General features: G+C 32.7%; 1 protein-coding gene across 2 annotated transcripts; it reads left to right on the top strand.

Moving 5' to 3' along the window:
- Window positions 1-24,314: 24,314 nt before the first annotated feature.
- On the top strand, window positions 24,315-141,727 carry CDH9 (cadherin 9). Of its 2 annotated transcripts, XR_016020600.1 has the most exons (13): window positions 24,315-24,611; window positions 64,405-64,681; window positions 101,126-101,420; window positions 108,320-108,439; window positions 109,028-109,195; window positions 111,920-112,107; window positions 113,076-113,329; window positions 122,209-122,345; window positions 122,786-122,907; window positions 126,577-126,694; window positions 126,788-127,039; window positions 129,170-129,291; window positions 131,506-131,641. XR_016020600.1 is itself a non-coding variant. In XM_019749047.3 (12 exons), the coding sequence occupies exons 2-12, from the start codon at window positions 64,454-64,456 to the stop codon at window positions 131,991-131,993; spliced, it is 2,370 nt and encodes a 789-aa protein (XP_019604606.1). In that variant the 5' UTR covers window positions 24,316-24,611; window positions 64,405-64,453; the 3' UTR covers window positions 131,994-141,727. The 2 variants fall into 2 exon arrangements, 1 of the variants encoding a protein (XP_019604606.1); XM_019749047.3 differs by lacking the exon at window positions 129,170-129,291 and having other exon boundaries at window positions 24,316-24,611; window positions 131,506-141,727.
- Window positions 141,728-144,179: the final 2,452 nt, after the last annotated feature.

Here is a 144,179-nt window from a genome sequence, read left to right as displayed (position 1 = left end):
TCAGGACTATGTACTAACTGGTTTAGCTTAGTCTCCAGTCTCTCCTCAAGATTCATCTGATTGCCATAGTAGCCAGACTCAGAATTAAACGCAGATGTGATGGAGATAATCACCTGGCATTCTTCAGGCTAAAGTTGGCACTAATCTCTGTCCTTTAGGGGCAGGGCCTGAATCTTTGACCAAAACTCCTTTAAGACACTGCAGTGTATTAGCTATGAACCAAGTCCGGTTTCAGTAGCGCATCTTCCCCTGTAAGACTTTCTAGGTGCAGCCATTGTAACAGCCTATAGTCAAGCCAAAAGATCACATAAAGATTTATGACCTGGAGCTGGACTCCTTAACTATTTGGCTGTCCCTTCCATGCTGATATGGTAACTGCAGCCCTCTGATCTCTCTGCCAGTCTATATCTGGCCTCAATTGCTTCAGGGCTCAGAAAAATCCCCATTGCTATTAGTAAGTGAGGTGACTGCATCTCCCAACCTCAAACCTGGCCAGCAAAAGAGATCTAACATGGAACTTCTTAGTGAAGCTGGTATCCTGCCACCAGCATAAACTCAATGGCTTTAGTAAATGATATTTCTGAGTCTTCCTGTGGAAAAAAAATCCTTTTGTATTTTTCCTGACCCTATATAATCTATCCATTCTTGCATGCCTGTCTCCCTGGGACATTTTCTGAGATGACAGCTCAAGAATTTCAACTTTTTCAGTATGCGCCATTACTTTCATCGGATGTTTAAAAGCCTCCCTTATAATCTGGGGTCCTTGCTGGTGAGTTAAATCATCTGTCCCAGAAGATTGTTCCTGAATTAATGCACTCTTATTTGTTTTTAACTAAACCTTTTCAAAATCCAATCCTGCTGGTGCTACCCAGGTCCTTCCTGGCACTTGATAGCCACTTTGGCATGTAACCTCTTTTCACTTTATTAAGGCCCAGAATATTCCCAGTTCACATACGCTTTAATTTAATATTAGTTAGTGGCCTGGAAGCCAGGAGAGAAAGTAAGAGTAGGCTTTGCCTCGTGTGCTAGGTCTCCTTCTGCATTGCATTTCCATGTGGGGGGAAGTGCGAGTTGTCATTAGCAGCGGATGCACTTCCTTTTCAGATTCTGAGGGTTCAGAGGAATCATCAGGGCTACAATCCTATTGGAATCCATCTGATGTTTCCACTTCATGTTTAAAAGTCCTAAGTTTTCTTTACCAGGGCCCTGACTTTAGCATAGCAGGCTTGTCTTGACTGACAATTCTGTCTTTGAAAGTCTGAACCTATAACTCTCAAATCCTGAGTACTCTACCAGCGGTATCTGTTTTCCTACTATAAGAGATAAGGACCTATGATAAGAGATAATCCACAAAAGTTTCCTCCCTCTTTCAAAAATCATTTTTATTATTTGATAACCATCCTCAATGTCTGTTGTGCCCCTGGAAAATTTAAATGTACCTTAGTAATAAGCAGACAATAATAGTTTTATAGTATTCCTCCTCCATCCCCCATGTCTTACAAATACCTGAATCTTATAGAAACAAAGACAGTATATTTAATTGAAGCATGTTCCCAAATCACAAGTAGAAGAGTTTTTAGCCTTTGGGCTATCATCTTATGCCAGTGACTATTTAGATTGCATATACCTCATAAGCCAGTCGTCAAGTGATCCAGTTCCCAGTTCCCATCATATTGACTGCTTTCTAAGACCATTTCTGACATGACCACTGAGTCATTTTGGGTCCTTCAGGAACCACAGTCCAAAATTAAGTTAGAAGTGCAAGTGATTTATTCTGAGTTAAGTCTGTGCCAAGATAAAGTGGGAAGGGCAAGTGTAGAAGCAAAAGACTTCATACTGTGATGCAGATCTGATACCTATGAAAGGAGAAAAGCAATAATGTTTATTTAGCATAAGTCACAGCATGTGGTACAGCTCTGACAAAATTTAAGCCATCCCAAAATGGAATTCTAGAGCAAATATGCCCCATTAGAGAAGAATGATATTGAGCAGAAATTGTCTGCTGCCAGGAGCCACAATAATTAGTCATTTTTTGGAGCTGTCTGGAGAGAGCATGGCAGTCGCTTAAATGTTGTAATTGATTATGAGGAAAAATATAGCTAGAGATCTAAGCAGGACAACTCCACATCTGTCATGTTAAGTCTAAGGACATTTTTATATTGTCAAACATCCTATACCTTGTATGTATGTATGTATGTATGTATGTATGTATGTATGTATTTGTTCACTCATTCATTCATTCATTCATTCATTCATTCATCTATCAATCCATCCATCCATCCAACAAATATCTTGAATATGTACTTTGTGCCTGGCACAGAATTTGAGTGACTAGCAAGAACGACCTTTCTATGATAAAGTCATTAGAGATTATGAAAAGAATTAGAAAGGCAATACAAAGATACTATTCAAAGATGTAAAGTATCAAGGGTGGAAGGATAAATCTGTTTGAGTTGAGTGGTAGAAAATTATTTCTTTTATTGTTGACATTTAATGTGAAGGCTACAGGATGTGGATAAACCACATATAGTTATATCAAGGGAAAGAAGAAAAACAAAACAAAACAAAAATTCTAATCATATGGAAAAAACACAAATAGAAAGCCAAGCAGTGGAAAGAGCTTGGTGGGTTCTAGGAACTGAGAATAAATTACTGTGATTAAAAAATACTAGATAATTGTAAATGGAACTGTTTTCTTAATTTCTTGTTCTGATATTTTATTATTGGTATATACAAATGCAAACGATTTCTGAATATTAATTTTGTATCCTGCTACTTTACTAAATTCATGTATCAGTTCTAATAGTTTTTTGGTGGAGTCTTTAGGGTTCTCTATATATGGTATCATGTTATCTGCATATAATAACAATTTTACTTCCTCCTTACCAATTTGGATGCCTTTTATTTCTTCTTCTTGTCTGATTGCTGTGGCTAGAGCTTCCAGAACTATGTTGAATAGAAGTGGAAAAAGTGGGCAACATTGCCTTGTTCCTGATCTTAAGGAGAATGGTTTTAGCTTTTCCCCAGTGCTTATGATGTTAGCTGTGGGTTTATCATATATGGCCTTTATTATGTTGAGATATGGTCCCTCTATTTCCACTTTCTTAAGAGCTTGTATCATAAATGGCTGCTGGATTTTGTCAAATGCTTTTTCTGAATCTATTGATATGATCATATGATTTTAAGCACAATTGGTAACCACAAGATTGCCATGGGGATATGAAAGTCAGCTTGGGGAATATAATCAATAATGTTGTAAAGATTTTGTACAGTATTCGATGGACACTTGTCTTATTAGGGAGACTACTTCAGGGATGGTGTAGATGCCTGATCACTGCACTGTACACCTGAAGCTGAACAATAATGAAAGTCAACTATAAATAAATAAATATATATATACATATTCACAAGACGTGGAGTACAGCATTAGGAGTAGAGATAGTGGAAATGTAACGGCTGTATGCGATGTCAGAGTGGTAGTAAATTGGGGAAGGGGGGTTATCACTTTGCGAGGGATATAAATGATAAATGTCTAACTATTATATTTTTTCATACACCTGAAACTAATAAAAAATAAAATTATAAAAAAATACTAGATAAGACACAGAAACAGAGGAATTAGATTATGCATTGTTATGTAGGCTCAGGTAAAGAATTTAATTTCACTCTATATGCCATGAATAGCCAGATATATCTCCAGAAACATGGGTTTATTTGAGAACAACAAAGACACTTCCTATTGGAGATGCAGTCTAACCTCTTCCTTTCGGGGTCAGTAATGTGCATTGTGACACGTGCATGAGAATTACTTCTTCTAGCCTCCTGACTTTATTTTAAATGAGGTTTCTGCTTATTAATTTTAATACCAATAAATTATTTTATTCAGATAAAGTACTTGATTTGACTCTTTTTATTAAATGATTAATATGTTGTTTAGTTAATGAATTCAGTGGCGGTAGTTGGAAATGAAATGAAGGTATCAGTTCTGAAGACAGTGAAGTACTCCAGAAAAGAGATGGAGAAAAACGATACTCTGTGGTAGGGGCCTACTTGGAATATGGAAAAAAAAAATATCTGAGTTGCAAATATGAACATCTTCAGCCATATACATAGATGAAAATATAAAGACACATAAAATCTGTGAGAAAAGAAGTCTGCTAACAACACCTTATACTTCATGTTAATGGATATGGGTATAAGAAAAATAATGGCTTCCTGAATATTCAGACTAGCAAGCCTACCAAAGTAGCATAGGCCTACTGGTGTATTATTACATAAATTTCAAATTTAAACAGCAAATCTTTTGTCTCAAATCACAACTACCTCTGTTTATCATCACTCTTGCACAAAGCCCATGGTGTCTCCTTTGCATTCTCCTTATCTGTTTAGCAAAATATGATCTTCTTGAGGACAAGGGAGGTCTTATTTATTTTTGTATCTACAGATTTTAGCTCAGTTTTCAGCATAAATTAATGTGTTGTTTGTTTATTTATTTTTTGCATAAAGAAATTAAATACTGATTAATAGAGTGGAAAAGTCTAGTAATGCTTGCTGAAAAAAATTGGCTAGGGATGCACGTTATTTAAGTAACAAATAAGGAGTTATCATTTACTATTAAAAATGAGATTCACATGAGTGGGAGAGCACAGAATTTGAAACTCAAATTTGTTCACTGATTCTTGAAAGGATGTGAAGTTCATTAAGTTAGGTGAGGGTAAAGATGTAAGTATTAGTTGAGATGAGAGGAAAGTAATAGTTATCAAAGACATTGTACATCAGTATAAAGGCACAGACCAGGAACTTAAAGGTAAATTCAAGAAATGTTTCAGAATATAGACAGAGTACAATGATAGGCATTTCTAAAGTCCAGTTATTAAAAGTCAACATTTTATCAAGAAAACAGAAGCTACTAAATGCATCCTTGTTTTAAAGTGTGTAGCATAAGGATAAGGTATTTTACCACTGTTGTAAACACTGAGAAAGCTAAGGTCAGAAATGCATTTATCAAAATTCAGAAAAGTTGTTATTGTAGAACGAGGGAGCCACCATAGAATATTTCCACCGGAAGTTCCAAAATGGAAGTTTCTCAAGAGCTGACTGAAAAGTCTCTGTGAACCTTGTCTAACTTTGTTTATAGTTGCAAATGCCTCTAGAGAATAATGACTTTTCCTTCTCTTCTGCTTTCCAAATCTTGTGAGACTACCTTTTTTTGTCAAATTGTCATCTCGAATCACGCAAGAAAGGGGATTTGGGGAAACGTAATTCCTAGCATCTCTTATGAGTTCCACAGGTCAAAGAGCATAGGAGAAAGTTGTTGTGGTACCAGTTTGAAAAGAAATCTGGTGTTTCATTATTTTGCATGTGGCTTTCCAATAGTCCCAGCACCATTTTTTGAAGAGGCTATTTTTTCTCCATTGTATGTTTTGAACTTCTTTGTCGAAAATTATCTCTCCATCTTTATGTGGGTTTATTTCTGGGTTTTCAATTCTATTCCATTGGTCTGTGTGTCTGTTTTTCTGCCAACAACAACCTGAAGCCAGGAAGTGTGATACCTCCAGCATTGTTCTTTTATATGAGAATTGCTTTGGCTATTCGGAGTCTTCTGTGGTTCCATACAAATGCTATCTGTCACCATGTACCAAAATTAACTCAAGATGGATTAAAGACCTAAACATAAAACTTGAAACAATAAACTGCATAGAAGAAAATGTAGGTACTAAACTTATGGACCTTGGGTTCAAAGAAGATTTTATACATTTGACTTCAAAGGCAAGGAAAACAAAGGCTAAAATAAATGGATGGGACTATATCAAACGAAAAATCTTCTGCATAGCAAAAGAAACCATTGATAAACTAAAGAGGCAGCCAACCAAATGGGAGAAGATTTTTGCAAACAATACCTCTGATAAGGGGCTGATATCTAAAATATATAAGGAACTCTTACAACTCAACAACAAATACAACAAAACAAACAACTTAATTGAAAAATGGGCAGAGGACATGAATAGACAAAAGGACAAAGAAGACATACAAATGGCCAATAAACATATGAAAACATGCTCAACATTACTAATCATCAGAGAAATGCACATAAAAACCACAATGAGATGTCATCTAACACGAGTTAAAATGGCTATCACCAACAAGACAAATAAAAGTTTTGGAGAGGCTATGGAGAAAAAGTAACCCTCACACACTGTTGGTGGGAATGCAGATTGGTGCATCCACTATGGAAGGCAGTGTAGAGCTTTCTCAAAAAATTAACAAAAGAATAACCACATGACCCAGCAATCTCTCTCCTGTAGCAATCTCTCTCTACCCAAAAAATCTGAAAACATTTATCCATCAAGATATACCGTGTTTCCCTGAAAATAAGACCTAGCCAGGCTATCAGCTCTAATGCGTCTTTTGGATCAAAAATTAATGTAAGACCCAGTATCATATTGTATCGTATCGTATCGTATCGTATCGTATCGTATCGTATCGTATCGTATCGTATCATATCATATCATATCATAAAGACCCGGTCTTATATTATAGTAACATAAGACCGGGTCTTATATTAATTTTTGCTCCAAAAGACGCATTATAGCTGATTGCCAGCTAGGTCTTTTCGGGGAAACACAGTATGTGCTCTGAGGTTCATTGCAGCTCTATTTAAAGTGGCCAAGACATGGAAACAACCAAAGTGTCCCTCAATAGATGATTGGATAAAGAAGATGTGGTATATATACACAATGGAATACTATTCTGCCATAAGAAAAAAATAGCGCCATTTGTGACAACATAGATGGATCTTGAGATTATTATGATAAGCAAAATAAGTCAGACAGAAAAAGTCGAGAACAATATGATTTCACTGACATGGGATATATAAAACTGAAAACAACAAAGGAACAAGATAAACAAATGAAGAAACAAAAACTCATAGACACAGACAATAATTTAGAGGTTACCAGAGGGTAACGGGAGGGGGGCGGTAGATGAGGGTAAAAGGGATCAAATAAATGGTGATGAAAGGAGAACTGGCTCTGGGTGGTGAACATACAACGTGATATATAGATGATGTATTACACAATTGTACACCTGCAACCCATGTAACTTTACTAACAATTGCCACACAAAAAATGTTTAAATACAAAACAAAACAAAAAACACACACAAAAAAACAGAAATGGTGTAAACAAACCTTTTATCTACTCAACTTCTGCAAACACCCCTTTTAACCACACTTAATTTCAGAATAAAGTTAAAAAACATATTATTTTTCCAAATTTGATGTAATTATTCCTTGTATAAACAAAAGTGTACTTGTACTTTTCCTAAAAATTGAGATAATAAGTTCCATATGTAATTTTATCCATCTACAAGCAATGATCATGTATTTGGTAGCTCAGTCACAATTATTCTCAATTAAAAATAATTAATTGCATTATATTCATTCAAGGTGACTGTGTGAAGGGACCCTTGGTTTTAATCTATGAAAAATAAAATAAGGAAGGAAATATACTTAGCTACCACCATCTTCACTTTTGCAACTAATTATGTGGCTAAGATTTGTATTGATAATGGTTTTAGACTATTGTGCATTATATTTCATTTCCTTTTGTTTGGCACTTCAATTAGTTGTGATTTCTTACATAGAGAGGTAACTAAAACATTTTTAATGAAGGGTCTATAGTATAAACAATCCTGCCTCTATTGAATGACTAAATTTTCATATATTTTATCTATCATTATGAAATAATAAGAGAAGGCCCAAAGAGAGACTACTAGGTACCAGACAGAACTCTTCTTGGTCTCATTGTATAGTAACAATTCTATTTGATTTTCCTCTGATAATTATGATCAACCCATTCGGTACAATAACTATCTTCTTCACCTATCACTCCATTAAGAATATTCCAAAATGGTCAGATAACAATCTCAGCTTCCAGGTCAATGGCAACATAGTTGGGTTCCTTTAATCCCATAGGTCCTAGGGTATCGATATAGGTAGCTTTTTTTGTTTTGTTTTGTTTCCTAGCAAATAATTGGGAGTAGTCAATCCCATTTCCACATCTCTGTTAAGAATATATTCTGATATCTTGGCAATGGGGAAAAAGCTATTGTATTGTCTGCTGATAAAAAGCACAAACTACATCATAGGACAAGCATTCAACTCTAAGAGCTGTTGCCACTCACCTGTGCTGTAACTGAGTCAATAAAAGGCCATTCTGTTAAGTGAGCTGATTTGGGGCAAGTGTTATATAAAATACTTGTAAATTCTCTAAGCTTAACTAACTCTCTTTTTTACTCTCTCTAAAAGGTGTTCCTTGGTCAAAAGTGGTGCTGTGAGGAATAAAATGGTGATGAACAAAATATTATGTAAATATATTGATGGTGGTTTTGACAGAAGTATTTTGAATCAGAAAGGCTAAACCACACCCAGAAAAAAAAGTATCTATTCCAGTGAGGAGAAATTGATGTCCTTTGTATGATGAAAGAGTTCAGTGTAATCAATATGCCACTACATGGCTGGAAGGTCCCACTGGAGAATATTGTAATATGAAGAATCGGCGTTATTCTCTGCTGTTAACAGGATAAGACTCAGCAGTGGCCAGATATGCTTTGATGAGTCTTCGAATTACGACATGGAATTTTTTTCTGCTCCCGCCCCTTTGAAAATCTAGCATCTTTATGGATTATTTGGTTATTGAGGCCCGATAACATGCACAAATAATATATAAAATACATTCAAAATACAAAGAGCCTCCTAAGTATGACGTCTTTCTTGCTAGTGGGACATGCCATCTGCAGTATGCTTTTAATGTTGTAGGGGATATCTTAGCATACCCAAGTCCACAGAAAGCGTAGGAAAGTTACTGAGCTAAGAAATATCTGGATTTGTGGGTCATATCCCTCACCTTTTTTTCATACTTGCTTCTAAACAAGGCATATAAGATATTCATTAATTCTTGGTTACCAGATCTAATCAACATATAGCTAAAAAAAGCAGTTTTTAAAAAATTTATTTTAGTAACTGTGTGTTAAAATATTTAGGGTTATAGCAAGGGAGATGTGTCAAATTTTAAGACGTGACCTTTTAGCCTTTCTGATTTATTTATTTATTTTTTATACAGACATGCGTCAAGTTTGCATTCTACTTTTAAAAGGCAGATCAGAATTCCTCATGAGGTTTGCGCGTTCGTGCACACACACATACACACACACAAATATGTTAACCTCTAATACCAGCAATGGTATTCAATATCAGCTCAGTAATGCATGATGGGAATGTAAATCGAGACAAACTTTTGAGAAAATATCTGATGGCATAAATTAACATTAAACATGTGCATTACCTTTGACATATCGAATCAGATTTTAGAATTCTAACAGAATTGATAACACTATGCATATAACTTGTAAGGCTATATTGGGAGAACATGAGAAATACATTAAATATCTATCAGTGGGGAATACCTGACCTTTTCTATATCCATTGAACTAAACTGAAATGCCATACATCCATGTCCATAATTAAGTACACAATTTTGTAGCACAATTAAATACATGAAGGTAGGAGAGGAGTAGGAAGGGGAGGAGAAGGAAAGGGAAGAGAGTAGAGAGACAGTTGAAAAAATATCAAGGAAAAAATAATTACAACGACCAAAGCTACCAAACTGGCTGCTTTAGGAACCAAGATGAGAGGCTAACTGAAGACTCTTTAAAATTCCATAAATCTGTAAGTCAAACAGTACTTCAAATCTAAAAACAAGCAAAAACAGGATAGTAAATAAAATGTGCCCATGGATCTCTTAATGACAGTATTAGGAACCCTCAGGTAAGTATAGAATTTGATTAAAGAAAACAAACAATCTTCTCTCTTTCCCTCTTAAGTATACAATAATGAGCATAATTACATTTAGCACGTTCATGTTTTGAAAATTCATCGACCACTGCTTTAATTTTTATTGGCCTTTTTATTATCCATATGGAATATAATATTCACTTTGTATTTTTGGTTGTTTGTTTAAACAAAGACATTACTATGTACTCAGGAAATTTAGGAGGAAAACATCACCAAAACTCTCTTTAGTAATTTATTAAAGTGAAATTATGGTTAAAAGGTGCGTCTGCAGAAGTTGAGTGAATAAACGGTTGGTTTACACCATAGGTATGTTTTGTTTTTGTTTTTGTTTTGTTAAAGATTATTGGGGTGACAATTATTAGTAAAGTTACATAGCTTTCAGGTGTACAATTGTGTAATGCATCATCTATATGTCACATTGTGTGTTCACCACCCAGAGTCAGTTCTTCTCTCCTTATTGGAAGTTCTCAATTCTGCTGGAATAGGCAGGAGAGAGTTAAAGAGGTGATATTTGAGCAATGTCTTGAGAGTTGAGTATGTGCTCTTCAAATAGATTGAGTTTGAAAGTAGAATGGGCTGAATATGAGAGATTAAAATGAATTGCTAACAATTCCACTTCTGAGTATGAGGTGTGATCAAAACATACAGTCAATGCTGCTGCTGAGTGCCAAACAATGGAAAAGCAGAGATCTTCAATATGGGAAGTGGTGGGTCAAACCTTAGTAACAGTGTGTGACAAATTTCAACTTGTTCCATGTAATAAGCCAGCTGTGAGCTACAGTTGAGAGAAGGTGTGTTTTAAAGTGTGCCACAAATCATCCTCCATCATGACAATGTTCCACATCACACATCATTTCTGGTATGGAAATTTCTGTCAAATAAAAACATTATGGTGTGTCCTCATCCACCTTATTCACTGGGTCTGGTATCATGTGACTTCTGGCTCTTCCTCAAAGTCAGTGATCATGAAAGGTAAACGTTTTGAATTGATTCAGGACATAGAGGCAGCCACGAGAGTGCAACTAAAGACACTCATGAAAGAGTGTCCGGAACTGCTTCAGAAAGTGGCCAGAATGATAGGATAAGAGTCTTCGAAGTGAGGTGTTTTGAGGGGGATTAAAGGCAATGTGCCTTTTAATGTAATAATTTTCTTGAATTTAAACATTCACCACATCCTTGGATAACACCTCATATTTATGCAAAGAAAATGAAAACACTAACTCTGAAAGATATATGCACCCCCATATTCAGTGCAGCATTATTTACTATAGCCAAAATAGGAAAACTACGTAAGTATACAGTGATGGATGAATGATAAAGGAATTTGATACACACACACACACACACACACACACACACACACAATGAAATATTATTGAGGCATAAAAAAATATTAAAATTTTACCATTTGTAGCAAAATGGATTGACCTTGAAGACATTGTGCCAGGTGAAATAAGTCAGACTGAGGCAAACAAATGACCTTTGTTATATATGGAAACCAAAAACAAACAAACGCATAAAACCACCAAGCTCATAGATACAGAAAGTGAATTGATGGCTGCCAGAGATGGGAGTAGGTGGTGAGAGGAAGTGGGTGAACTGTTTTTCTTTTTCCCCCTTTCTTTGTAGTTTAAATAAACTTCAATTAAACAAAAAAAGAAGTTAGAGGCAAAAAAGAAAATAATAAACAATCCTCAGGCAAGAACCAAACTAAAGTTAATTAATTAATTAATTAATTAATTAATTAATTAATTAAAATAAAATAGTACAAAATAAAATGAATTGGAAACTTTCTAGGCAGAGGAATTGACATATGGAGGTAAAAAATAAACTGACATATTCAGCTACCTGAAAATAAGAACAAATAGCCAGATTCAAGCATGTGTGCAAGAGATGAGATGGTATGCCATATGGAGTCGCATAAGCCATCTGTAAAGATAGGTGATAACAGTAGCTGATCTGACTCACCCCTTCCCTATTTGAGGTTAATTTAATTGAGACACCCATGCTTCTCTAGGACAATAACCAATTCAGTGTTATGATACTTGAATAAGGAAAGCATAAAAAGTGAGCTCCACGTTTATCTCAGCTTTTTCCCTGGGTGTGTTTGCCAAAGATACACAGGACAGTGGAGTATAAGCAGAGATGGCCATATTGTTGCATGGATTGAAAAAAAAAAAAAAAAAAAAGGAAAAGGAAACTAAAGCAGCCAGGGCAACTAAGAAACAACATACATGGATATCTAAAAATCTACATAAAAGTTCCTTGGTATCTTTCTCTATACATATTCAAAGCAAAACTTTGGGATAATTAGGAGAGAACAGATGCTAAGAGACAGAGAGCTGAATAGAAATGTCAGAGGTTTGCAGGGTTAAAATCCATTGGTTTATGCACTCAGCCAGAATTGAGATAACAGTGAAGATTCTGGGTAGTCAGATGAGATCCTGAAAGGCACTGGAAAGACCTAGCAGAAATAAATCTGCACAAATGGTCCTAAACCCAAGTCTCAACAGGATCAATGTGATCCATGATAATTTGACTGCATAGCAGAACAAATATCAACACCCTTCAGAAAAAGATAGCATAATCCAAATTTTCAATAAGCAAAAGCCTCAGTGTTCTGTATACAATACAAATTATTAGACATGTAAGAGAGAAAACAGTCAAGTGGTATTCAGGAGGTGAAACTGTCATCAGAAGCAGACTTGAAAATAACTCAGACATTGAAGTAAGCACAAGAATCAAAAAAGGATTTATTTGCTAAATAGAGAAACAGTTGATAAAATGGATTAAAAAGATGAGTTAATACAAGGCTAATATTAGCAGTTAGTTACCTAAAGGGAAGCCCCCATAAGACTGTTCATTGATTTCTCAACAGAAACTTTGCAGGCAAGAAGGGATTGGCAGGAAATACTCAAAGCAATGAAAAGCAAGGATGTACAACCAAGATTACTCTACCCAGCAAGGCTGTCATTTAAAATTGAGTAAGAGAATAAGAGCCTGCTAGACAAGAAAAAGCTAAAGAAGTTCATCATCACCAAACCAATATTACAAGGAATATTAGAACTTTTTTAAGATGAAAGAGAGAGAGAGAGAGAGAGAGAGAGAGAGAGAGAGAGAGAGAGAGATAAAAAATATAAATAATAAAATGGCAATAACTATACACCATCAGCAATTACTTTAAACATAAATGAATTAAATGTTTCAATCAAAAAATAGGCTGGCTGAATGGACAAAACAACTGGACCCTTACATACGCTGCCTTCAAGAGACTCATTTCAGATTGAAAGACACACAGAAACTGAAAGTAAATGGATGGGAAAAAGATATTTCACGAAAATAAAAACAAAGAAAGAAAATCTGGGATAGCAATACTTATACCAGACAAAATAGACTATAAAAGAAAGTCCAATATTAGACAAAGGCTAATAAGAGACAAAGAAGGACCCAATAATCCCACTTCTGGAGATTTATCCAAAGAAACCCAAAATACTACTTTGAGGGGATGTGTGCATCCATATGTTCATTTGTAGCATTGTTTACAATAGCCAAGATGTGGAGGCAGCCTGGGTGTTCATCAATAGAATAATTTAAAAGAGGAGGTTCTACATATATATAATGGAACATCGCTGGGCCATGGAGGGGAATGGGTTCTTGCCATCTGCAGTGGCATGGATGGACCTGGAGGGTATTGTGCTGAGGGAAATATGTCAGACAGAGAAAGACAGATGCAATGTGATTTTGCTTATATGTGGAATGTAAAGAACAAAATAAACAAACAAACAAAACAAAAAAACAAACAAAAAAAGAAAATGGGATTAGAAAACTTGTGGATAGTTCAAGAGAAAATACCCCACCTGAAGCATTGTAACAAAAAAATGGAAAAGAGCAAGAGCTTAGAGAAATGTAGTGCATGATAAAAAGGCAAGCATGTATTTAAGGTCCTCAAAGAAGCAGAGAGTGGGAGAATGGAACAGAAGTAATTTTCTAAGAGATATGATGAATAATAATTTTCTAAATATAAAAAGAGACATCGAAGCACATGTTCAAAGAAATGAATAAATAAACCACAGGAAGAAACACACCTAGAAGAAGCATAACCAAACCTCAGAGAATGAAATATAAAGAGTAAGATTAAAAATTAGCCAGAGAAAAAATAGATTTTATCTTACATGATCAATTAAAAAAAACAAAACAAAACAAAACAACAACAACAAAAAAAACCAAAAAACTTATTTCTCAACAGACTCTGCCTCAGAAGAAAACATGTTTTTTTCAAGTGATGAAAGAAAATAGAACAGTTAACAAAGAATTATATATCCAGAAAAATTAGCTTTAAAAAATGAAAGTGAAATTAAAATCCTCTCAGAAAAACGAAAAATAAAAACTTTTATTTTCAAGTATACCTCCACTACAGGAAATGCTATACCTCAAATGGAAACACACAAGGAATTCCTTTAAGGAGGAATAAACAATAACAGAATGGTAAATATATAATTATATGTAAAATACTATTTTTTAAAAGCAATAGTAGATACAATGTGTTATGTTTTATAAATATATATAGAGAGAGAATTAAAATATATAACAACTATACAAAAAGTAGCTATAGACAATTTAATTAGTCCATTATAATTATTTTGTATTGCTTTAGATGATGTAAAAAGACTGACTTGTTTTCTCTAATAATAATTTAAAAAATGTATTGTTTCCCTAATACAGTAAGGCTACATCTTCAATTTCTAAGGTAACCAGTAGGGGACAGTAATAAAATGAAGTAAGAGTAGCAGATCTGAGTCAACCCTTCCCTACTTGAGGTTAATTTGAGACACCAATGTTTCAGTTGGTGTAGAAGCTCGTAGAAGGAAGAAAATTAAATAAATAAAATAAAAATATCTAATATAAAGGATACGAGGAAAAGAAGAATGAATAAGAAAATGAGAAACAAAAAACGAAGAGCAGTATTATATCCTTGACCCCAACTGTGTCAGCAATTATACTATAAGTGAATGAACTAAACATTCCAACTAAACACAAAGATTGTCAGATAAGATTATTCAAAAGTGGTAACTCAAACTGTTTTTAAACCATGTACACATTAAATATAATTCATTATATATGAATCCTGTGACGCCCAAATAAAGTCATGCCCTCCTACAGGCATACGTACTATGTAAAGTTCAACCCTAACGCTGATGGCAAATCAACCACAATTTTTATTACTGTGTTTTTCTCTCCCGTAAGTTAACAAACGTGTTACACACTCAAGAGGTTCAGGAAACACAATTTGTATTTCTTCCTTTGGCTTTCTCTGTAACGACACTGGCAGATTCTTTCTTCTCTACATGCAAAAGTGTGATGTTTCCTAATTATCTTGCTCTTGTCACATTTTGCACAATTGAGTCAATATTCCATGAGCAGGATTAGTCAATGTTAGCTCTCAGTGTTAGTCTGAGATCCCAAAGTGAAAAACCCAGTCAGACATTGAAGACTTCAGCTGTGAGTGAATTAATGCAAAACAGAACGTTAGTCTTGGACCAGTGTTAAACTGGAGCGATAGCCAGCGTCAGATAGGATGGTATTAGGAGGACGCTGGAGACTGAAGAATTCTTGAAGTGAATCAGGGCCTTGTCCCTGCAGACACTCTTCTGTCTGTTTTACAAGCAAAACGTCCAAATGCGATGCCAGTCACTTCAAACCTAGTTCCCTATACTGATGTCATTGCCTCATTTGGTCCTCACAGAGCCCCTATGATTATTTTCTCTTTTGCTGTATGAAAGCTGATGGTGTGAAACATTTGAGTAACTAGCCCAGGTTCACACAACTAGCACATGGAAAATGTGGCATTATTATCTAAGTTATCAAACCCATTCTCCTGAAAAGTGGACTGTACAAAGAAAATAGGACAAGTGTGCCCAGAACATGTGATCTAACGTCCTTAGTTATAGCACACGAGAAATAACAAAAGTGTCAGAGTAAACCAGATCTGGGTTGAATCAGAGCTGTGCCAACTTCAAGCTGTGTATCATTTGGTTATAACATTTCTGAGCCTACACTTCCTTATTTGTAGGGTGAGTAAATCATGAATGCCTTTTTATATTATGATGGAGATCCGATGAGGAAAATTTAGGAGGTAACTAGTGCAATAACTTATGGTTGGTTTTCCAATTATGGTAGCTTTTATCGTTAAGAATAACAGCAATTAAACTTAAAACAAAGAAAACATGAGTATAGCCTAATTCTTTTGATTCTTTTGTGTGCATTTTTCTTTTAAGAACTGAAATTAATATATAGTTATTAAGATATTAATCTTCATACACAAGAGCCAAAGCTATGAAACCAAGTATTGACTAATATATTTCCTTTTAAGGTGTGTTTATAAAATTGTTACTCTAGTTTTGCCTGTTAAATTACTCATCTGTATAGATAAGGTTAGCCATATTTTACCTGTAATGAGGTGATGGCAGGCAGTTCTTTGTTTCCAGGAAGAAAAAGTTGAAATCTTACATATTAACCAATTGACTAATTTTAAAAAAAAAATATAGAGCCCCCTTTATGAGCTGTGTTATTGTCAGGAAAGTAATAATGTATGTGCTGGTAATATCACCATGTGTAAATGAGAAAAGATTTTAGCCTCCAGGGAACTTACAGTCTGCTGGAGAGCGGTGGACCTGTCAACAACAAACAATAAAGACAGAATGAAATGTATGCCAAGTACCAATACCTGAAGTGGATTGGTACACCAGGACACCTTCACAGAGGAGGCGGCATTTACACTGTGTTGAAGGGTTAAAAAAGTAATACAGAGAACAGAAATACTCTCCTGGCAGAAAAAACTGTGTATGCAAAGTATTCACAACAAACAAAAAAGCAGTATGCTAAAGAAGTATGAAAACTGCCATTGACCTTGAACATTACATATTGGAATTGGATGCACTGGAAACTGAAGTCTGCGGAGAACTGTAGACATCACACACTTACGCTTAGACCTTCTCCTGAAAGTAACCAGGGGATGAATTTGCAAGCTCATGTTTGATCAACTCCCTAGCCTGTGCTTATTATCTGATCTTTCTGTTCACTGGAATCACTCAGGGAGCTATTGAAATTGCTAGGCTCTGGGCTGTATCCTAGAACAACTGAATCAGAATTTCAAGATGAGGAGCCTATGCTCAGGTGTGTCATGTGTAACCATGGCCAAGAACCACCGATCCAGTTACTCCAACCAGGGCTAGACACTAACAGTAGGTAAAAGTCAAAAATCTTGCCTTTAGTTGGTTTAAAAAGAAAACTTTTCAATGTCACCTTCACTATGCAGGATATAAATTACCCCTTTGGTGTCTTAAGAGAAGAAATGCAGACTTCCACTCTGGTGTTTCAGTGCTTCTAGCAAAGTCCTGTGTATGTCAAGGTGTTCTGTAAAGGTATGCTTATTTAGGGAGAATATGTCAAAGCCACTGCTTAACTGAGCTTTAAATTTTTCCTGACTGTGCACATAATATAATCAATTTTGCGAACTTTCCATCATTCATTTACATCTTGTAAGTTCACGGTGGAAAGTTTACGAACTTAATTATTGGATCTTTGTGTGTGTGTGTGTGTGTGTGTAAATGAACACATATATATATATATATATATATATATATATATATACACACACATATATACCTTTTTGTAATACATTAATTATAATTTTGTATAGTATACAATTTATAATGTATTCATTACAATTATAACATATTGATATAATGTATGCATTGTAAAATACTCTAAAAATTGCAAAGATAAAATATAAATTGAAATATTTTAAAATTAAAAATATTTCTAAAAGAATAATTAAAGGACTGATAATATCAATTATATTTTTATATTTAATGTGTTTGGGGGAAAACGCAAGGGATATTAGCTGAAAACTGTGCAAAGCATTTATATTGAAGGCACTAATGGATGTATCCTTATGAACTACCTATTAGAAATTGCTGTTAACTAAATCAAGACATGACCCACTCTGAGAGATAAGTATTAGCCTACTTTTTGGGGAACTTTTTTTTTCAAATTTAGTGACGCAAATGCCATTCGTATTGTTTTCCTAGTCGTTAATGAATGATAACCAAACCTAGAACCTGTATAACTCTGAAAATTGAACACAGATATGAAATATCACTCTTTTCTGATAATCAAATAAAACACACCCCAAGGGAGAAAACAGCAGGAAAGGAGAAGAGAGTAAGTAAATTTCAGAAGCTTGAAAGCAGATGGGAAAGTGTTTTACCAAGAAAAAAACATCCTAAATTTTCCGTTGAGAAACTGAGAAAAACTTTAAAAAGAAGAAAATGCCCATACAATTAAATAAAATAGGATGTTTAGTAGCTTTTGAAATGACAATTGTCAATTGATTTGTAGAGATGGCCATAATATATTGTTAAGTAGAAAAGCAAGATGCAGAGCAGTGAATGAAATATGTTCTTTATTTTTAATGAAAACACTAATGGTATCTATAAAAATATAGATAAATGATGGATAGACAGATATTTTTAATATGATTATATAAAGTACAGAAAATTATACAAGAGAATGTTAATGTCAGTACTTACACTAGAAGGAGAGGTAGTAAAAGAAAAAGAGGATAAAGATGAGGGAAAACAAGGGGGGGAAGCAGTGTTAAAACAAAATTTTTAAATTATCCATGACAAAAAATAATACACAGAACATGATCCCATTCAAAAAAAAAATTAATTGTGTGAGTGATTTAAGTTACGTGCCAAATGATTGAAATAGAAATTTTCTTTTATGCATGTATTATCAAGTGATTTTATTCTCTGACTTTTAGGATAAGCATGCAATATTTATGTACAAGCTGATAACAAAACTACTTTAATTAAAAATGAAAATAAATGAGTGTTTTTATTGAATATTCATTTTGTTTGATACATATTAAGCACATGATATACTATTTACTGGCTAACTAGTCTGTGTCTTTCCATGAGCTAGAAGTATACAAAGATGAATAAAACTCTAAGGGTTTTTTTAAATTTTAAATATATATTTCTTTAATATAGGTATCAGTGGAATTTTTGTTATGTTCTTTTTGGGATTCTTATCTAACATAATCTGGACAAGCATTTGCAAGTTTTTCTAAATATTTACCCATGAGCCAGAATTAAAAAAGAAAAAAAAAAAGTTAGAAATCTGTTTAATACTTAGAAATCATTTATATTTTGCCATGTTCTTTTAACCTAATTCCTCACTAGAACTTTCTAAATCTAGATACACATTTCTTATATTCTCTATCCGATTACAAAAAAAAATCTGTTTAGCATAAACATTTTAGACATAATTCTCTACAGTGTTGGAACTCTGAGTATGAGGAATCCCTCTGGGGATACACGATATTCCAGTTACCTTTGTCCATTAGCTCCTGAGTCATGATGTACTTTGTTGCCAAGAGTGCTTCAGAGAATGGGCATTAAACTTAAATAGGACTGATTTCTATCCTGGTTCTACCAACCCCGTAGCTAAATGAATTTTGAGAAATAATATTAGTGACCATCAGTTTCCTCGTATTATGTCAAGAAAAAAAAAAGAAAAAGTCTACATTGTGGAGTTGTTTTAAGACATTTAAAAAATGTTGATCGTTACTAATGCAAGTATACTGTAAACTATAACCATTGCTATTTTTATAATCAATGGCATTATTATTACTAGTGATAACAGTAGCAATTATAACAATGGTTCAGGTAATAAGTATAAGCAGAATTGAAACCAAAAAAAAAAAAATAGTGGAGGACTCATATAAGCCATCTATGATCTGCATGGTTTATGAATACCCAAGGACAGATTTCAAGGATTCTGTGAGCTTCCCAACTTGCATCCTCTATATAAAGCCTGGAATACGTTGAAGCACTTTGACTGTGAAGAAAAAAATGAAGAGCAACTACAAACAGTAACTCTGACTCCAAAATTCTACTTCTGCTACATTATTTGATATATGGATCACTTCATGATCCCAGAGTCAGTCCCTGGTCCATATTTCATTGTCACACACACACACACACCCTATAAAACCCCCCGTTTCTTTATTTTTTTCACCATTTTCTAAAAATGCATTACTCTCTGGAGGCTGTGCGTGTGCAGTCCTGACATGAGAACAGAAAAAGGGAGTATGCAAGGCACTGTTTCTGTGATGGGCTTTGGGATCAAACATGAGTGAGCAGAGAAGTAAGAATCTCAGAGGGGCAATAGGCATTAATGCGAGGTCAGTGGAGCAGAGGTCCTGAAGAAGAAGTAGAAGGTTTGGCATCAGATCACAGAGAGAGTGATTTGAAAGTAGGAGTAAGAAGAGTTAAAATGGGATTTTTTTTGGGGGGGGGGAATGTTTGGAGGTCATATTTTTTTATAATGACAAGTCTAGGTATTAAGCCACAGGTTAGGAATGAATACCAGTAGTGACACATACATAGGTGCAAGTCAAGGTTTATCCAAGAAAAGCAATATTATATGAAAAAAAGTTAATACAATCTTGCTATGGTCTGGATGTTTGTGTTCCCCATAAGTCAGGTGTTGAAATCCTAAGGCCCAAGGTGATGCTGTTAGGGGGCGGGGCCTCTGGGCAGTGATTAGGTCATGAGAGCTGAGCCATCATGAATAGGATTAGTGACCTTCTAAAGGGAACCTAGAGTGATGCCTCGTGCCTTCCACCAAGTGAAGTTATAGCAGAAAGCTTTAAGTGAGCTCACCAGACACCAAATCTGTTGGCACCTTAATCTTACAATTACAACTCCCAGAATTGTGAGAAATGAATTTCTGTTGTTTACAAACCACCCAGTCTATGGCATTTTGTTACGGTAACACAAAAGGACTGAGACAAATCTTCTTAATGCCTCAGCTTTCTCCAACTCACAGAGAGGGGTGCTTGGGCTGAGTACCAAGGTAATACTCCAGGAGGGAATTTCCCACCCAAGGATGGGGCACTGGGCACCAGATGCCGTGATCTTTTTTGTTGAGCTGCAATCACCTGGATAAGAGGAACATTCTCCTCCTTGACTTTGTCCTTTAGAGACATCCATTTACCAATCATAAAAGGCAGGCAGAAATCCAGTACCCTTTCATGCTGATCCAGTTTAGTTCTACTGAGTCAACTCATTTCTAGTGTACCTTGAGGTATAGAATGGAGAAGAGTTAGCAGGATTGTCCAGAAGAAAACAAAAAAAGATTCTCTCTGGATGAGGAGGAAATCATCATGGGAGATGGAAAGATCTAGGCAAGGAAGAATCGATGCACTGTGTGGAGCACCTAAGTGGTTGCTGAATTTATTAAGGTCTTTAACTGATTTTAACAAGGGGAGTTAGGAATGACAAAATCTATGGCAAGCATGGATAACAGAGTGAGGAAAAAAATGTCCTAGTGATGACAAGCAAGGAGACCAGTTATCCCAATTCTGGGCCCTGTGATTCATGGGCAATGAGATTAGTATCATCTCTCATGTGAGAAACATGAAATGGAAAGTGCTTTTTATACAACAGCCAGCTTTGAGTAAGAGCAGGAAATTGAAGGGGATATTCAAAGAAAAGGCCGAGGACACAGAGGATTTTCTGATGCTAAACAGATTCACCAGCGAGCATAATTAGTTTGAGGGAATTCTGATGAGAGTTGGGGATATCTCAAGCCACATAGTGATAAAAATCATGGTGATGATTAGGGAAGCTTCAAACCTGGAGAGGGTTTGCTAGAAGTAGGGATGATTTGCTAGGGAAAACGAGGGAATGGCTTATAATTTTTGCTCCATCCCTGAGTATAGTTTAATTTCTGGTTGTAGGAGCGAATCTTTGTTATTTTGTTATGGCAATGAAAAAGAACTGAGACGAATATTTTACATAGGTTTGGGAGAGGATAGTCACAATGCTGTCATGGCATGTGAAACATGTTGTGGCAGAGCATTTCAGGTTTAGCTGGGAAGGAGTGAGCAGTTCCTACCAGGAACAGATGGAATCCAGGGTGTTCCTATGAGTGGTGTCACTGCACAGGGAATTTCTGTTTCATAGTTGTTCCAGGGCCATACCTACCTATGTCTTTACGGGCCTCTCTAAATACTGCGGGACCACTGTGTGCTTAAAAACTCACTTGACTATAAAGTTTATTTTATTAACTCATCTTTTTTTGTTTGTTTGTTTTCCGCTTCAGTGCAAGATAAACTAGCACTGTGGCTATTTTTTTTTTTCAATATTTCTTTCTCACAATTTGCCAAAAGATTATTGTATAATAGAATAGTATTTATAATAACAAAATACAAAAAGAAATTGGAGTTTTCCATGTGACAGGGATAGATCAGTTATTTTGTGTAGTATTAAATAGGTGGGGTCCTCATTATGGTGGTGGTTTTATATTCAAAGACAAAGAAAAGAAAGAAAGTCTATGATATGCTTTTGCAATAACATAATATTTCAAGTACAAAATGATTAAGGTTAGTTCAAACTAAAATAATATTGAAACGAATAAATCAAATAATACTTTACATTTATTGTTAATGAATTTTGATGTCTACATAGGAAGATGAAATATATTTCTACTACTGTAAATAAAGAAGATTAATATTGTTGTGAAAAACCATTTGCTAAATATTCGTATGCCTCATTCTAAGTATTAAAACTGTTTTTATATGCTACAGAATGCTACTTATATTTGAAAACTGACAAGAGCCTAAACACATGATACTGAAGATTTTTCAATAATTCCAAGGTTTAGACCTTTTGTTTTTAAATATTACATCATTACTGACAATAAAGAGAAAGACAAGGCTCCTGAGATAGTAACCATTTTTTTAATTGGCAAACACCTGCCCTCCTTTTTCCAGGAGCAGTAAAAATAACTTCAAATCAGGCAATAGAATGCATTCTTGCACTGTGGATTTCACACAAAACAGTCTTTCCCTATAGTTGGGTGTCAGTGGAAAATGAAATGTACGCAACTTTAGAGATTTAAAGCTTTTACTTGTGACTATTTATCTTAAACTATAATAGAATATTTTGTTTGGTTCCTTTTTTCCACTTTACATATATTACTTTATCTCAACATTAACAAAGAGACTTCCATAATACATATATTTATTTAAAGGAACAAGTAAACTTGGAAGAAATGAGTATAAAGTAGCATGTGAATTTTAAATTAAGTGTCTTTGCCTCAAGAAAGCACTCTTAGCCTCCATGAAAAATTTACTAAGCTGTTCTTAACCATTTGGATCTATCTAGCCCTGGACAATATGCATAAAGCTTTATTTCTTCTTTTTTCCTTTCTTTCATTGGTAGATGAACAAAATGAAGTCCACTTTTTTGCTCATTTCCTCCAGTTCCAATTCAGAATTCTTTAAAAACCATGTACTACATGTTCAATTACCATGCATTAGTAGTGTCACCTTTTATTTTGGGACATGTAAAATCATATTTTCTAAGTATTTGTTTTCCCTTGAAAAAAATACATTTCCATAATACACGTCCATGCCTCTGTGAGGCAGGTCCGTTTATACTTCATGGATAAGCTTCACCACTAGGGGAAAAAAAGAAGTGGCAATTTTATTTTTTATTTTCTATTGTCAGCTTTCCTTTGAAGCATCAAATAGGATATTGATATTTTTTGGCATTTAAACTATTTACTTACGGTGACTTAACGAGCCATTATAAAGTGAGCCGTATTCCCACCGTACGTTTCATACAACTATTACTAGAACTTCTTTTCAGAAGGATTTATCTACTAATCAATATCCTTCTTATTGTGCCATTTCCAGAAGTACTAAAGGGACTTCTCTTCTGAAACAGGGTTGGACTCAGCTGTGATTTACCCTCTCTAATAGTTGTGCAGTGAATCTAACAGGTGGACCATCTACTTCTAGTGAGGTGGCTATGGTCGCCATCATTTCCGGACATTTCCAAAGAAGGTGACAATCCCTCAAGTGCAATATCAAGTACAAAACAAAGTGTAGAAATTTGAAATTATATTTGAAATCATTCCCTTTACTGAAAAAGAATCTATTAGGGCACCTGTTATTAGACGCTTTTAAATTACTGCTTTTGAAAGTTATTTTAGTTTATAAGCTCATAGAGACGCTGATAAAAATACATCATTATGAATGATAAACATAATCTGGATTCTTTCTTTTCTTGAACTTGGAATTTTGTTATTAAATTGAAATAGGTTGGAGCCAATTCTGCAGGGGATATACATGAAGTTCCTTTTGAGCAACAGCTTTCTCTACGTAATATATATTTTCTACCGATGATTTACAGGTTACAGGCATGCTGTGACCTTTCGTTCCCAATTGCCAACAGATTAAGCAGAGCAGATTAACCGAGACTAAAAACACTAGGTTATTTTCTCTTGTGGGGGTCTTTGACAAAGCCTTCCTCTCTGAGCCATCCCACTTCATTCGCTTGCAAATCACTCTCCCTAAAGAGGTCTTTACTGCCCCAGCCTCAAGCCCGGAGCCCCGCCGCGCAGCGCCATCAGCGGCAGCATCTTTCCATGTTAGGGACCGTCTCATATTAATCAGAAACGCTGAATGGAAACCAATCAGATAGAGAGTTTCTTTGGCTTCAGCTTCCTGCCTGTCTGAGTTAAAAGTGATGCTCGAAGAGGGAGGCACACTGAGATGCATGAAGATTCAGCTGTGAAGATACTATAAAAAGAGAAGGGAAGGAAGCAGACAGAAGCAACGTCGCCGCCGGAATTACAGTGCTGAGCAGGGCTAAACTCAGTTCCATTGCTAAACAAGGTAAGTGTTATTTACTTCGCTTGGCAATATCAGCTATTCAGCTTTCCCTTCCCAATAATGAAGTAATGCAAATACTGCTTTTCTCCTAGTTTCTCTCTCTCTCTCTCTCTCTCTCTCTCTCTCTCTCTCTCTCTCTCTCTCTCAACATTTGGAAGCAGGTAAGAATGCATTTGGTAGTATTTGAATAAGGTATTAAAATGCCCACTGAAAAAACTTGCAAACATTTGCTTCTTATTTTACTTTTACAAAACTGATACCTACCCAATTTCTTTTTATAGTGCTCAAATTTGCATATGGAGCATTATTGTAAAATTCAAACCAGACTTTACAGTATGTTAGTTAATTTGAGTAGCTTTGAATTACTCACATATTAATGTGTTTACGTATGTTATTATTACATTAATTGAAATGGACTCCTGACTTTCTAATAACTTTTGTTTACATAATTTGAGTCAGAATGTCCAAAATAAAGGCATCTTTTTTCATAATTTAGGAAGACACACTTTATTTTTAATATTGAAATAAAATAATATATAAATAACGTATATAGACAGGCACAGGATGTCAGGATTCAGGTGATCACTTTACCTGGTAAAGGATTCTTCATTTTTTCAGATATTTGTGGTTCTCACTCAGGTCAGCATTCTAAATGTGTATACATCTATAGGCTATAATTGCTCTCCATTATTGTAGGCAAATGTATCTTACTGTAATAAAGACTGGATTAAAACCACAGGAGGGAAAGTTTCAAAAAAATGGGCATGTTCTATGTGAAGTGATTTGGAAAATGCAATGATTTGATGGAGCATTGTTGTTTTTGTTTGCTTGTTTGTTTTTGGGGTTTTTTGCATACTCAATAGAACCATTCACATCAATTAAATTTTCAAGCACATTAACTTCATAATAAGGGATGATAAATTTTAATTATAAGGTTATCAATATTCTATAGTACATACATTTAGATACTGTTAGCAGTGTATGTTCTTAGAATCTATTTTAAATAACAAAGGTGCACTAAAAAGTAATCACCTGTAGTAGATAATTCATAATTATTTCTATGATCAACTTTTGATGAGAATGTAATAGACTATAGATTTGAGGATAAATTAAAGGGTTTTTGGAGAATTGTTGTCACTTAGTATTTTATTTTATAAAGCTATGAAATTATTGATAAGGATTTTTTTACAAGGTTTTTGAAATCCATGTAGTATAAAAGAAATAGTGATTTTGTCACAGAAAAAACTGGTAACTTTTCCATGAAAGAGGACATCTTCATTTGGTACTTCTTACTTAAGCTATGGAATTTGAAGAGTTAGCCATCTTCAACTAAATCTAACTAAGAATTAATTTGATCATTCAGTATTCTTAACTTGGAAAAAAAAAAGCATGATTTAAACACCTTCTGCATTCAATAGAGGACAAATACTGTTTTCAGATTCAGATACTGCTCCATTGCCTAGGCAATGCTATGTCAAGTGTAGGATACATTTCTGTAACTATGAAACTGGTTAATCCAGGTTTACATAGTAGATCATTTTGAAAGATAAAGAAAATGAAATAACATGCTATTTCAGCACACAGCCACAGAGAACTTGGATATAACATGAACAGCATGCATCGTGTTCTTGCCAGCAAACATATTCTGGATTTGGACTGAAGTTTTCTCAAAGGAAGAGGACAAAATAATTGCCTGCACTTAATAGATAAATGCTGAGATGTTAAAATACTGTCACCTCCTTGTTTGTTTTGAAAAATGAGAAAATGTAAGATAAAATGCACGGTGCAAGCACATCTAATCTGGAAGAAATAAATAGAAAATGCTGTAGAGGAAGCAGATAGTAATATCAATTTAAAAGTAATTATCTAACTTTACGTCAGATTATTTGCTAAGACTAATAAAGCAAGTCATATATGGATACTATTTTCTAGGATGGAAAATATGATTTTCCTTTTATGACACTGTTTGATAGTATTTAAAACAATTTTGAAATGGTTTCTATAATTATGCCACCATTATTGTATCCACTGCATAATCAAAATAAAAATGTATTGTGTCACTGTCTATATATAACTAGATAATATCAAAGTTGGCTTCAAAATTATGTTTTTAAATGTTGTATGGTTCAACTTGATAAGCTATATATTGGATCAGAAGCTCTTCTGAGTGTCACCTTGCATGAGGAGATTTAACCTGGCATTTTCCTGTGACCCCGGTACACACAGAGTTTATCCAGGGCACTGTCCCTTCTATGGTACATAAAGGATTGAAAAATAAATTGGAGACTATTTTACTGGCTAATCTCTTGTTAGACATCAGTAGTGTTTTGAGGCAGTTATGTATGCTCTACAATAATTGCACCATGAGTAGGTGCAGTTAATCAGAATGCTTTGGATAATTCTTAAAATTACATAAGCTATGTGAGTAATATGGCAATATATTTTATGCAAGAAAGTATAAATTAAGGTGAAGGCTAATTTAATGAATACATGTAAGTGTGTTATAAATAAACATTCTGTGAAAGTGAACAGCCTAGATGGGTGATTATTTAGCATTAATATAGATGCTTCAATGTGATGGATCATTAGTTTGCTATATTCTTTAAGACAAATTCTGTTCACCAAATGAAAATTTAAATATGAAGTAGAAATAAACTTAGTATTTGAAAAAAGCAGAGTGTTATACTTTAAAACATGCCCAATGTCATATTTTAAATATACTTCTGACTTCAATATACATTTAAATATATGTTTATTTTAGATATAATATCAAATCAAGAAGCACATGAATTATAGAGCAAGTTTAGTTTATGTGAGGCATCTTATTATAAAAACTTCTAAGTTCTTGTGCATATTACTTCTTAAATTATCTACTTAATTAAAATTCAGTTTTCTTAAGGAAAAAGAAAATATGCTAAATAGGACCTAAAGGACATTGATTTTAATTAGCTATGTTTATTTTTACTTGATAATAATTTATAAACATGGCCATTTGTATTGTGGAACAGAAGATATGTTTCCTAAGGTAAAACAATTTCTTTCTTTGTTTTTTACAAATTGTTTCTAAAAATGAGTTGTGTCTTAAATTATATTTCCAAAAAAGTGTCTTAATATCTATGACATTATCTTATTTAGGTATTTACATAAAACTGTAGAACTTTAGAAAAGGGAATTTAACCATCTCCAACTTTGATTGTACACAAGAAAACTGAGGATTAGAAAGATCACATTACATATCCAAGGCTACCAAATTGTATATGAAAAATTAGGAACACACACACACACACACACACACACACACACAGTGATTAGCTTAAAACAATGATTCCTGGATTGTTTTAATCATCCTGAAAAGTTGTGTTTTTTTTCTGTATGAGGTACTTCAAATTCCTCTGCCTGTAACCACCATTATTCTCGTCATTAAAATATCGTAAGGAATGCACAGTGAGGAGTGTCTTTATAGTACTTTCATACATTTTGATAGCAGTCCTAATAAGTTAATGCACTTATCCCTAAATTTAGCGCTAGTATGAGTTGGTCTTATAGCCACATTAAGAATGCAAAGTGCCTGAATAAAAGCACTATCTCTGGAACCTAACCAAGACATTTACATTAGCACTACCAAGAAACACCTCCCAAAACATAAAAGTCATGATAATGGATCTAACTGCCTATGAAGGCAAATGGAAATCTCATGAGGTATTATTGTTGTAGTTGGTGGTGGTGATGGTAGTGGTGTGTGAATGTGTGTGTGTGTGTGTGTGTGTGTGTGTGTGTGATATTGATTTATCTTTATGAGAAAAGGTAGGGATAAGGAGAACACCTGAATAGTTTCTGAAGGTGATAGTCAAGGTTTTTGTGTTTTATTTTTCTGTTCCTTTACTTTGCCAAATTATAAATCAATTCCAGGGGAATGAGCGCTTTGGTACTCTCTGATTCTTTTTATGAGCAGGATAATTCTTAGTTTTCTAATTAATCAGTGAAACAGCAGAGCATATGATTGTTTCATAGGTATGAATTAAAAATCCTGCCACTCATCATTTTTTGAGATTGGTTCTATAGTTGTGAAGAGCATAGATGACTTCATTATATTTTTCACTCCAAACTTATCCAACTTAAAATGGAAATAGCAGTGACTAGTAGTTATCTGATTTTTTTATTTTGAAGATGAATATGTTTCTAAATGTACTGTAAGAAATAGATATATCTGACAAAATGTATATTGTATCATACTAAACCCACTGTATTTTATATAATATTAATAGAGTATCCAATACATAATGGAATTTTCCCTCATATTGACTGAAACAGAATCTTAGGAAAGTCAACAAAAACAAGAAACAATATTTACAGGAAGTCAGTATAGCCGGGGAGACAACACGCATAACACTGTAGCCTAAACAAATAAACATCAATATGTCACCTGCTGGGACAAAAGATATTATGTAAAATACACTTCATTTACAAAACAGGGACATCAAAACTAAAAGTTTTCAAAGGAAGTTTTTCTTCAGACAATCAAGTAACTTCTTTATCAGCTTTTTTCCCCCTATAAACAGGTTACTGTAATAAGTTATTGTAACTGCCAGAAACATTTCTCAAAATATTCACATCTATGCGTTACAAACACTTCACAATGCAAAGAATATATCAGAAAATAAAAAAAAAATAAAATCTCTTTTATACTTTAATGGTAATTAAGCCACAGATAAAACATCCCAGAAAACTTACAGGTCAAATTACAAAGTAACATCTATATTATCTATAATTTCATCTTTCATATTGTATTTATATTTCTGCTTTTACATATGTTTTGTTTATATCTGTGTGCACCTGTGTCTGTGGGTAAATTAGTGTGTGTGTATACCCTAAATATATGTGAAAAACACAAAGAAATAACACAATTATTTCAGTGTATAAGTTAATTATAGCCTTTAAATTATTACACTTGCGTAACATTAGACACTAAGAAAGCTCTTTTGTCACGCAATCATAGATGTAACATGAACAAATGATAAATTATGAATTAGGACTTTTTTTCTGGAAAAGTTAAACTCAACTGCAGTCCATGTGTTATGCCTGATTTGGATAATTTTATGATTAGGGAGAATTAGCCTTTCATATTTTAAAACTATTACTGGAAATAACTGTTCTCTATTCAATGCCCATGATTCTCAAAGACCTAATAAAAATATAATCTCTTTTCCTACTCTTATGGTGGATGGGAAAGTACTATCTTAAGTAGGAATCATAATGCTATCTCAAACCACATTAGGTAAAAATCCAATTATTAACATCAGAAAATAAAACATTATTTTTACTTTGTTATAGATAATGCAAAGGAAGCACATTACATGGTGCAATTTTAAATTATTTATTTGCTCATTTCCCTTAGTTGAGGTCAGATCAATAGATATTTTATATTTGTTGTATTACTGGGTAAATTAACTATTTGTGTAATTGGAAATTTGCTTTACATTAAATATATGATACTAAAATTAAACAGAATTGCCTTATAGCTAATGAGATATATACTAATTAATAAAAGAGTCAAGAATAAATATTTGTATTACTGCCACTGTTTCCAGATTAATATTATAAATTATTAGTACATTATGTACTAAGCAAGGATTGGAATAAGTTTAACTATTAGAAGAGAAATTACATTTTCCCTTCTTCCTCAAATCATGCCAGTTTAATTAGGTGACGTAACATTTTATATATAGTTTCAACTCAGTTATGTTTTTTTTTAACACAAGAGCATTAAATGGGATTCAGATTTGCATTTCTAACAATACTCTTCCAAGAACTAAATAATTACGGCACTGTTATAATGATATGTTTGATTACGTATGCGAATCACATCTGTCTGTCTTTTAAGTTTAGCTTAGAATAGAGGCCCCTGATACAATGAAGAATCATTAATAATGAAGAATGATATTATCACACCTGAAATAAACATATTTTTCTTTATAATTAAAATTAACTTTGGTCTGTTTAAAATAGAGAGTTCCACTAAAACACAAGTAGTGGATGTCTATAATAAACTTATCATTTTTAATATTGCACGGTTATTTTAGTACATTAAAATGAAGAGTTTATATCAGTACTGACTATGTATATTTATCTTTCTATAGTTAGATATTTAAATATGTATGATTTTTCTCAAACTCACTGCTTTACAGTTGAGACCTGGGTTAAATTTTATTTTCAATTGCTAAACATGGAAGATCATTTTATTTAAACAGGAAAGAAAGTTTCAACTTTAGAATTTTTTTGTGATCGTATAACTCTAAGAGGATAATTATTATGAGAGAATTAAAGAAAATATATCGCTATCAGGGAACTACTTGGGTTTGTAATTACTTATACCCAAATATTAATATTGAAATTGATTAAGACCAATTTATGGAGTGACGGGAGACAAGAAAGTGGGGAATTCCATTGAAGAATCAGTAGCAAAGTCACACAATAATGTGAATTAATAATGATGTCATCAGGGATGTCTAAATTCTCCCCACACCTAAGCTGCTTGTGGGTTTGCTGCTTGACAAATAAGCATTACCTTTGAGATCCCTGCAACCCTTGATTTAAACATGGGCATGGAGATCCTTCTTCATTACACCCAAGACTAAACTGTGTTTATCGAAGTCTTACTTTGAAATTGAGTTTTAAACATGTTCAGAGAAGAACAAAATTGTATTTTAAAATAAAATGTCACTTCTATATATGTCTTGCACTATATTTTAAGGACCATATTTATAAATCATATTCTTCTAAAATTACAAGAAAATGTAAGTACACAACCCAGATGGAAACAGTATGAAGAAATTTTACCCTGGAATAAAAATTTTACCCACATTATGGGTTTGGAGAAAAATATCCCTAACTATTTATAAATAATATATTATTCTATAAAATATGGATTCAAAAGCACATTTTAGAAAATAACTACCTATTTGATCATTATAAAATGTGATACATAGTCATACCAGACCGCGGCTTTCTACAAATAAGATGATTTATAAACGAGCAGTGAAATGTATTTGTTATTAAATTTGCAGTTTACATCACTGTTCCACATGTCATTATTTGATTACTTTATCATTTTTCATCCCCAGTATTTTGATTTGTGTCAGTTTCCTATGAAAACTAATCTTTATCTCCATTGTGAGAAAAAATTAAAAGTATTAACTAATAAACTTGCTAAAAGTACATTTCAATCAATTTAATGTATAGGAAAATAAGTATATGTTAATATTACAGAAAGGATTTTTAATATTTAACATGTGTTTAAAAAGTTCTCATAATATATATGCTAATAGATATATCAAATGATATATTAATAGCATATAACTATATATGGGATGCATTAATAAGTTACTATTTCAAATTTGCTAGGTAACATTTTTTCTGAAGGTGTTTTTCCTTTTTAAATATAATTATAATATTAGGAAAGATATTATTATTTTTTTTTTTTTAAGTTTTTGTGTTGTTGATTTTTTAGTTAAAGTTTATTGGGGTGACAATTGTTAGTAAAGTTACATAGGCTTCAGATGTACAATTCTGTATTACATCATCTATGTATCACATTGTGTGTTCACCACCCAGAGTCAGTTCTCCTTCCATCACCATGTATTTGATCCTTGTGCTAAGTTTTTTACATTGGCATCTGGCCTATGACTTAGTTGATGCCCAATAAGATGTGTTGAAATAATTAATCCTCATAACATAGAAATCATAGAATAAAGGTTTCAGCACCATTTTACTGATGGAAAAGATATTATTATAATCCATCTTTGAGCCTTTCTCTTTCGTTTTAATTCTAAATTACTTGGTGGTTAAATGGACTTCACTTCTGTTGTACATTCTCCACTGCCTTTTATCAAACTGAGCACAAATCTATGATGAATTGTAGAAACCAGATTTATTTTTCTATGCAATTAATTGTGATGGTTTATTTTTCTTGCTGCTTCTATTAGGTTGGTGCAAAAGTAATTGCGGTTTTTGCAATTATTTTTAACTTTTTAACCGCAATTACTTTTACACCAACCTAATAACTACTTGTGCTTTCCTGCCTTCATTGCAGCTTTATTTTGCTAGTACTTCTGGCTCCATATTTACTGCTTTGCTTCTCTCCTCTTGTCATTCTTCCCCACCCCCACTCCTCCTCCACTTCAGAGATATATTTAAATACAAATGAATATCCTTAACTTGGCTTGCATCTTGTGGAGATGATTCTTTAAGTTGACATAGCAGACCATGGACATAGTTTATATTTTGAAGAATTTTATCTTGTAAATTTGTATCATTGAAATTACTATAGAATATTTACTAGCATAGATAGAACACTATAAAATTTGTTGCTTTAGATTAGAAGTACATTCTACATGGATTTAGATATGGGTGAGTTATGAAATTCCTTTAATTCAATGGTAATAAAATTTCAAAGTATTTAATATCATCACATAATTTAATGTTAGGTATCTAACTTTCTTTTTCTGTAATTTTCATGGTCATCACTTTTTATTCTTTGAATTATATTAATAACTATAAAGTGAATGACATCTTTGACCTTAAAATGAAAAGTGCTTATAAAGGTGATTTATTAGAATGAGGATGTTATTATGGTTTGAAAAATATAGGTCAAAAAATATCACATGATTAGTAGTAACGTTCATTAAAAATAACCTAGAAGTTATATTTGTGGTAAATGTTAATGATTTGATAGCTTATCTCTAATCTTTATAATGCAGTTAATATAATTCATAAAATGTAGAAACTACTGTTACACTATTGAGTAAATTTGTTCTATAATCATATAAGTGTGCCAAATATTTATTCAATCAAAGTCATAAGGGAGGGGTTTTGAAGAAGGTGATATTTGAATTGATTCTGAACAGATGAAAAGGAAATATTATGAGAAACATCATTTTCAGCAGAAGAAATGGCAGTCTGAAAAGGCCTGGTATGATAAACTTTGTTTATTTCATAATACAATCCCAATTCCAATTAAATTTATAAATATTACTGGGTTATGTTACATTTTTTTAGAGGTAAACTTAGTAACAAGAATATGAATGCTTTCTATTTTTCATAGTAATAATATATTAACAACTTGCATTCTTTTTTTTTAATTAAATAAGTGGTTCCAATATGTTTATCTTTTTATATATACAAAGTTAGATTTTTATTAAATGTTGCTATTTTTTTAGTGATTGGAATTTCAGATAGCTACTGTGGAATATTTAAATATTAACTATGAGTGTCCAAAATATTTAGTTCTCTAGTTTCTCCTGGTTTTTAGAAAACTCACTCAAGTTAAGGCAGGAAAGAGTATTTTATTGTAAAGAGGACATATACGAGGTTTGACAATTAGGTTCGCGAACTCATCTTACATGCCTCATGTCTGTATATCACTACGGTCACCTTCTAAGTACTCCCCTTGGGAAGCTATGCATGGATGCCAGCAACTAGTCCACCCTTCAAAGAAATTTTGGAATTATCTTTCTGGAATGACCATTAGATCTGTTGGTGTGTTTCCCTTGATGTCTTGAATGTCATCAAAATGACTTCCTTTCAATATTTCCTTTCTCTTCGGGTAAAGAAAAAAAGTCACTGGGTGCCAGATCAGGTGAGTAGGGAAGGTGTTCCAATACAGTTATTTGTTTACTGGCTAAAAATTCCCTCCCAGACAGTGCTGTATGAGCTGCTGCATTGTCGTGATGCAAAAGCCATGAATTGTTGGAGAAAAGTTCAGGTCGTCTTTTTCATGAAGCCTTTTCAGCACTTCCAAATAGTAAACTTGGCTAACTGTTTGTCCAGTTGATACCCATTTGTAATGAATAATCCCTCTGATATCGAAAAAGGTTAGCAACATCATTGCAACAAGTTCACAAATTTAATTGTTTTACCTCGTATATCTGTGTATACCAATGTATATTTCAATATCATTATCTACAATGATAAGGGATAGTCCTAAAACTTTCCAAAAAAAAAAAAAAAAGGAATTCGTAGTAAGATCACTCCTCCCTTATCTTGCATATTGAGAGCAGACGGGGGGGGGGGGGGGGGGGGGGGAGCTTCAAGACACTAGAAACAGCAGAATTCATTCTAGGATTTGCTCAAATGTCTCCAAATGTCAAGTCCTTCTTATTTGTGTGATTTTTATCTTCAACATGATTTTTACACTTTTTAATATAGTTTCCTAAAGAAGGAATCTAATTATGTGACTGCAGTTCTTCTCTACATCTAAGTATCTGCTGTTCTACAGGTTCCACTTTCATCACTTTGTTGTACCACACCAACCTTTAGCTCTTGGCATTTTTGTGGCTTCTCTTTATTTTTTACTGATTTCCTCTGTTAGATGATCTCTGGTTAAATTTTCTGAGATAATTCTGTTAGTCTAAATATTGTTTCTTTGTACCAGGACCCTTGAGAATCTTTTGGTTGGTATTCAATATTTCCCTAACCATCTCTGAATTAGATGACTCCAGTTATCTTCTTTGGGTCCTCAGTATACAATGTGTTTGCTGAAAACTGATCTTTCATCTCACAAGGACTGGTTGGACACCCTTCTTTAAAAGGACCTATCAACATGATACTCAATGTATATTGATAGGTCTATATGATTTGCACCAAGTAAACAATTATAATGACAATACCCCCCCACCACCACCACCAAGTAACATGTAGATGATAATGCTTCTTATCCTACAGAATGGTGTTCATTTTGGTGAAAATGAACTATTTTATGGTTATAAAATGAAAATGAAAACATGCCCAATTTGGAGTACTTACTGGATATTTTTAACCTGTTTTGGGTGAATCATGTTTAGCTAAATTACTCCCTCAGTAAGTTCTACATTACTTAATTATGGAAATGATTCATTTACCACATTGAAAGGTATTATACTATTTATAACTGGTCTGATGTTAACTCCAGCTCTCCTAACTTCCTGCTTCTCCCTTTCCCTAACCAAATTACCTGTTCTTCTTTTGGACTACAAAATAAGGAACAGATCGTGTTTACTTAGATATTAATTGTCAGATTTGAGAGCCAGAAACACCAGCTCTTGTCTTTGCTTCCATTATAAATAAATGTTCTTTGCCTCCAGTGTGGTCTCAAATAACTTATTTCATCTTCCTAAATTTCAGTTTTCTCATGTGAAAGTGTGGATAATTATAATCATTAGGGTTGCTGTTAAGATGACTATGATATTACATGAATCAAAGTGCTTATCACAGTAGCCACTTAATAAATATCAATTGTGCTTACTATTATTATTTTATGCATAATAAATACTAATTCTGCGTACTATTATTGTTATTATATTCATAATGTACTAAAACTGTCAGTTTGATAGTATGGTTTTTAGAGAATTTTGCCACTGCATTTGGAAAAAGTAATTGTAATATTCTATACATTTTTCAGGACTTCCCCCTTTTCTAGACTTCTAAAAATAGGTAGAAAATGAAAAATAATTATACTTTCAAACAATTGACAGAAAAGATGTTTTTGGCCCAGGCTAGGATTTTACTTGATTAAGCAACATATTCTCTCCAAAGAAACCTACGCTGCCTTTAAAAAATATGACATGATCAATCATGAATACAGAGTAGGAGTGACAATGAGAACATATTGGGAAAATTGAAGAAATTTTGTTAAAAATTATGTAAGCAATCACACTTTCAAAAGGCACAGAGCACTACAAAAACACTCCCAATGATCAAAATATGAAAAATATGTTTGAAAATGTTAAGAGAATTATGGGTCTTGAAAAAAACATTTGTTCAACGTTCATTATTATTGAAAATAGGGCCAAGTTGCCATAATGATTTCTAATGATATTACATGTTATTTTTAAATAGGAAAAGTTCATCTTATAAAATGCAATGTACCTCTTGGAAGGGAGATTTTAAATTAAGAAAATAATGATTCTATATAGTCCGACATTATTACAGCAAGAAGGAAGCTAACATTTTGTTTAATTGACTGATTTTACAGATGAGGACACAGCAGCCCTGAGAAATTTGCTTAAAATGATCCTAGAAGAGAAAAATCAAGAGTAGAACCCAGAGCTCCACAAATAAATTATGTAATTAAGAATAACTTAGCAATAAATACCATTATTTGTTTACAAAATTATTATTTGTTCATAACCCTTTATATGTAAAATGGCATTACAATAAACATGTGTAGCCAAAGGTTAAAAAAAAAAAAAGAAAAAGAAAATGACTGCCCTTTAATTTACCACTGTTGTTGGCCCTGGCTTTCTCCGCAAACCTTACTGAAATATATGATGAAACAACTGAATCCTGCATGCAGAGAAGGAAAAATCCTTTATGCCAAGTATCCATACTATCTGCAAGCACTAAAGTGGGGTTGACTGTTTACCAAATTTTCATGGTAGAATTACAGTCCAATCTGGTAAAGCGAACAATGGATGGAAGTAAAAAGACCAGAGATAAGGGCTTTGTAATCATTTATCATTCTGGAATTTAATTTCTTCATTTTTAAAAATGGTGGAGAGAGACTAGAAGGCAGCTAAGGGTAATTATAATTCCAAAGTCAATTAAATCTTTGCTTGAAAATAGTTACAGTTAACTTTCAATTGCTTCTCTAACAAGCCTCCATCTTGTAAGGGGAAAAATAAATAAAACAACAGAAAAAACTATACTTAAAATTATCCAAAAGCCTGGCTATCATGCTTCCATACCTGGTCCTTTTGAAGGCCTTTTCTAAGATGCAGATTTCTCTTTGTTGGTGTCCAATCTAGGACCAGATCTTACATCTGTTCAAATGACCTTCTCCACACTGCCTAGATTTCCCACATTGATACCAGAATTTCCTCGTATAGAAATCATATCAGTGGGAATTTAATTATCATCACACATATTCAGAAATATGTTCATTTCAGGTATGTCTCCAGCACTAATCAGTTTCAAGTACTCTGTCAGCATGTACCCAACTATTATAATAAATTCAAATATCAATCCCCCAAAAGAAGATGAGTTTCAATCATTCATTTTAATTCTCTTTTATACACATTTTTTTTCTATATTATAGCAAAAAGTGCATGATATGGAATAATTTCTTGATATAGTTCCTTAATCTGCAGGAAAAAACAATGTCAGTTTGACAATTTAAAAAATAAAGATTGAACTCATTGGAAGAATAAAAAATCATAATGTCAAATGAGTCTAAGAAACACTCAATTTGTAAAATATTAAATTTATACAAAAACTAACAAATATGGCCAGTTTTTTTCTTTGAGGGGTTATACACTGGCATCATTCCATAATTCTATCCTTGGATATTATTTCATTGGTTTTATGTCGAAAAATAATCTCTCTTAGGTGCTTCAGGTGCTTTACCTCATAGTTAACCTAGAAGAAATTACTATCCTTAACCATGTTTTATCTATGTTGTTATGAGATTAATAAGAAAAACATGAGTGTGTAAGATAACGTCTTCGAAGTCACAAAAAGAGTAACACCCTCTGTTTCAATGTAATGTCTTCAGGAAATATAATACAAGGATCTGATAGTCAATTGAATATTTTGCTTTCACAATTTATTTACATGAAAATTAATTATCTATAGGTAAATTATCTCCTCTTGTGATTTCCTACTGGAGTTACAGATTTTTTTCTGATGTTCTGAAAGAGCAAATTAATCTATTCACTAATTCAACTAATCCCATTGTAAAATGACATTTTGTAATAAGGAACTACATATTCTATTTTTCTTTGGCAATGAACATTTATTTATAATGATATCTTACCCTAGTCTATGGGGAAAATGAGTAGCAGCTGTGTAGGATAAACCACACACATAATTAGCATACAGAATCTCTTTGCCAATGATATTGCTGAAGTTACAGTAAGTATTGTATATTCCTGGGGTGTGTTTTATAGATGCATCGTATTTTATATTACTTTTAAGTGTTTTTGAAAGACACTATATGCATCCAAATTCAATTTCCATTGTCAACATAGATTCTTTATTTACTTACACTGCACCAAAGAGTGATAAGGAATTTCAGCACAATAGATGAAGGAGTCTTTCATTAACTCTCTTGAAATCCCAATGTTTAATCCAGAAATTTTAGCTTAGAATCAAAAGTTACATTGTGAATCTTTTTCTAAGTGATTACATTTACTATTAGCGAAAGGACGTAAAACAAACTTTAATTAAAATAACTAAAACTGACTAGATGAAATAGGTATTGTGGCTAGAATTTTCTACGGAAAGATACTTTTCCCTGTTCGTCTTATGTGAAAACGTGATACGTACCCACTGATAAACTTCTTGATCAACTGATCATTCATTATGTTTTTATTCATTCATTCATTCATTCATTCATTCATTCATTTTTTTGTTTAATTTCAAAGTTAGAAATTTTGCCAGCTATTTTGATTGCTTCTTAGTGGCATGTTGTAAAAATATTTTAGGTTCAAATTATTTTACTATAAAATGTTACTCAGCTTCCTTGCTCCAGGGAGTCCTTAGCCCTGCATTTTGTTCCTTCTGACCAAATGAGTCATGAAAAAGTTATCCAGTACTGAGGACTCTAGGGAGAATCATTCAATAAACCTTAAGATTAAACAAAAGAAAAAAGGAAAAAGAGTATTCATGTATGTGGAAACAACCTCAATATTACAGCAGTTTCTTTATAGCCCAAGACCCTCAGAGAATGCCTAAAACCAGAGATAGTACCAAACACTATACATAGTATGCACTATGTTTTGGTGTTTTTTTGTTTGTTTCTTTGTTTGTTTCTATACATAAATACCTTTTCACTTAAAGGAAGCACTTTTAGGTGTCTCTTTGGCATATTGGAATTACCAGTATTACTACTCTTGTACCTTGGGGCCATTATTAAGTAAAATAATGATTACTTGAAAATAAGCACTATTATACTGTATAGACGATCTATAAGGTTGGTGCAAAAGTAATTGCGGTTTAAAAGGTTAAAATAATTGTAAAAACCGCAATTACTTTTGCACCTACCTAATAGTAACTCAGAGGCTACTAAGTGACTAAGGAGTGGAGAGTGACAACATGTAAAGCGCCAATGTTCTGGGCAATGGATGATTCACGTTCCAGTGAGACAGAGCGGGACAGCATGAGAGTTTTTCACCTACTAAGAATAGTTTAAACTTTATGAATTATTTATTTCTGGAAGCTTCCATTTAATATTTTCGGACTGCGACTGACTGTGGGTAATTGAAACCAAGGAAAGTGAAACTGCAGATAAGTGGGGACTACTGCAGTCCCATTTATATAACTGGGGGGGGGGGAATCTTGTGATTCAAGTTATCTGAAGCTTATGCGATTTCTGCCCTTCCTTTAGAAGACTCAACATTAAGACGTTTAGCTTGCTGTTCCTTTAATCTCTCATAATTACTTTTTATCATTTTATGTTGCCTGAAAAAAATCATTTTCTTCTGGGAGAATATACAATTTTAGGGCCACGAGTTAAGTACTTACCACTAATATGTTAATACTGGTAAGTCAATATCAAACCCAGGTAAATATACATCTAAACAGTGTGTAATTCATATGTGAAACTGATCCAAAATTTCACATTCATAAAACCAAGTTACTTTAGCACAATACTTTAGCTCCCTCTTTTGGATGGCCCATATTACAATATGAAAATATGAGAAAATGCCCTAATTTGCCCTTATTTCTACTGGCATTTTATAATATTTGAGTCAATCTTTACTCCACTATTACACTGCTTCAAATTAATCATTTTAATCAGTTTTCAGATGAAAACAAGTCAAATCTACATCTGGAAATATTTTCATTAGTTGAATACTCAGTTATTGAACATATCATTTTAAAGTTAAAGACGTATCATGGCCCAGTCTTTTAATACATATTACTTAAAACAAATTAATATTTACTTCACTTCATGAGGATTTTAAAATATTAATTATCCTAATAAAACATTTGAGTTCAATTATTTCATAAACTATGTAATAGTTATCTTTACGACATTTAATAATCAAGACAGACTTTTAAAATCGTTACACACTTAATATTGTAAACTTGATTAATTACTATAGAGGTTCTTAATTATCTTCTTTAGTTATTTCAGTAATGACATAGAAGATAAAGCAAAAAGATGGACAAAACAAATATTTTGGTCATCTACTGGATACATTTGTGTTATTGGGGAACTATGTATGTATGTATGTACTCGTATGTGTGTATTTATATATACATATATGTAATAAGTACTTAAAATAGTTATATGTATCTTATTCTATAATATTGTCACTTAAAATAGTTTGATAATAACAAAATAATCCAGACTCTTAAAAATCAAATTATCATGTTTTGTTATAAGGTTTTACATACCTTGCAGTAATTGGGCAGTATGAGTTACAGTGTTTAATATTTAATAGCAATAAGTGTAAATCATGTAATTCTATTATAATTGATGAAATTGTTGCTTCTAGGAAAAAGAGGTTAAGCTATTATTTTAAGTATCTGAAAGTTTAAATTAAGGGGTATATTTTGATTTTATTTCTTGCTACTAAAACTTGTTTAACATTATTTTGGAAATTTAAAACATTTTTAAATAATTAAATTATTTTCAAACACTAATTATCATTATTTATAATCAAAATAACCCAGTAGGCAATTAAGACAATTACATTCCTAGATTAAAATATTTTAAATTTATATTTTGAAATACTAATGGTATTAACCATTTATAGAAAATAAAATATAATGTGTATGTCCTCACAGGACAATCAAAAGGAATATATTTTATGTCATCTAGTCCAGGTGTGTGCACTTTTTAAACCCAACCTTCCAGTAAGATAACACTTCTTATAATAGATTTAATTTACAGATAGTTACATTGCAGTCATTGTTTGGACAACTCAAAAGCATGAAAATATTTTCAAAACTCCATATATGGTAGATGAATATCAGAAACCTTTGCATATGTATGAAATAACACTTTCTTAAATATTCTACTTTAAAAATCTCATTTTATTTCAAAGAATATTAAAAACCATTTCCAAAGAGTGAATATAAAAATCTGCTTCACCTGTGTTTATCTGTATATTATTTTCAAATTTCTTCATTGAATGGCCAATATTTTCCGAGCTGAATGTGAGATAATTCCACCATCTCTGTACTAACTTCTCTGCTCTGTGAGTTCTACTGAAGTAAAAATTAAATAACAAATATGCAAAAGCTTTACCATGAGTTAGAATTCACCTATTACCACTTGCTTAGGATGGCTCTTCAAATTTCTCAGCTGATCTCAATTCTTAACCCTAAATAGATTCCTTTTTATTTCCCTCAGCCCTACTAATACAAGGACAGGATAATAATTAATAATGGTAATACAATCTTACACCCTTTAAGGATAAAAGGAGAGAAGACAATGCTAGGGAACAGAGACATCAAGAAAGAAAAATAAACATGTAGAACATCACTGCTAAATTGAAATTCCATAGTCCAAGCAATATTCCATGACGTACTTGTGACTATCTCTGCTCTTTGCTTTCAACTTCCTGCCATGTACCTGGCGAGCCATTTCTCTAACCAACAGGTATTACCTTGAGACGACTGTTATTTGGGAGTCCAGAATCCTTAATTCTTCCCAGAAAATAGGTAAGGAGTCAAAAGTTAAATATATATTATATATGTATATATTATATATATACATATATTCGGATAACGTTATTCCAGAGATGCCAACATGAGACTTGAGCATTTGGATTTTTCCATTAGAAAGTACAGGGATATCATTTAACCTATATCTACACCATTTAAAGGGCTCCCTGAGAACAGAAAGATCTTTGACAATGACAAATAGCTTCTTCTAGTAGTAATATCTTTTAAAAAAATTGCTATTAATTTTGTCAATAATATTTTGTCAGTAATAACTAACTACTCATGGGTCAGAAATATTTTGTACTATTTCCATCCCCTAATTTTAAGTAGCTACAAAAATACTTTATATATACATATATATGTATAGTGGTATATATATACAGATGTACGCTATATGTATATAGTGGTTTTATATATATATAAACTTAACATATATAGTGATATATGTGTGTGTGTGTGTGTGTGTGTGTGTGTGTGTGTGTATAGTGGTTAAGTAAAGATGATTTAAACCTGAAACACATTCTATATATAATATTTGGAAATGATTTTTTTAGCTCTTCTTATAAATAAACGGAAATTTAAATCGGTTTGAATGCCTTTCCAATTATTGGTTTACACCCATTGACAAAACATTCCATTTTTGACATAAGAATCTATCCAAATAATTTTCTGAGAAAGAGAACTGTTTGAAAAGGTAGCATAGGTTAGATATGAAACTGAAAAAATGAGCAGATGGATTTGAACGTGATGTAGGTGGCAGAATCAGAAGCTAGTTTACACAGGATATATCATGGTTTACAAACATCTGCTCTGAAATTAGATCATCTGGTTTCATATTCCATCCCACTCATGTACTAATTCCAATCTTGGAGGAGTGATTTGACCCTTCTGACTCCAATTTCTTTATCTGTATGGGAGATTCATTATAGTTTACTCTGTATATCTGTAATGCTCAATGAAAACATATTTTAAGAAAAACGTTTTAAGAAAAATACTTTGACATATGTGTGTCAGAAGTCAAAGAAAAAGTAGAATGAGAAAGAATAGAAAGAAGATAGGAAGAGTTTTGAGGTAAGGAATTATTGTATTTATTAAACTTGAAGCTTGTCATGTTGTAGAAGAAGAGAGAAAGAAATAATGATAGAACTTGATAACACTCTGGCACCTAAAACTCTAAGTGATCTGAATGCAACCTTTTGAAAAACTATCAGAGTTTAATGTAGATGAATAAACATATGCGTTCCCACTTTGGGGAGTAAAGACAAAGAGAGAGAGAGAAGAGAGAGAGAGAGAGAGAGAGAGAGAGAGAGAGAAAGAGAGAGAGAGAGAGAGAGAGAGAGAGAGAGAGAGAGAGAGAGAGAGAGAGAGGGAGAGGAGAAAGGGAGGAAGAAAGAGTTCTTTGAAACTTTCTATCTGTTTCCCTAATTTTTCTCTCAATATCACCAAAATATCATAAATAAAAGTTATCATATCCTAAGTTTTGGACTCCAGAAATCATTTTCAATGGTTGGTTGAAGGAAACACAATTTTATTTCCTGGATTATCTCCACATTCAATTTAAGTTATGCTTGGATTTAAAACTACTACTTAGGAGAAAATTGTGTGGCCAATCACACTAAGCTTCCTCCCAAAATGGATAGAGCCAAATAGATTTTTAAATACAACTATTGAAAAACTCAAAGTTCACAAACATCTAAACTTAAATAAGCATTCTTACACAATGAGTAGCATGTAAGTTATTAAGGATATTAGCCAAATGGGTTCCCTTTCTGAACTGATGGCAGATTCTAACTTGTGCAGTGATTAAACTTGTTGCCTATAAATCAAATAATTGTTTCTGTTCACTTTGTAGCATTTTGTGATGAATAATGCATTTATTCATCAAACAACAATCTCTCTCACCTTCAACCCTCTCCTTAATCTAGTCTATTGATTCCAGCACTGTGTCACAGAAATGAGTTGGGAATGTATGTTCAAAACCCATACCTGATATTACATCCATGTTCTAGAAAATCCAAGATAAAGTTTATTTATAAGAGGTATTCACATGTCAGTGCTGTTTGTTAGAGATTTTTTGAGATACTACAGTGTCTATATCTGAGGATGGTTACAATTAAGGAAAAAATAAACTTCCAAACCAGTAAAATATGTAGAAATGTTAATTGAAGGATAGATTATCTAAGTAATAAAAATTATATGAAGTGTCGGTACTTGTTTTAACTGTCTTTATCTTTACAGTCCCTGTGTCTATTTACCTACATAAGTTCTAATAATGATAATAATGTCTCATTTGATTATGATGACTTAGTATGACAAAATCCTGAACTAAAAATGATTTTCACTAAGTTATTATCAGGAGATAATGACATTGAATTTTCTGAGTGTCAGTATTGACACAGGGGACCCTCATCTGCTTAATAAGCAGAATCCTATTAGAAAATACAGCTGTGTCAAGTGTTTGGCAGGGTACATAGTTAATATTATGCAATAGAAACATAAATTTAAAAAAATGTGGAATCACTATTAATGTACAAGAAACCAGAACATCTATTTTAGAATTTATATTTAGTAATAAGCACCTTCTTAAGAGGAAATCATTTGAGGAGGATTTTTTTTAAGGGACTTTGATGAATATACATTTTATTTAATAGACCGCATCTCTGATGCTTAACATTGCTATTTAAGAAGCAAACATATGTGCTTTTGGCAAGTATGAAGAAAAAAATAAATCAATAATGTGGTCTTATCATGTGACAAACTTAAACGAGTTTCCTAAAGAGAAGGATCCATAGCAAGAGGTATAAGGAACTTCAGTAAGTCCTGTTGTAGGAGATTAACTCAGATGCATTTTAACTTTTTCAGATTTTCTCTTTCGGTAAAAAAAGGATGTCCTAATGAAGATTGATAGTAAAAGCATTATTATTTAAAAGGAAAATTATAAACATTCTCCCTTTAAATTCCATGCAATATTTCGGTCATATTTCAGTGTGTGGTTGTATAGTATTTCTAACTAAATATTAAATATTTTCAACTTTGCAGTGATTGAAAAACGAGATCCAATTATGTACATTATGTGTAAAGTGAATGATGACATGTTCAAACTGTTGAAATAGTCCTCTACAGTTAGGTTTTTCATTACATCTCATCTTATAAGGCACAGACTGAGTGCACTGAATTACTTGAACTCTTGGTCTATTATTCCTCCTCCAAATCAATCCATAGTTCTATACTACCTTCTGTGTACATGATAAGGATAATTAATTTTTACTGTAAAACACTTTTGATTCACAGGTTGTTATTGAAAAAAATCCTTAGGAAAATTAGGGGAGTTAAGAGTGACAAATGGGGATAAAAATAAAAATAAATCAATGTAAAAGAGAAGGTCTTTGTGTGAAACAATGATAATTATGGTCCATGAACTGGTAGTGTTATTGATTCAACAGTCTGCATGTGATGTTGGGCAGTAAGGGGAAACTAAGCCTATTTCTTAATAATTTTTACTTATATGTTTATAAAAATCTTCTGCACAGCAAAATAAACCATAGACAAAATAAAGAGGCAACCAACTGAATGGGAGAAGATTTTTGCAAACAATAACTCTGATAAGGGGCTAATATCCAAAAAATATAAGGAACTCATACAACTCAAAAACAACAAAACAAACAACCCAATTAAAAAATGGACAGAGGACCTGAAGAGACATTTCTCCAAAGAGGACGTACAAACGGCCAATAGACATGAAAAAATGCTCAACATCAGTAATCATCAGAGAAATGCAAATAAAAACCACAGTGAGATATCATCTCACCCCAGTTAGAATGGCTGTCATCAACAAGACAAATAGTAACAAGTGTTGGAGAGGCTGTGGAGAAAAAAGAACACTCATACTCTGTTGATGGGAATGCAGACTGGTACAGCCACTATGGAAGGCAGTGTGGAGGTTCCACAAAAAATTAAGAATAAAATTACCATATGACCCAGCAATCCCTCTCCTGGGTATCTACCCAAAAACTCTGAAAGGACTTATCCATATGTGCTCCAATGTTCATTGCAACTTTATTTATGGTGGCCAAGACATAGAAACAACCAAAGTGTCCTTCGATAGATGAGTGGATAAAGAAGTTCTGGTGTATATACACAATGGAATACTATTCGGCCATAAGAAAACATAGCACAATCTGCGACAATGTGGATAGATCTTGAGATTATAATGCTAAGCAAAATAAGTGAGACAGAAAAAGCAGAGTACCATATGATTTCACTGATATGTGGTATATAAAACTGAAAACAACAAAAGAATAAGACAAACAATGAAGAAACAAAAACTCATAGACACAGACAATAGTTTAGTGGTTACCAAAGGGTAAGGGGGGAGGAGATTCTAAAAGAGGGTAAATGGGGTCTAATATGTGGTGATGGAAGGAGAACTGACTCTGGGAGGTGAACATACAATGTGAAATATAGATGATGTATTACAGAATTGTACACCTGAAATCTATGTAACTTTACTAAAAGTTTTCATCCAATAAACTTTAATTTAAAATCTTTCCATATGAATGATGCTCAAGAAATTACATTTGTAATCAAATCTCTAAAATTTGATTAAAAAGAGGTAAGTTCTTGTAATCCTCAATTTGAAGTTTTAAAACTTATTCATACAATAAAACCTCAAATGTTATATAAAACAGTATTAATAAAACCACTTGACCAAATAAAATCATCTAGCCATAATATATATATATGTGTGTGTATATATATATATATATATATATATATATATATATATACACACATATATATTTATACATGTAAACACCAAATTATATCAATGCCTATTTTACTGTACTTTTCTTTGATATGTTGTTGTAATCAGAACTCTTGATTTGTTCAGTAAAACTGTCTATCATAGAACCACTTTAAGAAAGGAAACCCGCATTAATTACCTTTTTAATTCTCAAAACTTATACTGCTCTATTTGGATTACAGCATAGTGGTTATGTCAAGGAGTACTACAGTCAGACTCCCCCAGTATAAATTTCAGCTACCATTGGAAAAGCCCAATGCCCAAAAGATCGCCAGAAACACAGCTCTAGTCAAAGTTATTACAGGTATGTTAACTTCGAGGAACAGGGCATACTGCCCATTATGGGGACACTTGAGGGATTTTGGTCAGAGAGAGTTAGGAAAACCCCATTATAGAGTTTGGGAATATGTTGGAGCATTTGGGATGTGCTTATAAAGCAAGGATCAGCACCTGATCAGGGAACATCAGGAAATTGGAGCAATTCTGTGGATGTACTCATATATTAATTTCTATCTGGAAACCTGGAAAAACAGTTTGAAGTTGCCTTTGATGAAGAAGTCATAACCAGAAGAGGGTGATAGTTTGTCATTTTCAGGGTACGCAGTGCCCCTGCTTGTGTCTTGTTCACTGACAGATGCTGAATGAGTTCATCTGATGATGATATTCTATGAAATTATCTGTGTTCCACAGGGTGAACCATATTCCAGCTCTTAGCTGCTAGGCAGGTACCAGCTATCAGCTCTTGGAGCTGATTTTTGTTTTATTCGTCACCACCTAACAGATAGTTATCTTGGATAATATATTTAAACACTCTGTGCTTTCATGTTTTTCGTGTATAAACTAGGAATAAGAGCACCCCCATCAAGTGGATTTGGAGACTGTTACTGTAATTTAAGATATACGTATCAGTCAAAAAGGACTCAGGTGTGCTGTGGGTATCAATATAAACAAAACGTTTATTTTTCTCTTCCACTATATGTTTGTCACAGGCTGGATGGTAGGGGTGTGGAGGATTCCTTATTATCATTTTGGGTACTAGGCTGGGAAGTCTTGCTATAGGTATGACATAGGACAAAAGACAGTGGCAGGATCATGCAACTGTTCATATACCTTCCTCCAGAAAGAACATACATCACAGCCACTCAAACTTCATTGGCCAAATAGCCACACAAAACTTCCAGATGGCAGAGAAGCACAGTCCCAATGGACTGAAAGGAGAGAGAGGCATGGGCTATTTGAGAACAGAATGAAAGGCTGAAACAGACATGAGCAATTTAGAACACTGTTCCATAACACGTGCTTAAAAAATGCTATTTATAACAATAGTGAATGTTATGTTATTATCATCTTTATTTCCTTCCTTCCATAAGAGTTAATAATTATTACATATCGTATATGAGTTTATTTTCAGATGGACTTTCTAGATTAAATAAACAGTAGAATTTTAATATCAGTGTCTGACAATGAGATATTAAGGAAATCTTTTTTTGTGTGACTGTGTTGTACTCACATAGGTGATTTGGAAACCTAGGAATAGTCCATGGTTGTTGCTTATTTTACTTATTTTTTTTGGATTGATTAGATTTTATTTGACTGGCAAAATTAAATAATCTGTAGTTCCATTATGAGGTTGCCAAATGGTACACTAGACTCATATAATGCTGTGACTGTGTAGCACTAATTGAAAACATTACCATGGTGATTGCTATAGTAACATTTAAATTGGCATCAGTGCCAAGAAATCTTTACTATCGATCTGATAGTGCTGTCACAGTATTTCACAGTACACTTCAAGAATATAAATGGGATTTTGTTGGTGTTTTCATTCATATAGGCTGAGGAAAATGAATACATGTATATATGTATGCATATATATGTATATATATGTATATGTATGCATATGCATATATACATGAGTATATATATATTATATATCATATATTATATATATCTATATATAAAGTAATAATAGTCTTTTAAAGAAAAATACTTAAATGGAAATATTCATGATTTATATGATTTTATATTTTAATGCTATCAGAATGCCTCATATAACATTCTTCCATTTACATTTCCCATTTGAATTTAAAAAATTAAAATATACTATATGCAGTTCAGTACACTAAATATTAAGTATTTTAAGTTTATTAAATTATTTAGTTCCTCTACATATATTTCTAATTTCCTCTGTGCTGTTCAAGACAATTTAATGCACTGATGAAATAAAAATCCCAATTTATTTTGACTCATAGTTTGGAAAAGAGTCATAAGTAATTTAAAGAAAGCTAATCTTAACTGAGCCTGTTCTAAGTCTCTTAAAAGAATTATCAGCAACTTCATGAGTATTATTATTACTACACTGTTTTACAAATTAAGGAAGTGAGATGTAGAGAGAGATTAGTGTTTTGCCAGGAGTTACATAACTAGTAGGTAGCATAGCCTTTTGAAATAATTCTGAGTTTGCGGTCTTAAAAATACTTCATGTTAGCTCCGTCCTTAATATTACAGACTCCATGATGCTGAAATATAGAAAAAGAAGAATCTCTTACCCTTACCTGAGAATGTCAAGAAAATATTATAAATGGGTAGTAAATATGGATATTTAATTAGAACTATATTAGATACCTAAGGCTGTCATAACCAAGTACAACAATCAGGGTGTCTTACTACAACCAACATTTATTCCCTTAGAGTTATGGAGGCTAGACACCTGAAATCAAGGTATTGGCAAGGCTATACTCTCTCTATAGACTCTAATGGAGCATTCTTTCTTATTTCTTCTAGCTTCTAGTAACTGGGCTTGTGGCAGCATAACTCCAACGTTACCTCCATCTTCACACAGCCATCTTCCTTCTATATCTGTGTTTTGTCTCTTCTTCTTATGAGAACACCAGTCATTTTGGATTAGGGCCCAATGTAATTCAGGATGACTTCACCTTAACTTGATTACATTTTCAAAGATCCTATTTCCAAATATTCCTACATTCATGGTGCTAGGGATGAAGAGTTGAATATATTTTTTTTGGTAGAAACAATCAAACCCATAAAAAACCACTCTCTTCTACTAGTGAAGCAATCATCAGAATTGTTGATCAATGATTTCTGGATTTCTCTCTTCCAAACACATCATAAGACTTTATTCCTTCACCTCTGAATTTAGACATAACTGTGGGATTCACTTTGCCCATTGAAATGGGAGTACAAGTGAGTGTGTCTCTTCTGTGCGGTAGGTCTAAGGGCCAACATGGGTTTCTCCATGTTTCTTCTCTCTTCTCTTGGCAATCATGTTATCATGGTGATGGAATTTCTCTTGCCTTGGGTTCCTGGTAATAAGATTTATCATAGCCTCCCTGGAAAACCACAGTAGTCATATATCCTGAGCAAGAATAAACATTTGTTTCTAAAACCCCTGAGATTTTGAGTTTTCTATTACTAAAGCATAACCTGTGCTACTGTGAGTGGTGCATAAATATCTACTAGAAGTGATATGCTATCTTAACAACAATAACAACAAAAACAGAAACCTGATAAAATTTATAGCATTGGGTTAAGGCCAGGCCATCCGCAGTGAAGAAAGCCTTATCAAAATCTCAAAAGATAGAAATGTCTTTTGTCTAGGGGTATCCCATTTGGTAAGACTATCGATTGTGTTAAAATAGAAGACAGATACCATGGGAAATGAACTTGTAGCCCCAGGGAATAATGTGGGAAAACAAAGTTTCTCTACAGGTGTATCATCAAAGCACTACAAGAAAAATACCGATTCAGAGAGCTACCACCAGTTTGCTGGAAGAAATGTAAAGAAATGGAGATGGCAGGAATGAGGGACTGGCAGATTGAAAGAGAGAGGCAACTTTTCATGCTCCTGATAAAAGAGAAATAATAGTTTTGTGTAAAAATGACTGATTGAAACTCTTGTAGCAAAACAAATCAAGAGAATGGCCATCACAGCTATTTTTATAACTTCAGAATGCATCATATCAGCAAGATCAAGTGCCCAGGAAAGAGGTTAAATCTCATCAAATCCTTTTACGTGGACAGAACTCCTCATGTTAAAGACACTAAAGCTGTGGTTTGTCCAGTAAAGTCCAATAAGATGAAGGAACCTATAATCAAGTAGGAATAGTGAGACGTATGGAATAGTGGTTAAAGAATAAGTAAATATAGAAAAATATAACAAGTATATTTACATAGAAAAAAATTCTATGGAATGTCTCTTGACACATGCCATTAAACGGAGTCAAATAGATAAAGAGTCATTTAGGTTTTGTTGTTGTTGTTGTTGTTTTGTTAGTTTTCATTTAGTTTTTAAGAGAGCTGTTCTGCCAAAGAATCATTAGCCCAGACATAAATTAACATGTTAAATAAATAAATAAATAAATAAATAAATAAATATCAGTCTGAGTCTCACTGAGGTCTAAAACAAGCCAGGCACGCTATTCCTGTAGAACCCTTGCTCTTGCTTTTACTCTAACTGAAAATACTTCCTCCGCATGTCTACTTGGATACCTCCCCTCTCTTCAAACACTTACTCAGATAACACTTTCGCAAGGGGTCAACCTGGAATTTCAATTCCCTTCCCTTCCCTATATTCAGATCCCAGTATATTACTTTAATTTTTTCAACAGCACCGAGTACCTTCTATCTACTATATGCTTTTCATATTTATTATGTTTATTGGAGAGTGCTTTTTTCTTCCTGCTTGAATGTAAGTAGCAAGAGTCTGTGTGTGTTTTTTGTTTATATCCCAAGCACCTCAAGTGTGCTATGTACCTGACAATAGTAGGTACCAGATAAATACTTGAAGAATAACTGGGCAGTTCACCTCTAATATAGTAGATGATCATTTGGATTATATATATGTATATGTATGTGGTTCCCTAGAATCAGCCTGAGACTTGGATTTGATTAAAAATATGCTTCTCAGGAGAATACTGTAAATGAAAGAATGAAGCAGAAGAGAGGAGAAAGACCATAATACCAGAATGGTCTCAGGTTGAGTCTAGTCATGGATGGCTGATCCACAGAGAGATTTCTGAGAATAAAATGGAATACACTTGACCCACCTTGAGGCAAGTGGTCTGGCTATTTGTATTCCAGTGTCATTGATGATGGTGGTAAGTGGAGTAACGTCCCTAGCTTGGTGGTTCTCATCAGTGTAGAAAAACTCCCAGAGGGAGAGGGTGGCAATAAACAGTGAGGAGCCAGACCTCATAGCAGCTGGCTGGTAAGCAGACTGGCTTGGTAAAGGGGACCAACATGTTTCACCATAGCATCTACTGCAGAATTCAGATTAACACAATAAACTACAAATGTGCTTATACCTTTAAAATGGTCAATGTAATAGTTTACAATTACCTTCTCAAATCTCATTTATAGTTTCCTAGGCAAATGCATACTTTTATTGCACCTTTATAGAGTATAATTATATAATGACTTAATCAATAGTTTCAATTTAAAGAAAAGGAAGACTATAGTTATATATTACAGATCTACTATATTTCAGGTTCTTTCTATACACATGAATTTGCTTAACCATTTTACTTCCTTATAAGGTAACATTATAATTCCCATTCTAGACATAATAAAAATAAAACCTAATAATAAACTCACCTAAGCTCATTAAGAAAGTGACAAACTTAGAATTTTAACCCATATCTCCTCCCTCCAGGTTTATTGTTCATTCTACTCTTCTGCCTATACTTATAATGTTTATGTAAAAATGATATATTTTTTAAAATGTAAGTCCTTTTTATTTTTAAAGTTAGTTTAAGAAATGTCAACATGAAGTCCATAAATTTAAACTGAAAGACATTACATAAACCTTTGTACTAAGCTCTCGTTGAAATTTAGCACGTACTTCAATTATGGTTATAGGTATCAAACCACAGAAGTATTCGAGTTATCTGTGACTTTATCATTAGTGGAAATTGAATATCATACTAAATACCTTGTCTATTCATTTTTTCTCTGAAATTATGGTACTGATCAGAAGTGATGCTACCTCTAGCTATTTATTGCATTAATTAAGGAGCACGTAGTATAATTACTTTACCACAACCAGTTTTTTTAAAAAATATTTTCATAGCTCTATTTTATTAAAAATGATTTACTTTTTAATATATCTTGAATCTTAATTCATACTTTAAAAATATTATTCTGTCACCAGACTGATAAAATGTTGTGATACAAAAAAAGTGACAAGTTCTGTTTAAAATCCATAACAGTTTCTTCAATATTTGACTAAAATATTACTTGTCATCTGTATCTCTACTGTGAAAATTGTTATAAATGCTGGTATATTTTTTGTTATATTTTTTCCTCCCATAACTATTTAATCTCACTTCCTCTCTTTAATACTCCTATGTACATCCTATCACTCACCCACTTATTCCCATTCGCCCTCATCTCACCCTGACATAACGGGGCCAACAGATTGGGCTGAACTACTGCTTTCTAGATCTACTTCACGGAAGAAGCTCTGTCAAATTGAGTGCAATTTTAAATATGGACAATTTTTAGTACTGTGTGCTCTTTCTTAAATGAGAGATATTTAGTGTAGGCTGATGGGTCTGAGACACTCATTAACTTGCATATGACAGACTCTGATATTCATTTTTGACACTAGAACTGACATGAAACCACAGGCAGAGAATTCACTTACACCTTTCTCCAGTGATTACAAAGTTGAAATATACATTTAAGTTTTTTCTTTTATTTTCCCAGTAGATTACATATTATTCAATAAGTGACTTCTAATGTCAGTAATCAATTCAGGGATGTTTCATAAATAAACTATATCTTGGTATATTTAAACTTCCTCTTTTTATATATGTATATTCCTAGAATGTAAACTACTCAAGAAGTCTATTGTTCTCTTCATCCTGAAAAGTGCCTAGAAAAAGAGTAGACACTTCATATATATTTAGTGAAAGAATTAATACTTTTTTTTTTCCTGACTTCATGAAAGAAAATGATATTCCATGTCAGTTGCATGATTATTTTACCCTTCCCCTACTCTTAGATATTTAGTTCATTTCCAACTTTTCCCAGTGGTACCGTCAGGATGTTTGCAGGAAAGTGATGACATACTCAATGATCAGGAAGGGCTGAATAGTAGGTTTTGACAGTGTTATAAGAACTAACCAGGGATGGTGCCACTGCAGGAATTCACAATAGCATGAACCTGTAACCACTTCTGAGCCTAAAGGAACAAGAGGCCAGAGCAGGTACCACTCCAGAGAGAGTGCTATTCTAACAGAGCTCCATCTATCTGAAAGGAGCTGTGGCTCATTGTAGAGAAAGCAGCCAATGCTTAGAGATGCTGCATGGAGGAAATTCAACCTCCTTGGCCTCCTACCAGTGATCTCCTGCCTGTGCCTCACACTGACTAATTCCAACCAAGGACCAGCGAGCCCTGTGATACAGTGCTTAGGAGTTTATCTACTGCCACACTGGGCTAAGTGGAGACCTGAGAGTGGATCTGAAAACGGAAACATAAAATGTCCAGAACAGCTAATAAGTAAATAATATTTTGACAAACATGCTCATAGCAAAACCTCTCTTTCAAATGCCTAATTTCTTAAGAAATGTTTCTAAAATTTGAATTACTTAGTCAAATACTGTAAACAACATTAAAACTTTGATGCTTATTGACAAATTACTTTGAACAAAATTTTACTCTCATCATTAACATTCAAATAATAATTCTGGCCTCCATTTTTGTATGAAGAACTATCCCCATTCTACTACTCCTTAACAGCACTGAATATTGTACTTGCTTTTTCAGAATTTTAGCTTTCATTGTCAACTATCAAGCCTTGCAACCGCAAACTTTGATTATAAAATTTGGATTTTCTTACTCTCCATTGAGACCAAAATTGTATTATTATTATTTTACTTCATGTGAAATTTTAACCATTTTCATATCTTTAACAATTACGGGGTATGATGGTGAAACTCAGTACTACAAATTTAGTCTTGACAGTTCCCTAAATTTCAGACTGGAATATCCAAATGCGTATAGGTTATCTCCACTTGGATGTTAAATGAGGCATATCAATCTTAACGTGTTCAAAATCAAAACCTTGATTTTCTACTCTCCCCATACACACTCTGAACTCCCCCAGTGCCTCTCTTCCATAAATGGCAGTTCTAATCTGTTGTTCAAACCAAAGCCTGGACTCAGTATTAATTCCTCCATTCTTTTATCAGGATTATTGCAATCACCTTCTCTGCATTTTCTCTGTCTCCTTTCTTGCCTTGTTAAGTCTTTTTCTCATATGCCAGAGAAAAGTACCCATTTAACATTATATTGTAATTATCTTCTGTGACAAACCCTCATGTGATTTCAGCATCATGAAGGTTAAAACTCCTTATCACAGCTTATAAGATTCTGGAAGCCTGCCACCTCTCTGATCTTGGAGTTTATAACTGTCCTCTTATTGACTCAACTGTAGGTACATTAGGTCCTTTCTGTGATGTAAAGGGTTCTAAAATGAACATGCTTTCTTCCCAAAATCCTCCTCACTGAGTATTTATATTTTGTTAGGTACTTTCCCTGAAACACCGTTCCCATTGAAATCCTCATAACTCACTCCCTAACTCTTTTCAACTTTCTGCTCAAATGTTGCCATAATTTAGAGGCCTTCTTTAACCATATTATTGAAAATAACAGTACCTCTCCCAACACACATAATTTATCCTCTATCTATTCAACTTACTTTATTTTTCTTAAAAAAATACTTCATTTTTTTAGACGTTTTAGATTTACAGAAAAGTTGAAAGGATAGTACAACATAATGCTCCAATATACCCTTCATCCAGTTTTATCTATTATTAGCATATTATACTATAGAGTAATTTTTTTTACTATTAATGAACCAATATTAATACATAGTAACTAACTAAAGCTCATAGTTTGTTCAGATTTATTTAGTTCATAACTAATATTTCTTTTCTGCTCCAGAATTATATCCAGGTTCCCACATTTCATTTAGTAAGTATGTCTCCTTATGCTTTCCTTGGCAAAGAATTTCTCAGACTTCTTTTGTTTTTGATGACTTTGACAGTTTTGGGGACTACTGGTCAGGTATTTTGTCAGATGCCCCTCTAATGGAATTTGTTTGATATTTTTATCAGATTGAATTGTACTTATGGTCTTGGGGAGGAGACCACAAAGGCATAAAATGACATTTCCATCATATCATATCGGGGTACTTACTATCACCTTGATTTAATAATGTCAATAATGAACTGGATTATCTGGCTGAGGTAGTGTTTGTCAGATTTCTCCACTAAAAATATCACTTGTTTTTCCCAAGTTCCATACTATACTCTTTGGAAGGAAATTACTGTGTGCATTTCATAAGAAGTTGAATTTTAGGTTTTTCCTCCTTGAGGGCAGAATAACTATATAGATTACTTGGAATTCACTTTTAAGGGAAATCTCTTTCTTTTCCCCCAATTGTTATTGGTTGAATCAGTTGTTTTGATCTGTATTAACTAATGGATATTTATTTCACCCATTGGGATATAATACAGTAGCTTAGTTTCTTGCTCAAATTATTCCAGTTTGAACCATTGAGAACTTTCTCATCCTGTGTCCCTTTGACATACCTCTGTCAACGTAATATTTTCGGTGTGTGTGTGTGTGTGTGTGTGTGTGTGTGTGTGTGTGTGAAGCACTGCCTTACCTTCTGGCACTACAAGATGCTCATGGCCATCTTGTACATTTCCTGCTGTATCCCTAGAATCAGCCATCTCTCCAAAGAGTCCTGGGTTCTTTATTTGGAAAATGGTATTAGAAACCAAGGTCTGGGTACTAAGTGAGTTCACAGATACAAGGTGGCATTGACAGTAGGACATCTCAGGGACAGAGCAAGGAATATATGTGTGTATATACTAAGTTGCGTATATGCACATACCTATATGTAGCCATCAATAACTGTATTCATTTACGTGAGTTTCCATCAACTTCTTCAACTCTAATCCATTACCACATGGACCATGCTGTCCTCTTCCCCTTGCTTATCTGTAAATTCCTGCAATAGTAATAAGACATGTATAGCAGCATGAGAATTCTTAACCTATACCCTCAGGAGAAGCACCTTGATTCACTAGAATGCAGTGCACCTGTGCAAATCCTTTCCATTTCGTCTTAGACTCCACTCATTTCGGAAGTTATTTACGTCTGCACTTTTCCTTCCACTGCCTTCACTGAGATCATTTCATAAATTTGTAATATTGTAAGTTAGGCTCTCTTGACATAGTTTGCTCTCCTTCTTGGAGCTCCACCCCGCCAGCACCCACAATCTAAATTATTTGTTTTCTTTTAATTCACTTACAAAAAAGTTCATTCTGTGTTGTAAAGTTGTATGGATTTTGACAAATGCATAATGTTATGTAGCCACCAATGCAATATCTACAAAACTCACTGCTCAAAATTTCCCCTTTGCTCACCTATTCATACCTACCACCCTCATCTCAAACCACTGACAACCACTGATGGTTGTACTGTCTCTAGAGTTTTGCCTATCCCAGTAGGTTATATAGTTTGAATCATTCAGCATATAGCTTTTTCAGACTGGATTCTCTCAGACAGCACTGTTCATTTAAGTCTCTTCTTGTTATTTGGAGACTTGATAGCTCATTTCTTTTTATCTCTGAATAATACTCTATTATATGGATACGCCACAATTTGTTTATCCATTCACTTATGTTTTGTGCTGGTTTCAGCATATCAGTAAACAATGTTGTGGCTGAACCAGCTATAACCAGAAAACATTGAAAAAAAAAGAAACTTTGTTTTGTTGTTATTGTTGTTGTTGTTGTTTAAGCACAACTAGGGGCAAGCAGCAAGGTTGGGTTTGGAAGGGAAAGAGAGAAAGAGAGTGAGTGAGCATGGGTCAGGGCCTGGTAGTCTGCTTTTATTGGGGTCAAGGTTTGGGGGGCCTAGAGTTTTGTATGCTCACCCTTCATTGGTGAATTAAAAACATCAGAATAGGATTTTAAAGTGTGGAAAAAGAAAAACAACAACAAAAAACAAGCATCCCAGATGGCCAGTTATCTCGCTCAGCCAGGATCTCTAAAACAAAGGAGGCTTATGGTGGGCAAGGAGGCATCTTGCTCTGTTCTAGTCCTGTGGCTTACAGTGTGTTCCAGGCAGCCACCATTGAAGTTGATGCCTCTTTGAAGCGGATGCCAATCTAAACTCAATTGCATGCCGCATATTCAGTCATTTTGCCACACCAACTTGTAAATCTTTTTGTCCAGTTTCTAGTGTTTAAGTGCACATTGACTAAAAATGTTACCATCTGTTTCTGATAATATAAAATTTTACTTCCCCCACACCAATCATATCTTGTTAGCCAACATTCTTAAATAAGTCATGAACATCAACAGCTTTCTTCTAATGGTTAGTGCTTACATCTCTGACAGATAAAATGATTTACTTATAAGGCATATTTCCAATTAAAATATTTCTAAAACAATACCTCCTAAATTGCCTTATTTTTTAGGTAATATCTGCAGTAACTGAAAAACTCACTACTCAAAATTTCCCCTTTGCTCACCTATTCATACCTACCACCCTCGTCTCAAACCACTGACAACTACTGATCGTTTTACTGTCTCTAGAGTTTTGCCTATCCTTGTCCTGTTGTATTCTGGGGGGTGGTGTGTGCATTAATTAAATAGATATACTATCTTGGCCACCTCCGAAATGGTCACCTTTGTTATAGAGGTTCATATTTAAGCTTTGATCTCCTTGATCCCCATTTGGGGGACCAATATTGGTAAAAAACTTGCTTGCCTAGCTCCTTTTAATTCAAAGCCCATCTGTTTTTTATATATCACAGGGAGTTATCAACTGTTATTTATTTTCTTAATCTAGTTCCACTGTCCTTGTAGACAATAATTATTTTTCTCAGGTTATTTTTGGCAACGGCTTGCTTAACTGTCTTTATATTCTATACATTCTATATATGTCTTTATATTCTGTTATACACAATGTTATTATAATTAGTTTGATAGGATATTGGCAAAATCTAATTTAAGAGCTTTTCTCTGATAACAGTTTATGTTGCCAGGTTTTTAGGGAAAACCTAATGCTGAATTTTTAAGCTGAGAGTTTAGTTGTGTTAACAATTAAGGATTGCTTATACAAAGCTGGCAGATCTTATTTCTTCCATCGATTCCTGTTTGTCTTAAAATTTATTTTCTAATGTTTATTTAGGTAAGTGTAGAATCCTAAATTATAATGTGACAATAATTGGGAATGTATTCTTGAAAAAAATCAATAAATTATTTAGAGATCTTAAATGCATATATCAAATAAATATAACAAACTAATGATTATATATTATATAATAAATATAAGAATTATCAATTACTATGAAAAATAGATATGTTAAAACTTAATCCTTAAATAGTTCTTTGATTATGTAAGTAAGACTCATAATTTTGGTGACTATTCATAGAATTTGATCTTTACATAGTGTCATTTACCTAACTGAGCTGTCATACTTGTCTTTTTAACTGATTTAAAAACACAGTAGTGTTTTGGAAAGATCACTGGCCAAGGAGTCAAACAACACACAAATGACATTTGCCAAAAACCACAAAATAACTGAATAATTAGAAATGGTTTTCTTCATCTCTCCAAACCTGATATATCTCATCTGGAAATGGATTTAAATTATATGAACATATCTCACAGTTATTGTTTAGAAGATAAGTATGTTAATGTATGTGGAAGTCCTTGATTTACAAATTGTATAAGAAGGTACGATATTAATTACATACACTTGTCCTATATATGCATTTCATCTGAGAAACTTTACCTGAAGACAAGATTAGAATTACTAAAATATTTTATCTGTGTTTAAGCTATAGGAATAAGAAATAATACTATAATTTAATTTTGGATTTGGATTTTTATATACCGATATCCTATCTAATTACAATAATGCACATTTTTTCTTGATTAATAAATAGCCAGCAGCTATTTTTCTCAAGTGCAATTGAAATACAATTAAGGGAACAAGGAAATAATACTATAACAATTTTTTTGTTTTTAAAGTTAACACAGTTCAAGTGAATTCCCTGATTACAAAATCAAAGTTAAGCCAAATATAAAATGCTGTACTTTATAATTCATCTGATGGTATTTATCAACAACAACAAAAATGTGGTTAAAACACAGAGCATTTAAGGGTGATAGAGATAATTAAGCACAGAAAATGTAGTAATCAGCTTGTTGCTATTGAATGAATAAAGGATACAATTATTTTTTAATAAATCCCATGGGAGAAGAGGTTTTCCTAACTTCAAAACCAAATGAAACAAAAAACCTTTTAGAATGTGCACTTTTGTGTAAGAGAGGAATGTATAGGTGTTACATTGGCCACAGAAGGCATGCAATAGTGTTTCCTCAATGTGAAGAATTATGCCAGGAATTATGAGGAAAAAAAGAAGATATTTAGAAATAGGGCTTCAACATTTCAACAAACATTCTGTAATTTACCAGGTTCCACTGGGAAGTTTATCCTTAATCCCATGTTATGAAAATTTTTATGAATATTACTCTTACTTCACTGCAGATTGTATTCCATTTGTTAGAAAAATAAAACACCCAGAATTCTTTCAAAAGGTACATTTCCTCCCAGGTCAACTCTCCATATACCTATTAATATGTTTATGCAATGGAATATTAAAACAATCTCATATGTGATCCCAGGCTCAAAAATTGGGATTTTGCATTTTATGCATGAGTCATTTAACCAATTATTCTTACAAATATTTATTAAGTACCAACTGCATATACGTAACCGTTTTATGCAGGAAATAGTGATTTACAAAATATCTCACCACCATACAAGTTGCATTACAAGAGGAAAGAGTCAATAAACATATAATACACTAAATAAAAGGGATAATCAAAATTGTGATAAATAATGTAAAGACAATCAATGTATGGTATGGAAGAAATCAAGAGAGACAAATGTGGGGTAAGCTATTTTTGGAAAAGTTGTTATAGAGCTTTTTGAAGAAAGCAGACATTGTATAGAAACTGAGAATAATGAGGAAGAGATGGCTATGGATGAGCTAGGTCAGATTGTTCCGGGTAAGAATATGAGTCACAGCAAAGATTCTCAACGGAGAAAGCGCTTAATTAAAGCACATGCAGCAGGCCTCTATGTGGGTGCATATGGGGTAATATTTCTCAATGGCAATATGGTTGCTGTCACGTGCATTGTCATCGTCAGACAGTTCAAATCCTAAATACCTGCCACCTTCCCACAGGTGCCTACCACTCGGGAATATTAGGAAGGTACTTGCATGAGCAAAGATTCAGTTTACCCCTCCATCTAATATGGTCATACTTTCTTTGTAATATTGCTGCGATGAGAGTTAAAGAAACGGTGCTTGAAAAATAACTCAGCAAAGTGCCTAGACTGTAGACAGCAAGTTAGAATAAGTGATGGTGATCAGCATCATAGATGTTAGTAGGATATTTCTGGAGCAGTAGAGCCCAAGTACAATGGAGTGCCTAGATTCCATTCATGCTCAATTTTTCTGTCTCTATTTATATAAACTTGGGCAGTCATTAAACGTCTCTGGGCCTCAGTTACCTCATAATATTATGAAAAATTATAGAAGACTCTATTTTAAAGGGCTGCCAGAAATATATTAATTAAATGATATAAAATCAGTATGACAGTAAATCATTTTGCTTCCTATTACTATTTATACTAAAATGTTATTAGTAGCACCAATTTTAAAATGCCGTCCTTATTTTCACCAAAATAATACAAATTTTGATTATTTTTTTAGATCTTCTTTTCCCCTGATATCAATAATACTCAATAAATGGCTTAATTATCCACCCAGTTCACAAACTAATAATCTTAGAATTGTATTTTACTTCTCATTTTTTTCACCCTCCATCACCAATACATGGGAAAGTAACATTTACTCTTCTGAATATGTAAATATATGGATATTACCTATGTCTTAGGTCTGATTGCACAGAAGTGGACACTGAGGTGAGGGTTTGTGTGCAACTGACTGGTTAACAAATGGCTTCCAGGTCCAAAAGTGAGGGAGAATGTAGTAAACATGACAGGAAAAAGAGTCTAAACAAGGGTGTGATGTCAATCAAATTCCAGCCCCAGTACAGTTCCTCTGGGGATGTAAATGACATGTAGGTTTTCATTGCATGCACCTATTAGACCATGGCTCAGAGGTTTTCGTGGGAGGTGACTGTAAAGTGGCAGGCAGTTTAGGCTCCCTGTGCACGTAGGTAAAGTAGCTCCAATAGCCAAGGGGAGTCCCCCAAAGAGAGCTGCAGACACCGGGCATTGGAGGAAGCAAAAGCATGTAGAAATGATAGCATGTAGTGTATGTGTGTGGGTGTCCTCATGAGAAAATCAAAGGGCATTTGAGCAGAGTACCACTGTCCACTTCAAACCACTTCTCTAAATGCCATTGTCTTCTCCTTCTAGACTAGATAGACTCTAACTAATCTCCCCCTTAACCAAATCCTTTCCTACCCTCTAACCTATTATCAGTTCTGTAGTCGAAATGATCTTTAATAAATACACCACGTTAAAATCTTCCAACTGCTTTCTGTTGGCCTGGAAACAAATGGAAATCTTTACTCTAGCTTTGAGGCCTGTGGGATCCTAGTCCCTGCCTAAGCCACTGGCTGCATCTTCTAGAATTGTACTTTTCTGCTTCAAGGCTTATATTCTACCCAAAGTTGGCATCACGGTTAGAACAAACCTCAGGAAATGAAGGATGTGCTCCAATTTCTCTGGCAAGAGTGATCAGCCAAGGATGACGGCCAAAAGAAATCTCCCAGTGAGAAGAAATCAGGGTAATTAGTGTGGTCAACTAAGGATTTGTTGTCTTTTATCAAAGTGAGAAATCAGCTGTCCTTGAGATTCTTTGGCTGCTCATTTTCTACTGCACTATCACTGATCAACAAAATGTAGGGCATGTTCTGAGCTAGCAGCCACGAGATGGTACTTTTCCATTTCGCTAGTTCTCAGCACTCTTTGACATTCTTGTTTTCTGATATTTATGTCAGAGTTTGAAATTGCTTGGTAAAATTTACCAATTTCCCAGAATTTTCAAGATTCTGAATAGTCATATAAAGTCCTGATAAAGGAGAATTACAATCACCTGAGATGTCAGAGTCAAGAAGCAATGTGACCAATTTCTCTCATATTGAAGTGTGTGGATTTGTGGCCATATGTGTATATTTTGTTAAGTTCGAGCATTTTTAAAATAATAGGTATGGAAATCAGGGCACCTATGTGTTACAGAGCCAATAACTCTGGACCATAGGAAGCAGCCATACTATGATTTGCCAATCACCATTCTCTGCTTCATGTTGGAGACACATACATATATACTGCTACAGTGGGAGCAACCATGCTTGATGATAATGATGATGATGATATTGATAATCAAAACATTAACAACTTGAGAATTTGTGTTGTAGCACTGTGTTAACTTCTTTACATATATTATCTAAAAAAATACTGTTTAAGGCTGTTGGTCTAAAACTAGTTCCGACACTCACTAGCTGTAAGATCTTTATCAAATTACTTTAATTCTTCAAGCCTCAGCATTTTCACAGGTATATGCTGTTGTAAAAATAAAGTAAGTCCTTGTACAACAAATGATAATTACAGTGTATCGATAAAAGTTCAAAATAAAATTAGCAATACCTTGTGAGTCAGGTAATAATTATTGTCCTTTGATAGAAAGAGTAGTTGAGACCTATGTTATGTGTCTAAATACCCCAAATTCTCACAAATAATAAGGGATAGAGCCAAGCTAGAGACTTGTATTTGACCTCTATGCCTTGATAACTGCAATTGAGCTTATATATGTATGGTCCAGTGTTGGGCATCTAGACTAAGCCAGGTAAATCAGAATTCATTACCAGAATTTTTCAAACTCAAATCAGAAAAGACTATCAGTTGCTCTCTGGATTGGAACATGTTAAATCTGAACTCTACCTTCCGTCAGACTGAGGAGGCATAGTTCCAAGCAACAGAGATTAGAGAGACAGAGACAGAGAATAGTACTCAAGACCCTAATTCTAGTCAGCTGTTGACTTCCTATTTAGTTTACGTGTGCTATCTCTGTCTTCCTTCTTATCTCTATGATGCATGAGTTTTTAATGATAGTTCACTGACATACACGGAAAAATTACGTATATATATATTATATATAAAATTTAAGTGACATTTACAAAAGTTTTATAGTTTATAGGTTATTTGAAAGTGCAACACCCCTAATAAACCATTTTCTCCCCCTACTTCTCAGGGGAAATAGACAGTACATTGGATTTGATATCCTGCTGAAGCCGCAGATAATGAGGACTTACCATTGCCTACCACTATTCATCTGGACCTATATGTTTCATACAGTTGACGCTATCCCATTAGAAGAAAAAGCTAACAGTGACTTACCAAGCAAAAGGATAGTGGGTCTGACAAAAGAGGATGGTAAAATGCTACATCGCACCAAGCGTGGCTGGATGTGGAATCAGTTCTTCTTGTTGGAAGAGTACACAGGTACAGACACACAATATGTAGGCAAGGTAAGAATTTTTATGTGATAATCTAGAAGCTATAAGTGATAGTAATTTATTTTAAGCAACTTTTCATGTCACTAATGATTATTTAAAAATATTTGACTAATTATGGTGTGCAAAAGGCATGAGAGTGCAGATTATTTCAGTAGGGTAGGGTAAGGAATGTGATTTATTCAGGTAACTAAGTATAGGTCAGTATCCATAGTAAACCTCAAAATAAAATAAGTCATATGTGGATGTGATTTATTATTAATCAGCTAGATATTATTTAACGTTATGTGCGTGCATCTGAAAGATTAAAATAAAACTTTCTTTGAAAAATAAAGTCATGGGTAAATAATAACTAGTGTGTTATAGAAGGGAAAATGAAATGCAAGTGTAATATACAAAAACTTACTAAAATATATTGGTCTCTACTGATGAATAATTTACAATAATTAAGAAGAGTATGATGCGCATGAAAAATAAACAGATGTTTCTAGATTCTTCTGTTTCTTAATCAAACTTAGCTACTTACTGCCTACAAACCAGACCAAAGGGTTTGAGGCAGAAAGAGGAAGAAAAAAAGTAGAAAGAAGAAACTACCTTTAAGAAGATTTAGTATTATGCTAGTAGGTTAGCAATCGGGAACAACTAACAACAGAGAATATGCAACTCCCTTCTTGTATTCGATTTTGAGTAAACCAATTCATTACCTCTCTCCTCTTTCCTCTCTCTCTAAAATTGTGTGGCATGATCATTCTGATGTGCAGAATTTTCTATTTATCTATCTTCCCCTTAACAATGTTACCCATATTACTCTATATGCAGGACAATTCCTTTGTTCACTGTGGATTATCCTTGATTTATGCCTAGTGCTGAGATAATTTCAAATTATGAGAATAAAACATAATAAACATAAACATAAAAAACAAAACAAATTATGAATATTAATATTGTCTTTAGCTCACATATTCATTTTTCTTAATTCTTGGTATATGATATTAGAAGTGATTGCAATTGTATGAGCATTGTTTGATTCACAGCAATATCAGGCAAATAAAATAGAACATGCCAAAAATATAAACATAAAAAGTACCTAATATCACAGAAGTTGTGCCTATTTCTTTTAAAGCGAAATACATTTACCTGTGAAATTTCCACAATCTTGACCTGATTCTTCATTTTGCGTGTGTGACCACATTTTTTTCAAACACAGCTTCCTTTATCAGAAGTCTATTATTTCCTCTTCTTTTGAAATCTCTCTCCTCTGGCTCCATAGGTCATACTTATTTTGTGCAATACAGTTCACTTGCTGATTCTCTTTTCTCTTATTCCTCCTCAGGTTAGTCATATGGCATCCTCCAGCAACCCTCATTTAACATCACTTTTCACACTATAGTTAATACTAACATCATGATATTTCAAGTCCAACTGACAAATGTTTGTGTCTTAGGACTTGAAATTGCCTTATGATTCTTTCTCTAAGGCAGTGTATAAAGGACACACTCAGTTCATGGGGCCTTATCTAAAGGATTTCACCCTGGGAGATTGACAGATAGAGAAGAATAGCCACAGATAAAAAGAGATAGTTGTAATCTTAAGGCAATCAAGGCTCCACTACAAGCATTTATTTTTAGCTGTAAACAAAAGTGCTTCTTTCTAAAAAGGGACTGTGCTTGATTAATTGACCACCGTTTACTGCAGTGACAGTTTAAAATATACATTATGCTTTAGATCTGTTTGCACCATCTTGCTTATTTTTAATTTGTTCTGTAATCTGTCCAATAGCTACAAAATGTTTGCACATAGTTTTCTTTAATTACTTTTCATGAAATGCCTTACCACTTGTCTTGGGAAAATAACCTATTTTGTCACCCATGGATAAGTTAAGGTGTTCAATTTTTTTTCTGCTTTTTTATCCTTGACAGCCAGATCATGAACAAAAATGGAAAACCCATTATAATAATCTGAATTTTTGTCAAGTGAAGAAAATCAAATCAAATCTATGTGCCAACTATTTTATATTATCCATGGAAAACAATATGTACATGAAAGAGAAATTTCAACAAAACACTTATATTACTTTTTTGAAAAAAATAAAATAAAAAACTTTCTCTGTTTTGTCATAGGGCCTTGCCTTAGATATGCCATGTACCACATATCTAATTCAACATTAAAAAAAAGAGGGTCAAATATATGGTGACAAGAGGAGATGTGACTTTGGGTGGTGAACACACAATGCATTATATAGACGATGTACTACAGAATAGTATACTTGAAACCTATATGATTTTATTAATCAATGTTAGCTCAATGTTAAATTTAATTAAAAAATAGGTTTCCAACTTCTTAGCATGTATTAAGTTCTTAATGGTCTATACACTCTCTTCTAACCTGCTTTCCTGGCTTTTGACATAATTTTTCATTTGTATCTACAGAGACTAGCTAGATTCTTGCCCGAGAACTTCGTTAAACACATAAGTTCTGATGAGGATTTAACCTGAACACCATGCACATTGTACTTTTGATCACAGTGCTCTGCTTGCTCTGGCTAAACACAAACTTAGCCTTCCAGGATCCACTGCACTGGCGATATACCATGTAAAGCAAAGGCCTATCACATGTACCATACACCACCAGGGTTAGGGAAGAATAGGTAGCTTCTAATGGGAAGAGATTTTGACAATTTTTCACTTAATTTTTACAGGAGCTAGGTACTGCAGAAAATAAGACCCATTATTAATTTATAGGTGATATAAAGTCAGAAAGATATATAATCCTTATATGTGAGATCTAGAGTTTGGTCCTGAATTTAGAGGAAGCAGTTTTAGAGCAAACAAAGGAGAAGCAGCAAAATTTAATAAAATGCACATGTGCACACACACACACACACACACACACATGCAATTTACAAGGTCAGTCCTGATAGCATCATTCAATAATTATGCAGAACTCAGAAGTCCATTAAACTTCCCAAAAGTCAGGTTTTTGTTAGATTAAATTAAATTGTCATTAAGATTTCTTTAACTCCGGATTTCTGACATTTTTTTAAGGTTGTGGAGGAGGCTGTCTCTGTGGGCAGAAGGAGCTAGTAATAACATGATAAAAACTTTCACGTGTATAATCCAAGCAGGTAGGATTGCCTATGGCAATGATAAAAGAAACACACACACACACACACACACACACACACACACACACACACACACAGACTAATCCAATGGGATGAAGTTAGATCACTACTGTGAAAGGGCTAGAATTCCATGCTGAGCTGTTTTTATATACAGCGTGGGGTGTGAGTCCCTGCTGAAAGCTCTTGTACAAATTCATTATTTGCTTTCATTGTCAGGATGGACTAGTGGAGCAAGAAGATAAACCACAACGCTATTTTTATAAGAAAGTACTATAGAATACTTCCTTATGCCATTTCAGACATTTGCAATACAGGAGAGAAAAGTCAGAAACGTTGAAATTAAGGGCAAATTTTGTTTTTCACAACAATGCCATCTGAAGTTTTGTTTTTCACAACAATGCTCACTTTTAACTAAAACTATTAGATATTTACTAATTCTGTTTCCTGTACTAAGAGAAGCCTTTAGTTCTTACTCAAGAGGATTACAAAGTCACAAGAATTGCCATGTAGCTTCCCTGTAATTTGAATCGACACATGTGACTGAATTACTTAGGCAGACTAGTAATACTGCTCAAGAAAAGAATTAAATTTAACAAAAAAGCATAGCAAAGGCTCCTTCTATTCTGTTAGAGAATCTTCATATGTTTTTGACTTTTCACACATTAGATCTAGATCCTGAAGAATCCCTGTTATCATAGATTAATAATTAATTGGTCATATCGCTATTATTATTGAGAATTGAACAGATTTTAATATGTGGTTATAAAACACACTTATTGCATGAAAAGGCAAACTCATAGACATAGTATTTATTATTTTTAAGGAAAACATTAGTATTCAAAAAACAATTTTGAAATATCAAATTAATTGACCATTACATCTTAATTCAAAGATATGTATTTGAATTACTTACTTTGCTCAGGGATATTGAAAAAACATCATGAAACTGCCTGCAAGTAATCACCATCTGATACAAATAAGATATATTTTTTACAGAGTTAGCTCTCAATTTTTCATAGTTTTAATTCAATAACTTTTCCTATTTCATAGCTGAAATCATCATGAGTATAATCATAGAATCTTAGAACGGATGGGGATTTCATCATTTATCACACTCTTGGTTACAATTAGATACACTCGGTTTAGACGTTGACTAAAATAATGGAAACATAGGTACCAACTGCAAATCATATAGGACTCTGGTTCATATTAGATGGCATCACCAAACTGTGGGATGACTCTCTTTTGCACTCACGTATGTTGATGTATGCACTAAATATTGATATTTCCCCAAAGCATACATAACATATTGTATTTGGATAGGCAATTTTCTCTTAGGCGTTTAGGATATAGGAGTATGATGTGTACAGACACAGAAGTAAAATCAGAGATTTCCTGAAGGATGTCTGATAAATTTTTATAGTATATTATAGTGTTTTTCAGAATTGAAATAAATTACCTTCATAAAAGTTTTAGAATGCCATTACTCACGGCGCAGTACATGTAGCAACTGCTTGTGATTTATAAGCACGTTGCATCCCAAAATTCTCTTTATAGGTTGGTTGTTTAAAACTAGGAGCACATGAGAAAAATATTAAGCATTAAGACTAGGTTTCAGGACAGTGTACACGTGCTTATTTCACACTGAGTTCTATAAAAACCTACTTCTGTAATAGAGTGCTATTATTTGATTCTTACTGCCAATCTTACTGACAGTACTGTATTATCACTTCACTGCCTCAGTACATAAGTGGTGAGTACCCTTTTTACTTGATTTTATTTATTTTTTAATTCTCAAAACATGTTACACCCTGTTTCTTGAATTACATCAATCTCTTGGACAACATGTCTATTGAAAAATAACTCCAATTTACTTTAGTAGAATTCAAAGTATTCAATATCATTGCATACTACAGCCTCTGTTCTATGTCCCCATAACTAAGTAGCCCGAGCTCTCGGCAGAAATCCTTCCTCTCCCATACTCGTATACTTGACCTCTATTTCATCATATTCAAAGGCGCATTTTCAGAGAGCATCTAAACCTCTTTTCCATAATTTCATCTCTTCTCCTTGCTTTAAGTCTAATCACAAATGCATCCTCTTACATAAAGCTCATCTTCATTCTCCTCAGCTAGAATCTCGCATCAAAATTATATTATCTATCAAAATCTTATTCGTGGCACAAGTTCAATTATTTTGGCCTACTGTTTTAGCTCCTAAATCTGTGACCGTTGGTTGGGCTTGAATGTGTGTTGGATTTCGATTTTTTTATTTTTCCTTCTCCAAAATGTTTGATGTTATATATTCACTCAAAATTTATATTCAGTTGCTATCTCAAGAGATCTTTGAGCATTTAACATCTGGGTTCTGAGAGACTGATACTATGAAACACAGAAAAAGCAGAGATGGTTTAAATTAAGTATATTCCCTTCTCCTGACACAGTTGCACCAAAGTCAATTCCTTTCCTCTGTTTCCACTACACTCGAGGGCCCTAATTGCAACCAAGGCCTGTCTATTTTGCTCTATGCCCTCATACTTTAGATTCATTTTCACTCCAAAATAACTGATATGTCTTTAATACAGATGATTTCAAAGTGGTATGAAGAATTAAAAACATAAGACTAAACAAATTTTGACTAAATAAGGAATTGTAACTACTCCTAGAAATATTTACATTTAAAATTTAACTGATTTTTTTTTTTTTTTTTGGCAGGAATATAAGTAACTGTTAAATCATTCAAAAAAATATCAGAATGTGGTAGCAAATGTTTATTAATATGATTACCAAATTATGTGTGAGTTTTCCTGATACCAATTTTATTATTTATGAACTATTTCTAATATCCCAACATTGTCTTTCTCTACTTACAAACTTGCAGAAGATCAAATCTACCCTTACATACTTATAAGTGTTAAAAAAAAAAAAAAAGAAAGAAAATAAACTTAAATAGAAATAGTAAAGTCTCCAGGAGAGTACATAAAGAGGGATAGGGAAAACAATATTTAAGCATAAGCACCATAAGAATATTAAAATGTTCAACTTTCTAATATATCTCTGTCAGTTTTTCATCATTTTATGCAATTATTAGGTGCATACTATTATCTGTTATGTTTCGATTAACTGATGTTTTATTATTATAAAACATCACCCTTTATGTTTGATAATACTACCTGCTTGAAGTTTACCTTGCCTGTACAAAGTTACATATACCAATTCATTTATGATTATGTTTGTGTGGCTTATCTTTTTCCATCCTTTTGCTTACAGAATTTTTGTGTAATTGTATTTAAAACACAGACCTTGTAAACAGTTCAAATTTGGTTTACGTTTTTTTATCCACTCTGAAAATCTTTAACATTTAATTAAAGTGTTAATTCCCTTCATATATAATTACATTATTGATACATTTGGATTTAAGTCTGTCAATGAAAAACATCCAGCCTAAGAGAAAGCTAATAAGAGTTTATTTGAGCCAAACTGACGACGAATGCCGGGTGGCAAAATCTCAAAGGATTGAGAAAATGCTCTGTGAAATGTCTGTTTGCAGTTTATTTTATATGTAGAATCAGAGGAGGGTTACATGAAATCCATTGGTGATAGATTAAGGGGGTAGGAGAAAGCAAAGCTGGGAAAACTCTGGGATTGGATAAAAGTAAATAGGAGAGATAGGTACTTCTTTCACATAGGTGGTACAGGATAACTGACAGTTTTCATAGAGATGTTAATCAAGGGACAAGAATCATAATGAGGGATTCTCTACTTTCCTACTCTGGTCCTGAAAAAGGGATTACTGACATTTCAAGGATGTCATTTTAGGTGCAAAAAGACAATAAACAGGCCCACTTAAAGGCACAGATTGACTTTATGAACGAAGCTTTTGACTATAGATGTGACTTCCCTCCACAGCCCACTTAGTTATGAAATTTTTTATGCTCCCACCATCTTATGTGGTTAATTTCAGTCTCCTGAGCTTGTCAGGTTTAATATGTGGCCCCTTGTCCATCCACAAGTCTACCATTTTCTTGTTTCCATTTATCCCACTGCTCTTTATACTCTTGTTTCTGCTTTTCTACCATATTTTGGATCAATTGAGTATTTTTTAATCTGAATTTATAATCTTTATAAATGTTCCTTAACCTATTATAATATAAATTTAATTAACATTATATATTTTAGCATATAATGCAATCTTACAGTAGTATAACTTCATTTCCTCCATGGTACTTTCTTCTATTTTTGTCATATAATTCTTTCTGATATATTATAAAATGTACCACACATGGCTAATGATTATTTTTAAGCATTTCAATACTGATTTAAAAAGTTAAAAAAAGAAAAATATAATACATCATATTACACTATATTATATTATACATAATTTTCATTTATAGTCTGTGAATTTTATTCTTTTGTGTAGATAGGAATTTTTGTTGCTATAATTTTCCTCCAACCTGAAGACCTCATTTAGCATTACTTGCAGTGTGGACCTACTAGAAACAGATTTTCTGATTTTTTTTTTTTTATCTGAAAATATCTTTATTTCACTTTTATTTTTGAAAATACATTTAAATTGAATATAGAAATATAGGTTTATGGGATTTTTTTGTTTTGTTTTGTTTTTTCCTTTTAGCACTTTCTTTAAAGTTTTGTTACATTGCAATGTGTATTCTTTTACTTTGAATAAGAAGTCAGAGATTATTGTTGCCTTATATCTTATGTGTGTTAGTCTCTGGTTTTAAGTTTCTGAATGTTTCTTTGGCTCTTTATAGTATTAGTGTGATAACCAGATGTGTTTTTTTTGTTTTTGTTTTTGTTTTATCCCACTTGGGATTCACTGGTCTTCTTAACCAGTGGGTCCTTTTTCATCAAATTTTAAAATTGTATGGTCACTTTCTAAAAATTATTTTTTGGCTTGTTCTTTCTTCTTTTGGCGAATTACTACAAATACAAGTATATTAGGGCACACTGTATTGTCCCATAGATCTTGAAACTGTTAGATATTTTTTTCAATATTTTTTGTCTCTGTTCTTCAGCTTGGATAATATATTTTTACTGTCTTTAAATGTGTAGTTTCTTATATTTCTATATCAAACCTGCTGTTATAAAATTTTATTACAGAAGTTATAATTTCTACTTCTAGGTTTCATTTTCTGACTATTTGATTTTTCATATATTTTATGAAATTCCTAATGTAGTAGCCCATTATTTTCGTATGTCTTATACATTCTTTAATTCTGATGACAGTTATTTTTATAATATTTGCCCATTAAATCCAATATCTGAGTCTCATTTGTGTCTATTTCTATTGACTATTCTCTCATTTTGTTATATTTCTCTCCTTTTTTAATTTCTAGAAAGCATAGATCCTAACATTATGAGTAATACATTATGTAGATTCTAGATTTTTTATCTTTCCCTGAAGAGTATTGAGTTTCGTTCTCTCTCTCTCTCTCTCTCTCTCTCTCTCTCTCTCTCTCTCTCTCTCTCCCCCTGACTCCCTACCTCTCCCTCCCATCTCCCCATTTGCCTTTATTATTTCTCATCTCAATTTTTTTTTTCTCTTCTCAATGTTTTTTCTATGGGTCTCTTTGATCTCTGCTCTCCCTCTCTCTCCCCTCCTCCTTCTCTTTTCCTTCCTCACTCCTTTCTTCTGAAGCTTACTCTCCCTCCACAGGTACTTCCCTCTACCGCTGTCACCCTGCCCCACCAAGGCAAGACCACACACACACTTTTATACCATATTGTTGCTGTATCTTTTCTATGTTTAGATACACATATACCTACAATTGTTTTACAGTTGTCTACAGTATTCAGGAAAGTACCATGCACCGAGGTTTGTAGCTAGGACCAACAGGCTATTCCATATAGATTAGGTGCATAGTAGGCTGCTCCATGTAGGTTATAAGTGCATTCGATTATGCTCACACAACAAAATCATCTCAGACTCATTTCTCAGAATGTATCTCCATCATTAAGCAATGCTTGACTGTAACATAAATAATGACTATGAACATAAATAATTCTTAATCAGCAGATTAAAAAAATAATGAATTTGTGTGTGTGTGTGTGTGTGTGTGTATGTGTTGCCAACTTGGTGTGTTTAAAGATGCACATGTGTAAACTAATGTATGCACATATTAATTGTGCCAATAAAATTGTATATTTATCTATAACTATGTTAATATAACCAATATCACAATATAGAATTTTTTTAGCCTAAAATAATGCACCCTCATAAATATTCCTTTCTTATCAATGCACTAAAAGGGGTAACCACTTTTCTGACCCCCTATGATAAGTTTGCCAGTCTTTGATTTCATATGCATGGACTCAAACATTATGCCTGGTTTCTATATGTCAACTTTATGGAGGATAAATTCATGCACTAAATTGTGTATAGGACTAATTTTATAATGGCTGTAAAGTTGTCCATTGTATAAAGATACCACTATTGATTTATCTATTTTACTATTGAGGGATGATTGATATGCTTCTATATGGAGGCAACTATAAACAAAACTGCTGTAAACATTACTGTACATTTTTATTGTCACATGTGAATTTATTTCCTTTGTGTATACTTTAAGAATGAGATCGCTAAATCATAGAGTGGGTATATATCTTTAGTAGAAACTAGAAAAAATATTTTCAAAGAGACTGTACTAATTTATATCCCAACCAATAATTTGTGAGAATTCCAGTTATTCCATGTACTTACTAATGTTTTATATTGCCAGTATGATGTAATTCAAAAGTTTAACCATTTTGGTGGTACAGTTTTAATTTGAACGACCCTAAAACTTTAAAAATTAGGCATATTTCAATTTTGTATTGGCCATTTGGTTTGGAAATTTTTGTTTTGAAATGAATGCATAGGCATTTGCTCACTTTTTAAAAATTGTTATCCAACTTTGTCTTGTCACTTTATAAAGGACTTTATATATACTACAATTTTTCCCCCAAAATAAGACATAGCCAGACAATCAGCTCTAATGCGTCTTTTGGAGCAAAAATTAATATAAGTTTCGGTCTTATTTTACTTATAGTATATCCCTGTGTATTACTTATAGTAAAATAAGACCGGGTCTTAATATAATATAATACAATATAACGTAATATAACGTAATATAACGTAATATAACATAATATAACATAATATAATATAATATAATATAATATAAATACCAGATCTTATATTAATTTCTGCTCCAAAAGATGCACTAGAGCTTATTATCTGGCCAGGTCTTATTTTCAGGGAAACAGGATAGATACAAGCCATATATTAGACAGATTTATGGAAATCTTCCAATTTTTGCTTACTTTTTTTGTGTGTCATTTACTGAAGAAAGTTTTTAACTTAATTAGGTTTAACTTACCAATCTCCTCTTTTAAGGTTATTAATTCTGCTACCTACTTAAAAAAAATTGCTTATCATTAAGGTAATATATTTTGTTTTCTTCCAGAAATTTCATAATTTCATCTATCACATATAGGTCTATAAGACAATTTTAATTCAGTTATGGCCTAGATGTAAGGTAGAGGTTAAAGGGTCCACATAGATCTAGAATTGCCCCAGCATTAATTTTTTTCATGATAATTTATATACCTAATTCCAGTGGACATATATTTTTAATTCATATGTCTAAGTGTGCATATGTATATCTAGTCATTTCATTTATCTTTTTGTTTATCCTTGTGGCAATACCAAGCTGTCTTAATTACTAAAACATTATTGTTTTATTTTTTAATCTAGTTATTTAAGTTCCCCCACCTCTTCTTCAAGATACCCAGGGTATTTGAATTCCTTTGTATTTTCATAAAACTTTTGAAATTAATTTTTTTTAATTTCCAATAGTCTCAGAAACTATTTCAGTTTAAAGAGACTCACATGACATGGCTATTTAAGGAAATGTGTGATCCTAGAATGATTTCTAGAAATTATAGGTGGAAACTTACAATATATTACTAAAACAATTTAAATATTTGAAAATGGACTCTTTATTTTAATGTTAAATATAATTATGTTGCTAAATTTATCTAATTTGGTAATTGCACTATGATTATATTGGACAATTTCCTCATTCTTAGATTACAGATGTTGAAATAGTCATTTAGACGTATAAGTAGATAAGATGTCAAAAAATGGGATACGATTACTTTAGTGTATATAATACATGCAATAATAAATATGACAAGTATTCATAGGCCTACAGAAGTCTATAAATCAATAAAATATGAACAAGTAAATACATAAATGTGCAAACAGATTGGATAGATATTCCACAAAATATGTTTTGTGTGTCGCCTGCCAAGAGCATATATATGATAAGGTGCTCAACTCATTAGGGAAGGTAGATTTAAACCACTCAAACACTGGAATGACTATGAGTGAAAAGATGTAATATCCCAAGGGGGTTGATGATAAGAACCAATTGAAACTCTCACAGATTCAGGTTAAACTACAAAAACATTAAGGGAGATTTAAATGAAGAAATACAATATGCTCAGAAATTAGAAGATTAAAAAATAATCTAAAGACTGAGCGCCATCCCAATCAATATCCCTGTGTATTTCTTTTAACTTACTTTGAAATAATTTAAAACTTACAGGTCACTCAAACTGTGCAAAGAACTTCTGTACACCATTTAGCAAGAGTTAGCAATTATCAATATTTCACCCAATTTGTTTTATCACTCTTTTGGTGTATACAGATTTTGTACCATGGCAGACATATTTCCATTTTATCATTTCATTTTTGTCTAGGACTTGTCCCTTCCTGAGAACTAAGTTGGCAAGGATTCAGCTCTAATTTCTATTCCCTCCTGATAAAATTTCTGTTCAGCTCCTTAGCTTTCTTGCTCACATTATCGATCATACTTGGAGTTGTGGCTTGTGCATATGAAGTTTAGACATCAACTAAATATTTGGGGATGTTATCAGAGACATGGGGGATCCCCTCTCTGTGACTTCCTCCTTCCTCAGACTGTGGACTCCAATTTCTAGCCACTGTGCCAGACCCAAACTCCAACAACTATACCCTCTACCCAATAATATTTCTTCTCTCTGGACTCCAATTGTATAGTCCCTAACCCCATAACTAGAAAATATTCTTAATGGGGAAACAGGGAGTGACTGTTTAATGGGTACAGTGTTTCAGTTCAGGATGATGAAAAAGTACTGGAGATAGATAATGACGATGGTTACACAACAATGTGTATGTACATAATGCCACTTAATTATACACTTAAAGATAGTGAAAATGTAAACAGAGTATTACGTATCTTTTAATGCAATTGAAAGACCCAAAGTTTGTTCTCCCTTAAATTTTCAAAAACTTCAGAATTTTATTATTATAAACTTTTATCTCTAGTAATGCTTTGTATACAACAGAGTTCAACATTTATTATTATTATTATTATTATTATTATTATTGTAAAATAAAGGTTTCCAACTTTCATAGGGAGAAAAAAGGAAAACAAAACAAAACAAAACAGAAGAAACGCCTGGTAATGATATAGACCTCACAAAGCTTAACTCAAGTTCAAAGACTTTGCAGCTCCACTTCCTTTGATTGGTGTCAAACTCATCTTTTGAACTATCTAGTATGCTATTCTACTACATATGTAGCTGAGTTATGTAAAATAAACATCACATCCCTATTTTATTTTCACTGTATTAAAAAAAATAACCCCATCCTATCCATTCAGAGTGGTCTATTCTTTGAAAAAACAGATGCCCCTCACCTCCAGTTCCATGCCCGGCACATATTGGTACTCAATTCAATGATGATCTTAATCTAGGTTCTGGAGTACAGAACTGTGATGTTATCATCACTGTTGTAATTACTGTACTGATTAAGCACAAGATAGAGCTAAACAGGAATAGGCAGATCTCTTCCAAACCCTCCGAACTGCTTTAGTGGAGTTTTGCAAGGGGGCGGGAGGGGAATCATGTATTATGCCTATTCACTTATTTATCTTTTTAAATACAAAAATCATTATTTTTCTCAGTAAAGGTGGCCTTTTCAAACATGAAAACACGATTTTAACAAAATGGTGCAGAAGAGGAAAAGTTAAGTTTTAAAATACATTATGTAAGCTACTTAGGTAAAATGGAGCCATATTAAATAATGTAAAATTTACATTTCATTTTGTAGATTTTCCAATGCATTTTAAAATATAAAATGCATTATAAACAATGTTTTGAACCTAAAATTCATTCATAGCATTAAAACAGAACATGAGATCACGGTACAAAAATGATATAAAATCCACTCAAGGGAATATGCATTAAAACATGTTCTCTAAGGCACATTAGGGCAAGGAGACAGACACTCAAAATCAGTAAAATTTCTTCTTGTTAGAAACAGTCAAAAAGCTTTGCTATGGAAGGGTTTCAAATTGATGGATAGTATTCTGTAATTATATTTTTGTGATACATTTATCTTCAGACTCAACTGTGTATCAATAGTTACTATGGCTTGCACTGCTAATTTTCAAGTAACTTCTGTAGTAAATAATACAAAATATTAAATGCCATACAGGTGACTTAAAGCTAATATACAAAAGCAAAAGATGTATTTATGCAATCAGATATTTAGCAGGATCTTCCACAGACTATGCAAATCTTGGTAGCTTATGTTTTCCAGTTTCTTAAGGTATTAATTGAAGTCATAGTGTAGAGCTACTATAGAGAGCACATTCAGAAATCCAATTTGAAGCCACATTTCATGATCAGGTACCACTTCAAAGTTGGATAAAAATATAATCTTACTACTACCTTGCTGCATTTAACAATGCTAAGAGGAATGCAGGCATATGTAAACACACACACATACATGCACACACACACAGACACACACACACACACACACACAGTTAGAGCAATAAAAATAGCTTTAGTTGTATGGAGGCTATACTTCACAATCAAATATCGTAAGGCAAATCCTTTTGTCAAAGTATTTCAACCATGTAGCTGATTTTAGCCATATATACAAATAATACGTGTCATGATAATGATTCAGTCTAAACTCTCTTCTCTTTGATCTGCAGGTTTTATATATTTAGTGAATTTAAATATATACACATTTAAATAGTATTACCCATTGTGTGCATTATAAACACAATGGGTAATACTATTTAAAGTTGTTCCTACTGTGCAGGTATTTCTCTAAAGTTGGAATGAAATATCAAGAGTGATAATGCATCACTGTAGTGAGCACTCCCTAGAGTATAAAAATTGCCTCTTGAAAATGATGTATTCAAGGCTATAATCTTTGTTTGTATTCTATGAGAGATAACATGACCAGTGAGTGAATCCTAATTTTCTCTCATGTCATTTTACTCCTGGTAATATGTGCTTCATATTGACCATTTTCATGGTGAATAACGATGAAATCAGATAGTACACCTTCTTTTTTCTAATTTTCTGGTCAAGGCTAGAAATAGACACTCCCGTTTTAACTTTCGATAAAGCTGAAAAGAAGTAAAGTTTGCATTTATGTTAAAAGGAACGTCATAGAATAAAAGGCAACAAATGTGTGACTTGTGATAAGAATGGCCTTTTCTATGTCAGAAGTATTTCTGAGGATTTTTCTGCTAACATTCTTTACTCTGCTATAGATCTGTTAATTTAGAGAAAATGCAAGTTTATGTTGGTATTCACTTTGAGTTGTATGTTAAGATCCCAGGATCATCCTTACTGCATTTATACTTGACATTTGAATCCCTGTAGTACTTGAAACATTTATAAGGGAAAAAAACAAACAAACAAACAAACATTGTCTTATTTATATGTATACAGAACAATGTCAAATTTGCAAAATGAGTTGTTTTTGTTTTCGTTTTGTCAAATAAATAAGGTCTAGTCTATGTAAATATATGGAAAGGAAATTCAGTGAAGATAGAAAAATGAAGGTTCTGATTTCTAATGCAAAAACTTCAGGGTATACTCAGTATTACCATCATTTTTCTTTGAAGTTGTTGCAAAAATTCAGTTATTTTCTATGTTTATTTTAGGCTAAGAAGACTGATAAATATGATTTAACTCAATGAAGCTGGAGGATAAATGTCCAAGCAAAACAATATTAGGGAAACCAGTTGTAGGACATATGGAAAAACACAAGAGGTGCGATCTCAAAAACAGGGAATGTTTAAATTTAAAAAAAAGAAAAGAAAGTATTACAGCAAAAGACACATTGCCATTAATCCCCATCAAAATACTTCCCCTCACTTTGAACACACTTATCCCATCGCTCCTTCTACTTTCTGAAGCAGTTCTGGAAGCCCCCTTTCATGACTGTCTTTACTTCATCCTCTACCATGACAACACTCCAAGTCATACATCACTTTTGGTATGACAATTTCTCTCAAATAAAAACATTACAGTGTGTCCTCACCCACCTTATTCACCGGATCTGGCATTGTGCGACTTCTGTCTCTTCCTCAAAATTAAAATTATCCAGGACATTGATGCAAGAGCCGTGAATTGTTGGTGAAAAGTTCAGAGTTTCTAACTTTTTCACGCAGCCTTTTTAGCACTTCCAAATAGTAAACTTGGTTAACTGTTTGTCCAGTTGGTACAAATTCATAATGAATAATCCCTCTGATATAAAAAAAAAATGTTAGTAACATAATTGCAAAAAGTTTGCGAACTTAATTGTCATACTTCATATATACTGATGCAATGAGGTTGTTTTCCCTCACATTTTTAAGGTTAGGTAAGTTGTTAGAAGAACTGTAAATATATCTATAAGGATTATTCTTTACTGCTAACCAGTGCACCCCATGGTGATTTCTTCATTAAGCCTTTCTTCAAAAACTTTACTTTCTTCTTTTTTTTTTTAAGTTTAATTGGCTCAAAAGAACTGTACGTTAGGTTAGTAACTATAAGTTAACTTGTATGTATAAATAAAAATACAATGACTATTTAGATTTGTGACATTTTCATAAACACAGAAACCTGACATAACGGAAATTATTAAACACAGAATTTACTACTATATTTTAAACTTAATTTTAACTTTAATAGTAAAAAATGTCATTTGAAATCTTCAAGAATTAAAATTAGTTTTAGTATGAAGAAATTTTGAGACTCATCTAACTTACATTAAAAAATATATATGTATCATATATCCGTGTGTGCGTGTGTGTGTAATTTATGTTTAAACCCACTGGTGAAATCAGCCGAAGACAAGAAAAATAAAAATATAGAATTCTTGATGTCAGCAATAAAACAAGGAAAATACAATTAAAAGAAATAAGGAGCATAGGTATAGGCAGGGGACATTTTGCAATTTTAATGTATTGCTACAGTCCAATAAAACTCTATAGCTCTGTATTGATACTGCTAGGTCCAAGCAATATGGAAGGACATCTCATGTTTAAAATAATCATAATGCCATGGCATTGGGAACAGGAACATAAATACAAAGGCAAGAGGTAATTTTTTCTCTATGATCCACTTAAATGGAATCAAGCTTTTGCCTTACCTTCATGCTCTAATTTATCACATTGATATTTCAAAACTTTGAAATGATCATCATTCGGAAAATCCTTTTCTGGCCATTAACATAAGAACAGATTCTCTACTTCACTCAAAATAACAAAAATAATACAAACACAGCTGTGAAATGTACTTGTTCTCCAATGAGACTTGTAAAGATTGAAAAAAAGGTTGATACTTGTCAAGGGATTTTGAAGTGTATTTTAGTCATAAGAATCCAAAAACAGGAAAAAAAAAAAAAAGTTGATGCAGCAATTCCCCACTAAAAATTTATCCAACAGATACATTTTTAGAAATATATGAAGATATATGTACAAGAACATTTATTATAGCACTCAAAATAATAATATAATAACCAGTGACAACAAAAGAACTAACCTAAATATATATACATGTACATGTATATGTATACACATACACACACACCCATATATGTGTGTGTGTGTGTGTGTGTGTGTGTGTGTGTGTGTGTGTGTATATATATATATATATATATGTTGTTTAGGATAAAAATTATAAACTTAGAGAGTGAGATCATTATGGCAGAATCTAAACGACTGCTACCAACAAAAATAGTTAAAATAAGAAAGTGGCGTTGTTGTTTAGATTTTTGTTTTGTTTTCTTGGTGGGTATTGCCGCAAAAGAAAGCAGTGGTTAAGGGAATTCCCAATGAGAGAAGGCTAACTGCTTTGGTTAAGGGTTAATAAAAAAAACAGTAAGAAAAACTTGTGTGGTGTAGCAAAAAAGGCTTTATGATAATAAACACACATGCTAGATTTATGTGAAGTGGTCAAAGTGACTCTGCTTGGGCTTTCAAGTAATAAATGCAATCTACAATACAATATAAATTGTTATATATGAATTATATGGCTATGTTAGGTATGTTGGTTGGTTCACTGGTTGGTTGGGTGCAAATTAAGTGGAATAAATTTATTTTTTCTTATTTTTTTTACTTAAGAAAATATTGTATCTGAGATGACCTGTAATGAAAGGAGTAAAAGTGATAAAATACAAGCATCCTTATTAATTATTCAGCTAATGGAGAGGGCTTTGTATTTCAATATGTTATTTAAAAGGAGTGGGGGTTGTACAATTCTATCTAAAATTTCAAAAGGTCAGAATACAGCAGATGATACTCAGTTTACACTTGGAGCTATAATATACATTGAAAATTAATGTCACTTAAATGAAAAAAGAACTAGTCAAAGCTTCAACATAGAAATTTTCTTCTCTTAATATGTGTCAGTTATTGAATCATGGTACTGTTTTAGTTTGTTTCCCAATTGAACTATGAATACTTTCCAGAGATTTTTATTTTTTTGAAGTAACTGTTTTTTTTTATGATGACCAAATTTATAAATGTCATTCTCAATAGAAAGCCTCCAGTGTCATAATTATGCTATTAATGGTAAAGTCTAACGTGATGTGTAAACTTTTCAGTTGTTTTAGAAATGCCAGATGGGAGGCAAGCTCTTTGTATCCATGCATGAATTGTCTTGATTTTATCCTCATGTTAAATTAATAACTTTACTGAGAATGAAATTCAAGTTTCAAAATAATTGAATGTAAATACTAACAGCATTGATCACTGCTTTATCTTTTAGTATCCAAGGTTGTTGATGAGAATTCTATTGTTTTTAAAATGCACAATCCCTGGCAGATGATCTGCTTATTTTACCTCACTGGAAGCATTTAGGATGCCTTCTTTGTGCAGCATTGTAAAATTTTATCAGACACAAAATCAAATTAAAGAGATTCAAATTCCTATGTCTCATTACCTTCTCTTTTTCCTTTTACTTTTTCGAAGTATTAGTAACATAAAATTAACCATTTTGAAGTGTACGATACAGTGGAATTTAGTTTGTTTTTAATGTGCAACCATCACTTCTATTTCCAAAACATTTTTATCACCACAAAAAGAAAACACATACCTACTAAGCAGTCACTCCCTATTCTCCTGGCACATGTCAAACACTAACCTGTTTTCAGTCTCTAAGAATTTATCTATTCTGGATATTTTATATAAATGGAATCTTACATTATGTTATCTTTTATTTCTGGCTTTTCTCACTTGCAATATATTTGAGGTTCATTCACACTACAGTATGTATCAACACTTCATTTTTTCTTTATAAGTGAGTCTTATTCCATTGTATTAATATACAAAATTTTATTTATCCATTTATTGTGTTTGGTTCTAATTTTTTGCTTCTGTCTAAAGTGCTGCTATGAACATTCATGTACCACTATTTGTTCAGTACATGTTTTCAGTTCTTTTAGGTATATACGTAGGAGTGGAATTGCTGAGTCATATGATAACTCTATTTTCAACTTATTGATGTACCACCAATTTTTTTTCAATAGCAGATACACCGTCTTACATTCATGCCAGCAATACATTAGAGTTCCGATTTCCACAGTTGTTATTCTCCATTTTATTTTAAATAATACTAATTATGGTTAGTGTAAAGTGGTATCTCATTGTGACTTTCATCAGCAATTTTTTAATGACTCATAGTGTTCAACATCTTTTAGTGTTTTGCTGGTCTTTTCTATATCTTCTTTACAAAAATGTCTATTCAAATACTATAACAATTTTTAACCATTTTTTTTTTATTTTATCTTTTTGTTGTTAAATTGGAAATGTTCTTTATATATTTTGGATATTAGACCCTTATCAGATATGTGTTTTGCAAATATTTCCTCCCATTATGTAGCTTATTTTTTTTACCTTTCTGATAGTGTGTTTCGATGTATACAGTTTTTATTGTTTTTGTTTTTTCTAAGACATCCAGTTTATCTGTTTTATTTTTTGCTTGTGTTTTTGTTGTCATATTTAAGAATACACTATCAAATCTAACGTTACTGAGATTTACCTCTATGATTTCTTCTAATAATTTTATATTTTTAGCTCTTAAATATAGGTGATTGATCTATTTTGTATTAATTTTGGCATCGTTTAATTTTTATCCCAATTTTGTTCAGTCATTCTTACTAATATTTTTGCAGATTTTTATTACATAGATTTTTTTTTCTGGGTTCCAAGTTGTCCTTCTTTTATAGTGAAATATTTTTCCTTAGTGAATCGAAGTTCTTCATGAGTACAACAAGCATACAATTTAGAATTTGTTTAAAGTAATTTTGTGTTCGTTGTACCAGTATAGTATCTTCTGAGTTCAATTTTCTAATCATAACTTAGTTACTTTTAAGTCAGCAGTTTCCTTCAAATGTATCATGAATAATTTTTGTCTGTTCATTTCTATGACTGCTATTACGGTCACCGTCCCCTAGTTTATAGGTGAACCTCAGCATTGTGCATATGAATGATCCCTATAGAATGAAAGACTTTATCTCAGGAGGCATGTGTGAGAATTAGGCAGGCAAACAAGTAGGGCATCCTTTTGCTAAATAAACAAGGGAAACTAGTGCAAGAGAGTATTCCGATTTCTTAGAGAGCATATCTCTTGTTTCAATCTAAAAGTAAACTGTCTATTTCCTTCATGTCAGTTAAGGAAGAAGGGTGACAAAAACCAACCAGCCAATGATGCCATTGTATAAATCATTATTTGATTAAGTCCCTCAATGTTCATTTTTCTTCTCAGATTCACTATCCATTTCTGTTAACCTCAGGGATTCATATGTATTGGGAAAAAACAACAACAAAAAAGACTCATATTCCTCACTAGACTATTCTTTGTTCTTCTCTGAGATGCTGTCTCTTCTCTCAAAATGATATGTTAATAAACGCCACCCATTTGCTGTCCTCCAGGAATTAGCTAAAAATAATGCATCAAATCTTGTTCTGAATACTATTATGAATCCATTCACTTTAGTATTTCTTTTGTCAGATTTCAGTTGGTTTGTGAGAAAGAATGGAAAGCTAAATTTGCTTACTTAATCAGTCATTTTAAATCAGAAGTCTCATAATGACTTTGAGGTAACCTTTAAAAGGATCCATGTGTACAATAATGATAATTTATTTAAAATATGAGCAGTGCCGTAACATATTAATTTGGTGTAGAGAAAGCATAAACTTGTATAGCATGAAATCTGTATAATGTCTACAGTTGTGCATCAAATCTGCCACCAAAGGGGAGAGGGGAAACAAAAATATCTTGGGAAGTAATTCCAAAAATTCATGGAAATATCAATTTGGTAACAAAATAATCTTCAATAACTACATTTTATGACTCCTTAAGTTTTCTAAGAACATTTCTTATGTATATTATATGTTAATGTTTCTCATTAATATATTTTAAAATGTCTTCAATATCACTCTTATAGCAAATGTTACTGGACATTTCAAAAAGAAGTTATTTTAGATCAAAATAAAAAATGTGATATTAAAATTCAACTAAGTACTACATTTGATCTTATCCAAAAAGCCAAGAAGCAATTGAAATTCAATTAAAATGAAGGGATATTTTTGAAGAAGCAAGTACATGAATTAAAAAATAAACAAACAAACAAACAAAAACATGGTGGTATAGAAGTTATTCAATTAATTATATTATAATATTTTAGGAAAATATTAAAAGCTAAGTACTAAGGCTGAAAGGTAATTAAATACCCTCATAGACAAGTGAGAAAAGCACATGGAAGGATCACTTTATTGAATTTGCTAATGATTATGTGTAATATTTATCAGCACTATGAGCCAGGTACTTTTGTGTTTCATATTCTTTAAAATATCTAATCCTCAATTCTAAGGGTGACTGCTCTTATTAGGATGATTTTATGGAGGTAAAAAAGGTTAAATCACTTACGTAGTCACATAGTAATCAATTTGCAGATGTAGGATTTGAAATCAGTCTCTCTTCCTCTAAAACAAATCCCTTTAACCATTATTCTATACTGAAGCTTAGTGTACACTGTCTTTTAGTACACCGGCTAATGGTTGAAATATTTGTATAAGAAACTCTACCTGAAAATCTGTGACAGGAGGAATGATGGTCCCAAATATGTCTATGCCCTAATACTCAGAATCTGTGATTTTGGTATGTTATACGGGAAAAGAGAATTGAGGTTGACAATCAGCTGTTCTTGAGCTGGGGGGTGGAGGGGTAAGAGGAGATGGAGGGAGGGAGAGAGAGACAGGCAACCAGAAAAGGTTCAGGGAATTACCACATGAAAATCACTTAATGTGCTACTGCTTTCAGGTTGAGAGATGAAGGAAGGGATCTAAGAGCCAAAAAATCAGGTAGGCCCTATAAAGCTAAAAAGGGAAGGACATGGATTCTCCCTTAGAGCTTCTAGAAAGGAATGCAGCCTGATGATATATTGTTTTTAGCCTAGTTAGACCTGTTGGACTTCTGACCTAGAGAACTCTAAAATAATAATTTTGTGTTACTTTAGGCCATTAAGTTTGTAGTAAATTATTACAGCAGCAACAGAAAGCAGCACAGGGTATAAGGAAGGAATTCTACATATTGTAAGATTTAAAATGAGTCTTGAGGAACAATCAGAAATTAATATTTAATAGAAGTGGGGTGAAGACATTCTACATAGTATGAGCTAATGCATGAAAATATATATATATACACACATATGTACATATATACATATATATACACACACATATATACACATACATGTGTGTCTATATGTATATGTATATACATATAGACACATATGCATATACATATGCGTATATACATATGTGTATATGTATATATATGTGGAGGGAGAGAGAGAGAGAGAGAAAGAGAGAGAGAGAGAGAGCAAGGAGGGAGGAGGGGAGGAAAGGAGGGCGGAAGGGGAGGAGATATATATGATAAAATATTACTCAGCCATAAGAAAAGATGATATACTGCATTTTCAACACCATGGATGGATCTTGAGATTATCATGTTAAGAGAAATATGTCAGAGAGAAAAATTCAAGAACCACATGATTTCACTCATATGTGGGAATAAAAATGAAAGCAACAAATGAACAAGACAAACAAACAAACAAACAAACAAAAACTCAAAGACACAGACAGCAGTTTAGTGATTACCAGAAAGTAAGTGAGGAGAAGGATGGTAGAAGAAGGTAAAGGGGATCAAATAAATATATGGTGACCGAAGGAGATTTGACTTTGGGTGGTCAACACCAATACGATATACAGATGATGTATTATAGAATTGCGCACTTGAAACCTATGTAATTTTGTTAACTAATATCACCCCAGTGAATTTAATGAAAAAAAAAAAGAGACAGAGAGAGATGGAGCCAACAACTTAAACAGGAACAAGAATAACTGAGGAATAATAGACAAGTGATGTTTGTTTTTAGTTTACATTGAGTGTTTAACAGTTTCTGAAAATATTCTAACAGTCCATTATAAATAGTTTAGATAGAATTTTATGACGATATGCATGACAGAGCATTTGCTTTTATAAAATCTTGTCAAATTATTATAATTTAAAAATTATTACTTATTTTTCTTTCTTACGTTGTCATTTTTAATTTTTTTTTTTAATCTACACCACAGAAAGGGAGTTTTTAAGATCCAAAGAGTGATGATTTATTTTTTTCAAGAATAGTAAAACTTGGGCAGTCACTGAAAAAAAAAAAGTTTTAAATTTTCCAAAGGGATAATTAATATACAAAATTGATAATTGCAAATGAAGGAAGCTGTGGAAACTGTTACTGTTAATTGAAATTTATATATTATTCAAAGGAATGAACAATAGTGAGGAGTCAGGAAATCTTCATTTAAATACCTTTCTGCAATAAAATTCTAACATGACCTTGGGCAAGGTAATTAATCTGTCAGTGTAAATTAAAGAGTTTGTGCTCAATTATATTGATATCCATGGTGAAGAAAGAAAGCCAATATGGGTATAGTTTAGAGAGTGAGGAGGGAAATAATGACTAGATAAATTTGGAGAGTTAGAAAGGAACAAGGTCATGTAGTTTCTCCAAAGCCATAGTGACCTTCTGATTTTGTGTGTGTGTGTGTGTGTGTGTGTGTGTGTGTGTGTGTGTGTGTGTGTGTGTGTGTTTGAAATTTACTGCAAGGAAAAGTCACAGATGTTTTAAGCTAGTGATTCATATAAACTGATTCTATCTTGAAAATAGATCATCTATTTGTTGTGTGGAACACGATTCTAAAGGAGAAAGAGATTCAGGGAGACAGAATAGGAAGACACTGAGTAATTCAGAGTAGTCAACAGTGGAGGCTTGAACTAAGATGTTAACAGAAAGGGTTGAGATCATAGGATTTACAGATAGATTGGATGAAGAGATGGAAGAATGAGAGGAAATAATTTTGATGTGATCGGTCATACAAAGGGTAGCACTGTTGACCACAATGGAGTGTACTGGAAAAGGCAAGGTGAGAGGATGAATAGTGGATGGCTCAGAGAGAAACTCAGGAGAATTCTGCTTGGACTGTGCAAAGTTTGAAACGGCTTATTTGACACATTGATGGATATGAAAGGCAGACATTTAAACATTATATTTGAAAAGACGGTGGGAAAATTAGGAATGGAGATGTATCGTGAGTGTCTTTACATATAATTTGGATGTAAAGCTGTTTGACTAGGTAAACTACTTAGAAAGAAAGTCTAAATGGAAGACAGGGATAGGGACTCTCATAATTATATAATAATAAATTAAGGCAGTATCCATGGCATTATTGATGAGAAAATGCTTTGTGACAATACTTGTAGTGCACTAGTGCATAAGTCTTATTTTTAAAATGTTTTTGAAGTATAATAGAGGAAACTTTAATAGAATAATAGTCATATTTTCAAATTTACTCTGTAATAATTGAATCAAAATTATATGTCTATATATGTCAAATCACTGCCTTATTAGGGTTTCTAAAGAAAATGTTTGATATATTACTAGGTATAAATTTTAATGTTTTACAATAAAATTAGGAAATATGTAGCAGAAATGTAAACAGCTTCTATAAATACTGAGGTTACACTGAAGTTAATGTGAAGAATCCACTGCAGGTGGTGTTTCATGCTGATACTGCGTAGAATATCAATTGTATGACATGTTTCCTAATTACATATTTATTGTAATTACCTTACTGTTTCTAAAACAGACTCACTCACTACTCAATTTTGACTTTTCTTTCCTTTAACTATGTGTTCTTTAAGGAATAGAGACATTTTGGGTCAATTCAATGTGAATTAGCCTTAGATGAGCAAACTTAAATTCCTACGGAAAATCCTTTAAAAACAACAAAAAAACAAACAAACCTGAAATTGTGTGTTGAGGATGAACATTTTGAGGGCACTTTTGAACTAAGGAAAGAGATACCTGTGAGACTAGCATTTGGGTGACACTATTAAGGGATGATCAACGATTGCCCTTTCCTTCTGAGCTAAGACAAATGACAGGGTATCGTCAAGTCAGACTCACATAGGTCAGAGATACTGCCCATTATCAAGCTTTCCTAACAATCTCAAGGACACGTACAACCTATGGAAAAATATAAAAGACGAAAGGGTACAAGGTATTCAATGCAGCTTCCCTGAAGCACATAGGATGCATCTCTAGCCCGCATGAAAGAATAGGTCACTAAGTATGAGGGACATTCGCCTGCTTTGGAAACATATATGTTTTATTTAGGTTATGAAGCACCTCCATTTTATACTCACATAGCTTACGCTATGTCATGTCCCAGAGAACATGACATATTCATCACAGATCGTTGATTTAATTACCAAAGGCAACCCTAAACTCCAGACAGTCCACTAAAGCATTTTAAAGAGAACTACTCTCCTACCAAATGCCCTTAGTTTGTTTTCAGGGATCTGTTTTAGCATGTTTACAACAAGATTAGGTCGTGTTCACATGCCTTCTTTCAACCTCTCTCCAGCAATGTGAAAGAAACATGTTGTAGGTGAACTGTTAACTTCCTAGTCAGTCCTCTTTTCTCAGTCAGTATTTCTATACTGTATATTTTTCAGATACATTTTCATTTTCTGTCTTATAATTTGTGTTATATTTTCTACAAAGATTAACGTTACTAACACCATAACAAAGAATTAGACTTGACTCATATAGTTTTTAATAGCAATTCCTTTGCAAAGCTTGTTAAACATAATGATAGCTCTTCAGAGTTATTTCAATATTCTTTTGTCAATGCAATTACTCTTATTCCTCCAGCAACCGTAGTAATTTGAACTTTTCCTATATGTTGATGTAAGTATATATTGAATGTGTAATTTTATAAGGCCAAATTTACTTCCTTTTTTCGATCATTTTCAGAGGCCTTTATCAAGTGGTGACTTCAATTTAGATTGTAAAATACTTTCTTGCTCTGCAGAAATATTTACACAAGTCTGATTTTAATTTAATTCTACAAATCAATTTGCAAACCATTTGTTCACCCTATACCTTTGTCAGAGAGCTTAATGTAGTAATTTCCTTATGCATCATATATTCCAACTGACTGAGATGGTGACCCAAGAACATTATTCTGTGAATTTTAGTTATGTTTGGTTTGTGGACATAATAATATCCCAGTTAAAATAGGAAAGAATATAGGACATTGGCTTCCAGGTGTGATGACAAAATTTTGCCCCTCTACTTATTTAAAATCAAAGAGTTATACAATAGTGAAGACTGTCTTTGTTTATTGTAGTCAGAGATTTAAAAACAATGACAAAAGCCATATTTTTTGATGACCTACTATTATTTACATTTAATATAGTATTCACATAATTGAATTTCCTTTGACTCTCTAAAACACTGGCATTTAAAGCCATCAGACATCTGATAGCCTCTCCTTGTAAATGAATAATCCCTATTTTACTATTGATGACAACTCTGTTGAAGTTATTATTAAATTAATTGATATAATCAGAGCTTTTTCTCTCAAGACGAATTTCCAGCCATTGCCAATCTCCTGAAAAAAAGAGCTTTCTCTACTGTCCCTGTTTGCTTAGCAAGATGTTTTTTATCATTCTGACAACATTCTAGGAATATTATTTCAATACTATTCAGAATCTCCAGACGATCTCCTGACATATCTACAGAACATTTGAAACAGCAGGGCCCATGTTTATCAGTCACCACACAACTACTTGCAATGGCAACATGAGCAGGAGTTCAATTATTTCCTCTGTGGGGATAACAAGTCCTGAGGACTCTCCTTCCTTTTGTCCTTGGTCACCATTAGATCTGAGAGGGATAACTAAGCGTACCATTCTCTTGTCCTGAGATGCTCATTTATAAATTGCATAGTCATGACCCTCCCTGATATACTAATACTTTTAGGAGTACCTTTCTTCATATGTTATAGCTCTCATTTCTATTTATTACTTTTTTGCATCTAAGTCTGAATTTTAAGCTTAGCAGCATGTTATCTACCTGCAGAGATTGTAATAAAAACAGCCTTACCAACACTTCTCAGCTACCCTCCACCCCACCTCTGTGCATTTGAAAGATTTGGCTGGTAGAGAATCTAGGGCAAGCCTTGCCGCATGGTAATGGAATCACATTCATAAGTACGTTTAGCATTAATTAGGCAATAAGAGTTGACGTTATGACTGATTCCAAAGTAGTTGTTGAAATATGCACTGGTAAATTCAATGACATTGGAATTAGGCCTTAGGCATCCATTTGATATATAAAAATATTAAATGGCTCTGGCATCACCAGATAAGGAATATGGGTGAAAATGTTTATTAGGTGAAAAGTTGTTTCCATAATTGCATTTCCCCAATCCCCCATTCCTATCTCTAGATTCTATTAACAATTCTAGTGAGATCTCCCCTTCCTACCTCTCATACTCAAACTGAGAGCATGCTCATTTAAATGATTAGTCCAATCCATAGAGCTTTTCAATCACCCATTTTTAATAATAAGTGTTTCAATTGCCTATTGAATAGAGCACTTCTCTGTGTGTATAATAAGTGCTGTGATATATTCATATAAGCTGTGAAGTATATTCATAATTTCTTTATAATAATAACAATGTAAAAAAAGTATATTCATACTTTCTGTATAATAATAACAATGTAAAAGAACGTGTAACTTGAGTAGAAGAAAAATCTACCTTTAAGACTAGCATACAACACACTATCCTTGAAAATATGTTGGTATATTTTTTAACATTATTAAAACATCAGAAATAAATATTATAACTGTTTAAATAGTTATATTTTTTAATAACTGTCATCAATAGATCTCATGTCTTTCTTCATTAAAAATCAAACAAGAAATTAGAAAACGCAAAATATATTTTAAAGGATATGTGAGCATAGTTGATAATAAGAGGTGGGCAATATGACATACGTTTGCAATAAAAACAACAACAAAAATAAAAATAAAAAAATCACTTTAAACAAAAATCAAAACAAGCAAATAATCCAAAACCCTTACTTTTAATTTTTAAAAGAAAATTGAAGAGGGATAAATTTACTTTGACTTTGCAAATTTCCCTTTAAATGTTTTATTAGTCTGAGTTCTACAGAGAATCAGCAACTCAGGATATAACTATGGCTCCCAATTCAAATACCCATCCTATCCAGAAACACCTTCACAGACATATCTAGAATCATGTTTAATCAAACACCTGGGAAGCCACGTCCCAAACTGACACATAAAATTCACCATCACAAGTCCACTGCTTATAAACTTCACACCCATACACACTTCCTTAGACCATACTTCCTGTCCAAATACAGACTTGTAATTTTGCCTGACATGATACAACTACGCCGCATATACCTGAAATCACACTGACCCCTTCTCCAGAAAAAGAGATAAAGTCATTTAGTGATTTTTACTCTTCTCCTTGATAGCCTATCCTATAACTTAAATGCAACAATGTAAAATTAACAATACTTAAATACTATAATATAAAGACAATTCATCTTAGATTACATGATAAAGGAATAAGAGAGGAAAGAAAACAATGTTTGCTTAATTTATACACAGAAATATACGTCCATTGCAAAATAAGGAGGAAACACTTATGACAATTGCACTCCTCATTTCTGTAACTAGTCATGTGATCATCGCTGGTATTCGTAAGTATTTTCTTCCACCACCAATTCTGTATTCCCTTTGCCTTTACCAAGCAGTTCATCTGGTTGTAGTATTTTATCAAACCTTTATTCCTGAAAAATCTAGACCATTATTAGTCTTGTATGGACTCGGTTGTTATAGTTTTCCATTGATTTTCATCACAGGACATGGTGATACTAAGAGGCGCCCAAAGGGATTTCTTTGATTCTAGACATACTCTTCCTTGCATCCAGTGTGGATTAGCAGTCCAATTTTCCATTTATATCCAGGCTCAATAACCACAGGCAGTACATACAGTAACTCCCTTCTTTGCCTATTGATTTAAAGGGATAAGGAATCCAACGTGGCCAGGAAGTAGTCTTCCGGTTCAGTAGAATCATTGTTATGTCTCCTTGTGTACATTCCTCCTGCTGGAATTATGAACTCTAGGCCAGCATAGTATAAGGTCCCAGGAACAGGGAGAAGGATTTTTGCTAGTGGGTCACTAAGAATAATTGTGATGCTACTCCCACTTCTACCCTTTGATTCTTGGACCCATGAATCCTGCCTATGGGAGAAACAGCACCATATATGGGATGCTTACTGGAAGCATGTACAGCCGTTTAGAGATACTTGTTCCAGCCACTTGGTATTGGCTCCTAGCTGTCACAATAATTGAGTCTTCAAAAGGTCATTCCACCAGTCTATCAAATCCACTGCTCCAGGGTGATGTGGATAATGGGTAAGACCAATGACATCCGTGAGCATTCACTCACCGCTACTCTTCTTTTGCTGTGATTTCCTTGATTAGAAGCAATGCTGTATGGAATACCCTGATGATGGATAAGGCATTTTGTAAGTCCATGGATGGTAATTTTGACAAAAGCATAGCATGCAGGTAAGGCAAATCCATATCCAGAGTCAGTATCTATTCCAATAATAAAAAAACACTGCCCCTTCCATGATGGAAGCCGTCCAATGTAATCAACCTGCCACCAGGCAGCTGGTTTATAACTTTAGGAATCGTGCCATACTGGGAACTCAGTGTTGGTCTCTGCTGCTGGCAATTGTGCATTCAGAGATGATTATAATGAGATGGTCCTTAGTGAGTGGATGTTCATGTTGCTGAGCCCATGCATAAATTCTGTCCCTGCCAGCATGGCCACTTTGTTCATGAGCCCATTGAGAGATAGACATGGCTGGGGAAAGCAGCTGACTGATATACACAGAGCATGTCATCCTATCCACTTGATGATTAAGATTCTACACTGCAGAACTCATCTTTGGTGAGCATTCATATGGGATACAAATACCTTCACGTGTTTTGTACTTTCAGAGAGGTCTGTCGAGATGCCTCTTCCTCAAATTTCCTTGTCACCAATTTTTCAATCATTTTCCTTCCAAGTTCTTGAACATCCAGCCAAACCTTTAGTGACAGCTCATGAACTGATATAATTGCATGTCTGGCCATTTTTCTTTTCAAGTTAAAACCAACAAACAATAACAAAAAAGCCCGCCAAAAAACAAAAACAAAAAAACTAGGTGCAATTCTTGATGTTCTGCCACTGAGAAGATTTGTATTCACTGCTGTCCTTCAAGTATGTTCCAGAAAAAGGATGTAGTAATGAGGCTGTCCACTTTTTAGTGGTGCCTGAATATCATGCAGAACTATCTTTACACCAGTCCCAAGACTTTTCTTCTTCTGTCAACTGACTGAAGGAGGCCTTGTCAGGACACAGGGGCATGCTGGGAGAGGTAAGTCACCATGGTAAGAGTTGGGACCATGGTCATTTGAGCCACTTCTTCCTGTAACTTAATTTTGCTTCCATGGCATGTCTAGGCCTGATCCTGTATATTCCACTTCATTTGATGATGGAGTACTGCTATACACACTCAACTTTATGAATTGATGGATCAGATGACACCAGTTCATGACGAACAGCTCAGGTTGCATGGTAACTTGTGGCCCATGGTTACGTATTCAATTTTTAAGGCCCAGTAGCAAGCCAAGAGCTGTTTCTCAAAAGATTAATTATCCATGCAGGATAGCAGGGCTTTGCTCCAAAATCCTCAAGACCTGCTCAGTAAGTCACCTATAGGGTCTTCCAAGGGATCCAAACAGCATCCCTATTTGTCAATGACACTTTAAGAACCATTGCATCTGATGGATTATGAGCCCAAGTTGCAGAGCAGCTCGCGCAGCAGCCCAGGCCTGTTGCACAGACTTCTCAAGTTCTGGCTCCCACTAAAACTAGCAGCTTTTCAGGTGACTTAGTAAATAGATATGAATAATGCTCCCAAATGAGGAATATAGTGTCTCCAAAAATCCAAAGATGCCCACTAGGCATTGTGCCTGTTCTTCATTTTTTTTTTTTTCCTTTTGGTCGTAGGGTGTAGGGTGGCTAGATATAACAATTTATCCTTCACCACTGGATAAGTTTGGGTACCCACTGAGCCCACTTAAGAGACTAACTTCAGGTAAAACTCCATTAATCGCCCGACTTCCATATTCTCCTACTCTGGTTGGAAGAGCACACTAATGTTTTGGGTCTCCTGGAACCAACGTCAGTTCAGAGCCAGTGTCCAGTAATCCCAAAAGGTCTGATTATTTCCTTTTCCCCACTGCAGTTACCCTGACAAAAGGTGTAGGTCTTTTGGTGGAAGGCTGAGAAAAAAACTAACTGTATAAATTTTGGGGCATGTTCTTCCTCAAGGGGAATCAGGATTCTCTTCATATAAGGGGTTCTGGGTTTGTAGACTGGTTCAAGTTTGGGAATTAATTGAGGTGTCATGCTTCTTTGTTTTTATGATTTAAATTAGTCTTTCGTTCTTTTGATCTTGAACTGATCTGCCTTTACAGATGAGAATTTAGTAGGTTTCCTATCTATTTCATTTCTAGAACACTATGATCAGCTTGCCAATGCCACAGGTCTGTGTGTTAGACGACTCTGACTACTGCCCGTTATGATAATTCCACCACCTTCCTTTTGGCAGTTGGATGCCACCACCTGGCCCCTGCCACTCTGGGATCCAATTACTCCCAGTGCATTTAGGTTTCCCAATTCAGTGACTGCAGTTCCCATTTCAAGGCCTTGCCTGCATAAAAGAGTAATTGCAAAGCTCTTCAAGGAGGCTGAGGCTCCCTCACAAATATCTTTCTCACCGTAGTGGTGAAAGGATGTCTTTTCAGCCCTCTAAGTGTGAGTGAGTAGGTCTTAAACAACAAGCCTATTCTACAATCCAGTCTCCCTGAGCACTATAGATTATCTTTCTCTGGAAAACCCAGACTAATACAAATTTTATTTATAAAAATATAATTTATACATTATATACACACACACACAAAAGTGTAATTTCTAGTCTTGCTCTAAGACACACAGGCAGAGAGAGTGAATTCTCTTTTACTCACACTAGTGTTATATCCAGGCCTTTAAAGGATTAGATGAGGCCCGCTCACATTGGGGAGGGCAATCCACTTTTACTCAGTCTATAGGTTCAATTGTTAATCTCATTCAGAAGCATCACCCAGAATAATGCTTCACAAAATATCTGGGCACCCTGTTGCTCCATCAAGTTGACATATGAAGTTAGACCTCCCAGATATATTTTAAGTTTCTAGCCTATCTTATATGTACATGTTTAATTTTTCCAATTTCTATAAAAAATAAAGAAGGGCAAAATTGAAAATTATATTGTTGGAAAATAATAGTTAGCAATTTAGAAATGTACCTAAGAATCATTGTGTTTTTAATGTATGTATTCAAGTTTATAAGAAGTAAATAAGTGATTTCTAGGGAAAGGAGGACTATTTGGTTCATGAAAATCTGAAGAAAATAATTATACTTTAGTACTTATATTTCATAAGCTGTGTTATATGGGATTTGTTCTCTAATAGGTACACGATACGCATAAGGTTTCTATTTTATTGTGTTTCACTGATCCTATAAAAATGTTGAGTGTTGCGTTCATTATAAGATTTTTAGTTATATTTTGATTATCATATAAGAAGGTTTACTATTGTTATCTATCAATTCTAAATGTATGACTTAAAATCAATAATGTACACGATAGAGAAATTCAGTATTTTAGGACAATAGTTTCTTTTTTTATTATATTGCACCAGAAAACAACTATTGGGAGCTTCCATTCTTAAAATGAAACTGTGAATTAAAGACACTTTTAAAATGTGTGTTGAATTTGTGTCAAATAATTATTTTAAAATTACATTTTAAATTAACAAATGAAAAATATATACATATATATAATATATTATTGTGGCAGGATTTAAAACAGGTAGGGATATGTTAATAAATCAAAGTTATAATAATTTAAATATATAAATGACTAAAATAAAATCACTTTGTCACAGATATTTCACTTTTTAGTAAAATTTTAAACTTTTTGATAATATACTTACTCTGAAAAATCTAGTAACTCCATAAATATTTTAATTTCTTTTGGATATCATCCTCAGTCCAAACTGCATACTTTTACTGCTGAACTGTCCTTGAAATGTTTTAAATTGAATATTCAGAGAAAAGCATAGTGATTATGATTACTACTATGTTTAGGTAAATATTTTCCAGACTCCAAAATATTTTAAATGAGAAAAGAGTGTTTGAAAAGTAAACTGATAGATATTTGAATCTAAGTAAGATTTAGAATCATATCTGTGTGACAGATACAGATTCAGTTCCCTTCACATTTTAATACATCACTATAAAGTGTTAAATGAAACATTTATTAAATGCAATAAAATAAAGATATAACAATATTGTATTATAATATTATAATTATGTTAACTACAAGGAAAATAATGGGGAGAGATAAGGAAAAATCTAAACCAATGTTAATTTGTGTGGATATATGTAAAATTTCCATTTAAATTTTGTAACAATATGCACTGGTTCCTGCTTTTTATTCTGGCTACTTATTAATTTCCATAAGACAAGCATTGGATAAGATTTCCTGACATAGAACACGGTCTTTGTCCCAGAGCACTTACTATTCTACAACATTTTTAGTAAATGTCAGCATTACCCCTGATTAGTACTGTTTCAGTCTGAAAATATATTTGACAACGTTGTCAATCGACCAATCTTTCATGTTTCCTTTTCTGAGTGTATAATTGTGAGAACAAGAGTATAGCTGTGGGAGACATTTCATACTTTATTTCATATATTGTTCCTGGCTATTATTTACTTATTTTTCTTTAATTTCATTGAGAAATTAATACAAATTTATTCATAAAAATGTATAAAACATGCACAGCTTAAAAATGCAGGAAACAACTTATAAAATACTTAACTGTTTTCAATATTATGTATCTGTTGGGAGTAATTTTATAAACATAAATATGTAGAAAGTTGAAATTACACTCTATATACTTACTTAAATTAGTTACGCCCAACAGATGTATACATAGACCATAATTTTAATGGCCACAGACAATACTATTGTACATTAATTAGCCTAACCAAATTAATAAGGTGAACTTTTTAGGTCTTTCCACAATTTTTGCCAAATTAAATGTAGCTTCTAATAAATACCAATTATCTATATAGCTATGTTTTTCATTCTTATTTCCTTTCATTAAAGGTATATTTTCTTTTTCTCTTCTTAGAATAAAAGTACTAGCAATATAAGGATATATGTATATATGTGTGCATATTATATAATAGTTTGAAAGAAGTATTTGAAAATACAATCATTAAAAGAATGTTATTGACATATATAAATGTCTAAACTGTAATTTAATTAAAAATGGTGTCTTACATTATTTATGATCTGATTTTTCCAATAGTCAATGTCAATTAAACATGTATATGTGTGAAAACATACTGTTTAAAAGAAGAGGGCATATTTGTGTGTGTGTTTTTTAAAGAAATTTGTTGAGATTGTAATTATTTACAACAAAAATATCCATAATTTTATTTTTTAATTAAGAAGTTAGTGGGCATGGTAATCAATTTTCACCAAAAATGAAAAGTATCATAATAGAAAAGTGAAATGTGCTTTATAATGACAGGGCAGGCATGTCTATTCAATCTACATAGTCAGGGAAGACATCCCTCAGAAGAAAATTTTTAAATGAGATACGATAAATATTTAGCTAGGGGAAAACAGAAAAAAGAAAGGATGTTAAAAGAATAAGGGAAAACATATGCGAACATCAGTTATAAAAGCTGGTACTGGTCGTCTGAGAAATGAAGAAAGTAAAACAAGCAAACAAAACAATTGTTACATATAGAATGCATAGTGAAGTGGGTAAAGTTGGCAGCTATGTATCTGGAAATGAGAACAAGATTATGGATGATGTATAAATACAGATATAACATCCAAACAATTAGAATAACAATAAAAGTAAAGACTATTTTTAAAAGAATATTATCCTCTAATAGGAGAGGCTTAGTACACACACACACACACACACACACACACACACACACACACACTTTGCCCAATAACTGGAATTTTCATGAAACTAACCCTGGCTTGTAAGACTTTAGATTCACGGTTCTTATGCACTGTGCCTTATTGATTTTTTAAGCTGGGAATGACATGACCAGATTTGAGATATAGAAAAAAGAACTTCTTTAGTATGGAAAATTGTTTGGAGTAGAGCAGAAAGGGAGGCAGGCATCCACGAGGAGATTGTAGTAGTGGTCTACATAAGACAGGATGGAGGACAAAACAAAGCTGGTAATCATTCTGATGGAGACAGATAGATGGTCAGGAAGATAGTCCAGAGAAGAAAAGGCTGCAAATAGATACCTTAACATCGGCTTTAAAAGTGAAGGAGTAAAATGTGAACCCTATGTTTTCAATTTTGGCTGACATAAAAAACAGATTAAATATTCACAAAATTCACAGATGGAATTGACACCAAAGAAATAGGTGGAGCCACGATGTAATGAAATTGGGAAGTATATGATAGGAGACAACATAGTAGGGATAAGCTAGTTAAGACTCAAGTTTCAGAATAGTGTCCAATTTGAAGAAATGTTGAGATTTCTTTTTTCCAATGCAAAATTTCTGTGACTACATGATTCATTTACTTGTTTTAAATACACAAAACATCCTTCTGCATTAAGAAGTTTACTTTCAAGATAGGTGTGTATCAGAAGAAGGAAGATGATTTATGAAAAAGAATCCTATTTTCATGAAATTATTTATGTGGTCATTGGAAAAATCCCTGTGTTTTATATCACTCGAAATTTCAAATGTCCATAAAATATACCAATTTCAAAAAATTAGAACATTGTGTTTGAAAGAGTACCTACTCAAAAGAGAATAATCTATGAGATTAAAATTCTCTGTGATTGGTCTCTGTGATGACACAGCCTGTCATCAACATGTACAAACAATATGATATGGAAGGGAAGTAAAATCACTTTAAATTTACAATGCATATCCTAAACTTTTCACCATAATAAGTTCAGAAATTTCCAACATCAAGCTTTTTCAGTTGAATTATTTTAAATGTAATCAAGAGTATATTATTATTTTACACTCAAGATCTAGGTTAGTGTGCTTTTGTTGTTGTTGTTGTTGTTGTTGTTCACGTACTAGAGGTTTAAACTTTGGTAGCATTCTATTCAAAAATATCTTGGAAACACTGTGTTCTGAAAAAAAGATAGATTCATTTTTGTAATTTAAAGTTAGTCCCTGGTGATATATAAATATATTTCTTTAAAGATTTTGAGAATAATAAAACTGAAATGCTTAGTTTCTCCACAGTGAAAATCAAGATAGCCATTGAGTCATTGTTCCAGTGATGTATGGAGACAAACTTATGTGCCAAAATTATTTTTTCTGTAATAACAATGCATATATTTATAGTACTCTTCTTTTCTACCTTTCTGAAGCTTCACACTGACCAAGATAAAGGAGATGGAAATTTAAAATACATATTAACAGGAGATGGGGCTGGCAGTCTATTCGTTATAGATGAAAATACAGGAGATATTCATGCTGCAAAGAAATTAGACAGAGAAGAAAAATCCCTGTACATTCTTCGTGCCAAGGCTATAGACAGAAAGACCGGGCGGCAGGTGGAACCTGAATCTGAATTTATCATTAAAATCCATGATATCAATGACAATGAACCAAAATTCACAAAAGACTTTTACACTGCCAGTGTTCCTGAAATGTCTGGAGTCGGTAGGTATATGCTAATCAATGTAAATTAACTTTTTTATTTGCTTGTTTGCTAAGGTAATTATTACGGACACATGGTTATGATATGTGGCCTCTTTTAAGATAAGAACCATAACTGAAAACTAGTTAGTGTTAGCTATCTCACTTCCAATTATTTTCACTTGAATGTATCTTAATTGAAAATAATTAGAAGATTTCCTGCTATGTTGTAACTGATAAAATGATTAGTACTGGGGACAGTTACTCCATTGCATTTCAACGCACATCTTCATCTCAATTCAACTGCCATTCAAATAGCAGTCAAGGTGAATGTATTTTTTGCCTTAAATGAAAAGAATACCAAATAGTGTCAGCAGTTTTGAACAATTTTGCTTGCATTATTTTGCATAATAACAACTGCTGCTTGCATTTGACAAATTTCTTTTGATTGTTTCATTTGATCATTGAAACAACATCATGTGGTAAGCATGGGAAATAGAATCTTAAATCCCCATCCTGTTAATTAGGAAACCAGCATCCATAAAGATTAAGCAACTGAATTAAGATCAAATAACCTGGTAGCATAACAACAATATCTTAAGTCTTCTTATGTTATTTTAGTTACATTCCACAAGTGCATAATGGCTCATTTTGCAAACTGAAAATATTTGTTTCATTTTTTTAAGGTTGATAGAGTTTTAAATACTATTTGTTATTATGTGATGCTTTTATTGTATGTATGATGATTTTCAACTCTACTTATGTGAAAAGTTTAGATTTGTTAATGAGATAATAAAAGCTGACTCTTAAATCATAATATATTCCTGAAAAAGAGTAATATAAACTTAAAATCTAAAATATGCAACTGATTTTCAAAAGTTTATGATATTGAGTTGAATATTAGTTTAAAATTAGTTTTAAGTATATAACTGTGACATCATTATGATTATTGCATATTACTCTAAAGTAGTTACTTTATGAGGAAAAACAAACTTCTATCCACCTTTACTGAAATTACGTCCTGTAATGTAAATATTTCTTAACTGTGCCATCTAGCCAGAAGAACCCACATTTTGTAGAAAGAAGTTATAACTTTCTCTAATGTCAAATGAAGTCTCTTCTATCCGAGAAAAGTACAGTTCTTCAGCTTTTTCAGACATTCATCTCAATAATATAAAAGAGACATCAAATTAGAGAGGAGGCCTATGAAATCATAAAGACTAGGATGAAATATGACTGCACGTGTTTTCTTTAGTATTTTTAAATATCTGTTACCCTGGTACAGTTCTCTGGAAAATCCTGGATTGGTCCACAGAGGTCAACCACTAAATTTAATACATCATGATCTCTGTATGGTCTTATAGAGATGAAGATACATCGAAAATTGTACTCTCCAACTTCCCATTGATGAGCATTCTAAAGTACTTTGGCTTTTTGATTAACACCCTTTAACTTTTGTTAAACATTATTGTTTATCTTGTACATGTTATTTTCCAGAGATTTTGACATGTAATAGTACAACTTTTACTTATCCTTCTCCAAAAAGGTTTGATGTACTATAGAAGTAAAAAAGTATAATTAAGATGAGAGTTGTTTGAATAGGATACATTTTGATAATAATTGATTTAAATTAGAATAACTTAAAATTTTCAAAGCATTACCTGATTTTCAAAAAATTATTTATTAGAGACTATTGATATTTAAACTCAATTGACCTGTGTTTTCTCCTATATTATTTTATGTATTTAATGGAATATTACCTACCTACCTAATTAAAATATATTTTTCTCCCCTGAAATACTAATATAGTCTAGATTATATTAATTTTTTATCAATTATGTGATATGATTAGGACTGGATTAAGCACTTCTATAATTTTAAAAACCCTCTCGTTCAATATTCATAATAAAATATAGGACATATGTCTATTCATGGAAGAAGTCTTAAAGATGATCTTGTTCTAAAGAATGTTCTTATAAGACAATATATATTTAATTCATATAAGCTTTAAATTGCGGGCAGTACAATTTCTGATTATTGCAGGCCTTAAAAATGAGAATTTTGGTCACTACCATTTGCATTCTCTCCATTCCTACAATTCCAAAAACTTTAAAAAAAAGCATAGAGCAGGTAGCAGTATGTCTCTGGTTGCCACTTTGGTACTAATAAAGATTTAAGAACGACAGGTAAGTCTTGGTCTTATTCATAGAGGAGAATTATTAATCTTTATTACTTATGTTGACATCACTGCATTCATTGCTTTCTCCTTGGCCCACTCATAGACTTTGTATGTGTCTATTTTTAAATAGAAAAAAAAAAAAAAAAAAAATATATATATATATATATATATATATATATATATACACATTTATATGCATATATATGCACATATATATGCATATAAATATATATATATGTGTGTGTATTATAAATGTATATAATATGTATATGCAGAAGATAGAGTACTTAGTTTAATCATCTCTTTTAATAACTAAGTAAAATTAAGCCCAAATAGTTAAACTGACTTGCCTCAAAACACACAGAGATATCTTATAACTATACTAGTTAAAAATAAAGAAAAATGCTTAGTAAATTCAGACATAGCTAGATACTTTTAATACCTTACTATTTTCCTCTACTGTAAAATAGTCATGCTTATTAAGCAAAACATAGTTTGGAAAACATCTAATTTTATTATATCGTTAGTAACTCCTCAAAAGCAGCATTTTTCTTATTTTATTGTTTTAATTCAAATGCTCCCCTCAATAAAATTAAATACAAAAACGAGGGGAGGGAAAACATTTTACAATAAGACTGTAGAGACTTTTTTGGTAAGTTACTCTCCTACGTGATTAAAAAAAAAAAGATTGACTCATCATAATTTTGCAGATGTGATTTTCTCTGCGTTTACCTATATGTTTAACCCATATATTGACACTTTAAAGCCCACGAATAATGAAATAATAATTTTTCACCAAATGAAGTAACGTACTATGATTTAATTCTAATATTATTTTATTGTATTAGTGATTTTCATTTAAATCAAAGAGTATAAAAACTACTACTTTTAATTTTGAGGGTAAATAAAATCTAATAAAAAGAATGTAAGTCAGACAGAAAAAGTCGAGAACCATATGACTTCACTCATATGTGAGATGTAAAACTGAAAGCAACAAATTAAAAACACAAACAAACAAAAAATCATAGACACAATTTAGTGGTTATCAGAGGATAAGTTGGGGGTGGAGGGGGTGGTAGAAGAGGGAAAGGGGTCAAATATATGGTGATAGAAGGAGAACTGATTCTGAGTTGTGAATATACGATGCAATATATAGATGATGTATTATAGAATTGTACACGGAAAACCTATAGTTTTACTAACCATAGCCACTCCAATAAATTTAATAAAAAATAAAAATAAATAAATCTCCAGCAATTAACCTCAAAAATAAATAAAAATGAAATTTATTTATACTTATTTTACCCTTCTTTCCCATGTTATCCTCTGATATTCTACATACTTTCCTCTTCTTCCCCTTTATTTTTGTCTTAATATATGTGTCTCTCCCTTTTCTCTCTCACCAACTCTTCTTGTTTTCCCTCTGCCTTGTCTCATTTTGTTAAAACCACATGCCATATTTCATTTTAATTCTCAGTCATGTGCCCCTCCTCCTTTGTAGTTAAAATCAAATTACTGCAATTAACTCTTAAAATCTGAAACCCATGAGTATCTTCTGATCAGAACACACAATCTGGATGATATATGAAGGCATATAATGAAGGAAAATGGGATATACTTTGATATAAATATTTGTAGTAAATCCCTACTTTATATATTTTCCATTTTTTGTGGTCATTCTATTTTTATTATAGATTATCTATCAACTCTCTATACTGCGATGCATTTATCTTCATCTAGACAAATTACCACTGTAAATTGGGTGACTTTGGATGCATTATTTCTCATTGATTGGGTATTTCCCCTAACTGGTCCCTCACAAACTTATCCAGTTCTCCTCTCACACCATCAACCCAATAAGTAACCCGTCTGTAGTTTTCACAGATCACACAAATGACTAATCAGTGACTCCTTCATGTTCTAAGCCTGGTCCATTCTTAGAGGTTTACCACCTGGGGATTCAATATGTAACATGCCCAAACATATCCATAACATCAGACAGGTCACTTACTATAGTTTTTAGAATGGAGCTTCTTTCCTCAGACTGGCTAGGTAGAATCCCATCCCCATCATCTACTAGGTGTGATCATGACCAACCTCTATATGCCCCAAGGCCTACATACTATGTGTATTAGGATAAAGAAATAATACAAATCAAGTGCTAAGAACTCTTTCAGGTCTACATTAAGCATTCTATAAATGCTAATTCTCATTATGACTTTGAGCTAGAAACTCTGCTGGGATTTAGAGCTAAGACGTTGAACAAAACCAGACATTGCCCCTGCCTTTGAGGAGTTCACATCGTTCAGGACAAAACCTACAAATAACAAATAACCTACCATGTTTCCCCAAAAATAAGACCTACCCGGAAAATAAGACCTAGCATGATTTTTCAGGATGACATTCCCTGAACATAAGCCCTAATGCATCTTTAGGAGCAAAATGAATATAAGACCTGGTCTCATTTTCGGAGAAACACGATATATTTGCTATTCTGGCGTCACAGAACTTTATGTAATATATTTTGTCCTTAGTATAAATTAAAGTAAAATATTTAAATTACTTGAGAACAAATAAAAATTATAAACATCTCAGAAAATTTAGACAGATATAGACATCAAAATGATGTATTTCTTTTTAGTCTATCTTTATAAACAAACCTTTTTAAAATTAGTACAAAAACATAGAAACCACTATCTATCAAATTTTATTACTAAATAGTATTAATTGAGTAATAAATCATTACATTTGTTTGGGGAAAAATATCCATGTTCTAAAGTCTAATAGAGTAGGTGTCTCTATTTTTCTCATTTTGCTACTAGAAATAACATATCAATGATATGCTATCAGGGTTTATCAATGTTTAACAGCATTCCAAATTCTTACCATAATTCTGAGAGATGGGATAGTACCATACATATATATGTATGCTTATATATATGTATATACATATACAAATATATACATATATGTATATGTATATATATATATATGAATTATATATGATTATAGCATAGTAACTGCATTTTAGGATGGATTGATTTCTGTTCTTTAACTTTCTGTTTTTATGGTCAAGTGTTTTTGGGTAAGTTCAAAGATCAGATACTCACAAGAAAGAGCAAATCATCAAATCAAATGTAATAATAAAAACATATTATCTAGAGTGTCAAAAAGATATATTGGAGTGTTTATGCCTGTTCCCATTGTGAAATGATACCTACCGGAAAATAAAACTGGTAGCCAAAGAAATATCATGAAATTGATGAATTACCTACTTGAATTTAGCATATTGGTAATATTTAATAATTCATATTTCAAATAATCCTCAAGTATGAAAACAATTCTTCTAATATATATTCATGCAGGGTTATATAAAAATAAATTAAACATAAATCAGAAAACAACTTTTTGAATTCTGAACATTATGTGGGGAAAAATCACTTTATCATTTTTGCTTTGGTCAAGCTCAGACTTTAGGACTTAAGTGGATATTTTTTAAATAATAAAAGAGTATATCTGAGATGGACTGAGTGAGTTGTGCTGTATCCTCTCACAGGACATATCAATTTCATTAAAGCTGAGGGAACAGAGGCCTCAAGAGGAAAAGGGCAATTTCTCATCTTTTTATAACTAATTTTAAGAACACAAAAATACTTGCTAAATTCATGTGTTAGTATTCAAATATATTGATGGGAAATGAGCTGTTAGTTTAATCATTAATGTACAATATATTAGCTTTCAGAATTTGATTTCACATATTCATGGAAATTTTGAGAAACATTCACCAAAATTCAATTACACAAGTTATGAGTATGTAATAAATGTGAGGCATTAAAGGAGGTGACAGGAACTCACCCTGCCCTAAGTTATTTTAAATTCTTTGTATGAATAAGAGTCACATATTTTTAAAAAGTATATGTAGTATATTGGAAAGTGTCATACAAACTCATTTTGGCCAACGTAGGCTTCAGTTAATGGTAGTTTTACAACCATGCCTTGATTCTTTACAGAAATCTAGTGAACTATAAGAAATGTTTATCACTATATTGCATTATGCTTAGTTCTTGAACTTAGCTCCTTTAAAACTTTTTAAAATCTTTTTAACAAAGTTAAAATAACATACTTTTAATTTTATAAAATAAAATGTAGCAGAGAGTAACGTTAAATTACAGTATTGCATGTGAAACAGAATTATACACTTCCTTAACTGTAAGGGAAAAATCTACTGATTTATATATGTGAAATAAATAATATGCAGCATATTGATAGGCATAATCGTATATGAGTGTGTTAACTACAGTTTAAAGGGAGGCATAGACACTTTATAATCATATATATCACACAACAAAAACTTTTCAGGTCAATTTTATGTCATTTTTGTTTTTTTGTTTTTTAATAAAAACAGAGCCTCTCTATTTCTCATTCTATTCACAATATACAGTTAATTTACCAGAGTGAAAAGCAGAATTTGTCTCATTGTATTCACCTTTGTGATGAAATGTGTTTTTGATTTTCTTAGTAGTTCAAACCATAAAAGGAAGGGATGTTTAAGTTGTGAAAAATGAAAGGGCAAAGTGAGGTTTTTGTTTGTTTGTTTGTTTGTTTTTGAGACTGCATCATTTAAACAATTTCTTCAAAGTATACAATGGTCTAACATACCACACTATCAGCAGTGATTTTTCAGAAAGATAGTTTGCAATTCGGAAGTATTTAAGTGTCTGTGTTTGGGTGGGGGTTCACGTAGGTACATCTGTGATACAAGTGACTGCAACTGACGCAGATGACGCCAACTATGGAAACAGTGCCAAAGTGGTCTATAGCATATTGCAAGGACAGCCATATTTTTCAGTGGACCCAGAATCAGGTAACAACATTTACTGCTTAATCCTTTCTCAGTTATGTAATGCATCTGGTTGCACAATTAATTTGTAGATTTTTCTATATATTAAAGCTATCTATTTGGTATCATATTTCTACTTATTCCCTATAGTTATTACATGGAAACATAAACAAATTTCCTATTATTTAAACAGGTTATTTGAATCATTAGCTCCTTAGACTATTTACTGAGTTTAAATTTATGACACTAAATACCAAGTTTCATAGAGATTCCACACTTTACATGTCTCAGAAAACTCCAAACTTAAAGAATGTGACAATCATTAAAACAAAGCAAGCATACTCGTCTTACAATTTTTTGATTAAAGTTATTTTTTTCAATCAAAAAGATAATCTAATTGATTTAGAAAAACTCATTTTCTGAACAGTAACCTACAGAAAAATTATTTCAGTTCTGTCAATTATCTTAAATTGGTTGTGGATCGAAATACTTAGGTACATGGACATTTTATCTGTTTGTTATAATTAACTTCTGTAAAGTGGACCTTATGTAACTTAATTAAAAAAAAAATCAGTGATTCAATTGTAAAATACTTGTCTATTTCTCCAAAAGGCATAGTAAAAACTGCATTACCAGACATGAGCAGAGAAAATAGAGAGCAGTACCAAGTGGTTATACAAGCCAAAGACATGGGCGGCCAGATGGGAGGCCTTTCTGGAACCACCACAGTGAACATCACTCTGACGGATGTCAACAATAATCCTCCTCGATTTCCCCAGAGTAAGGAAAGTGTCTGTGATCTCATATCGGAAGTCTTCTCCAACACACCACAAACAGAGGCTAATATCTGTACTAGTGGTTTCACTACTAGTTTAAGCAAAAAGCTCAATCCACAACCCTTGTCCACAAGATATTACAATTGCCCACAAATTGGAAGTCACTATGATCATTTTCACCAGTAAGTAGGTAGTAAAATCAAACATGAAAATGAGGTTCATTTGACAACTCTAATTACCTTCTTCTTCCTTTAGAAGAGTTACAATGTTCTTCAGACTAATTTTCTCAGCATTTGCTATGATCATCTCATTCTTTTTCTAATCTCTTTCCTGAGTAGGAGTGCAGACTCTCAAGTCTGCCTGCCTGGCTTCAAATCCCATGTCTGCCATTTGTCTTGCCTCAGTTTTCTTATCTGTACATAAGAATTAGAATTCCTTATTTAATTGAGTGTAAGATACAAACTCATGCTTTAACATATCTCAAATCAGATACTATTTAAAATCACTGCATATTGGTTCAGTTGGCAGCATTTTTTTTTTTCTTAGTGATCTGTAGAGTTACGGTATCCCTCGGTTGTGATGGTATCTGAGGCATGTTAAAGTTTGCTATTAAAGTCAGCTACCTACTTATGAAGGTTAAATTGGTCAATACTCACTCTTTCAGTCATCACCTTTCTAGGCATGTATGTTAAACTATGGATGTTTTGCATGCCATGAGGTGCTATAAAAACAGATTCTAATGCTCTGCTGAAAGATATATGTACCCCGATGTTCATTATAGCATTATTTACGGTGGCCAAGACATGGAAACAACCAGTAGTATCCTTTGATGGATGATTGGATAAAGATGTGGTATATATAAATAAAGGAATACTACTTGGCCATAAGAAAGGATGAAATACCACCATTTGTGACAATATGGATGGATCTTGAGATTGTTATGCTAAGCAAAATAAGTCAAACAGAAAAAGTCAAGAACTATATGATTTCATTCACATGTCGGATATAAAAACTAGAAGCAACAGGCAAATAAGACAAACAAAATCTTGTAGACAAACACAATAGTTTAGTGGTTACCAGATGGCATGGGTGGAGGTGGGTTGATAGAAGAAGGAAAGGGAATCAAATATATGATGATGGAAGGAGAACTAACTTGGGGTGGTAAATACACAATGTAATATATAAGTGATGTATTATAGAAATGTATACTTGAAAACTATATAATTCTGCTAACTATTGTCACCACAATAAATTGAATAAAATGAAATAAAATGTTGTTATGCATATTAAAAAAATGTTTTCATTTTACAGTAAATAAAAGTATAAAGACCCCTATCTTAAAATATTCAATTAAGAGATCTCAAATTTAAATTTATAACATTGATTACAGTACAGTAAAGTATTTTTCCAGGTTAACCAAATTTAAAATACTTGATGATTCAGTTTTGGATGGTAGACTTAAACATATGATAAATGTTAAAAAATAAAGTTTTCTGAGAACATGAATAATAAGCTTAATTAACATAAATCTATACTTTGCTTTCAGTTTCCTTAAATGTAAACTGAAAGAGTGTGATTTGACTAATTCTCAAATGGCTTGCCATTCTATAATTCTATGGTCTATTATAATCTTAGCAAAAGATTTGGAACTATCATAGTAATAAAACTATAACTAGCCCCTGAGGTAAGCATATTAAAGACATAATTTCATGCAATTCTCATAACAAACCTATCAGTTAATTGTTATCATTATGATTATTATTTTATAGATGCAGAAATCAAGGGTTAGAGATTTTAACTAAAACTGCTCAGTGATAATCTTAATCCAGGCAGTTAGATTTAGAGGTCACTTTTCCTAACCAAAAAGTAAAACAGAAAGAGAACGGACTTTGAACTCAGCCTTAGTTTTGCATTCTGTAAAATTTGCATCCTGTAAAATTACCCAATTTTACAGTATGATTTCCTTGAGCCCTACCCTTGAGGATAATATACCTACCTTGGTCTTATGAGACCTGATGTTGGATTTAAGTAAGTTAACATAGAGAGCCTTCAGCTTTATATAGCATTAAGGTGATACTAAATATTTAAAAATATTTCCAACTTTCATTAACTTTTTTTGTAAATTTTTTTTCCTATTTGTATTTTGAATAAATAGTCACAGACTAACATGCTTTCAGGCATGGCACGATGCAATGTAATGATTGGCTGGAACCACAGGAAACAGAAGCATTCATATCTCACTCAAAGGCATTAACATATAAAAAACAAAATTTCTGTGTGCAAATTTATTTTTCTATCCTTTTCTTAAAATATAAAAATACATGATTAAGAGGGCAAGAAACCAAATGTTTACTGCTTATCTAGAGCTTTCAACATCGTCATATGAATGTTTATGTATATTAAATTATTTAAAAGATTTATTTGGTTTATAGCCCTGTTAAGTCAAAGTTCTTGATTTTCATATCAGGCCTACCATCTGTTATCTAAGTAACCTTGGGACATGCCCTTAATCTTTCTGGAACTTATATTTCTCATTTATGAAATGAGTGTTCGGCCTTTATAAATTATTTTTCCAACTTAATCAATCTATAATTTTGACAGCTTACAATTCAATATGATGAAAAACTCTCTCAATTTAACATTTATTTAAGTAAAAGAGGAAAAGGAAATGAAAGATTTTTGTTAAGTAAAGAAGAAATGTCAAAAGAGCTTTGATTTAATTTTTCAGGTACGTATCAATTTAATTCTCCTGAGTCTGTACCTCTTGGAACCCATCTTGGAAGGATAAAAGCCAATGACCCTGATGTGGGGGAAAATGCTGAAATGGAATACAGCATCGTAGAAGGAGATGGAGCTGACATGTTCGATGTCATCACTGACAAGGATACACAGGAAGGGATTATAACTGTCAAACAGGTTTCTTTTTGCTGTCTTCATTTTTTCTTTGAGCACTTTATGGTTTATTTTTGCTTTTCAGTTAAGGGAAGAAAAGCCTAGGATTTATTTTTTCCATTCTTTACATGCTGTCAATCCTTCATGTAAGTGGGAATAGTTGTGATGTCACTTCAAGCAAGTAAAGCATCTTCATCATTGACATTGAAAAAGTGATATAAAACCACAACTGCGTGGGCTTATAGTAAACAACAATCAAACTAGGATTAGATAACCTCAAATGTACTTGTTTCATATTTCTTTGTGACAGAAAAAAACAGACACGCAGCCATCACTTTATTTCTTGCACTTAACATATTTAAATTGTTAAATGCAATGGTCTATTCAGACAGATGAAACCTGAAAATACTACGTATTTTATGTTGGATTTAGTGATTTTTAATACCCCGTGGGAGAATATTATGAAGCTTCATATACAATAATCCAGCTAAATAGTGATTACTTTATATTGCCCTGATTGTTCTGCTTTCATGTGCCTCTTGCTTTCCAGTATTCACATTAATGAAATAATTTGTTTTCCTTTTAGAAATGTAGGACCTAAGGAAGCAACTTATATGAATAGTTTGCTAAATCTCTATTTATTCCATATTTCTTCTGATTTTCACTTTGTACAAGTTTAATAAATAACAATAATAAATAAATAACCTATATATCCACTAGGTAACAAACCTGTGACCACCAAAATGTGAAATCCATTACTAAGTGGGAATTAATCTTAATGTGTATAAAATTATATTCAGTGACCCTATAAATAAGTATAAGGCAAAACAAGCATTTATTAATTTATTTATGCCTATGAAGCAATAGTTGGGAAAGTTATTTAACCAGAATTACTGGTACCATTAAGAGAGTTGGTTATCAAATTCTGAAATTGTCTTCCCTTGTTGTGCCTGTAATATTATAGTAATTTTCCTTATTTTATTTAACTTCAGAATTTAGATTTTGAAAAGAAAATGGTATACACTTTAAGAGTGGATGCAAGTAACACTCACCCTGACCCACGATTCCTACATCTGGGACCTTTCAAAGACACAGCCACGGTCAAAATATCTGTGGAAGACACAGATGAGCCTCCTGTATTCACTAAAATGTCGTATTTGATAGAAGTAGATGAAGATGTAAAAGAGGGCAGCATCATTGGACAGGTTACAGCGTATGACCCAGATGCCAAGAACAATTTAATAAAGTAAGTATTTGGGGGAAATATAGCTTTGCAGAAAAATAATCATCTCACTATTTATAAGCTGTGTGAAAAAAATAACATTGTACCATGTAGATGAAGTACAAACACTTCCATAGCACAAGTTGTTAACTGAGCTGTCTTCTAAGTGCTCTGGATGTATTTTCTTATTTGACATCACTTTACAAGGGGTATTCCATTATTATACCTTTCTGTTAATAAGACTCAAGCACTGAACATTTAAATATCTAGCCCAATAAGTAGTCAGTGGCAAAGGTGAGTTTGAGAATCAAACTGTCTGGCTCCAGTCTTTTAATTTTAACCCCTTAGCTGCTGTGATTCTGTCCTATTGTCCCTCTTGGATAAATCATAGTTCAAATAATAGGTGATCAAAACAAGTAAATTAGAAAAAAACTGTCCTTCTGAAAATGTAATTAAGAGATGCTTTGAAAATATTGAAATAGCTTCTTTTGGAAATAGTCACTATGCATCCCATATATTAAAATTGTGGAGAAACAATGTGTCAGTTATATTAAAATAATAACACCGAATTGGCAAAGAGAGTAATAATATTAAAGAATGGTAAAAGTATTAAAAAATAGTATAGTATTGTGTAATTTAGTGTAATACTTTCCCAAAGTTTGAATATTATGTATTAACCTTTACAAGCTTTCAAATATGCCAGAAACTTAAATGATTTTTATACATGGAGCTTAAGGAGAATGTAAATACAGTTGTGACATAAATAAGTAAATGGGATGGGTGGATGAAGATGGGTTTATATGTCGTTGAAGACAAAGATTATTGAGGAGATTCATAAGTAATACATTATCTGTTAATGTGGGGCTAGTAAAATGCATACAATTCTGCTTTAAAGTTTAAATTTTTAATTAAGGAGAATAAATGGTTAAATTATTGTTGGGAATGCCCCAATTTTTTAGAATTCATGTCAGACTATCACACATAGAAAAATTAGTAAGCATGATACTAAATATAGAATTTACTTTTTAAACCTATAAAAGACTGTTCAATAGTGTTAATTTATAAAGGAATACGTTTTGCACTACATATCTCCTAAGGAATATTTAATTTGTTAGTTGATTAAGCCCAAAATTTTAATCTGTAGTTAATGCTCAGAGTTTATTTGGTTAATTTTAGGTTAATTAGAATACAATTCACTCAGCTTTCTCTTTTAGATAAATACTGGGGTTCGAATTATGCATGTTTGTTCAATGTTACTTTAAAAACATGAGTTATAATATCGATATGCAAATTATTTTACTCATTTTTTATTAGCACACAGATGATGTATTAATTTAAAAATCAACATGTTTTATAAAACAAAACTGCTAAAATGAAATGAATAAGTAATCTAGTTCCCCAGCGGTCTATGTATATGTACTAGTATGTTTATATCCAAAATAATATTTATTTATATTTTATTGAAATCATGTGTGGCTGATTGGTTTTGGCATCTCTTATATGTGCATTTATTATTTTTAAGTAAAAATAAAAAGTTTCAAATATTTTCATGTTTCCGCAATATTGCAATAGAAATAAATCACCATGTATGTTTTTTTAAAAAAGGATAAGGGATTGTTCACACCAACAGCTATAAATGCTCAAAAGTATCTGACACTGATGTTTTTTGCTAGATTCCAAAACACAGTAATCAGTGTGGACTGTGCTCTCATTTCTCCCTGGTTTTTTGTGGCACCAAATGCTTCTATTAAAATTTGACGTTCATGTTTTTCAAAACATCATTGATTGTAACTTTCGTCAATTAACATCACGCACTATTAGAAAGTTGTTGACAAGTACCAGTATATTAACTCTTTCAGATGATGAACCATTTATTGCCAAACTATTGAGCATTCCTCAGTATGGATAAGACCAGATCTTAGTAATTTGTGTATCGTTTCATCATTGATTTAGTATGATATCTTGTTTATTAAAATTTCAATGAATGTTGGTTAACTTGAGAGAGGTACCCTGACTTTTCCATTTTGCCAAAGGTATTTGATTATTCAGAGAATATTGAGAGTTTCATCAAGTTTTATTAGTGTAACACTCCTTTCTACACAACATTTTCATGTATCATTGTCAAAGTAATAAACAATAAATTATATGTTCTGCCACTCCAATTGTGTATCAATTTTATAACATGAGATTGCTGAATATTTGGCCTATCCCCTCCATAAAATATATTTTTTTATAATTTATTGAGCACTTGCTATGAACTAGAACTGTCGAAAGAGCTTTATAATTATTAGTTCATTTAAGCCTCATCACAACTGTATATGATAGGTACCTTTGTTATTACCCACATTTTATACAAGAATAAACTGAAATGCAAAGAATTTTAAGGAACGTTCTCAAGGACACAGTACAAATAATTAGCAGACTGAGGATTCAAACTATTGTTGATCTGAATGCAGAGCCAATTCTTTAGCAGATATACTCTGCTTTCTTAATGATCTGATTATTAATTGAAGATAATTGATATAATGTTCCCCATTCGTAGATTAATTCAACCTGACTTCAGTGGTACAAAACAAAGCCCTCAAGGGGAAAAATAATGCAAAAGGCAAAACATGGTTTTAGTCTCTCCGAATTTGGTCTAGTTTCTCTTCTCTCTACTGTCCACAATATGGAATTTCATAAGTTCACACCATAGACATGTTTGCTTAGAAAATTATGGCTTTTTTATTCTTCTTTTAAAACAAATGTATTCAGTTACTATTGACAAAAAATAAACTGCACAAATTTAAATTGTATGACTCGATAAACTTTGGCATATTCATACACCCTTTAAAACATCACCAAAATCAAGACAAAACACATACAGCTTACACTTAAGTTTCTTCATGCCCCTTTGTGCTATCTTCCTCTCAAACTTCCCTTAACCCAACCCCATCCCCAGGAAAACACTAATCTGCTTTTTATCAATATAGATTAAATTGGGTTTTACTGAATTTATACAAATGAAACCATACAGTATTTTTTTTTTTCTTTTGTAACTTCTTTCACTTAGCATAACTATCTTGAGATTTTTCCCATGTTGTTGTGTCATCAATAGTTTATTCTTCTAATTGCTGAATCGTATTCCAACATATGGAAATACCACAGTTAGTTTTCTGTTCACTTATTGGTTGACATTTTGAGTTGTTTCAAATACTTGTATAATACATTTATAGACATTTTTATACCTGACTACTTTTTATTAAGTGGAGATCATATAGTATACATATAGGTATTTATTTTTATTAATTGAAAATATTTGCTTCTAAGTAACTTCTAAGTAATTTCTATTATATAAAATAACATACTGTCATATCAGGCAGGTGATATATCACTGATCATAATGTAGATTGTTTGGACACACATACACACACACACACAAACATCTATGCTCTATCTCTGATAATATCATCAGGATATACATTTACGAATAAAATTTCTGGGTCAAAAACAGATTTGCAAGCTTGTTGCACAGTTACATTTTAAGTTCATAGTTCTCTCAGAAATATTTGCTTTTTATGGGGTACTTAAGTCTTGAAAAAACAAAAAAACAGTAGTTTTACCATTAAAATCTCAAGAATTATGACAGAAGAGACATATTGAAATAACAAATGAATCTCAAATTATGTTCCTAAAATTATATTGCCAAATCTGCCCCCATATAAGGCCAAGCCTGAAAATATAGCATATAGGCTGATTCCTGTTAACATAAAAATGTATGTAAAAAAAGTTTTACATATCCAATTATAGCGTGAAAAACCAGGAATAATTCAATAAGAAGGCAACATTGTAATATGTGACTCTTTTGTTTGCTCCGGTAGAATTTAGAAGGATGACTGATCACCAAAGCAGAAATAGGCTGTGATAAGCATCATGGGAAAACATTTTCCAGGGAAAGTTTGGGAACTAATTCTCATCCACCAATAAATCTGTTCATCAAACATATTTTCTGACATACATCTGCCACTTGCAACATGAGATTATGGTTACAATTGGCAGTTGTTGTTAGCTCCACTCCCTTTCATTAATAATCATGAATGAGATTTCCCAAGTTATAAGGGTGATTATAGCGTTACAGATTCTGAAAAGACATGTTATCTCATCTCACACCTATGTTATGCTCAACATGTTTAAAGTTCAATAAATTTTCGAAGAAATCCTTTTTACTTCAGTCAAATTGAGAAGTAGATCCAAAACAAACTTGTTAGTGAGAAATTAGTTATGCCTCAGTAAAATGCACATGATTCTACCATAAACTAGGATAAGTGAATAAGTGCATTCGTATATACATAAGTATTTCCTTAATAATTGCTTGATTTTATTACAGAGAATAAAATAATAATTTTAAACTCATGCCACTAATATCTGAAAAAAATTTTTTTTGAACTAATTCTTCAAACATTTTATAGCCACATTCTTGTTTTGAAAGGGAATGGTTTCATAGTTCATAGCTAAAAAACACATTTATGGAAAGCAATAGCTGGAAAGAAGAGAGAAAACTTATACCACAATTATTGATTTAGGTGGTGGACAATATACTGGGATTTTAGTAAAGAAAAAGGAATGTTATCTTTGTCATAGCTCTGCACATTATCGATTTGTTCTGGTGTCTTTAATTGAATTTACTTTTTTGTGTGTGTAGATGAAAATGGAGGGATATGATATGTGTTTGATTGTTAATGGTAGATCATAAAAAAAATAAGAAAAGCAAATAACTAAAACGAGAGTTCAGCTTTCACAGGCTTAGTTTTATTGTGATCTTTTGTTATTTGAGGACTATATGATTAGATCCTTTCTCTGCAGTAGATAGTCATTCAAAAAATCATGCCAGTGATTTTTTTCAATTATTGTTTAAATTCAATGTAAGGAGATCAATGAAATCGTGTTTTAATAGGCTATCTGCTGGAACTTAGAGAAAGCTTTGTCTTGTGTTAAGTGTTTATCATGCTCTTTCTGGTCATTTGTTGTAATCTGGTGCATTTATTATTAATAGGTAAACCGGAATGGCCTATTCTGCATTGAAAATAGAACACTGGCTGCTAAGTAAAAGAAAATTATCCTTTGGCTTTGAAAACCTGCAGGACATTATTTACACTGGGGCAAATTTCTGAATATAGACCTGGCAGTTTGCAGTACTTATGTTAAAGTGAGCTATTTCTAAATCATCAAAGTGATGTTCTTTCATGAATTCTTAACTTGAGAGCCATTCCTATCGAGATTGACTCTAAGAGTAGGGCAGGCGAAATTCTGACCTATTTTGATTTCACATAAGCTCCCAGTGAGTCAAAGAGATTTGTATAATGTTAGAATTGTTAGCCATTCTTCAATAGAAATCCCCATGATAATCTCTACGACAAATAGCAATGGGCACAAAGGGATTTTTGTTTTCCTCTTTGATCGTCCATGTGAATAGTAGGAAGAACTCCAAGATCTATTCAGCCATAAGCAGATAATGGTTAACTCTTGACCTTTCTAATAATGGAAAGAAATATATACAGGTGAATATTATGAATTGAGTTCCATTCAATGCATAGATGAAGTTATGTTCTTTTACTTTGCTGCCTTTGTGTTCATTTTCAGTTTTTATTTATAAGCAGAATTTGGTATAAGTATTTTTTTAAGAAATTCAGAAAAGTTTTAAGAAAAATAAAACATTCTTTAATGTTCCAGTGACTTTTTCAACCCAAATTAGGAGCTAAATTGTAGAAGGGTTGACATCTAGAGATTGGAAACACTATATGTTGTTCCATTTTAGCACTATGAAAGAATAGAAATTTTAAAAAGACAATTTCATATAACTATCATCTTCAATTTTAGGACACGAATAGGTATGTTAGAATAAGAACTGAGTTCTGGAAGTCTTCTTTCATGAGAGTCTTTAGTTGTGCTGTCGTGGTTTCCTTGATGTCCTGAATCCATTCATGGCAATTTTGACTTTGGGGAAGAGTCAGAGTCGCGTGACACCAGATCTGGTGAATAAGGTGGATGAGAACACACTTCAAAATTTTATTTGGCAGAAATTTCCATACCAGAAGTGAAATGTGACATGGAGCATTATCATGATGGAGGATGATGTAAGGACAGTCATGAAAGAGGACTTCCAGAACTGCTTCAGAAAGTGGCAAGAACGATGGGATAAGTGTACTCAAAGTGCGGGGGACTGTTTTGAAGGGGATTAATAACAATATGTTTTTTACTGTAATATATATATATATATATATATATATATATATATATATATATATATATTTTTTTTTTTTTTTTAATTTAAACATTCACACACACACACAAAAGAATTACCTCAGATAAATTTCTGACAATGAATTCTTATTTAAAACCCGATACACCTCAAGCTTCTCAAAAATATTTATGTATATATCATTATGCAATCTATATGTTTATTTTTATACCTGGGTTTCTAGTATCTTCTATTTACCTAAGATTCTCCACCCCAGGAATATAGCTACTCTTCGGCAGTGAACCATATGTCATATGAGTTTTTCAAAAATCCCCAAGTTCTTATAATAATGATGTAGAAAAATTACAATAACAATTATTACAAAAGCAAACGAATGTTACCATTTCTATACAATTCTATCACCCATTACAGTGCATAAGCCTTCTATAGGATGACAAGAAGGTCACTGAACTAGTTCCTTATTTTGGGACTGAGGTACAGAAAGGAACCTGAGAAAACTATGTAAAATTTTTAGGCAGTCTACAGTTGAGATGCAATATAGTTTAGTGGAAAATAAGTCAGGCAAGCACCACTATGTAATAAAGTCATTGTTAAAATTATTTTTGAAATCTGAGTTTACTAACATATCCCTTAAATTCAGCATAGTTCTAATAATAGACTACATCACATGTTCTTTATTAGAACAATCCAAACACCCCCCAAAACAAATAATAGAATTTAGATATCTGTGTATTTTCACCAAATATTTAAAAATGGCCAGTGTTTCACAATGTTTAGAAACCTAAATATATGTCACTTATGTTTGTCAAAGTCAATGCTTGATAGTAAACATATTACTGATTTATGGTGAGAACTCTAATTCCCTAATTCACCAGATAAAAAAGGAGTTCATTTGCTACATGCCTTTAACAGATACCTAGAAAAATGAGGACGACACCAGATGCTGATTAGTCTGTTAGTTGTCTGATATTGCTCTTCCCTGTTCGAACCACTTTATCCTATGGTCTATAATCTTGCTGTATGAGCCTTGTCCATGGATTTGCAACATGGGATTCACCTAAGAGTTTGTTATAAAAGCAGAATCCCAGCTCCAACACTAAACCTAGTGAACCAGGATTTGTTTTGAACAAGATTCCCATGTAATTCATATGAATTTAATTTTTGAGAAATGTTTAATTTTCTATATGGCTAAATTAAACACTCATCAGCAGACTTCTTAAACAAATGTAAACATGACCAGATTCAGCTTTAAAAAAATGTATATAAGCTAGCATTTTGCTTTTCTGCATTCTCCCACTTTTAAGCATTAATATGATTAGTTTAGGCCCATCTAGATTATTAACGTTAATCTTCATCTCAATGTGTTTAACCTTAATCCCTCTAGGCAAAGTTACTTTTACCTTGTAAAGTAACATATTCACAGGTTCCTTGGGGTGGGGGGATGGGATAGCATTATTTTGTCACTAAAGAATGATAGAAAGTTTATTGTGACATCTTCCATATCCAGCCCTAATGAGAAAGCGTCACCGAGCTCTGTGATAGTGTCATTTCATTTTTATTTGGAATAGGTTGGCAGGAATCATTGGAGGAAAACCTGTGATTCAGCTGAGATGTTCCTTGAATAGAGGACCATTCAGGAGCAATGTATTTTATAACAACCTCTCCATATTCACTTACGCTCATAAGAACTCTGTGGACACATGTTCTTATGTGTGTGTGTGTGTTTTTTAAACATGATTTCAATGTATCCAATGCAATTAACTCTCTCAAGTTCAATATGACTGTTTAATATGTTTCGAGAACTGCACAGGTCTATGATAGGACAAGTAAATCAAGTGGCAATTAAAAACTCACTTAAAAGCTGCCACAAGGGTTTGTGAGTACAATGACTTCAAAGTAGACATAATCACAGAATTAAAATAATAAAAACAGCCAAATATGAGGTAGGGCAATTAAGTTTGTGAACTCATTCTAGAAAAAGTGCCACATACCTCATTGCTGAATATCACTACAATCACCTTCAAAGTACTCCCCTTAGGAAGCGATGCACCCAAAGAAAGTGCATAGTCCACCCTTCAAAGCAATTTTGGAACTTTATTTCTGGAATGGTCATCAGAGCTGGCCCCGTATTACCCTTAGTGTCCTGAATGTCATCAAAATGTCTTTCTTTCAATATGTCCTTTTTCTTTGGGTAAAGAAAGAGGTCATCAGGGGCCAGATCAGGTGAGTCGGGAGGTGTTCCAATACAGTTATTTGTTTACTGGCTAAAAACTCCCTCACAGACAATGCTGTGAGAGCTGCTGTGTTATCGTGATGCAAGAACCGTGAATTGTTGGTGAAAAATTAAGGTAATTTAACTTTTTCATGTAGCCTTTTCAGCACTTCCAAATAGTAAACTTGGTTAACTGTTTGATAAGTTGGTATAAATTCATAACGAATAATCTCTCTGATATCAAAAAGTTTAGCAACACTGTTGTAACAAGTTCACGAATTTAAGTGTCAGACCTCATATATCAAATTGTCTAAATGAAAATTACATTAAAAAACAATTCAAAAGATTACTTAGCAATTTACTGTCATGTCTTTTGCCTATGACTTGAAGAAATATTAGACAAATAAATAATCTTAAAACAATGCCGGGATTTATGAGTCTCTCTTCTGCTAGATACTCTATTGATCGTCATACTGACATGGACAGGATTTTCAGTATCCACACAGAAAATGGATCCATTTTCACTTTGAAGCCCCTTGACCGGGAATCATCTCCTTGGCATAACATCACCATTACAGCCACAGAAATAAGTAAGTTGGAAATACATCTATCTGAACACATTATTTTTCCCTGAAGGCTCTTCTTTCTTGAGTGGAATGATTTTATCATTAGCGAGATCTGAGAGAAATAATGCGTGTTGGATTTTGAAATTAATGATTATCAAATGTTCATTTATTTTAAATAATTTAATGTATACCTTACTATAGGATAGAAATATAACCTAGCCTCATAAAAATAATAAACCTAAGAAAACTCTCTCTTAGAAACAATACTTTATTTTCAATCATATTCTCCTCTTTTGTGCACGCTGTCCATCTGGGCCATGTAAGAAAGCTGAGATAATCTACCAGCACTCCAATCAAGTATTGAAAGCCACAGAAACGATCTGTTGCTAAGTTACAAATGGGGAGAGTGATATCACTGCTTCTCTGTAAATGGGACTGAAATCTTACACATGTTCTCATTGCAGATAACTCAAAACAAAGCAGCCACGTCCCTGTCTTCATCAGAATTCTAGACATAAATGACCACGCTCCGGAATTTGCCATGTACTATGAAACATTTGTTTGCGAAAATGCAAAGCCTGGGCAGGTAAATGAAATCATTATCAACTTTAAATATAGTATTTTCTCTTCACAAAGGCGTATGACCTTGCATTAAGTTATTGGAACATTGTTTTTAATGCAAACTATTGTCAATCCTCCTTGTCACTTGATTATCATCCCTTACCATGAAACTCACAATGATCTTTGAAAAATGACTTTTAAATTTGTTTTGGCATGGGATCCATGCTAAACTATTTAAAATTATAATATGTGCTTTAGTTTATATACCAGGTACATAATGAGTATCACATATATAAAAAGTTCCTACCTGGATTCATGAATATGTTGATAGTGAATTATTTTCGGAATAGTAATATACTATTAAATAAAACATACAATATGACAATAAAATCACTCTATTTTAATATAAAGGGAATCATAATAATTTTTTGATTAAATTTTAGCACTTTTAATTACTCAGAACATTTTGGTTTGTTACATTTTCTTTGTGATTTTTCAACTGTTAGTGAGACAAAAAAGATTTTTTTTAGAAGAGTTACAAAGTTCCCTTGCAAAGTAATATTTTAGATACCTCTAAAATAATTTTAAGCAAATGTTGAATATGTTCGTTTTTAACAACTACAGAGTAATTCATAAATGACAGTAACTGCACAAGTTTTACTGAAAGAAATTTTAACCAGTTATTTAAATATTTATTTAAGAAAAAGTAGGTAGATGTTAAGAATCCTATCTAATGCCATCCTGTCTTTTTAAGTACAGAACATAAAAGTAAAATACTGTCTTCTATTCCAATAGAGATTATAATGGACTGACTGTTTCTGTACACCCCAATTTCATATGTTGAAGTCCTAACCCCCAGTGTGCATTTGGAGACAGGGACTTTGGGAAAGTACTGAAAGTTAAATACGGTCAGAAGAGTAGAGCTCTGAGCTGATAGGACTAGTGTCCTTTAAAGAAGACACACCGCAGAGATCTCTCTCTCTCCATGCACACACTCAAAGGGAAGTTAGGTGAAGATGTAGGAAGAAGGCAGACTTCTGCAAGCCAGGAAGAGATCTCTCACTGGAAGCCCACCATACCGGTACCTTGATCTCAGACTTGCAACTTCCAAAACTGGGAGAAAATAAATTTCTATTTCAGCCATCAAGCATGTGATGTTTTGTAATGGCAGCCCAAGCAGAGTAAGACAGATACATACCATATTCCACTTACACACAAAAAAATTATAATAAGGTTTTTGTTTTTCTTTACCAACAAAGAATCATTACACAGTTATTTGGATTAAAAGTAGTTATCCTTTTTTTCACTTTACAACATGTAATGGGCATATTTTCAGTTCAGTAAATTACTATTTTTAATATAATGCTTAATTATCATAGTATAGCTACACATTAATTAGCTTATTTATCTACACACCTATTAATGGAAATTTGGTTTACCAACAGAATGTTACTCTAGAAAACAGCACTATAGTGAGAATCATAGTACATTCATATGTATACACTACCTGGTATTATTTTCCTTTGATATAATTCTCAAATTTAAAATAATTAAAATTTATCCATACTCATCTACGTTTCCAAATAGGTCTCCAGATATGTCCTATACCTACTGATAACTTCAATCAAATGTGGATAATTGCCTATTTATTTGGCAACATTAGATTTAAATGTCTACCAATATGTAATATCTCATAATAATTTTAAGTTGACACCCTCCAAAATTATTGAGGCTAAACATTTTTTATAAAAATGTGGCCATTGAAGAAAATATCTTCACAGATAACTTCACATTAGTTTCCTAAACTTACCATGACAAATCACCACGAATTAGACAATAAAAAAAAATAAATAAAACACAGAAATGTATTTTATTCTCTCACACAGTTCTGGTGGCTACAAGTCTGAAATCAATGTCAGCAGGTCCATGCCCCCTATGGAGGCTCTAGGGAAAGATTCTTCCTTGCCCCTTCCTAGCATCTGTGGTTCTGGAATTCCTTGGTTTGTAGAACCAAATTACTCCAATCTCTGTCTCCATTTTAGCATGGCATTCTTCCTGTATTTCTTCCCATTTCCAAATATTCCTCTTCTTATGAGGAGTCTATTCAGTCAAGTAGGGCTCACCTTTATTCAGTATTACCCCACCTAAGCTTGATTACATCTACAAAGAGCCTATTTCCAGATAAGGTCACAGTCACAGGTACTGAGGATTAGGTTCTAAACATTTATTTTGGAGGGACCCAAGTCAATTGATAATAGCTTATAGATATCCTTTAATTATTTGTCTAATAGTATGCTTGTTTTTTATTGATTTGTCTGAGTTATATGTATTCGCTTTTAAAATATGCTTAAGCAATGGCCCAGCAATTCTTTTCAAGAACTCAGAGTCATATAATCAAAGGATAAATGCTGCTTATGTTTTAAAACATTATTAAATGTTAGATACGTTTTTGTTATTCTGGAACAGGATGTTAAGCAAGAATATTAGGTTTTACGTAAATTTTTTCTGTCACATTCCAAACTTCTAAGGAGAAAAAAATCATGTAAGTTTGTATTAATCATTGTGCACTTTCAAAGCATTGTCTAAAAGGCCATATGGTTACCTGTCAGTCTGCCAATAAAATGCATGAAATTATGGTTAATATAAAATTATAGAGGAAAACTCTTGACTAGTGTGCATGCAGGTTGGTATGGTTATAGAAGGTACACAATAACCAAGACAATGGATACATCAAACTGCTATGAAACACCAATAAGTGGTCATCCAACAATGTCAGATTATTATGCAACTGTTTGTTTTTGTAGATGTGAAATTTCAAAGTAAGAACAATTAAAAGACTGTGATTTCAAATCACACAGATGGCAGACCCAGGACTAGATAAACAGGCACCCCAATGTTTTTTACTCCATGTTTTTTCACAATAAAATGCTTGGTGGAATTTTTGTGCCCAATCTGTCATCTGTTGCTCCAGTAGTCGCACTAAAGCACACCTCTGACAGTGAGAGCACAACTAAGAGATGTTGTAATTTCTCAACTTGGACACTGATTTTGCAAATCTTTAGAAGCATTTATTTGTATTTCTTGCTAAACTTTATAAATACCATTAAAAGAAAAGCAAATTAATTTCAATAAAATATATTATATGATTGTAGTTAAGGGGCCTCCTAGCTATAAATTCTTTCAATTTCTGGCATTCTGTGACATATTGCTCACTCTCCAAAACTATATTGATAGTGTTCTTAATCTATAATAGCAGTTATGCTAAGCACTTATGTTTCTAAAAAATACATCTGTTATGTTATCTGCCTTTGAGAGAACCGTTATTTAGTAGAGGCAACAGATTGATAACCAATTAATAACAAAACAGACGGGTGCTTTCTAACAAAGTTAAAAGAGGATAGAGTTGGAGTGATCAAATTTTTCTTTAAGGTTGGACACTGCAGTGGCCAGGAATCAGACAATGATTCATAGAGATTCCCTATAAACTAATACTTGATGGACTTGTTTTACTCTTAATTAAATGCATTACATTAGACAGACCCATACTAATTCCTTGGCATGATTATCTGAAAATGGCATATTTCTTGTGTTTTTATTTTCAGTGATATATTTGAAGCACAGGCGCTGATTAAAAATATCTTATAATAACAAGAGCTGTTTGTTGTTGTACTTTATTTAATTTATCTCATTTCAGTTGATTCAGACGGTCAGTGTCATGGACAAAGACGATCCTCCCCGAGGCCACAAATTCTTTTTTGAACCAGTGCCAGAGTTTCCCCTTAATCCGAACTTCACCATTGTAGATAATAAAGGTACAGAACGTTTTGAAATCAAAAAATTATAAGACCCTATGATGCAAAATTAAAAAATGGTCTGATTTTTTTCCCCACCATTTTTTTTTCCAGATAATACAGCAGGAATCATGACTCGAAAGGATGGGTACAGCCGCAACAAAATGAGTACCTATCTACTGCCAATTTTAATCTTTGACAATGATTATCCAATTCAAAGCAGCACTGGCACACTCACTATCCGTGTGTGTGCCTGCGATAATCACGGAAACATGCAGTCCTGCAATGCAGAGGCCTTGGTCCTATCAGCTGGCCTGAGCACAGGAGCACTAGTTGCCATCCTTCTCTGTGTCATCATACTCCTTGGTAAAGCCACACCCCAAATGCTCATGTAACTGACAGAATTCTCACCTTACTGCCCAGGGCTCATGCACTGCAAAGCACTCTTGGCTATAGCTAAAGACTGAGTATTTTGATTTCTTATTAAAATTGTCCTTGGGGGGGCGAGGGGGAATGAGTTTTTGTCTGTGGGGATAAGTCTAGCTTTCTAGAGACCAAATATGAAGATTTAACAGCTAGTGAGAATTTTTTTTATTTTTATTTTTATAGTATTTAATGCTAACTAACCATGGTCACTGTTCTACGGATATTTAATACTTGATTTAATTTCCATATCAACTCTATACGATAAATTTTATTCTTCTACAAGGAGACTAAATAACAAAGTCACTCATTCAGACAGTGTTTTTACTACCATTCAAATCCATATTATCGGATTTCATAATTCTCCTTTCTAACCATTATTCTCAAAACCAAAGACTACCTTTAAATAATACTACTAACAAATACTAAGTTATGTATATCAGATGTCTAATTGGCAGATGCATTTGTAACAATATGATAAATGTATTTTTTCATGAATTTTGTTATATGTAGGTGAAATATACCAAGTTAGAATTTTAAGTTATTATTATTTTTAACATCACTGTGGCATTGTGAAATAACTAGTTCTGCAATGCTTTCTAAATAAAGTCATGCTTCCAATAGCAAATGTTTTATTTGAGCATCCCCTAACAGGACAACAATTTAATTCAATTAAACAGTTGTTCCACTGTAAAACATTTCCCCCAAAATTGTGTCCAACAAATATGCAACTAAAACGCTTATGCTTTGGGCAGGAGAACTAGCCAGATTTATGTTCCAATGCCCATATGTGCTGGCTCCTTTTCATTGCAAATACTTTCAAGCTATCTGGATGAAATCCCTTTGGCCAGATATCCTTGCAGGACTTCAGTGGGGGATTGATGAAAGTGAGGGGAAGGCATTATTTCTCAGTTAAAATGATCCAACTATTTAGAAAAATATTTTCTCAGGGTGTGTTAGGACATACCCACCACTACCATCACCATCAGCTGTCTGCATTTCCACCTGCTGCTAGAAAGTTCAAGCCTTCAGTAAAATATTTTTGTATCCCCCATGGAGGTGAAATTTTGGCTTACTCTTTTAGCTAAGTGCAACTTTCAGTTTCTCATATTGTTTTTATTTGCTCAGATAGTTTTACTTTCCTAATTTAGAACATGAAAACATCTATATTTCAAAATTGATGTTTTAATTTCTATGTTAATAATGCACACACATACATAAAGACATGTATGCATACAGGAACAAAAGCACACCCCCCAAATAAATTTAGATGTCATAACATCATCAAGATAAATTTATAATATTTTCCTCTATGTGGAAATCCTAAAAGATGCCTTCTTTTATTCTGAAAAGTCTACCACCTTTCTGCCCTGAACAATAAAGAAGACACATATCTCTTATTTTTCACCTTCACCACTGATTGCCCAAATATGAAGTTATTTATTATTATTTAAGTTAAAATTGGTCCTAACTCAAGTGTTCATTATCAAACTTTCCAACACAGTCTTGCTGTTATTTCCAGTCTTTATACTGATGGCTGGACCCAGTCCCTACATTTCTATAGTGAAGAGAATCTGCTCTTTGCAAGATGGTGGTACAGCATGGGCAATATTATTTTAGACCTACCCTGTTAGAGTTTGAAGAAATGGATAGCTCTTAGTTTATACCTATGTTGCAAGGCTGTGTAGGGAATAAAAACCTAGGGCATGGCTTTTTAACTTTTTTGATTCCTGGGTCTCCTTTGGCAATTTAGAATAATAATATAAATTCATAGAAATGAGATATGTAAGCTAAAACAAAAATATACTTATGCAAATTGAACAAAAAATTTAAAAAAGCAAAATGTGTTAGATTATTGTCATATGCACCTTGTTTTAGTGCAAGTCTAATGATCATTTGAGATATGTCGTAACTATTATGCAATATAAAATTAGTGACTTCTATTGATTTACTAGATACATACTGTTACTACCACTATAGTTTATGTTGATATCTATAATAGAAAAAAAATACTAAATTTGAGTTACAGATTAGTGAAAATAACAATGCACATTTTTCTATTCCTTACCTTAGACTCGCTGAATACCATTCATGTACCCCAGATTAATAACTTCAGTCTAGGGAAAAGAAGCAGATAATTTTGACCTGGCAGAGGAGAAAACACTCACAACAGATTCTATGGACCATTTGTGACAGTTAGTAAATATTATATTAGCTAATAAACCCTTAAATTATTTGACTTTATAGTTATTCTTTTATTTACAAAAAGTACAATATCTGAAAATTCATTCAATGTTAAGTTTAGAAAGAACTTACTCTTTCTGTTGCATGCTTCACTAGATTGATGGATTTTAAATCTATGTTATACTTAACTTACGTTCATCCTTTTCTAATAGAAAGCACAGATTGCCTCATTTCTACGGAATAGTTTTGTAAAATTATCTCCAAGATGATTCTGAATATACGTCAGCACCCAAAGCCCATTCTGTGGAGGTTAACTGAATTTATATATATATATATATAAATATATATATATATATATATATATATATATATATATATATATATATATATATTTATATATATATATATAAACTGAATTTATATACATATATATATATATATATATATATATATATATATATATATATAGGTGCATATATATGTATATGTATATATATATATATATATATATATATTTCTACCAATTAGTAGGAGCTGAGAAAAGTGTGTTGTCCAATATAACAATAACATTGGACAGACTTTTAGTGGAGTTATAGAGGCCTCAAAGCCAAGGTGTACAGTCTCAATGAAAATGAGTTTGCTTTGTGTCATCTCAAAACAAAGATTGAGAAAAGAAATAATAGATTTTTGAGTCAACATTTTCTTGTTTTTCAATGATACATGAATTGTATTGACGAAACATTTAATTGCTCCTAAAGTAAGGACTATTTTTTATTTCTCCCAGGCAACGTGTACATTTGCTTTGGGAAAATTTTCTTTATTTAATCCTTAACTTTTCTCATGTATAAAATCGGGGACTTGGTCCATTTTCAATGGAAAAATTATATTTTGGAAATCATGTGTGTTTTTTTAATGTTTTAAATGTATTTTCTTATTGCATAATGTATTTATTTTGCATGTGTTCATTGCCAAATACATGCATATGTTAAATTCCAGTAATACTGGAAAATAAGAAAATATATCAAATGTAGGGAATTTTAAAGTTAACTTGAAAATATAGGCATACATAGATAAATAACAAAAACAATACAGCAAATACAGGGAACACAATATTTTAGTTAAAAAGCTTGAATGCAACTGTATATGTCAAGGAAGTTCTCAGTAACGAGATAATATCTGAGCTGTCTTGTAAGATGAGTATAAGTCAAAATTGAGTTTGAGTTTGAATTATATACTGTAGCTCAAGAGTTATATTTTAGATCTTATACTGGCTTTCATTACCAGGTCAATAATGTAATTTAACTATACAGATACCAACTATGTGAAGGGAGGAGTTCAGTAGCACATACATATTTATATGTATGCATATATACCGGGGGTGCCAAAAAAATGTATACAAGTGTACACTTTGGTCAACATTGCTCAAGCAGTAGTCTGCCATTATCTGAAGTGTGTGGACGCTGATGGTAAATACTTTGAGCACCTCTTATAATTGCAGAAGTCAAACGTGACTTGTATTCATCTTTTGTTGTCATTATATAGTATTGCAATTTTAATATAGTTTTGCTTTCTTAAAACATGTATACATTTTTTGGCACCCTCTGTATGTTGTTATATACTATGTATATATGTTTATGCATGTGTATACATACATGTAATATATACTGTATATACTATAACATGTATATAATGCACTTGTATGTGTATATGCATATTTATGGGTAAAGGTTTGCATATTTCCTTAATTCATTAAGAAAGTATTAAATTGATGCTCAATTTCTCTTGGGATAAAAATTTATAATCATAGTAGTTTTAGAATTTTAGTAGCTTTAAAGAAACATGCATTTGGGAGGAATGAGGTATCATACACTTCCAGTTGGCTAAATGCATTAGCCGTGATTGAATAAAGATTTTTCAATGCAAGAGCTCCAAAGGAGAGTGAGTCTTGAAAGTAAATACAAAGCCCTATAATATCTGCTTCTTTATCAGTTCAGAGCATTTAGTCATTAGCTCAAAGCACTGTATTTGTACAGGATAGTTTTAGCACCTCTCACACCACACCAACCTCATTCATAGAAGTGTGCTACATTTACAACTGAAACAATGTCACTATTCTCTCTCTCTCTCTCCCTTCCTCCCTCCCTCCGTCCCTCACTCCCTCCCTCCGTCCCTCCGTCCCTCCCTCCCTCTCTCTCCCTCTCTTTCTCTCTCTCTCTCCTCAATAGTTTTAGTTGTGCTGTTCGCTGCATTGAAGAGGCAAAGAATTAAGGAACCTCTGATCATTTCAAAAGATGATGTCCGGGACAACATCGTGACCTACAACGACGAAGGTGGCGGGGAAGAAGATACGCAAGCTTTTGACATTGGCACATTGAGGAATCCAGAAGCAAGAGAAGACAGTAAACTTAGAAGGGATGTAATGCCCGAAGCTATTTTTCAGATAAGGAAGACTGTGCCTCTGTGGGAAAATATTGATGTACAAGATTTTATCCATCGAAGATTAAAAGAGAACGACTCAGATCCAAGCGCCCCTCCTTATGATTCGCTGGCTACATATGCCTATGAAGGGAATGATTCCATAGCAGGTTCACTCAGTTCTTTGGAGTCCCTCACAGCAGATGGTAACCAAGATTATGATTACCTCAGTAACTGGGGGCCTCGTTTTAAAAAACTTGCCGATATGTATGGGGGTGATGAGAGCGACCGAGATTAGGAGTATCCTATGACGTGATCGATATTAGTGGAAGCACTCTCTTTGTACTAGATTGAGTGCCCTGCGTTCTCGTCCTCGGAGGACATTTTTTTAAAAAATGAAAATTACCAACAATATATAGGTATTGTCATGGTAAGGGTTTGCTTAATCAGTAAGTTTCTGTGAATGAACACAAATGACATAGATTAAAAAAAAAAAAAGTAATAATAACCAGTTCACCCTCTTTGCCTAACAATCTCTGAAGGAAAGTGTATCACATCAATAATCAGTTTAAAAAAATACACAAAAGGCTTTTTGTGCCTTTTCTTGGATATAGGAACTTTATAAATGTTTTCTTAACTGATTTACAGTCACCTTTACTATTAAATGAAACATTGTTCAACTGCTTTTAAATTAATATAATATATATACACACAGATATGTGTGTGTGTGTATATATATATATATATATATATCCCTAAAGATATAAGAATGACTATTACTGCCGTATTTATTTAGTTGAAGAATGTCTTGGTGTTAATTCATTCATATTTTTATAAATGTATATTTATATTTTTGTATTTTTATGAAATAAACTAGTATTTATAAAAATAAATTTCATTTTATTTAATTCCCAGAAGCAGGTCTGATCTCACTTATAACCTTTTTTTTTTTTTTTTTACATCTTTAAAGGTAAAACATGATTTACCTTTAAAAAAACAGAAAAACCAGCTAAGTCACTGCATGCGGTTCAGAATTAGAATGCAGTGGAACAATAAAAGAGCTTTAGTACAAATGGGGATTTTTCTGTTTCAACCACTGTAATATGGACAAGTGTTTATAGAACCATTGGTGTCTACCCATCAATAGCATGTGAGAAACATTTGGAATATAAAATATTATTAATATAATTGTGAATAATTAACTTTATGTTTTTGCACAATACTTTAATATAGGATCAACCAGTGAATTTTATTTGAGAGTAAATAAAGTATGTGTCAATAACATGTAGATGACAAAAATCTAAATTACCCTTTTTTCTATCAACAGTATAGTTATCAGAATGAGAAATATTGATTCTGATTATTTTCTTTATGATCAGACAATTCATTGAATATATTCTGGGTACCACTTAAATGTATATCTGCAAATTGGGGGGCGTCAACTGACCATTTAATTAAAGAGATTGAAAGTCTGCATATTTGAGGAAATCTTGGAAGATGTAGTGATGAGTAGACTGGAGATAAGACACCTTAAGGAATGTGAAGTTTTACTAACAACTGGGGTTGTCCAGAGAACAAAACATAGGCACATTCAGACATGAAAAAGACGGGGAAAGGAGATGGAGTATTGTGCATAATAATCCTTTGCAAATCTTTGAAAGATCGCCATACAGAAAACTTGTCCTATTTTGGCCTAGAGAATAAAACCTAAAACAAAAGAAGAAAACTTCACAGGGAGAGATCACATGTTATCCATCTTCTGTGCCATGAATGATCCTTTGCTTTCTCTTTTATTACCCATCCTTTAAGGAACAAATGTCATGTCCCAGGTGATTCCTAGGTGAAATTTGTATAAAATTTTAACATTGACTAGTCTGTTATCAAGCCTATTTAAATAACAAATATGTTCCAAATCATAAATAGGCACTGTGCTCTATTATGTTCCTATGATATACATTTTTTGAAGATTAAAACTGATTTAATAAATTTTACCACCAATAGCTAACACCTACTGAAGATTTAATTTAATGCTAAAGAAAAACAAACAAACAAACATACTGTGCATTTAAGAAACATTTGAAATTTTTCTAATTACTGGAATTTCCTTGAAAACAGAAAGTTTTAGCTTTAGTTAAGAAAATTTGTGTTTTTACCTTAGAATGTAATTAGTTTCCCCATTATAGAGCTCTTCCAACATGAATCAGACAGACATTTGAGGAGGATGATATAGAATGCCTTAAGGTAGTCAGAAAAATGAATTAGGTGTTTATCAATGCTTCTTATAATCCCTTTTTTCTACAATCACTAGAGGGATAAGTGACAACAAAGAAACAAATTCTAAGGAGGCCTATAATGACTATGTGTAACAGCTGCTTTAAAAAGAATAAATTATGACAAGTCAGAGATGGGGGAATTGAGAGTTACATCCCTTCCCTGATTGAGTTTACTATGCTTTAAATATTGAGAATACCGCAACAAACCAAGCTACCTACAAGAGTAGACCTAAAATTGCTATGATAAAATCATATTGTACCAAACACTAGATAGAATAAGACATTAAATTTTTAAGTTCTAGATGAAGAAATGTTAATTTGATTACCATTTTTTGCTATTTACATAATGAAGTTAGATTTAGCGTTCTCTCTTTCCTTGACTTGGAAATGACTGATATACTGGATCTTTAAAAGAACGGAGATAAAAGATTTCAAATTTAATAGGTATATGATACCCTGTGTTATAAATCAGAAGGTCTGATTTGATCAATAAAAATACCAGATCTGTATAATACTGATACTTCCTTCCTATAATTTTCCAATAATCTATGGAATTCCCACTGTGGTAAAAAACAAACAAACAAACAAACAACAAAAAAATTCATTTTGGAGTCAGATCAGATTGTATTTTCTTACTTGCAAGTAAATAAATTCTTTAATTTCTCCAGAAAAAGATACTTGATAATATTTATCCTATTGGATTTGAGTTTTATTTCATTAGACACATATAATACACTTAATAATATTATTTCCATCACTTGATTCTCATGGACTATAGAGTTGGTAAAATTTGAGGAAAATTACTTCTTAATGTGTGCTCGCTTTCCAAAAACAATAAATTAGCTCTGACTGTTTACACTTACGACAGAAATTAAATTAAAACCAATAGAGTAACCATTTTCCTAAATATAATTAAAACTTAAGCACTGTTTTATTTTGATGTTCAGTAACTTTTAGAATCATGTATGTCTCCATTTACATTTGAATTTGTTTTTCAGTGAAGGGAATCTATTTACATTATCTGAATGTTAATACACAGCCTGGGTATTATTACATTTAATCCTGCTCTCAGACATGTGACATACAATCCAATGAGTAAAAATTTTCCACCTTGGCATAAGCACCACAATTGGCTTGCCAGGAATTTACATTATTTTGGTTATTCTTTTATTTTACTTAGTCTTTTAATCTAATTCCTCCTCTTCTTTAACTCTATATTTTGGAGTGTTCCAGGCCCTAGTCTTTTTTTTTTTTTTTTTTCCCTATCTGAATTCTGGCCCTTGATGATCTTACCCATTTTCTAAGTTACTGTTCATATTTAAATAGACATATAGATATAACTACAGATATACATACAAATTCAAAACTTCTAAATTTAGACCTCCCATACTAACCTCTTTCTTACAATCCAAACATATATCAAACTAACAATTCCAAATTTTCACTTCCATGCCTAATTAAGAAGGCTATGTCCAAATTTCAACCTCTAATTTTCACCCCTAAATCTGTCCTATTCTCAATTTGCCGCATGTCAGTTGATGACCATTTTACCCTTCTACTTTCCTAGGACAAAATCCTTGTAGGCATTCTTCATTCCGCTCATTCTATTACCCTCCACATCCAGTATTTTATAAGATCCTATTCACTAGTCCTTTAAAATTCTTAGATATACGATGACTTTTCATCCTGCTGTAAAAGTCTTACTTGGATTATGGCAAGATGTTTCTACAGCTTTCTTTGCCTCTACCATCTATTATGAACACAGAATACAGAGGGGGATGCATTTATTTTTTCATCATTAGGTAAGTGTGAGCATCTAATTTTTCAATTTAAAACATCAATTGTTCTTCACAGTGACAGTCAGTCTTCACAAAGGATCTACCAGATCAAGTTCCCATTATCTCTTTCATCTTATTCTCCTTCACTTCCTTATTCATTTTCCTTCAGTTATCCTGGGGTCTTGGTTGTTCCTTTAAAATGCTATGCATTTTCCCTTTGAACTGATCACTGTCCTTGGAACAATGTCTCACCAGATATCCATGAAGTTAACTGAGTAACTTCCCTCAAGTCCTGGTTCAGACGCAACTTTCTAGGTGAGGACAATATTAAACAATCTGTTTAAAACTGCAACCACCCAAATCCATTTCTCCTTTCTCAGTTTATTTTAAAATGTTTTTTTCCACGACAAATATCACCAATGAATATAATTTATCATTTAATTTTTCTGTCTGCCTATTTGTACTAGAATGGTTATTGGTTTGCAAATTGTCCTATGTGCACGGAAGGCAAGGACAGACTGAAGAAAGAACAGGCCACTAACTCCAGATTGGCAGGTGGCAGATTTAATAAGCAAGGAAAGAAAACTTACATAGGAGGTTTGTCTTGGGTAGCCAAAAGATAAGTCGCTAACCATAACCACCAACCAGAATTGTAAGTTTAGATGGAGGTCTTGTTAGTCATATATACTCCCCAAATGGTCTCAACAACTTCTTACTGTCTCACGACTGCATCCTAGAAACAACACCTAGTGTGGGAATCAACGTATATTCCAAGATGGGGGTGGGTAAGGAGTCTCTGATTGCCCAGGCCCAGTTTGCAGGTCAACTGGAGTTCCTATTTTCTTGATGACAACTTTCAACGATAGTTGGTCACTTTGGGCCATGATTTTCATCTATTATACTCACTAAAATACCCCACATGCCTAGATTAGTGACTCACACCTTGTTGAAAAACAGCAAGTATTTGTCAAATACCGAATGACATGCTCAATATTTACATGTGATACTTATCGTAATTTGGTAAAATATTTAAAACAAAACAAATATAAACAAAAAATATATACTCAAATTTATAATAATGTGCATTCCTCCAACACCATATTGATTATAGTGCAATTGTTAAATCCAAGTAATATTTGTTAAATTCTGGTTAATCATAATTAAGTCACGATTTGAAGAGATCTTTTCAAAAGTATAGAAAAGCATGAATAATTATCCCAGTGTGTTTTTTAAAAGCCTCACACTGAACAAAAATAGCATTCAATGATCTTTGCTTCTAAAACAATATGGTAAAGGGCTTTTACTAGATTTCAGCCCATCAATTCCAAATGTCACAATCAAAACACAAAGAATGTAATAATGGCTTTCTCTGTTGAAGTTTTCATTATCTTTGTAATCTAATCACGAGACTGCTCTTAACCCACTGTTTTTTTATGCTTGAGTATAAAAGCAAGCTGAAGAACCCTAAAAAAATAAAATTAAAAAAAAAAAGATTTTCTTAAATATGTTTAATTGCATTTCAAACTCAGTAATAACATGTGACTATTTCTAAGAATATTAGTTCATGATAGGCTATATGGTAGTTCATGATAGGTTATATGAAATAGAAATACCAGCTCTTTAAATCTTTGTGGTCAAAAGAGCCATGCACAGACACTGATTTGTAATCTTTGCTTTTGTTTGACAAAATATCGTAAGTTAATATGGTGTTACAAACTGGGACAAAAATCAACATGTTATTTCAGGCATTTAAAAGTCAAGATATTTTACCTATAAATCATTCCTTCTGGATTTTCTTGAAGAATATATTAGTGAAATTAAGCCTTTTTAACCTTATTATACTTATATTTCAGTTAATTTCATAAATTGCCAATTCCTTTCTGTGACAGTTTTTAGATGTTTTTCATTTTATTGTTTCTAACCACATAATTACATGATTTTGATAGCAATCATTTTTAATAATATATGTTATCATATTATAAATACTTATCAGAAATATGTTGTTTTGCTGTCACTGTAATGAAACTCAATGTAATCAAAATTCCCTGCTAGTATTTGCTTGGTTTTCTATGTGCCCTTATTACTAATTCAGCTCAAAATTCTTTGTCAATCATCTAAATGTTTTCTCTTGAGATTCAAAAGCACAAAAAAGCAGAGAGCCAATTTCATCTCTTGAAGAAATGTTTCCTTCAGTCACTGAACTGCCCCAGTGAGGGACTAATTGTTCTCTAGGCCGGATGCATCCTGGTTACCGCCTCCCTTCCACAACCTGGGCATTTTCTGGATCTGTCCTTCAGAGTTGGAGTCCTGAGTCCCATAGCTCAAGTCAAGCACTTTTAGTTTGCTTTCCTTGTTTCTCCTGCCCATTATATTCCAGATAATTTGGTCTACATTTCTCTCACAGGGCACTATTTCTTATTTATATCTAATATGATAGTTCCATTACATAATAAACAAAAAATTCCTTGGTAATCGGTAATCTCTCTCTCTCCCTGCCTTTTTTTCCTCTAGATGTATTTGGTACCATGAAGTTTCATTAGTATTTTTGAAGTGTTTTCATTCTTTAGTCACCAGAAATTTATTTTATGGACACTTAACTGCTTCATTCATTTATACGATCTGCCTTCTCCTCTTAGGCATTAGACATTTGAGTTTGTAACTCCTATTGTAAAACATTAACCAGAATTCAAAAAATTTACGAATGCTATTATTTTAAACCTTATTTGATGTTTAATTATTATGGGCTGGTACTAATAAATAATAACTTCATATATATATATATATATATATATATATGAATCATTAGGAAATATATTTTCAAGTGGTCATATTCTTCAGATGAATATAAGCATTCAAATCTGTTTTTGTCTATTTGTTTTCATTATGGCTACTCAGTATTACTTTTAGTTTATAGTATCTTACAACATTTATTTAATACCTTTCATATACTTGGGACTTTGGTATGCTCATGTTCATTTAATAATCACTACAATATGATCTAGAACAGTATTTATGATAGCAGTTGAAACCAAATCAAGTGTACATTGATTACATATTTATTTGAATTAAAACTTATAACTTTCAGAATATGTAACATTTATAACCACTCTCTAATACTAACTTTTTATGGACATCTCAGTTATGTGCTATGTTAACTTCAAAATTTATTTTTTTCATAGGAAACATAGTGGTACCTTGCTGTATTAAGCACAGGGGTAGTATACTGAGAAAAGTATGATTTTAAGAAAACGTATTGTTTTAAATTATAATTTACCTTATTCAGGATCCTATCACAACAGAGACTTCATTGAAAGGTTCTGATATAAGTTAATGGTTAATTGATTTATTAGTTTTGTACATCCTTATTAAATACTAGCTATTATAGGTGAGATAAGGTGAAAGATTAAAAAAATAGTATATTTCAGAACCCATTCCTTTTAAGATTTTAGAATTCAATTCAGTTAAAAAAAAACATAAAACAAGTAACTAAAAGATAAAGTGGTATGTGATTAGGGCTTGAAAATGATATAAAGGTTAAAAAAAGGTAAGATGACATTTTTTGACTTCACATGTGTTTTACAATTATATCTTTTAAAAATAGATGCATGAGAATTACTATATCCATTAAAAATCTGTCAGAGGCATATTTGAATAAAATATGATAAGAAACTGTTCCTACTTAATTAAACTCAATTTCAATATTAAATTTTAAGGTCACAGTATAATCAGGATACTGACACCATTTTTTAATATTTGACGATGATAGTTTTAAAGTGGAGTACTTCATTACCATTCTTTAATGGCGTGAATGTCAAGGATAGGCTAGATGGAGAAATGGGGACTTTCATCATTGAAATGCTTACTATTAAATAACAACATACATAATAATCTATGCTTTATAGAAAATAATCCAATGAATCAATATTGTAACTTATATGATGTCTGACAATTAAGTTCGCCAACTTTTTGCAATGGTGTTGTTAAACTTTTTTGATATCAGAGGGATTATTCATTATGAATTTGTACCAACTGGACAAACAGTTAACCAAGTTTACTATTTGGAAGTGCTGAAAAGGTTACATGAAAAAGTTAGACGACTTCAACTTTTCTCCAACAATTCATGACCCTTGTATCATGACAATGCACCAATTCACATAGTGCACTGTTAAAACTCTGTAAGGGAGTTTTTAGCCTGAAAACAAGTAACTGAATAGGGAACACCCTGCCTATTCACCTGATCTGGCCCCCAGCAACTTTTTTCTTTACTGAAGATTAAAAAAATATATATTGAAAGGAAGACATTTTGATTACATTCAGGATATCAAAGGTAATGCGATGACAGCTCTAATGGCCATTCCAGAAAGAGTTCCAAAATTGCTTTGAAGGGTGGACTAGGGGCTGATGTTGGTGTATAGCTTCCCAAGGGGAGTACTTTGAAGGTGTGATACCGTAGTGATATTCATCAATGAGGTATGTAACACTTTTTCTAGGATGAGTTTGCGAAATGAATAGTTAGACCTCGTATAAACATGGCAAAATTTTAGGAAAATGTCCAAAAAAAAAAATAATGACTAACTGTAAAAACTAAAATGAACCAATAATGAACAAGATTTCTGTTGCTTATTTCTCCTTTGAAAGGAAAAATCAATCTGGGATTGGGGATATTCCCACAGAATTTTGTATATTAATACCTTGTTTTGACAATAAGTCAGGTGTAGTATGTGTAGGTTGAGATATGTCTACTTTTTCTTAAAAGCTAAAATATATCTGAGTGTCCTTTGAATCTCCTATGAAAAATAACAAGAATGGTAAATTTGTATTCACGCTTTGAAGGAAGGTTAGCAGTGGGAAGCTTGCCCTGTTGTCTTGCACAGGCCTGGGGCACAGGAAGCACTATGTAGCCAGAGGGATTTGAGGTTGAAGTGAGACTTTACATCCGTCATTTCCATAGGATGCTTTGAAATCTTTGAAAGACAACTTTTGAATTACTGTGTGGAGTAAGCAAGTGAGGATGGGGCTTAGGAGGAATTAAATCCAGTTCCAAGAAGGACTACTGAACATCGTGCTGGTCATTAGCAACATTCATTCTTAAGAGGCCAACCTGGAACTTGGGAACATCTTAGTAACATGAAGGAACAGAGAAATGGGCAATGGTGACACTAATCCCATTATTCTTTTCTCTGACCAATGAATACAACGTATTTCTTTTTTATTCTTTGCCATGCGTATTCAATTAAATCAAATTAGGGGGTTGGGGATCCAGGGGGCACATTTTGATGACCTTCCTCTCTGTCCCATGCAAACTCTTTCCCCAGCATGATTTTAAATTTTCAAAAGGCAAATATTTTCTCCAGTGCTGAGACAACTTTTCAGTGATTGAAAACTCACACATTGCCAAAGGTAAAACTAGAAAAATATTGTGCTAAACACAAGTTCATATATTGATTCCAAGTCATTGATTGCATCTATATAATAACATATAACTTGAAAATGTAGGGGATTTTTCTTATATGTTATCTTATATGTTATCTGAGTGTGTTTGTACATGAAGATTTTAATTTTTATAGAAAAAAAATCATACATGAAATTACAACTTACCCACTAACTGGGAAATAACTATTTGTTATGCTCACAATAGTCTAAATATTCTCCTTGGTTTCCTAGTGAATGGTAGCTTCTTATATTGACAGTGTCATGCTAATAAACTGCCTTACTTATAAAAAAGGTAGTTAATATATTCACACTTGTTTCCGTTTCAGAAGTTTTGATGTATTTGTTTAATGATAAAAGGTGTCGTATCAAGAAATAATCATGTAACATGATCAAGTGACTACTTGGGTATTATTTATTGAATTATGTTAACTTAATGAACTTATGGAAATTTCAATCTAGTGCCCCTAAATAAGAGAATAGATATGCTCTGAATAGGAAAGTTGATTATACTGATATAAGCATTGGTTAATAAAATAGTGGAAAAGTTATTTACATTGCATGGTCTGTAAAATTAATTCCTTAACCTTCCAGCTATAATGAAAGATTGTATTCTGCATTTTTCATTAATCTACTGTAATACTTATTATCATGAAATTATATTAAATATTCCCAACCTTATTCATTAAAACTTTAATGCAATAACCATCAGTTTAGCTCACTGAATAACAAATAATTTAGAAACAATGTTAAAAGATATTTAAATGCAAATCCATGTTAAATGAATAGTGATCTGAATTCCTAAAATATTTTATTTAAAAATCTACTCTAATTCAATTGAAACTAATAGAACTAAAGTGCTTGCTTTTAGTTCATATATGACAAATTAATTAATTACCATGATTTGTTGTTATTTTCAGCAGCTTAACAAACATATATTCTATTTATTCTCTAAATATTATACGATGTTCATTTTCCTTTTAATAATACATATCCATGCCACCAAGAACAGAAGTTTATAAATGAAATGATACTTCAGAAGAAAAACACATGTGTACTTAAAAATTTGGGGCATCTATTTATGATAAATTTCTGCATATGTGGCAAAAATACTTTTGAGAATTGGGATCGAAAACGGGAATTTAAGATTACGAGGAAATATTGTTCATCTCTGAGAGAAAAACTCTTTTTAAAGGTTTCTATAAAGGGTCTAACAGGAAAAGTAGTAAATGTAAGTGAACAAAAAGAAGAGCCTCAAGCTAAAATATATGTTACAAATCTCAAAGGGTAGTTATATTTTCAATATTTTGTAAAAGCAGAATTCTGTTCTGAGGAAAAGAGAAGAAAGTTCGTCCTTCCTTATTCTTCTTCAATTTATGAGGAAAGGCTATTACCTCAGTAAATTTAATTTAAAACTAAATCCCAAGAGAATAAAATCATCTATAGAAATGAGTTGTTCTAATCCACTAAGAATCAAGACAATGATTTAAGAAATAATACGTCCATATGAAAGTTCTCATGTGCGCTTATAATTCATCACCTTTTTAAACAAATGTAATTTATGAATACAAAGCCTAGCAATGTATAGTCATAGGAGAAAAAAAAAGTGGCTCAGGAAAAAAGAACACACACCCTTCCCTACTTTATCTTATTTAAATTATATATATATTTTTTTTACCATTTACACTTTTGTAGTTCTCAAGTGTCCATCTGTATTGGTTTATTCAGTAATGTTCATAGCTAAAGGAGAAATATTTAATTATTTGTAATCAAAAGGAACATGTATATGCATATAATGTGACTCTGTCGACTACGTGGGCACAGAATGAATTTTGGAAGCAAAATCCTGGTGAAACTTCTTAGACACTTACTTCCTTGGAGTAAGTATAAAATTTCTATTGGGTACGGAAACAAGCATTCACAAATGAAGATATATATTTTCATTTTATCCTGTTCTGATTAGCATCAAATAGGTAGTTTCAGAGGGGAAAAAAGTATGTATTTACAAATGTAAGCATTACAAAAGTATCTCTCTTGAAGGCTGTTATGCTAAAATCTGTTCTATACTAAGCTGCAGATTTTTATATGGGCACAATCTTTAATGGCTTTGTCTTCTTACAAGTGTTTTAGAATCTATGTTAGAAATTAGTTGAGCAAAGATGGTGATAAAACTCCTTTTCAGTTCAATATCTAACATCAAATTATATACCCACTAAGCCAATGTTGTTCAATGTTTCGTATTAATATCATCATTCCAAATATTTAAATTTTGACAGCATACATAAGGGAATTTAAAAACTCAAGGCAACACTTACAAAAACAACAACAATACTATCACATTCCAACAGTATCTATGGAAATATCATCTCCCTGCCTTTAAGCTCTGAGTCACGTTCTGTGTAGTACCATTTACTATATTGACCAACTGTTTTCACGCTCACAGATCAGTTTTCTCTTTTTCTAGAGATCATTAGTCTCTTTACCCCAGACAAATTATCTATATTTTCTATGTTCCTTCACATGGAAATTCAGAAGTTCTAAGATACTCTTTGTTGCCCTATGAAGCCATGGAGGATGTAAGGAAGAGGGAAGGAATGCGGACATGGGACGTAACCTCCATCTTTTCCACAGGACACTGTGATTCCATATTTTGTTCTTACCCTACTATCATAGCTATATTAGTATCATAGATTTAAGTACTTAAACAGTAGTGTGAAAAGCCTCCAGAATTTTCCCCATCATTCAAAAATAGGAGGCACGTGTTAAATTTTCCAAAAGGAAGTTCCCCTTCTTCTTCTTCTTCTTCTTCTTCTTCTTCTTCTTCTTCTTCTTCTTCTTCTTCCTCTTCCTCTTCCTCTTCCTCTTCCTCTTCCTTTTCCTCCTCCTCCTCCTCCTCCTCTTCCTCCTCCTCCTCCTCTTCCTCCTCCTCCTCCTCCTCCTCCTCCTCTTCCTCCCCCCCTCTTCCTCCTCCTTCTCCTCCTTCTTCTTACTTTGATGACAAAA

Source organism: Rhinolophus sinicus, chromosome 3, assembly GCF_057876585.1.
Source record: "Rhinolophus sinicus isolate RSI-liver-muscle chromosome 3, RSI-T2T, whole genome shotgun sequence".
Taxonomy (NCBI): domain Eukaryota; kingdom Metazoa; phylum Chordata; class Mammalia; order Chiroptera; family Rhinolophidae; genus Rhinolophus; species Rhinolophus sinicus.
The sequence above is the reverse complement of the archived record's forward strand: the minus strand, read 5'-3'. Positions and strand labels throughout refer to the sequence as shown.

Coding starts and splice junctions, on each gene's coding strand:
- CDH9 (XM_019749047.3), top strand. CDS start 64,454: ATGAGGACTTACCATTGCCTACCACTATTCATCTGGACCTATATGTTT. Junction 101,421..108,319: donor TCCTGAAATGTCTGGAGTCG/GTAGGTATATGC, acceptor GGGTTCACGTAG/GTACATCTGTGATACAAGTG. Junction 126,695..126,787: donor CACCATTGTAGATAATAAAG/GTACAGAACGTT, acceptor TTTTTTTTCCAG/ATAATACAGCAGGAATCATG.